The 144,179-nt window shown below is 38.0% G+C and overlaps 2 long non-coding RNA genes across 3 annotated transcripts; both read right to left on the bottom strand.

Annotated features, from left to right (window-relative positions):
- Positions 1 to 3,611: 3,611 nt before the first annotated feature.
- On the bottom strand, positions 3,612 to 20,058 carry LOC131087094 (uncharacterized). The gene is made up of 3 exons (XR_009114835.1): positions 19,946 to 20,058; positions 6,372 to 6,522; positions 3,612 to 3,702 (listed from the first exon to the last, which is right to left on the bottom strand). It is a non-coding gene; the product is annotated as an uncharacterized LOC131087094 (long non-coding RNA).
- A 35,768-nt stretch (positions 20,059 to 55,826) lies between these two features.
- Positions 55,827 to 141,240, bottom strand: LOC131087032 (uncharacterized). Of its 2 annotated transcripts, none has more exons than XR_009114829.1 (6): positions 140,483 to 141,240; positions 95,573 to 95,735; positions 95,361 to 95,461; positions 93,055 to 93,127; positions 56,647 to 56,876; positions 55,827 to 56,018 (listed from the first exon to the last, which is right to left on the bottom strand). It is a non-coding gene; the product is annotated as an uncharacterized LOC131087032 (long non-coding RNA). The 2 variants fall into 2 exon arrangements; XR_009114828.1 differs by lacking the exon at positions 140,483 to 141,240 and adding an exon at positions 101,269 to 101,352.
- Positions 141,241 to 144,179: the final 2,939 nt, after the last annotated feature.

The raw sequence follows: 144,179 nt of genomic DNA, 5'->3' as shown, positions 1-144,179 counted from the left end.
TAGTACTAACTTTAAAAAGTAGTCTTACTAGAGCTTTTCTGCTTTTTCCTTCTGCTTACAGCATTAATGTTTTTTTTCCAGAAGTAATTTTTAACTTTGCTTCAGAAAATATTTTCTCCCTGTCAATTGCATTTTCATCAAATGAAAGTGTTAAAAATCAAGTTTAGATTCAAGGCTGCTGACAACTGGGAAAAAATTCCATTATAGGACACCTGCCAATGTAGAAGAAGACAATAAAACTTGAATTGTCCATTCTTATTCTCTCCAAATTCTATAGGTTAGGCTGAGGCACAGAATGAATTAAAATAGAACAATTAAACCCTTCTATTTAAGTCCCCAAAAAAGAGACAGTAGACCCGTTAACATAACATTTGCAGATTAATAGTACAATAATTCCTACCAAAAACCTCCCATCTCTTGGTATCTCAGGGAATATCTCTTTGCCAGCTCACTAGACCCAGACCTTTAATGCCATTTCACTACTGGCTGATGTTCAGTCATTTAGCACAGGAAGATGAACAAACCTATTGCAAACCTGTCACGTGTGCTGTGTCTCTTCAGGTGTACAGTTTCAGCCATCAGCTCAAATTTAAAATCTGCAGACTGCTTTCAGTACAGTAATCAAGAAACTGAAGGAAAAATATAAAAAGCATCATCTCATGCCACTACTATTTCACAATATCCAGAAGGGCTAAAATTCTACTTAAAAGACATCTGTCAATTTTCAAAACACATTGTTTAGAGAAGGTGCAGGAGCAGCAGCAGAACTGGCAGTAGCACCACAAAGCAGAACTGCCAGCCCTGCTTAGCTGCACTTCAGAGCATCCTCAGAACCAAGACAAAGAGCTCTCCAGCTGATCTCAGGATCCCCTCCATACCTACCACATTAAAAAACACAGTAAGTTTTCTGTATCACTTAACCTTAGGATTCTACCAAGTTGGATAAACATTATGCAAACACTGTAGATTTACAGCATATGTTCATACAAGGTTAAGCCCTATTGAGAAGTACATATTTAGTTGTGTATACACAATTACAGAATAGGTACTCTAAGCACTAAATTACATTGCATACTAAGTAGGGAGACTAGTTCTTCCTGTAGAGTAAACAGTTTTTATTCTGTGCTAGAGAAAAACATAAAAGGAAAATAAATGTTTAACAGACAGTTCTACTGAAATCATTCAGTGACAAAAAAACAAAATACAAAAAAAATATGGCAATGCTTCAGGTATACTGAAATTAGTTCTAACAGGAGGCAATTCTCAGAAAAAAAAATCTCAGGATATTTTTGGAATCTTTGTTACCCTGTAACCAAAAACTGTAGCAATTGTATATGTTGGCTACACATATCCTGTCAGCCTTTCAAGCGTAGCCCAATCCTCACCAACACGTTTCCTAAAGCTCAGGCTGCCCTCTTGCTTTTCCCTGCTATATCAGAGGGGAGCAGGGCAGAGGTTTGAAAGATTCCCTGGGGGTTTTGAGCACAAGGATGTGCCCCTACCCTCTTGCAGCTGCAGGACTGAAGGCTTGAATTTCTGCTCACTTTTGCCCACTGCAGGAGAGAGAACAAATCTTATTGACCATTAGAAACCTTCATCTATCCCCCCTCCTGCAAATGAAAGGGGATGTTGTTATGGAAGACCTCCAAAACTGCACTAGTAAAGAAAGGAGATGTGAGACAGCAAGAAGGACACAGGCAGATGAAAATTTGGTGCTAGGAACCACAGTAATATTTATTTCTAACTGGCAATTTTTCTCTTCCAGCTAGTATGCACCGAGGTTTTAAAAAAAAAGGATTTTTGATATCTTGAATAGTAAATATCATCTACTGAAAGGACTGAAATACAATTTCTGCTACAAATTACTCACTAGGCTACTGATAGCTAGTGATTGCCCTCAGGCTGTGTACCTATGGAAAGATAGGCAGGCAGGTACTAATAACTCCTCCTTCTCCTTCACCCTCTTTACTTTTCCATATTTTTCACAGGTTTCTCCTTTTCTCTCTCATGTTCCTTTCACAGCCCCAAGTCGAAGGTAAACCAGATAATGTTTGAGTTAGATATTGGTCTCCATTTGGTTAAATTTACTTGGAAATCAAGCAAAGCAAGTATGACCCACTTAAGTCACTGCTGTTGAACTATGACTTAACAATGGACAAGCATAAGAGCAAAGAATATTTACTTAAAATGAAGCAATCCCTGTAGAGTTTTGTCCTTCTGGCAATAAGGAGGGTGTATACCTGGGTAGGACAATGAGCACTTAACAAAAAAACAAACACAAAAATGATCACTCTAAGAAATATTTAGCAAGCTCCCACTGAGAATACTTGTCCACCAAGAAATGCACACATCCTTTCTGATGCAAGGATCACATTCTTTTTGCTTTCATTCCAGCCACAAGTCACACATCCAGCTCCAGTTTAGCTCTCCCTGAGGAAAATGCACATATAATTGATGTGCTTTTCCCCTTGCTGCCCCTTCTCAGGTGCCCTTCACAGAGGTGTAAGCCCCTCTGCCAGTCTGGGACAGTCAGCAGGGTAAAATCAGGTGAGAATATAAGAATATTAGAGGACATGGCACATGGCATTTGTGGGAAGAATTCAGTTACTAACACTTTGAAGGATGCACAAAATATTAACAGTAAGCAAGCATGACAAGCATGACAGTGAGCAGAAGAGAAGCCAAGTGTGTAGCCTTGACTGAAAATTCCAACAGTGGCAGGGAGGGGATTTAGGGCTGCTCCTTCAGTTAACTGGGCCCTACTGATGCCAAATTCAGATCCCTGAGTGGGCACTGTGTATAGCACCAGAGTCAGGTTGTGTTCTCTGCCAGAGAAAAGATAATGAAACCATGGGCTAATAACCTGGGGCTCATTAATGTTTCTGTAGTAGCTGGAATATATCAGGACAGCTTGAAGCAGCACCCTCCCTGCTCTGCCTGCTCCCAGGGTGACAGCCCAGGATTATGCTCAGTTACTTTAGGTCTTTGTTATACAGCAAATGGAAAGGATGGAAACTAAAACTGCACTCCAATTGAATATAAAAGTAATTCCAATTTATTAAATTATTGCAGACCACACAGTTCTTGTGGAGCTACTTCTGAAGAGTATGTCTTACTAAATCTCTTAAAATATATTGACTTTGCCAGCTTTAGCCCACATGGCAGCTCCTCCATTCAGTAACCAAACTGTTTCATGTAGAGATTAACCCAGTGATCCCACACTTGAAAGAGATCGCTGCAGGACTTCATTCATATTCTAACACCACCATTCTGTTGGGAAAGGCTAATTAATCCGCAGTAATAGCACGGCGATGGAACCTGAAGGAACTGCTGAAAGGTGGCTCTGCTAAGGTGCTTCAGTCAAACCAGCAAATTTTATCTATGTGCTATAAATAAGTATCTTATAGGACCAACAAAATTATGGGAAATAGAGGACTAAATCATTAGTTGGATATTATATTCATAACTGGCTGCTAAATATGCCCTTTCTGACATGGTGTTTGTGTTATAACATTGATCTCTGTGTAAGAGGCAACAGTCTGCAAGAGCTAACTAGGATTTTTTTTATGGTAAAATAAATTGATGAAGAACATTTTCCTTACCTTATCCTTGGAATTCAAAAGATTCTTTAAATAACTTTCCAAATTTCAAGAGCTGTTTCAAGAGAATGCAGTCCTCATACGAGATTTTTAGTTTACAACTCTACAAAGAAGTATGCAAGTTCTGAGTGAACGCAGTTGTAAATTTGCTCTTTGAACCCAAGTAGCAGTGCATAATTGTTGGAACTATTTGTTATACACTTTTTGGGAAATACAATTTAAAATGCATGCACATATGCTTAAATTCCTAGCATCACACATCTGGGCCACAAACTCGGAGAGAATTACTAAGGTACCTAATTTTGTAAAAATGAGCAATCTCAGCAAATACAAATTTCCATCTGAAAGATAATTAGTCTTAATTAGTGGACCTAATGAAACACAAAACATTTACCTTAATAATCTTAATACTTTAAAATTGATTCTGACTGCTTTTATCTGCCATTTTTTTGTCCTTGATAGTAACCAGAATAGATTTCAGTTCATATTTTCCTTACACCACTCCCTTGCTAGCATAACACAGAGAATTAGATCCAAAAGTTCTGTTTAGACCATGTCTTCTAAACAACCAATTTCTGTACAGTTCAGACGACTGTCAGGGAGCTCAATGTCTCCAAGTATTACTGGAAAGAGAGATATTGTCAGGACACAGTTTACGTGCCCTGGGTGAAACAGAGAGAGTTACTCCCAGGTGGTAAGCACCCAAGCACCTTGGGCATTCACTAGTACAGAACTTATTAAACTTCATTTCTCACAGTCAGACTCCTCACTTCCCTTAGAAGTCAGACATGTTAGGGGGCTAAGAGTACACACTCAGGCACTGGAAGTGCACCTGAACATTCTCCCCTTTCTGGGCTTGTGAACAGCTAGGAAAATATCTTCAAATGTTTTCCTGAGTTTAAAAAGACCATTTACAATTTTATTCTGTGGTGACTAATCAAATATTTGCATATAGTTCATTAGAATTAAGCAATACCATGTCTCTCTAAAATTGCCCTCAAGAGAACCAGCACAAATATCTTTACACCCCGACTCCTTGACGAGAGCTGCTGCAAACACCTGCGTCAGAACCTGCGCCACCGCTTTCCACGAGTGAGAAGTGTTTGGCAGAGAAACAGGCTACCTAAAGGTCACTTCACCTCTCCTCACCTCTCTCACATCCACATCCCGGTCCAAGAGAGCTGCAGTTTAAGAGCTTCAAGCTCAGCTTGCAAATGAAATTCTGTGTAAAAGTCAGAAGATGAGGACGAATGGGAGGGAGGCTGCAGAGCCCGTTTGCCAAGGCAGTGACTTTCACAGAGCCCTGAGCAAGCACACACAGCTTTGCAGTGGCCCCACACTGCTGTCTCTACTTGAGCAGAAATCATTTGGCTGTCTGAAATAATGGCACAAACCAGAAGAAACGGTTTTCTGTGAATAATTTGAGTTCAACCATTCTTCCTTGCAGCAGATCAGACTCAGAGATGATACCAGCTCACTCTTGCATGTGAAAAGCTGTGGGGATGATCAGGTGCAGCAGTTATTCAACTGAAGAATGATGTGGGGCCCAAAAACACAAAGGGATTGTGAGGTGCAATAGGGAATAGGAAATGGTATTCCAAGAACCAAAGAAAACGGCAGTTGGGAATGACACCGTGCACCTGCTAAAAGCTGGAGAAGATTTGACTTTGCCCTGGAAAATAATTAAGATTATTGCATTCTAATAGGTGAATAAAGTGAGACCAGGAAGTGGAAACTGCTGATAAGGCTGTAGAAAAAAATCTCACCCAAATCTTGTCCCCCTGTAGAATGCCCCAGATCAGCCAAGCCAAGTCCATAAAATTAGGGAATAATAAATAAATGCCTCAATAAACAGATAATTGCATTGTTCCTGTTCTGAGACAATGCACTGAGCCACACTGTCTTGAAAACAACATTTAAATAATCCTTCTAGAAACCCCAAATATAAACAAATACTATTTATCTCTTCTCCAAAGCAGGAAATTGAAGTAATGAGATTAAAATATTTTTCCAAAGCTACAATTCAAGCCATTTGCAAATAGGATTAGATCTCAAGATCCTAGACCAGCCTTCTGCACACTAGAATATATGAACTCTTTATTAAGCTTTAGGGAACACTTTCTTAAAATAAGAAAAAAAAATCTCTTTGCCTAAATCTGTGTGTTAGACTGTAAATGTAGTAGTAAGAACAGTGCAGTTTACTGATTAGGAAAGGATTACACGTTGATAAAAAAAACCTGATCAGATGGCTGCATACACTGTAGAGCAAAGAAACACTTCACACAAATGAGAGTGCAGGGCAGGTGCACAGATTATTCTGCAGAGCACCAGATGCAGCAGTTGGTTACACCCATGCTTCACATCTGTGGGTAATCTTAAAACAGGACTGAGGGGATTTTTTACCTTTCAGTCTTTCTTGATTTTTAGTTCTGATTCATTGTAATCCAGACATTAATATAAGTTACGGGGAGAAAATGAGAAAAAAGAGATGCTTATCAGGGTGTTCTGAAGCTTAATTAATGTTTGCAAAGCTCTTTAACTTCTTTGATGAAAGAAGCCATAGAGGGCAAAGTGCTATCTTATTATTATTTTTTATTATTATTATTAATTAGTTTTCTATTGAATTCACTGTGTCAATATATGGATTGTTGAACCCACTTGCTTCACCAATTGTTGCACTGTGCTCTTTACAAGTGCTCTTTAGAAACTTCATTGTGGTGATTGAGAACATTGAAGAGGAAATAAAACAGAAAATAAATAAAGTCTACTTACAAGTTACAGACCCAAGTTTGAAACAAGCATTTTCTCCACTGATCTGGAAGAAGTTGCTGCTACAGCAATGATTGCATTTGATTACACTGATTATTTCCTTAGGTACTGGACTGTCCCTTTAAACACTGAGCTTCTGATGTTTGGGAATAATCTGCCAAAAAAAAAAGAAAAAAAAGAAAAAGAAAACCCAAACATGACTTAGGAAGTTTAGTTCTGTGTTGTAGTTATTAATTGCCCTGTGTCCTGCCCATGACACACTCCCTTGGGAGCAGGTGAGGTGCTGCCCATGGGGGGCTCCAGGGCACAATTGGAGCTGTGGTCACCGGAGGGCCCAGAGCAGCTCTGCAGGGGGACCAGCAGCCCTGCCCATCCCTCTGCCCAGCCCGGGGCAACTCCCTGGGGCCCATTCCCTGCCTGGATGGAAAGTGCTACCTGGCCTCCTCCACAAGGACCAGAGGCATATGAGCAATACAGGGTTTTTCCACTAATGACCATCTAAATCCCCAAACAACAGATTAATCATTGAAAAGAAAACCCATATCTAGAATTCATTTGTAAATCACTCATCTTTGACTTCATATTTAAAAGTTAAGGCTACTTGTTTCAGTGTCCACATACTCAATTTTTAACACTTCTATTCTGTAGAGACAGGAATGTTAATTAAAAATATTAATTTAAAATTTCCCCCAATTATTTCTCTTTTTCATTGAAAACAGTAACCAATCTCATCACAGCTAAGCTCATTTTGAAGTCTCTGGGAAATAAATACTTTTAGCTCAGTGCTATTTTATGTACTTGCATTAACTACAGATAGGAAATCTGAAATTAGTATGATTATTTATAATTGTATTTTTTTTAAATATCAATTACTGCTTTGTGTTGCTGCTGAAATTAAAGTACTGGTTGTCACCTTATGTAAATCTACATTGTTGCAGTGGAAGTTTATCTTCCAGCACCTGAGAATCAGGTTTCTGCATACCAAATTCCAAATCTTTTAGCTGTGTGTGACTCACTAGCAAGAAAAAGCTTCTCCCTCCTGCGCACAGGGGTATTCAAAGGCTGCATTTCCATTTAGAAAAACCATGGTTATACACTTTAGGAAGTGTGCATTGATTTATTTCCTCAGCCAAGGGTAGAGAGGAGCACAGACTATAGGAAAAAACTGCTTTTTCAAGGGTCCCCAGAGCGGCCTCTCTTGTGCCAATCACTCACTTTTATCAGTCACTATTCCCACAGCCATTTCTGTACACAGGACAGTTTTCCAGCTGGACACCAAGCTTGACTCCATTGCACAGATTTGTTTATAGCTCACACTTCTCCCCTTTCCCCTCCCCGTATTTATGCCAGGAACAAGTGGCATTATTTTTCTCTTTGTGAGGACATCATTTAGCTTTCACTCAGCCTTTAACAAGGTTATACACCCATTAAGAATTAAGCATGTTTTGCCACCAACAGATTTGACCACTGGAACATACTCATTTTTTAATTTAATGCTGTTTTAAAAAAGGAAGGCAAAGCTAAAATCATTATTATGAAAATGAGACTAGCATTTGGAAAGAAAAGACAAGCAATTTCACAGCAAACAAAGAGATCCGTAATAACACATCTCTATAGTCAGCCAAATGCTTTGATTATTTTTTTAAGCAGTCATTTTCTTTTATTTGTAAATTTGGGATTATAATGAAAGTTGGCAATTGAGTAGGTTACAATTTTAAAAAGATCTGCCAATAGGAATGGCAGGGAGAGAACTGAAAGCTACTATGCAAAATGAATAAACACTGAGAATATATAGTATGTTTTACTCTTTGGAAGTTTGCATAAAGCTTGGAAGCCATGGGAATAGCTGTCATTGCAGGCTGGAGAGCTGTGTGGGGATGTCCAAGCTGCTCTGGCCCCAGAGCTGGAGTGCAGAGCCCCGTACAGAGCCCCATCCTGCAGTGCCCTGCCTCCCTCAGCAGAACTGGCACGGGCAGCTCATCCCTCCATGGGCTGCTTCTCTCAGACGCTGGGATGTGCTCACACACAGCTCACACTTTGCACTGCTACCTCAGAAACGCCTGCACAGCATCTGCATTGCATTACAGACATGGCAAGGGGGTTAAGTGTGCTGTGCCTTGTTCACACTGATTTCCTAACTCTGACTTCCTTGATTTCCAAGGAAAGTCCATTAGGACCCATCTCATTTGTTTCTTCCCACTGACTACCAAAGGTGCTAAATCATTCTATAAAATGTTTCTCAGTTTATTACCTAGCTTGTTTTATGACTGCAATAATTGCTAGACTTAGTTCTTTAATCTTCAACACATCATCTCAATGAATTCACTTTATAAGATACATTGAGGGCTAAACTGCTTTTGTATTGGAAAACCCTGAAAGGTATCTGACTAGACTTGAAATATCAAATCTTATGACATAATTTCAGATAACATAATGATAGCCACACCATTCAAGAATATATCCCATCAGAATATTTTCATTCTCTAAATGAAGGATGAGAGCAAACACATCTTAATTAACTATTTGATTGTGTCTCTATAGGTCTCATTGCTTTGAGGCCTAAAGCTAGCATTTCTAGCAATTAAAAATGTGGGCAAACAAGATTCTTGAGGCTGCTGTTGCTTTTAATCCCTGAAAGCTGGATGGTGCAATCCTCAAAGATCCTTACCAAATGGAAATACTGTACTTACAACTTCAAAAATTTTTCACCACAGTGCAGATTTCTGGCTCCTGACCAAGAAACATTCCCTTCTCCTCAGCCTGCTTCTCAAACCCTGTAGCTGTTCTTAGCAACTGATGATATCATCTGACCTTTCCCTCTATTCTCACTCTCTGAGAGTATGTTCATATTTGGGATTAAATATACTATTAAACTGGAGCTGATATTTAATTCCGAAATATTAATCCTGAAAGAAGAGAATGTGTATTGACTGGCCCAAAATGGATGACATGTCACTAGGCTATCTTATACATAGAAAGCATCAAAATAAATACACAGGAGGTCAATTGCTCTGATTCAAATAATAAAATCCTCTACTTCATCTACTTGGGTTTTTTTCAAAGATGTTTAGTATTATATACAGGAATAATATTTAATGTCATGGAATTTCATACTGCTTAATTATTTTGCTGAAATTCTTGTAAAGTTAGAGCTTAGTGTTCCCAACAATGCAAGACACTGACACAGGAGTGACCCCTCAGGATTAAGGCAGTTGCCTGCATAGTCTGCCCTGTCTTGAAAGGTGCTCAGTTACTGTTGCCAGAGGAAATTTTACAACCAGAATAGAATTACAGGTTACCTTTCTAGACTGTCTCCCCAGTTTCAGACTTTGCTTTTCAGAGACTAGCTCAGGCAGAAGTGATGTGTGCACATTTAAGAGCTAGCTGACTTGCTGTGTATATTACAGCATATGCACTTTAGTCTTGCTGCTGTTTGCTACATTGCTATTGAAATTACTGTAAGGCTTTCTTTCTCACTAATATCAGATACTGCCACTTCTGCAATTACTAACAAAATACTGGATGGAATGAGTATAAACATGTTACTTTCCCCTCCAATTCCTGCATTTTAAAGGCTTTGAAAGAAATTTGAGCTTAGCAATAAAAGCTAGCACAAAAGAAAATGAAAGAACTTAATTGTGGAAACTTACTTGGAATTTTTTTTTTTCACTTTCAAAGATACATTTGTACTTCCTCCATATTTAGACACTCAGTAAACTCAAATTATTTCATTGCTCTGTGAACATTGTTGGTAATTTTGATTACACCAAATATTGGCTGCCTTGGCCAAATGAATTTTTTTCACTGTGTTTTTTTAATTCAAGTAATTAAAATGCTTATTTGGCTACCACCTATATATATAGGGGGGTCTCCTGCATGTATAGTGTATATACTTGTCTCTCTAATCTCTTTTTGTCTAACTGAATCAGCTTTCCTAACATTCTGTAGAAGAAAATAACTTCATGGAAATCCTATTCTCCAAAGTAGTTCTTATGTTGACAGATTTATTTCATTGGGTCTCTAAACACATTATTCTTTTACAGATGCTAAGTATATCATTTCATAGGCCATTTACCTTTAAAGTTATGGACATTTTTGGAGTATTGAAGTATTAAAATACTAGATCTTAAGCTATATGCACTGTAAGTTTAAAGATAAATAAACTGAATAAGTGTATATACATCTACCTCTCTGCACACTATACAACAAAGGCACGTATCAGCATGAGGTGCGTATAAAGAATTTATCAGCAGAAATTTGGAATAACCTCATTGATTCTGAGTGGTGCAGCCCCAAAATGAATTACAACTGTCAAACTATGAAGAGCTATACAATGCCAGTAGAGGGTATTACAGGAAAGTTTTGCAGAAACTGATAAACTTCATTAATACTGTTTTCTTGATAGCCCTTGGCTCTTGAGGTTGGCACTTTAGAATCAGAAAATAATAAATTTCATATATCCAGTTGAGATGGGCAGATATCTATCTACATCACAATGTCTGGCTTCTCTACTTTTTTAATAACAATTTTATGCATGAGTGAAATGCTAGTTTTCCAATGGTATTTTCATACAAAACCAGGTAAGCATATTTTACCTCTAGGTCAGCAAATTCTCTCAGGACTGCTGCAAAGTAGATGTATCTCACATAATTCTGCCTGCATCTCCTGCACTGAGGGAAAGCCAGAAGATGTGAGCACTGCAGTCATTTCTGTGTCTGGAACAGACTTAGCACAGCAGGTTTGTCAGAGCTGCTTGTTGAGGTGGCACTGGCAGCACAGCCGTGGCAGCACAGGCCAGGGCCCAGCAGAGGCTGGCTTTCATTGAGTGCTCTTGTGACAGCACAACGTGGCCCAGATCAGCAAGCTTAAAGCCAGCTTCATGTACAAAAGTGCAGGGGATCACTTCACACTTGTCACTCTTGGCTGTCCAGAGGGTAACAGGGAAACTATAACCACCCAAAACCAGAACCAATTCTCCAGCACATGATCTCTCACGTGGCAACTGCTCCATGGCAGTAATCTACATTTCTGTCTTCACCAAGACACTTTGTACAAGAAACTGCCTACACAGAATCTCCAGGGCATCCTGCCTGCTGCAAGCCTTTCTGCTACTGATCACAGCACACCTGTACTCCATTTTCCACATAGAGGAGTAAAAATAAAAAAATCAACTGTAAGTTTAGAGTAAGGTCAGTAATTTTAAAGCCTTCAAACTGGCATGGGTCAAACTATCTTGTGGTTTCTTTTGTCATCCATTACACTTTCTGGAAGTGGTTGTCATCTAAAGTACTACGGGGAACATTCCCCTGAGAGGCATTGTGTGGAGCAGAGGGCAGGCTGCTCTCCATCAAAGCCCACAGCTGTGAAATATACTATACTACTGCAGAGCACCACGGCCCAGAGTCTTCACTGAAGTCCCAGAGTAAAACTAATCTTTTTAAACAGACATTTATCCATTGAATCACCAGTATGATAGCCCAGTTTTCAAATAGAAACAACTTAAATTAATCCTATTTGAAGGAGCATTTTAAAAGTAACAAAAAAGAAAGAAGAGAATGGCATTTACTCTTTTATTTATGTCATTTTCAATATAGATAGAGCCCACAGAAATACTCATAGTTAATATAAGAAAGCACTTCTCAATGTAACTATCTTGCAGTTGCTCTCATTATGCTACACTTTAAATACTTGAGATTAAATTCTCCCTCTGAATGTCATTTAAAAATAGTTTTAGGAAAGTAATTCATCCATTTTTTTGAGACAGGGGCATTTTTCAAATGTGGAAAATAAATCAGTTATGAGAAAGCTTAACGGCTTCATGATTTGCAATGGGAGTTTGCAAAGTTTGGCAGCAACTTAATTTTTAGGATACTGCATTGGAGGTAGAATATGCTCTCTACCAATCAGTCCTAACTGAACTGTAAGGTTCAGAATTATTATCTGTGCACACTCTTAAAAGCTGACATCAAAATCCCCTAAAAATTTAATCTACACTGAGCAACCTCTTCCCTTTAATAAACATGCCTAACTTTAATTTCTTCATTTTTTTTCTTTAACATTAGAAAAAATTACGATCCTGGTAAGCAACTACTACATAATAATACAGGAGAAATATGGCCTTTCAATTTCTTACAGAGAGAGAACCTTATACAAATAAGAAATGTAGCTTATTTAGATTACATCTGTAGTCTATCTTGTTAAAACAGATCAGAGGTTTTCCCTGATTCAGAGCAAGTCAGGTCATGAAAAAAGAAACCATCACTTTTCACTTACCTAGCAATACAATTTACCTCTCCAAACCCTTCAAGCTACTCTCATTATTAACAAACTAGCTCAATGCTACTGCATATGTACAGATGCCATATGAGGTTTTTGTTCTTATTTCTTTTTATCTGTTGCTTCAGATAAAGACATACAGATATTAAACTGTTGCTTATTTAAAAGATAGTACCAAAACAGAGAAACTGAAGATTATTCTGAATTTTCTTTCTCTTCCCAGGTTTTCTCACTACTGGTTTGATTTAAGCCAGTTACCAGTTTGCTATTAAAGGAAAAAAATCCCATGTAAAGCCATAAAATTAAATACTTGTTAATCATATAATCTTTTCTGTTATGTTTTTACTGAAAAAAAACTTCATCCAGTGGCACAAAAATAGAGCTCTACTAGTCATGGCAGGATGGAGTGTAAGGGCACTTCTGAGAGTTATAAATATTTGTTTGCACTCCCAGTCTGGGTCATCTAGCCCAGAGAAGGATTTGTGTGGCAGACAAGGCCACCACTGAGTATATCCCCAGCCATCCTTTCCCTCAAAGGGGAAGAGAGGGAGCCCTGATCTATTGAAATTCTTGGATTGCTTGGGCACAGTGGGGCAGGAGTCTTCTCTCCATTAACGTTTTATTTACTGCCCTGGGAAAAAATGTTTCCCTGTTAGAAATTGATTTAAAAGTGTATCAGGAGATTTTAAAGAGAAAGAGCTGCAAAGAACTCACCGCTGTTACAAGCTTTATTAGGAGCTATATTGTAGTGCTACAATTCAATAATAGCTGGAGATAGTATGCTGGTTTGAGGCATAAATTTCCTGTAGTGGTCTCCTGTTCAGTACTTAGGTCAGGATCATGAAGTCAGACATTCTATAAACAGTTATTATAAAAGTATTAGCCTTCCTGGGTCTCAAAAAGAAGAGAAAAACAAGTCTAAACTATAAGTTATTTTCCTGGCTTACTAAATCACAGGCAGGGTTTTGGTCTTGGTGAGCTGCAGCTCAGCAAGGTATTCCACATTTAATCTACTCCAGTCCTGTCATTACTTGTCCTTATGTCACTTTTTCTGAAGTTGCAGCAGACACATTTGCCAGCACAGGTGTATGCAAAGCTCTGCCATTTATCTTTAAACACAACAGCACTGATTTGGCCCCTCAAGAGCAGGCAGGACAGGCTATGACAGAGGGAATTAAAGTCTCACTCTGGGCAAAGTTTGATGAGGTTTTCCCACTGTCACACACAAAACAGCACCAAGGGGAAAGAAATATCTGTATAGGCTATATCCATATGGGAAGCCCTCCTTTGGGGTGCAGGGGTGACTTGCTGGGTAGGGGTAGCTGGTGTCCCAGCTCCTGGTGGATGATCAGGTCCCTCTCTGCCCTGTGGGGCACAGGGAGCCTAAGCTGGCCCTGCTGATGTGCTCACAGTTCAGGCTGCAGCCCCTGGGCTGGTGCAGAGACTTCTCCTCACACCATTTCATAAAGGACAGACACATGGGCATGATGAAAGGTATGGGCCTTCCTGCACCATTCTGGAAGCCAGAACTTGAGTCAATCTACGAGCCATGTAAGCCTGTCATTGGGATTCTTCTCCCAAGCAATTTCCTACAGTCTAAACTTGAATAGCTGAGCAGCCCCAGGCAAAGTGTGACTGGCTGGGACTGTGTAGTAGGATGGGGCCAAGGAAGAATAAGTACATTTCTAGCTCACCTCAGCAGCTCTGTGACCTTTGCCAGAAGTTTTACTTCATTTAAGTCCATTTGATATCCTACATTTTTGTACATTTGAGCTCACTAGACAATTCTTTTAGAAGGGGTTGTTCTAAGCTGAATGGTTTTTAATATGTGGAATTGTGTATAAGGGGCTTTCTAGAGGTTTGCTAAACTAATTGATAGCCAAGCAATTAAAGGCATTATATCATGATCAGCAAAATATTTCAAGACACGCAATATTTACATTTTAGAACCCACTCTTATATTTTATAGTAGCTTCCAACTCTCCCACACAATAATGAGAAAATGTCCATAATTCTTGAATGGCATCTTTTACTATTTATGAACATGGAGAATGGTTTTTCTGTCCTTGAATACACTTAAAATCTACACAGAAGAGTAAATATTTAGTCCAGTACATGGGGATTTAGCTGTGTGATTTTGATTTGCATTAATAAATACAAATATTTACAGTACATTTCTCCCAGAATGTTTATGCTCAGATTTGGTGCAATAAGAGAATCATGAGGAATAAAGTATCAAAAAACTACTCTTCCATCAAGAATATTCTCCAATATCTAATGCAAGTAATATCCCACTGGAAACACCTTAGCTTAAGAGTGTCCTAGGGTGCTTTACAATAAAACCCTTTCTCCATATTAAACCAGTAATATCAGAGGTAACACAAAGAGGAAAGAAGAACATTTGCAGCTTTGGAACCAGCACTTCTGTACCATACAAGATCCCTTTTCTATTTACTTCCAGGCTAGACCAAAACTTTGCAGAAACTGCAAGACCACTGACACACCTGAGCCAGTTTTAAAGCAGCTAACTCAGGTGCCAATGGCCAGGTACCCACAATAACACAGAATTCAGACAAGAGAGATTTGTCCTGCACCAGCCCATATCATACTGGTAGTACTCAGCTTTCTCAGCAGTTCCTATAGTCATTTGCATTACTGCACAACTTAAACCTCCTTAGCAGGAGATCTTAGGCTTTCTAGGTATCTACATTTCAACAGTTGCCTTTATATTGGGAGAGACAAAAAAAGCATAAATAAAAAATATGTATTGCTGAACCAACTTAACTAACTCTTGGAGCTGAAAATGCTCAACTACATCAAAGACCAGCTCAAACACAGCCAATGGTGACAATGCTACCTGAATTCTGTATGTTGACTGGTAGCTCTGGCTCTTCCTCACTCGTTCACTTCAAAGTTCTCAACAGCAGCAACACTTCCTGCCCCACTGAGTTGTGGTGGTGGGTTTGGTGCCAACACATTTCTCTTTAGCACTGAGCCAAAGAGGACTCAAATTCATGCAGAGTTACAGAGCCCTGGTGAAGATGGACCCTCATGTCCAAGATGAGAACTACTCCTGGTCGTCCTACTCAAGTGACCCTGGTTAATCAGCACCACAGTATGAAGACTAACACCACAAGAAGCACAGATTTGCTTCTCCATGTCCTTTGAAAAGATTCCTGCCATAGTCTCCCATTAGCACTTGGCAAAGCCACCTTCAAAATCACTCAGATCTACTTTTTTCTTACATGCATTTTCCTTTTTTCCTTTTAAAAGCTTCCCATTACAAAGACCCTGAGGGAATACTTCTTCCTTTTTCCCAGTGGAATTCATCTATTCAGTGTGTCACTATAATTTTTAACAATTAGCTCCTTTTTTCATTACATTAAAAGGTAGTGGGATTATTTTCACTTGCAATCTGAACTAAAATGTAAAGTGAATAAAGAAGGTTTATGGCAGAATCTCAATTGAGAGATAGAAAAATTAACAGTAAATTAAGAAATCCGCAGATGAGCTCATCACATCCACCAGGCAGATACCCAGTGTCTGCTGTATGCTGCCATTGCTGTGTGTTGTGCTGCCATCAGATGCACCCAGTTGCCATCAGAACTGCATTTAAAATAAAATGCTCACTTTGCATGCTGTGAGCAACACTTGCTGTCCAGCAGCTCCCCTAATCCACCTTTCTCAACTCACAATTCCCCACTAGGATAAAGAATCATATAGCCAGCTGCACAGATAACACAGTCATAGCCAACATACATTCCCACAAGTCTTAAAGCTAAATTTCCATTTAACAGTTTAGCAGCAAAAATCTAGGATTACAGGGGTAGAGCTAATAAGCAGCTCCAAAGCACTGTCTGGAAAAAAAGCAATAAAAGATTAAAACCTAGTGCAGTGATTAAATAAAAATATATATAATAAAACAAACACAGTCAAGCTATTGACCCCACAGCATAGGCAGAGCAGCTCTTCTCTGCAAGGAAGAACAGAGCTTTTTCACTGGTCACCAATGTTCTGTTCCCCCTAAGGAGAAAACTAAGACCAAAAGCTACAACCTTAAACCAACAGATAATTCTCATCTAAATGGTGTTTTAAAATCAAACCCTTCAGGCGTCTGTTCTCTTGGGAAATGACACACATGAGCACAGACTGCAAATGGCTCAACAGTTTCTGTTTGCGCCACTGTGAGAATAAAAACAACTAAAGTATTGCTATGGGTGTCCTTGATTTTATTCCTTTGTCACTTTAGAGGAATTGAATTATTTTTACTTTTCCCCAAACTTATATGGAAATACCAGTTTTCATACCTACCAAGAGATACTTTGATGCTATACAAATTAATCACCAGTTTTCCTCTAAAAATCAGGCATCCTCCAGGTCATTCTGTGCCCTCACATTTCCGAGGATGTTTGAAATGCTAAGTTGGTCTTCTTTTAGGTTTTGGGTTTTTTGTCAATCCTCAGTCTGGATTTAAAACTGCAGTTTTCTAACATTTCTGCAGTTATTGTACAGATAGAACTTTTATTCAAAAACTCAGTAATAATTTTTTCAGAGTTCATTAGTTAACCCACATAGCCTGCTGTACAAAACAGATGTTATAAAGCCCATTTCTCAGACTGGAAGTCCTCTTACTGAGAATTGTTACTTGCATAGTACCAAACTGAAACAAAAGTAATGTCAGTATTTCCAGACTTATTCCTTTAAACTATATTGTCAAAAAAACCCCAAAAAACCATATAGACAGACCAAGTCCAATCAAGTTTGAAATTCTGGGTGTTTTTCAAACAAGAATGAATCATAGAGCCATACATAGAGAGACCACCTAAAAATTACTAAAGGAAAGAACTGGAACAAAAATATAAATACAGATTTTTGATTGTGTTCAAAAAACCCCAAAGCTTCTGTGGCATTTCCTTTTGTTAGCAGCAGTGTTGGTGCCAGGAGTGTGGTTATAGGTCAGCTTTGGAGCCAAACAGCTTGTGGGGTACAATGTCTCTTCTCTGTGTCCCTGAATTATTAAATGAAATCCTCCACCAAGGAATTTTTGTACATACTTGTGGCTCAAGTTGGGGAAGAAATATAAGGAAATGTGAAAACATGGGATTGAAAGCATCTAAATGAAACCTTATCCATTTTTTTCTAGACATTCCTTTGCTTACTTCCCTCCTTGCTGCAGCACACCCTCCAACAGAGGGTACAATCCCTTTTTACTGCAATAATAATAACAAAAAGCTTTTTCAACAGATGAACTTTGCAAGAGTAGAGATAGAAAACAGTATTTTTCTACTAGTGGAGTAAAACAGCCTCAGGGAGCATCAGTAATTTGCTCACAGTCACTGGGAAATTCTAAAATTATTTATGTCTTATCAAGGTCTTGCTTTCTACCAAGAGCAAAAGATTACCCTTCTCATTTTACACAAGGTTAGTTCCAAAGGAGAATCAAATGTCTCTGTCATCACAAGAATCATAATTTCATACAAGAAAAGAGAAATTCCTTCAAAAATAATGCAATGATCTCATTGGTACAATTTTTCTTCAATTAGAGCACAAAATGCACAACAATACTCACATTTGTTCAACATCTCCAATTTTTTTCTGTGTACCCAATTAAATGTGTTTGCAATAAACATAAATAGACCTTCTACAATACTGTAACCTTTTAGACAACAATCTCACAGTATATCAGGTTTCCTATCATCACAAAACACCTAGGAAAGTGTAATGTTTACAGCTGCTTCTGTATTTCAAACCTTGACTTTTTGCACCTCCCACGCATAACACACTTTTTGAGATTTTTCACAAGGTGAAGAACACTGATTGTTCAACACTTGGTGTTCAGCACTGGACATAACCCCTTAAGAGAGTGTGGCACTGACACAGGGATTAATTAACCGAAAGTGACAGTAACCAAGCCAATGAACTAAAGATTTTTGTTTTCTGATAGAATCCTTCAAGAGAATGGGGTTTTTTTCCAGATTGTCAAGGAGTCTTGGTCTCTGTTCTAAAACTTGCAAACTGCCTATCTTGAGCTTTAATACAAAAAATATTTGCCATCTGGACTGATTGTCTTCAATAGGGTTTACAGATCCAAGAATCCAAGATTCAGAATGCAATTTCTTGTTGACGTATACATTGTTAGCAATAATGTATATTGCTTCCTGTATTGGCAGGGATTGCCTACCCCAAGTGTTCAGCATGTTAAACAGAGAAAACGAGCAAACACAGGTGTACAGGGGAGGATAAAATCTGAAAGGGCAACAGATCATCCCACGTCTGATAGTGAAACTAGCAGTGTCACATAGGGATTCTCTATGAGCATTTTGGTTCCTTTCTAACTATGAATGAAAAAAAACCGTGTATAGAACTAGGCCATGCCCACTGATTGCAGAAGCAGGTACCTGAATTGTATTGCTGGTGCAAACGTTCAGAATTCAGCTTTAAGTGTTTGTAATTATTTTTTGTATGTGTTTTGCTGATAGCCCATTACTCTAACCAAAACCACATGGCTATGTGGTGACATTCCTGAAAATCAGCAAGCATTTTGTATTTGGAGTTAAGGCCAGGGAGTCAGACTGATGAATAGTGCAGAGCACTGTAATAAAAACATTTGATTCACATCAGGAAGAGTGCATTTGATGGGAAGTGTTGTGTTTATGACACACTAACAAGCATGCAGATTGAGTAGATAGTGTTAGCATTTTCATCATTCAATCTTAGCCACTCCAATAAATAATGCTGGTTTGTGGTTGACAGGACTCTTTTACTGCAGTATCTCAGATGAGTATATAAACATTTATACTTCTAGCCACAGTGCTTTCCTTTGTAAAGGAAATTAGGTTCAATCCCATTATTTATTTGCCATTAACTTGCCGAAGGTCACTAAAATCGCCTTTGGGAGAGCCTGGAAAAGAGCCCAGGTTTATTGCATGTAAATCACCAAAACATTCAGCCCTCAAAACCTGCTGAGTAGAGAAATATAAAATATAAATAACTTGAAATTATTTTCCCCATACAAGGGTCTAAATGATAGGCTGGCTTTGGCTTAGATTGGATCTTTTTCAATTTAAGCATTTAAATAGTTAAATATTTCTTTCTAATAAATAATAAATGAATTGAGTATTTCCTATGACTAGATAAAAGGTATGCCCAAAATAGGTTAGAATTATGAAAGATGACTACGGGATACAGGAACTTGATTTCTTTGGAAATGCAACAATATTTGGGTGCCTGACTGCATTAGGCTCTAATAAAAGGTCTCAGGCAACTACCAAAATCACTTTGCTCTTCAGGTATGTGCTTACCTGAAACCAGATGTAGTGGCTCTGTTGTGCTTCTCTGGAGTTCAAAATCAGGTTATATTTTCCAGATCTGAAGTACCCCTCAATTTGCATAATTTTCAGAATCTCTTTTCTCTTTAACCCTAATGCAAATAAAATTATGGATGTCTATAAATACTGGAAATTAATGTAAAAAGCAATTTGTATAAAAAGAGGTTAAGTACTGTTAAGGTACTTACATATAATTTTATAAAGTCTGGGGATGTTTTTTCCTGTCTGCCATTTGAAGGGCCATGTGTGGAAGTTGATGACACAAAGCATGTCTAAACTCAGAAAAAAATCATTAAAATAGGCTAAACTTGCAATAGTTAAAAAGCCCTACTTATTAATTAGGAATAATTTTTAAAAGTCAAAATGTAAGGTGGAGAGAGAAATGAGACAGAAGGGAGACTGGGAACCAGAAGAGATGTTGATAATGAAAGGGTTTGATCTATTGGGAAGGTGACACATCAGAAATTTGCCTGGCCAAAGCCAGGATTTCAGTCTCCCCTTGGACATTCAGAGAAGACAGTTCAATCGGGTGTCATGGTTTAGAAATGGTATTTTCCAATTTAGTCTCACAATAAAGCCAGGCAACTGCTTCCCCTCCCACCCCATTCCAAATGGAGGCGCAAAAGGCAAAGATCATGGGTTGAGGTAAGGGTGATTTACTGGAAAGAGCAATGAGATAAGAAAATGAACATTAACAGCACAATATTAATACAAAAGGTATAAGAAAGGAAAACAATTTACACATAAAGGCCCTGACAATAAACAAAGACCAGACTGCTCCAGCTGCCACTTCTTCTTGACTGGCAGGAGCCCCTTTTCCCTGGAAGGGAATTCCTTTCCTTCAGCCCCCAGCAATTCCATGAGGTGGTATAGAATAATCTCAGTGTCCCAGCCGTGCCCCCTCCTGGCTACTGAAAAAAATTAACCTTGTCCTGGCCAGAACCAGGACATCTGGACAGACTCCTGAGTCACACCCTTACAGAAAATGAATATTTTATCATTAATTTTTGATGAACAAGGAAACCATATATTAAGTTTTGCATCTAAAATGTTCTTATTGCACGAAGCTCCTTTAGGCACTCTTGGGCTTTAGCTGCTGTCTAGAGTAAGAGTTGTCAGAATTTGTAAACTGTACAGGTCACATTTGAATCATCTCATCTGCTGTCACTCATGAGGCTGCATTTGGCCACCAGGCTGGGGGCTTTGCTAATGGTTTATCTGCTCTAGAGCCTATGTGTTGGCAGACCTAAATGCAGCATATTCCACAGCTCATGCCTGATACTGCCCTATAAAATAAAACTATGGACATTCATAGCTTCAAGCAATGTGATGTGTGGCACTCAGCGTGCAAAGAGAACATCAACTGCTTCAAAAAAGCTGAAATTTACCTAAATGGCTTTTCCAGATGAGAAAATAGACATACAATTCCTACAGGGCAAGTTTCTGGCTTATGCTGAAAAAAAAGACATATAAAATCCACACAAACTATCAAATTATCTACAAGAGCAATAATTTCAAAACCAAATCAATTATATGTTTACTCTTTCAAATTGCAATTAATGATGGAAAATGATCATTTAAAAAATTATTTTAAGCATACATCCTTCAAAGGCACACTGGACAACAACCCAGAATAAACTATTCCAGATAGTTAACAGATAGCATCTCAGGAAATGAACTAAAAGCAAGACATGTGTAGCAATTCTGCATTTTCATCTCTTTACTGTTAAATTACACAGTGGTTTTTCCTCTATTGTGTTTTCATATTGCTGAAATAGAGCAAGAGTTTTTTCATTGATGTAAGTACGGCTTGCTTTTTTAAACTAAAGGTGTCTTTAATATAAATACTAACAAAACCAAAAAACAAAAAAAAAAGAATGATAATTTGTAGGAAAAATGAACAGTTCAATGCAGGAAAGGGCAGCAATATATAGAAAACCTGAGCCAATTTTTTTCACATACAAGATTACAGAGAACACATAACTCTCCTAAATATATAAAGGGTTAAACTTACTCTGTCTTAAGTAGTTTGTAGCAGTCTCAGAAAGCAGGAGATAAAACCTCAAAAGATGTACAAATAATTGTGAAAGAGTAACATATCAAACCAAACACATTGTAAAAATATTTCATTATAGGAAAAAGCAATATGACAATACTACAACTGTGTATGTGACAGCCTAACAGCCTAACAGAATATTGCCCATTTAGAAATGTTCTAGAGGACATACTGAGAGAATGAATGCCCTGTTAATAATGAGAGATTCCAAAGATCATTCCTGGCAAAAGCAAATTTAACATGGCCCAAAGCAGCAGAATTAACAAGAGCAATGGAAACAGCAGAGAAAAAGAGAAAAAAAAAAAAAAAAAGAAAATCCAGATCTGCTCACAGAATGCAAATAGTCAAAAAAAAAAAAAAAAAACCAAAAGGAGAATCTAGGTGCTAGGGTTCTAAACAGTCCATTTTATTTAACTTTATACAATCAAAATGATCCCATGTTTCAAATACATGATTCATAAAGCAAGCAAACAATTTTTAAAAATCCAAACAGCAAAATCCCAAAGATGAAAAGCTGTCACCAGCCTTGAACAAGCAGAGTCTCCAAAGGAATAAAGGAGCCTGTGCTTTTTTGGTTAGAGAATAACTACATTGCACCAGAAATGGAAGAAAATGGGACTTTCCCACAAGTCATTCAGCAACCAATTAAAAATATTGTCCATGAGCACAAATCCTCAGCTGAATGAAGCTGCAGCTAATATGAATTAGTTATGACCTTAGCTGTGGTTCTGTTAAGATCTAGCAGTTGGCAATCCTAGTGGAACACCCATCACTTTGCACTTATCCTTACTTACAGAAAACTTGGAGGCCTGAGAGAACATAACAAGCTCTCTTGTATTTATAACCAAAATTAGAAGCAGATGTCAAATTACATCCCTGAGCCCTTATGCCCGAGGATATAAGGCACAAGGAAAGGGGCCAGGTAAACATGGTTCCCTCTAGTCATTGATTTAGGAACACCACATTTTAGCACTGAGAATGTCGACAGGAATTGGAAGCCATAGTGAAGATCACCAAATTAGAAATTCACATGCCCCATGAATAGACAACATTAAGTAAACCTTAACATGACAGAAAGCCAGATATCTTACAATGCTAGAAAAAGGAGTAAAATAAAATTCCCAAAAAACTATAAAAAAATATATTGCTACCAACAGTCACAAGGGGTCTGTATATTAGGCTGCCATATAGAATATTGTCTGGAGTTGTCACTTACACTGAAAATTTGTTAAATATTACCCTGCATCTTGGAATCAGAATTGGTAATAGCTTTGCCATTTTGAATGACGTGTGATATTAAATATCTGTCAGTACAACGAATATGTTTCAAGTGCTGGAGGTACTAATAGTTTTTAAAGACAAAATAAATTTTTCTTATTGCTAATGGAAAACTCCAAAGCTGAGCTAAATGACAGCAAAGGAGGAGACAGTAAGAGAATTAATTGCCTCAATACAGTCAAGGGCCACAGAAGAACAGAAGTGCACATGACTAGGATGACTGACAACAGAAATCACGTACAACACAGGAAATCTTGATTTAGAAGCAAACATTTTCACAAAGAGGATGGCACATTCTGGGAACACATCTTTTAGGCAGAGCAGCTCCTATCTGGCAGAAGCCTGCCTGGACAAAGCTTGGACCTGCTCTGTGCAGGGTGGTGGACTAGAGATGTCTGAAGGTGCTTTGCAGCATTCGTGGTACAGTGATAAGGGACAGAGCTTTACAGGAGTGTGAAAAGCCACTTCAGTTTTCGGCACCTGTTTCTCCATTTTAAGATTCTCCCAGGTATTTCATGGTTCTAAAGGGAAAGGCAGGCACTAGGTGGGACAAGATGAGATGAAAGTGTAGTAACCACAACCAACTCAGTTTATTTGAGGGTCTCTGTTACCATAGACTGCAGAAAGTGGGGGGCTGGTTGTTCATCTGTACGGAACAGTATTTTGTGAACCACTGCTACTAGGAAGCCCAGGTTACAAAGGGATAACAGGCACATATTAAAATTATATTTGTATAACTTTAGTTTTGCAAATGAATGAAGGCTTACTGCAGTCCAACCACATCCAAGCACATATCAAACAGCTATTCAGCAGTACAGTTGGAGTTTGGTTCTGAAACAAAATCTCTAAATTCTTATAAACTATTCTGATAAATTTTTTTAAATTAGTTTTTATAACTTACTGATTCTTAAACTATATCATTTTCAGATAATGTAATCTCACTAATTTAAAGAGATGCTTTGAACTGCTCTCCTAACACTGTCTCAACAAAACAACCAAAATGAAAAGAATTGACTTGATAAATATGATGACCTTGCTCCAGGCACTCAGACGTGTACCTTACACCACATGCAGCAGCCAGCAGTTGCCTTCCATAAAGTCCCCACTATTGATTTGAAATCTGTGGAAAGTAAGCTCTTTATCAATTCTATCCCACAGTTCCTAATGCATTCCTGAAGAGATTGATGTTTCCTGAGTGTTCAGATCTGGACATATTGGAAAACAAAAAAATCAACATTTCAGAAACTAACATTGCTTGCTTGAATATTTTTCATTTATTTTTATTGTTTCTATCTATCATGCACAGCTATGTGTGATAAGCAATTACAAAAGATCCTTGATGAAATTGCATTATATTGTGTTATGCTTTGTGCTATATATGTGACACAAGACATTTATCTCCAAAAAGTCAAATCAATCAAAACATGAGATGTGTGGAGGATAATAAGGCCTAGTCATATACCTATTTGACTTGCAAACTGTTGGACCTGATTTTAAGGTAATATGAAATACAGTGGAATGCTTCTTTTATTTTTATTTTTCTAGTTCACAGCCTTATAAAATAATCAATCACAAAAAACATGGCAGTGATGTTAATTACATTCACCTAAAGCTTGTTTAGAACCAGCCAACTCACACAGCAGTTGTACAGCAATTTTCTCTGGTTTCCTTGAATTGGCACCCAATTAAATATATTGAATAGGTTTCTTCATTGTTATATCAACCATTGCTGCCTGCATGATGTACCATGCTGAATTTTGTAACTTGACAGCAAAAAGTCAAAGCAAAGAGAAAGGAGGTCAAAAATAATTTCCTTAAATAAATAATTCCATTCCTGGGATCAAAATGCCACCAAGAATGCCAGTATTTTCCTCAAAAATGTACATAACTTTCCACATTATCCCAGTCATTTGAAAACTATAAATTCTACATAGAGTCTATAGTTCTAGGATTCAAGATAAGCATCAAATAACTCTGAGGAATATTGGACTACTTTGGACATATTTTTACAATTCTGCTGGGACTGATGCATTTCTACGATGCCTTCCTGCCTTAGCAAGAGAGAAATCAGACACTGATCCATTTGCTCTTTTTTTTGTACATTACTCCCCCTCACGTTCCCTCCCTCAATGGCTGTTTTTCAGAAATATCACAGGCTTTTACACAAAAAAAAATACATAAAATACCTTTGCAATAACAAGAAACCCCTGAGAATATTTATTCACAAGTATTTAAAGTTTTTTTCATTTATTCCCATAAGGCTCTCAAATATTACTCATACCCTAAGCAAACCTTTTCCTCACTGTCATTCTGTTGAGAGCCCTATCCTGTGAATTATGTCTCAAGAGATTCAGCAGTCCTTTGCCTTCCAAAATCTTTTGTGCAATTCTCTTTTTCATTAAAAGCAAGATGTTCCTTCATCATCTCCTCATATGGGCAGAGTAACTTCAAAATTCAATAAACACCTATAGCGAGCTGCAACTGGGAAGCAATGAATACTGTGTTCTAGTTTTTAAAAATTGTGCAAATAATCCATACAATTATGGAATTAAGTGTGACATATACACGTCAATATTGACATATGAAAGAAAGTTTTACATGTGAGCCTAGTGAACAAGGCTGATTAAGAGAAACAAAGTAACTGGCATATCACAAACAAGAAAGGTACAACAAATAAAACTAACTTTATATTTCTCAGGGCATGAAACACAACATGAAACAGAACCATGTGAGCTTCTAGACTGAAGCTTCCAAGAAACCTGTGAGACTGGCTTAATGAGAAAGCCAGTTTTCATTAACCAAGAAAAAAAGAAATTTCCTTACAAAACTACCAAGAGCATCACAAGCATTGATTTAAACTTCCTGACAATAGTTTTTTACCCTGGACCCAAAGCAGCCAATGACAGCATGTCCATTTGGCACATCCTCCCTCCAGTGATGCTGAAGACCTGCTTTTCTCAAAGGGCCAATTGTTTATCACTTTGAAATGTCTGATTTCTTTTACTTCAAACTATCTTTCAGAAAGCTGTCAGCAGTTTACTGTGGAGATGGCTGAGGAAAGAGGAGTGAGTTCCTGGTGCTGGAGCATTGCTTGCTGGACATGCTGTAAGGGGAAGTGTTGGTGGGCAGTGTCAGCCACACTCCTGTACGGCAACATGAGGTGCAGGTCCCTAAAGGAGCTGTCAGCTCAGCCTGAGCTGGGACAGACAACCGGGGCATCCTGGGGGTGTGGAACTTGCAACACTGAGTCTCTGAAAGGAAACGTTCAGAGGATCAAAACAGCCTGAAAATCTGGGAGGAGCTGCACGGTAACTCGCTAGTCTGTCAGTGCTGCTGATGAAAGGGCTGGCTGGAAACTCTGCAATCTGGTCAGCTCTCCTGCCTGACCTGATGTCTACAAAGTGTTTTGACTTTATCTCTGTAATCTTGAGAGATATCATAGAGCCTTCATTTTCCAGGAAGAGACTACACAATGGAAATGGAAGTGAAAGCTGCAAGTCCAGAAATGCAAATTGGGAGAAAAATTTAAATCTATGTTACACGAATTACAATTCTCTTATCACAAAAGTACTACTAGAAAGGGATGGAATTATCATTGTGGTCAGCTCAGTGAGAGTTTCTCTCAACAGGTAAAAATCAAGGGTAGGACAGAATGTAATATGAAAACATGCATATCTTTTCATACATCACTGATTTTGTTTCTTCAAACACTGTTCCACTCATTTTATCTAAGAAAGGTTATTAAAAGACTGAAGAAGCTCCAAAAATAATCCAAGGTCTGGAAAGACATTCACATAGCAAGACATTAAGTATTTGAAATTATTTCCTACAAAAAGCAAAGGAAGCAGAGGGAGCAATAGTGCATGAGTTTCTTTAAGAAACTTGGATAACTCCTCTCTTCCAGGCCTCACCAAAACCACTCATTAAATTAAATTAGACAGTGTAAATTCCGATACAAAATCTGGTAAGTGGCAGATGACAGAAATGCAATCTAAGCAAATAGCACTAGAAGCTTGTTCTTATTATACCTCACCCTCTTCAGACTGAACGTTTTGGGGCTGCTAAGGAAGGAATCATTTGGATCTGGGCCTCAAATCTAAAATTAAATCTAATCTTAAATAAATAAATGAACCAGCAAGCAAAAATCACCAGCAGCAACCACCAGATTTGGGAGTTAAAACTGTTTTTCAAAATCTCTCATGCTGCTACTGATTTGAATTATGCCATCCTTTTGTCATTACATGAGCTGTAATTTCCTAAAGTCTAATTCAATGAACAATCCCTAAAAACTGGACAAGTAACAAAAATTGCATGGCTTCTTGAATGCAAGGTAAAATGGAAAATTCACATGTAATCTTAAACATACATCCAAATCCAATAAGTTATAAAAATGGAAAAGCTGATAAGAAACTCAACTATTATTGGCCAGCTGGAGGAAGCCAAGATTGAATACTGACAGTCACCACTGCTGAAAATGATAGTAATAGCAGTCTTTTCAAACTTGCAGTCTAGAAATTTCCTATTTCGCCATCTATAGATTATAGAGGTTGCTCCAAAGACCATTTAAACTGTATTTTCAGAAGAATTTAGCATGTGTGAAAACAGTGGAATAAGTAATAAAATATGTAAAATATCTCTGCTACCGGGGACATAGGATGTCTGGAAATCAGACCTTCCATTTATTTACTGGAATTATGGGACACTGCTTCTGAAAATTTCTTACAGTTTATTTCATTGAACACTTAAAACCACAAATTTGAGACATTTTGTCCTCAGTTTTTTACTTACATTGACATCAGTGCCAAATCTACTGCCATGACTACAGTCTGCACATGCAATGTTCTCTTTCATTAAAAATGTTAAAGTATACTATGACCTCTCTTCCAGTTATTGTGCTTACACACAATAAAAGCTGACAGTAGTTCAAAGGAGCAGAGAGACAGAACTGGGATCCCTGACAGGATAGATAGGGACAGTCTGCACCTGCTGTCATTCAGGAGGGGCTGTGGGCTGCTGCCCATGCCCTGTTCCCTGTATCCCAGCCTGTTGTTGAGACCTTTCCTCACAGATAAACCGGCTTCTGTGATAAAGAGACATTTGTCAGGGAGACATTTTTCCCTCATGGGTACGGGTACATCTGAGATGGAGAGGCTGAGCACCCAGGTATCAGGTGGAGCAGTACCCATTCCACACCTGACAGGATGTTCTTCACCTTACCAGCACTTCCCAGCATGTACGCTCACTGAAATGTCCTGTAGAGGACCAACTGTTGTCACCAAAGAGATTAAAGCCCTGTAACATCAGAAATACTGAGTTCTATCTAAAAGGCACTAATTCAGGGATGTGTGTGAGAGGGTGAAATTTACTTATGAACCTCGTAGTAAGTGTGATTCTTACTTTTCTTAGACAACAATCCTCCTCTGAGAAGCAGTAACTATGGAAAATACTCCTTAGTCAGTGACTCAATCTATAAGTGAAAATAGAGACAGCAATCCCAAATCATCCTAGAGAACAAAGCAGTGACATTTCTTAACATTTTTTCTTTCTTTTTTTCTGGTGGACGGTGTGGGGGACAGGGTTGCAAAGAGTAGGGAAAAAAACATAGCCAACACTGGAAATAAATCCCATTCATAAGATGATCACTGAAGAAAGCAGAATTTTCAAGCAATAAAGCATCTGGCAGTTCTATTTGTTACCCCTTATGCTTACACACAGATCTTGGTAAAGGAATTGAGAAAATGGAACATTGAATAGCAGCACTGGTATGACTGAGGCAGCCCCAATGTAAAGGATGGACTGCTGACCTTCTCCAGCTGCCACATGGCCACCCAATCTCTCTATCACTCCCCCTTCTTGGTAGGACAGGGAGAAAATGAGATGAAAAACCTTGTGGGTCAAGATAAAGACAGGGAGATATCTTGCCAATTACTGTCATGGGCAAAACAGACTTACTTGAGGAAAATGAAATTAGTTAAACAATTAAAATAGATTTGGCTGGTGAGAATCAAAGACCAGAATTAAAACAGTAGGACTGGCCTGTCTGCTAGAATGCCACAGACAGATCAAGAGTGGAATGCTGCCACAGGGTTAAGTGAAGCTCTTCACACATAAAAGCTCCTCACCTCATCCTCCCCCACACATTAAATCGTTTGCTCTTAAACTGCTTGGCAGCTCCTGCCTTTAAAATGAAGAATCTCTGATTTTGTTTCTAAGTAATGAAGTAGTGACTGCGGCCGTCATCCTGTCAGTCTCTTCCAGGGCCAGGAGTGCCCTGGCTGACACTGTTCAATTAACTCATCATCAGAGGGTGCCACCAGAGCCCCACGCAGGCACACATTTATAAATGGCTCTCATGGATGCTCACTGCACTCTGCAGAGGTAATAGGCAGCCCTCACGTCCTGAGGCTCACTAAGTTTTGTTCTTTTCTCTGTGCCTGTAACACTCCCTGTAATAGCATTCATTTTGTCCTCTCAGCTCTAGCAATCCCCCTTCAATCAAAACAAGGGACCATAAGAAAGCATATTAGAGCTTTACACAACAGGCAGCAGGCACACTCCTTGCTACTGCTTTGAGTAAAACCCTGAAAATGGTCTTGATAACATGAATACAAATTATCTGTGTCCCTCTCTTACCATAAAGAGAATGATTGCTAACCACTTTGTTCATATGCAGCTTACACATAGATTTCTGAACGGTAATGAAATTTGATTTACCCCACTGTGAGGATACAACTTAAGGTAATAAAACATTTGAATTTAGTAATGCATTCAGTATTTTTCTTACTTGCAACTGTGGAAAGGAAGAACTCTGTTTAGATTTGATTTTAGGACTTTCAACCCTACCAAAGTTATTATTAGCAGCAGTTATCAAAATTATCTACCAGCTAAAGATGGTTCAAAAACCATGGGGTTTTTGACTGAGCCAGACAGTCATGTCTGGCTCCATAGCTGTTTGTGGGTCTGTCTTCCTTGCTCCACAAAAGTGATATGAGACATGATACCACTCAGGCACAATGCCCTGTGGGCATTTGTAGCTAAAAAAATCATTCACTAAGAGTGCACTTTAAATCTAATTACAAAAAACATCTACATCCTGAATTTGGATAAACATGAATCTGCTTATGCTATTGAAAAGATAAGAGCTTTTCTTTCTTCCAAAGACAATACTGAGCCCTGTGGAAATATGCTAATATTTAGAAATAATATTTTATGGTACACACTCAAAAATACTTAAGCTCATCATCCATTCCCTTTAGAAATATTTAGGCTGAACAACAGAGAGGACCACAAAAACTGATCATGACTTCCAAGCGCACTAATCCCAAATCACAGTTTGATGATTTGATGATGCTTATGCTTGGCTCTGCAATTCTATATTTACTATTTTCCTCTAAAGATATTCTTTACATTTACTTAAATATCAGCACATTACAATGGCTTGTCCTTTATCAGAGCACTACAAATCTTAATTTAAGGAGTGAGAGCTTTCCTTACTGATCTTATATATGTAGGCTGTTCTTATTTGGATTTTACAGGAAGGGAAGTAAAGCAAAGAAGAGGAAGGAGTCTCATGCAGTAGGGCTGCACAGCTCATGGGAACCAGACCTAGCAACTAATCTCTCAGATGATGAAGCAAATTTGCACAATTGCTCTTGAAGGGGATACTCTGTGATTGGGGGTCCAAATCTTCCTGAAATGTTCACAGAAGGTTTAACAGTCACAGAAGAAAACTCTGAAGTCACTGTCTCCCCTTATGCTTGTCCTCTTTATTTCTCAAGGCAAGATACGAACAACGCTGAAACATTCCCAAAGGGCATCATCAGTTTGGCAAAAGCCTCCAGCCTGCTGAAACAATTTGGCCAGAAAACTCTCACAAGAATAATCCCTTAAAGTCTTTTCCCAAATGAATTATGCCCTACAAGAAAGTTAAAATCTACAGTCTCCTGTGCCTCAGAACTGAGACTCACTAACTCGTGCCAGTCTTGTGAGCCTGCAGGAGCCACAGCAAACAGGTGGGAATGTAGAGAAGGGTTTCAGTAACTCACCCCAGCAATGCATGAACAGGTATCCCTTTCTCACACTGAAGTGCAAAGTTCTCACAGACACAAAGTTACATTAGAACCCAGGCCCACCTCCCACCTTTTAGTAGCTTGGGAAATTAAACTGTTCTAGTGAAATAAAACAAGATCCCTCCCCCCCCCCCTCTATTTTCATCACTTAATCAGGTTGCCTTCTGATGCAATCACTTTCCATGCACACATGGCCCAAAAAAGTGGTACAATATTGATATATCTTTTCTCCCTAGATTAAAAAAAAAAAAGTTTCATTATTAAAATATCATTCAGTACACCCTGACTTTTTAATTTAAAAAGCTAGACTTTTAAAAATGTTAAAAATCCTTTATACTAAAAACTACGTCAGAGAATATTTCCATCTAAATACAATAATTATTCACAGAAGAATTATTCTGTTATTCTTTTCTATTATTTTACAGGGGAAAGAAAAAAACCAGCCAATTATGCCAAGACAAAATGCCTGTATTCTATGAAACAAAACCAGAAAGAATGCCCAAACTAATTCCAGACCTTTAATCTACTATTTGAGGATGACTGAAAACAGTCTTAGGTGACAGATTTCAGGTGAAACAAACTTTGCATTGGATCCACAACTTTTCGAATGGAATTAATACTAAAAAAAACGCACAAAATGTATAACAGCAATATAAAATTACACTTCAAATACAGAACAATGCAAATTTGTCATTTCTACCTCAAAATCCATGAAAAATCTACTTGTTTCTTGCAGGAAGTGACTAACATGAAGGAAAAAAAGGCAGAGAAATTAATGCAAATTAACATTGTCTAAAGTGGAGAAGGATTATCAAACCCAGATGACACCAGCAGAAGTTCACAAGTTCAGTGAAAGGGGTACAAGTCTCCAGGCACAACGGGAACCCACATGCATTGCTCAGTTTTTAGCATTGAGCATTCAAATTAGGAAGTGCTGTCTTTACCATAAATATATCTAAGCATTACACCAGAAACAATTTCCTCCTTTAAAATAAGCAGTTATTTTAGTTATTAACACTCATCCTTTAAATTTAACTGCCTTAATTTCAATTTCATTTCTATAATCCAAGAATTTTTTGTTTTGCATTCAAATTATCAAATACATAGGAAAAAAGATAGAGTTGATTAGAGATGAAGTTATAATTATATATCCAATTTCATGTTGCTCCTTGTAAAATCTTCCAACATCTTGCATTTGAGAGCTGCATTTGGATCTTCAGCTTCATATACTAAAATAATTTAAGAGCAGCACAGAATTTGTTTCTTTGTCTTTTCTATGGCCTAAATGAATGTAGATATATCAAAATACTAGCAAATCATTTTAAGAAGAGATCAATTTCTTTTTTACAGCTTCAATGTACAAATGCACTTATAGCCCATTATAACACAAAAGATTTTTAAAAAATCTATAGATACATAGCAACTAATATCACAAGTTCAAATTCAATCCATAAATCACATTTTTATCTTTGCATGGTACTTTATTTTCTATTCTTTAAGTATTTTCTCAGTGACTGCAGATCATTGAAAAAAATGAACACCAATTCACAGCCTCCGGGTGCCAAATGAAAGAACTTCTCCTGCTATTTCCCTAGATGGTTAAGAAATTGCCCTATAGGTCTGCCAAGGCATAGGAAAATACAATAATGTGTGCATTGTTACAAGTTCATAGCTGTGTAAAACTTACCCAGCACAACACAGATGTGGGATTAACCTGCTCTGAAATTTAGGATGGAGACTCTTCTATGAAAATTACTGAAGGATGATTGTCAGAAAGTTTTAAGCCACTAAACCTGAGACGTCAGAAAAGATTTATGATAAGACCTTAGTACTGCAAACAGCAACTTGTAGAAATACTGAGCTGACAGGAACTGCTAAACATTCTTTGAAGGATCAGCAGCAACAACGTGGCCAGAAAAACACTCCTGGAAAACCACAACCTTGGAGCTCCTCAGTGCTGCACTCCTAATGCCCAGCATCACCTGGGATTGTGACCCACTTCAGGGATAATCCCCTTCCCCACATACACACACCAGAATACCTGGCAAGGGTATCTAATCCTCCAGTGAATACAAATAAAAGCCTCCGAGATCACAATTGATTTTATTATTAGACCAACAATTTGATGAAAATATGGATGCATGTCATTCTCTGAAATCTGTTCCAAAGTAACAACCCTGCAAATTGAATACTGTGATACTCTAGGTGATATGAAGGTGAGCAGACATGAAAATGCCATTCCTTTGGTTTTTCTAGGCTCCAAAATTATAGATGTACAAAGGTAGGATTGTCCTATCTTAACTTTAGTATGGTACAATTTCTCTTTAAAACATTTCATCTTTCCAGGAAAGACTTCATTGAAGCATATTGTCTGATGCCATCTTCAGATCAATTCTAACATTTTAGGATTTGCATTACCCTCATAACTGTCCTTTGAAATGAGTTTGCCGCTATGGCAGATTTTATTTCATAACAACTAATTTTAAAAATGCCAAAAAATATTTAACAAAATGTGGTTTCAGATTGAGTTAAGACTGAATCCATATGGAAAGTGACAAGTTCTAGTGGGTGAAATATGTCTATACATTAAACAGCTTGCAGGAAAAATGTACTATATTTTCATTAAATATATACTTTTATTAAATATGTACTTCTATTATGTTAGAAAAACAGTCTAATAAAAAATCAAAAATTTGTTTAAAGGATGTATTCTATAAACTATTTAAGAAATACAGAATTTGTAATAGGGCAGACACTGTAATACATATGTAAATAAACAACCCAAACATAGTCATCATTTGAAATAAAGAATAAGATATGGCAGTGCTCCCTCTACTAATAACACTCAGCATCCAAGAAATTATTTCTCCTGCTTGTGGCTGGGAAACCAAGGACACCTGAGGCAGCAGGCTGTGCTCCACGCTCCATGGCCTGAGTGCCTGTGCACACATGCCACAACCTGCAGAAACGTGCTCCATTGCCCTGTTACCCCTGGCAGCTCCACCTCCTGCTGCACATCTGCACAGGGACTGGGAGCACCACGCAGGGATGTCCCTGTCCCGAGAACAGGGGGTCAGCCCTGCCACATCAAGGCACTTTAAAAAAGGGGACATGGAAGGGGACAGGGAAGCCCTGGCTGCTTTCAGGACCCCAAGGAATGTTTTGGCAACAGCATTTAAACTGAGGCTGATGCCTAGAAAGGCTGATCTGGAACAGAGCTAAATGGACAAAATAGGTATTTACTGAAAGGCCTTAAAGGGATACACCCTGGGCAGCACAAGACCCTGCCCAGGGCTACACCCGGCTTGAATCCAAGATGGATCCCAGTCACAAGATTTTACACTTTTGTAAGTTTTATTCATCTACATATTGCTTCCAATTGTCCAATTAAAGCTCCAGGTCATGAAATCTCAACCCCCTGGCTTGCCCCCTTCTCTTTTTATCGTTTATGCTTTTTGGGTAACAGTTGTCCTTGATTCTCTGCAGGGAAAGATATATGATTTTCACTGACAGCCCTTTAAGAGAACCTACTAATACCTAATATGAAGTTTCAGAGTTAAATGCCAGGCAGCAGAGAATCTGAAAAATATTAAAGCGAAAGCCCAAGGCATTGAGGTTCTGGGCACTTTGGTGCAGGGGCACAACAGACTTTGCAGCAGCAGCCTGGCAACTGCAACAGGCAATTTCCTGTGTACAACTTCACCATGGGGATTATTAGCCAGCTAATACAGCTCTGTAATTAAGAATACCTGTTTCCTGGGGAACTGGTATAATTATTTTTGGCCCTTTTCCCGAGTTTTGCTGCAGTTTATGGCTTAGTAGAAGGGAAGCGCTTTGTGTTTTTTCTTTTGTTGTTGCTGTCATTCTTTTTTTTTTTCTTTAACATTTTAAAAGTCATCTCTCTGAATACCATTTACAATCTGAGATTGTTTTTCAGTGCCACCTGCACATCTCTTGTATACAATATATTCAAGCAGTCACTACATTGAGCCACACTTGTTTTCAGGTCTCATTCTAATGCTCTGGTATATCAGTGGGACCTGCAAGAGCACGTGAGGATAGAAAACATTAGTGAGAGTATAATGACCATTATGTGCAACATTAAAATAACTCCACAGTCCAAATCTTGGCCTTTTGTGCTGCATAGCTTTATGAAATTACAAATTTACATGTTATTGAGTTTTCCTATGCCCTCTATATAAAAGGGCATATATTCCTTGTGATAAAGCACAACTTACTGCAATAGTGTTTGAGGCAAACAGGCCATGCCTTTCTCCCCATCCAACAGGACTGACACATGTTGCATTCAGGGAAGAGTAGTGGTCAGGGGATGCTTTACTGCAGCACAGCTAAATCACCTGTGTTAGGTGAGCTGAACTATGGGAGCAGATTAGAAACTCAGCAAGGCTGGAGACTGACAGGAGAATCAGGGAACCAAAACCAGCTCTGTAACCCTCCTCCTGTATCAAAGAGTAAAAATCTGTTATTAGGCCTGTCCCCGAAGAGAACTGGTAATCAAGTTACTAAGTTGCATATAAAGTTTTCAGCCCACAGCACAGTGATGCAGAGGAATCCAATGCAGGAGGAGAAGCATACAGTGATACAGTGTATTACTTTAAAATCTCTCTTACGATCCTGCTAATCATGCCAGACTACAGCTCATAATTTAAATTATTCATTGGGGAAGAATAAAAGTTTAATCAATAAAACCAGGGTCAAGTCACCCATACTAGAGGTTCAGGAAAAGAAGATGCCTTGAAACTCAGCTGTAAAATATTGTATGTTTTGAAGGAAACCTTAATATCTCCCCTTGCTCCTATATTCATTAATAATAATAACCCACCACCTCACCTGACCTTTGCCTTCACAGGTTTGAAAGACAGTTTATGAAAATCTTTAGCATCACTGCATTTCTTTACCACTACTTCAGTACTAACAGTACCTCCAAGAATCCTTAATGTTACAAAGACAGCTCTTGATCTTCTTCCAGAGCTATGTGTAAAACATCAGTTATAAGCAAAAAAAGCTTCTAAAGAGAAAGATATTCATAAAGGCGGTCACCACTGTTTACTTTTTGTCTTCTGTTTGATGCTGAAGTGCTACGGCACCAGATTGCAACGTGCATTGATGCTCCATCTTTTCATAATTGGCAGGGCCATAGGCAAGTGTTAAAATATTCTGTGTAGCTGTGATTGTAGTGCTGATCGATCACTCTCCCAGGCTGCAGGAAAAGCTGGCAGTTAAAGTCACTGCATAGAGCAATCACAGCAGCACTGACAGGCTGCTGTCAAGCAGGCAGGGGTATTCTGGAGACAGATAACAGAAATGCCAAATATGAGACAAATGCTCTTGGAATATGTAATAAATCATATTAGCTGTCTGACGCTTCTCCTTGGTGTATTGATCGTGATTAAAATAAACTAATTAGAATCATAATCATGATGCAGTGATACAGGAAACAAAGAGGTGAGCTATGCAACATAATCATGAAGTGTTTTGTAGCAGTCAAGCCAGACCACTTTCTACCTTCCTCACTTATCAGCCAATTACAGCAAGCAGCACATTTCACATCAGGCTATAGAAATGTCAAACAGAAGCCTGAATATATAGCCCTGCCCTCTTAACAACTGCACATAGGTGCTATATTAAGATCTCAATTTGGGCTGCACTTCCAAGGAAGCTACAGGAGCTATTTGAAGGTGAAGTGCAGAAAGTGGATTCCACCTGTAGCCTTCCTGCAGGGCTGCAGGGGGTACAAACAGTGTCAGCCTCCCTGCAAACCCCAGGCTAGCAGCTAGAGGTGAGGACAACCTATAGCCAGGCATAAGTACAGAGGAGGTACATGGGACTATTCTGCAGCAGGAGGGTCCTCAGGAAGGCAGTGCCTTGCAATGGGGGTTTAACTTCTGTGACTTGTCCAGGCATATATCTAGAGTCATTTTGAGATAGCCAGGATCAAACAGCACTGATGATGAAGTTGGATATGTAGAAGTTTGTGCTTTCTTGCATTAAAATTCTAATAATTCATGTCATACTATATTGATATGCATTTGCCAATTTTGTGACATTCTATATCCATGTAGCACAACCTGAAATATTTCATACTTTTCCACACCATGTCACGCAGAAGAAAATAGAGCAGTCATATTAAGTTACCAGGCATAGTTGACTGAAGAAATATCCTTATCCATACTAAGAACATCATGATAAGTTTAAACAATCTTTCAGAACTCCTGGGATAACTCCCAATACCGGCTCTTGTGAATTTATAGCACCCAAATATTTTCAGTTCCCTGACACAGATATTCAAGATACACAAAATATAAGGATGTCCCAATGGATGGTTTAAAAAGGATCAGAGGAGCAACTTGCATCTGGAAGCAGATGCCATGCATCAGTCACGAGAATTTTTACATTTGACAGGGTCTGTATCTTGTTCTGAACCAATGGCTCAATATTACATCTTCATCCTCTTTTCATGCCAATTTTACACTGACTTAACTCTATTAACATATCCCTTACCTTTAGATGGCTTATTTTAGATTCACATTAAAGTAGATGAGACAGAAGTCAGTGCTTCCTGGGGCTGGCTCCTAATACATTGTTGATGCTGTCATCAACAGCTTAGAATAAATATTTTCCTGCTTTATTTAACCTGACACTTCATTTTATCTACTAAAAGTACAATACAGAAGACATTCAGATTAAGATGCAGATTTGTAAAACCTACAATATCTACAGTAAATTTAATCTGTGCTAAATGTATGTGCAGGGCAAGGGTAGTATCAATGTTAAATCATTCATACAACTTCAGTTATGCAATTCTACCCAGATTTCATGTGTGCTAATTTCTCAGCAACTGTAATTGCCCGTTTTTAAAAGGTCACAGGATTTCATCTCCCATCTCACTTAACAGAGCAACCAATGAAGACAATGTAATGTTAGGATTTTATCTGCTTGGCAAAAAAATTCTAACTCATCTGCCTTCAGGAAGGAACATTCTATCTTCCATCTCTACTCAGCCATTCTGAAAAGGTGCTGATTAGTTAAGTGATTAATGTTAATAGTCACTTCTCTAGGTAGCTAAATTGGATCTAAGTGACTAAGTGAAGGCATTGCTATTTGAACTGATTGGGTCCAAATCTAACTACAAAGTAATTGACAACAGAGTGGAAGGTAGCTGGAACTAAAAAACAGGTCTGGAGCAAAATTAATATAGAGGTAGCAATTCAAGTAAATCTTCACAAGACATGCAGATAAAATTGAACCTTAAGGGGGTTCAGTTGTGGGTCCTGAGACCACATAACACTAAGCAGGAGTCTGAGTAATCCTACCTGATCTAAAGCACAGAAAGAGCCTGACAACCCTATAGGAAGGATGTCCTTCCTTTCTCTCCACTACTGATCACAGTCTCCCTGGAATAAAGCCAGTCAGGCTCACAGCTCCTCCTCATCCTCTTCTCTCTCCCCTAGCCCTTGCAGTGCAGCATGTTTAGCATTCCCCGGCTGCACGGCTGGATGTCTTTGTATGTAGGGAAACAAAGGGAAAACAAAGAAGCTTCCTATGTAACTATAATTTAGCCCCAAGAATAGTGGAACTTTTTCCATTCTTTGTGTTTGTGGTGGTTTTTGTATTCAGCTGACATAAGTAACTGTGTGACAAGGCTAATGAGATTGATTAACTCAGAGGAAAATGAGGCTATATAAGATACACATGGCTTTATCTATATTGCATTTTGTTCATTTAGATACAAAATCAAAAAAGGAGCTGTTTTCCACATCATAGGACGCAGCACCTAGAAATGATCTCCATGATTTTTATAATGGCAGAACTAGACTTATATCACAAAAATCAGATTAGTGTAGATAACCTATTAAGATCAGGAAATTAATTTAATTGAGGCAAAAAACCTAAACTTTGGCTTTCAGCAGTTGAGCCACAAAGAAAGAAAAGAAATTAGAAAATGAAATTAAACATATATCTGCATATTTAGACTTTAAAAGGCACAGTTTTTACTGGCATGCTTTCTGTAGCAATTCCAAATTTTAGATCTTGTAACAGCTTCATAGGTGTCAAAGCTGAGGTCAATGAAGCTCTACTGGTGTTTATCTACCAAACATGTCAGGATGACCACAAATGCAGAACCACACAAATTATTAAAATGGAAGTTAAACTTTGAACCTTCAAGGTCAGGGGTTTTGGTTTGTTTGCTGTGTCCTGCTCTCCCAAACCTAAAAAGGCCAGCATTCAGCTACTTGACTTCAATTAACTGATCAATTTTCCAAAATACAACAAGAAGCTCCCTCACAAGAGCAAAAATCTTCCAATCTGTTTTGGAACTAGACCAACCAAAATGCAAAAGCTATTTCCTTTTATATAATGAACATTAGTTTTGTTTTTCTTCAAGTCACATTATTATGTAGAAATGGAAAGCTGGAAAACTTGTTAATCTTCTTTCCTTCCTTCTCTTTGCTTCATATTGGCATAACCTTTTCTGGCAGTAGCGGGAATGCCAACGTTTTTTGTTTCTAATAAAAGAAAGAACCTTTTTCAGATTGTAGAAATGCTTAGCAGCTGGTGTACAAAGTTTCATTTGAGAATTAATGTGCTTTCTTAAACATTTTCTGCAGCTTTTTTTTTTTTTTTTTGCATGAGAGCTCTTTTAACACAACAAAACGACAGTTGCAAAGAGTCACTTGGAAGATCTCTACAAACTCTGCAAAGGCTTCTCCAATTTCCCATTGGGCTAGAACTCCTCTTGTGGTGAGGAGTAAAAACACTCCTGCCAGTGAAACTCAGCAATTTTGCATGCAGACTGAAACATTGGTAACTACAAGAAACAGAATTATTATACCAAAAAAACCCCAACCAAACTCTACCTCTCAAAATGTAACCCTATCGATGGCGTAAAGACACAAATCCCACAAAAGTTAACCAGCTTGAAAAACAGGTCTTGGCAGATGGCTGATTTGGGAATGCACAGGCAAACATCAGGTGTCAGAAGTCAGCTGGAAAGAGATACCTAGGTACAGTTAAAATATTGATTTAATTTATGTCTTCTTTATGGCCTTTATTTCCATTTGTGCAACTGTAAAGCCAGTGTTTCATTTTCTGTTTTCTCTTTTTGGAGAAAGAGAAGCACTGATATTATAAGCCAGTGAGCGATTAAATTTCCTTTCAACTCAATTATTTTATTTGTTCCTTTTTTTGCCCCTTTTAATCCTTCCCTCAGCCTTTCCTTCCTTAACATTTAATATTCTATTAATACAAAATTTCAAAGACAGTGATGTTTACCCTCATCAACTCTTTCTTCTGCTCTTATCATTTAGAAAATAGTGGTGTTAAAAATAAGTAGCACCCATCAGCACATGAGAAAACGACACCAGCTGGCAACAGCCAGTTCTCAAACAGCTCTGAAATGGCTGTTAAGAGTCTTCATTGCCAGCTACATATTCCAAATAAATGCAGATACTCCCAACCTCAAAATCACTATGAACTCTATCAGCTGGCTACCGAGACACAGCACTTCAAAGACTGGAATTGGAGGAGGAAGAGCAAGCACTAAAAAAAGTAATGATACAAACAGCAGAGAGGCACTACAAAAATTTCTCTTCAAGGATCCTAGTTGAGTGTGTTTCAAAATACTTAGACTGAAAGCCTGTGACATGTTCATGAGCTCTCAGATCACAGTTCCAATGGTATAAACAACATCCAAATCCAACTGGATTTATTTAATCAGCATTTTTGATTGAAAAAAAATATGTTGCCGTTGTGAGGAGACCATACTTACAACTTACAAGTATTTTACAACTGAATTATTACATAGTGACAATTTAACAAAATAATTGTGGATTACACATGAAGTAGTTTTCCCTTCTCTCACAGAAATTAACAGAATTTGTAGCAGAGAAACTGCATCAATAATTAGACAGTGAATGGACAAAAATACCTCCCTATCGCTGAGTGAACTTACTGTCTTCCTACAACAAATAACCACAGCAGGAAAATCTCAGATCTGTGCAACCAGAACCACCAGATTTGGACACTTTATACTAGAGTGATTATTGCTTTCTTTTCCAATGCAAACCAGGAATTATGAGAATATTTACCAACAGGATGTACCAGAATCCATGTAAATATTGGTGGTAAAAATAAATCTATATAGGGGGACACCCTTTTTTTGCTCATTAGTGGGATAATTGCACAGTCAGAGTAATAATGGAAAAGGACTGTTCTCAATAAAATATTAATATCTTTTCTGAAAAGTCCATTCACAGTTGAAATAAAATGCAGTGCAGAGAGGATCTGAAAAATACTCCTCACATAGAATACTTCTTTCATCCATGTCAATTGTTAACTAATTTTGATTTTTAAACATTTTAATAACTTTTCAAACAGAAAAAAAATATGGAACAGGACGTAATTTGCGTGTAGAGGATGAGTGAAGTATGTCATGTTCTTCAGCCAGTCCCCCACAAGGCTTCATAACAATGACAGTTTGCAAGTATAGACAATTACAGATGTAAATTTGTGCCAGCAATGATGCATATGCATGATTTGTGGCATTTGGGTGTCACATACTTCCTGTCTAAATGACATAAATTGTGTTCAAAATAGTTACAGGTGCCAAATGATGAAAATGACAAGCAGAAAAAGGAATAGCAACTGATAGCTGAGCTCCTGTCTGGGAAGGAGTGGCACTTGCTGGCAGGAATACCTAATTTCAAAAAATTTGTTCTGTATAACATGGAAATTAGATAACAAGTAAAAATACTTGGGTGTTAAGTAAACTTAATCAACTCAAGTGTCTAAATATTTATATCCAAATATTCAATTTGGTGCACACATGAGATCATCTTCAAAGACAAAGCATTTCAGAGTGACCTGGATGTGCAGATTCCCACACTGTTCCCTTGGAGTCAATGGCATTCTTTTGCAGACAGTCATAGCAATATCTAGATTGATTTTTTTAAAGACAGTATTTGTATAAAAAGGAAGAGAGCAGAGAGAGACAGAGCACCTACTCTGGCCCCTGGCTGGGAATGGCAAAGGCAGATGACCAAGTTTCATTACTATTCCTTAGTAGTAGAGTATCCAGCTGCTCTTTGTGCCTCAAAATGTAAGCAGAAGGAAGGGAGCATTACTTTTACCAAGACCATAGGTACTTATTTTAGTATATAAATATCTGAAAATAATCCTGGAAAAATAAAAATACTTTGAAATTTCATCAACACAAGCTTAACAAATTAGTCTACCTTTTACAGACTAATTTATGTGTTCACATCATAAGTAACTGTTGTCATCATATTGTAGTGCCTCCATACTGTTGTCTCCTTATCACAAAAGTTCCATACCTTCTTGGTGTTTTTCGTAGGCAGCTCCTCAGAGCACTGACTCTCTTCTTCACAAAGCAGCCAGCTGACTCCAGTTCCCCTCTCACCCAGCCACCCCACTCTTCTATAGCATCTTCTTCTCATTGGTTACAGCTGTGGCCTGTTAAAGTCCTGTTCCTAATCTTTGATAATTGGCCCAGCTGCAACTCCTTAGGGGTGAGAATACTTTCTACACTATGTTTATTTTCTTATATTCTCTGCTCCTACAAGTAACATTATTAAAAAGCATTTATGAAAAACTATGGTAGAACCAGTCATGTGATGCTTCTGTTTGCTTTCTTTTCAGCAGTTTCAATTGAGTTTCTAATGAAGTGTCATTCCCTTCCATCAGCAAATCAGGAATTTACTACTTGTTGTGTTTCCCCCCTGCCCCTCACCCCATAAAACATGGCAGTGATTAAAAAAGAAATTAGCACCACTGATCTATTACACACAAAGCACAGCTTTGCTCTATTACACTGATTATCTAAATATAATTTTAAAAACCTATGATTTTTTTTCTAGTGGCCTCAAAATACATAATTCTGCACTTTTTGATAGTATAGAGAAATGTTAGCTTGCTACAAGTGAAAAGATCTGGCATTTTCACTCAGCTATGCAAATGTTACCTGAACAACCAGAAGCATAAGGTCTGAAAAAAGTAACACATTATGAATACTATATTGCAATATGTCCATAAATAATATACCATAACATGAGTTACTATGGTAACTATTTGGATTTGAGATCATTGGGTTGGGACTTCTTTTCTACTATGTAAGAAAAAAATATTCACATATTCGTGGCATTATCAGGTAGGTTTGATTCCAAGCAGTTTACTATTTTAGGTATTATTCCTTTCTCAAAAATGACTGTAGGAGAAAGCATTTTTGACTCAGCAGCTTTTCTTAGGTCACTTACTCCACAGTGTTTAAGCAAACAAGTAACAATTAAAAAAAGGAAAGAAAAAAAAAGGCAGATCCTTTACCTGAAAAATGCTCAAGTTGGGCCAAGTTTTGTTGAATAAAACATTTCTTCAGGAACATGTCTTGTTTCCTTCCATGGTACATTCTTTCAAATTCTGTAAAATCATTACATGTGTGCAAGAATGAAATGCGAGGGGGTTCCTAATGTGATGGCTGAAGAGGTGGTGCACAAATGTTAAAACAGCAACCTGCAAGTGGGCAAAACACAAACAGCATCATGTCACCTATTGCTTCAGCTACAGAAAAAAGCAAAAAAAAAAGTCTATTTTGTTTTAGTTTAATAAAAGAAAATGCAGTAGTAAATGTTAAAAAATGAATAACCTAAATTTTCTCATTATGCAATTATGGCTTTGTAATGGGCCATATAATTGAAATTTATTTTTAAAGATCAGACATAGGAAGGAAGAGAATCCACAAAAAAGATTTTTAAGAATCATTACTATTCAAAAATTGCATTTTCAAGGTAATATTCAACTGTGTTTGAAAACCTCTCTTGGACAGAACAGTAATTCAGTGAGGTTTTGGTTACATAGTGCCACAAAAACATTTCTGAAACTACTTGCAGAGGGCAAAAATCACAGAATATTTTAAAGAAAGCAATGAAGAAATTGGTCAAAGTTAACAAACAGTACCTGCTCTTTACTTCAATGTATTTGCATATAACAGGTACACACATATATATGTATGTGTGTACACATAAAATAAAATGCTATTGAAGACAGACAAACAACCCATATCACTCAGCAAATATTTTCTGACATTACTCTTAGACAATTTTGTAAAAAACACTTTTCTTTTTTTTCATACATAAAATCCCCTAACATTAAAATTAACTCTTGTGAATACCTTTACCTTCACTTGCATGTTTTAAGTAACAAAAATATAAGTGACCGAACAAAAAATATTATTATTAAAGTAGTATGGTTGGTTCAGAGCTCCTGTGTGAATTTAGTCCTTGTGATTTACCTTTCTGTAAAATAAAGCAAATAGTTAAGCAGGGACTAGCTTTGCTTTGTGCAAGGTTCACTGGTGATTTTTGCAGGGATAAATTTTGGAAGGGTTTCTTTGGTTGGTTGATCGGTTTTGGTAGCACATTTTTTTACAGCTGTGTTTCTCACTCCTCCCTAACAGCCCAGGAATACACAGGCCCAAAAGCCACAATCATTTAGTGCACTACAGACATATTTTTCAAGGCACAATTGACCAGGGCTTTTGTATGTGAAAACAATAATTCACAACTCCACATTCTACAGCCTTGCTGGTTTAGGGGATGAGTAGGGTGTCCAACCACCCCTCAGCACAAGGCAGGAATTTGTACAAACAAGATTTAATATATTTCTGCACTGGATATTGATCAGTAAAACAGTCTGTATCCTGCCTTGTGCAGAATATACAACTCTTTTTTTCACATTTTAATTGATCATTGATATGCACAATGGAAGGCAACTATCCCCAAGATTTTTTTTTAGGAGAATTATCAGAGAGTGTGATGCCTCATTTGCTGGATAATAAATGTTCCATCATGGTAATAACTGCAGGGAAGGGTATGTTTCTGAAACAGCTTTTCTAGCTGGAGAAATGGATTAGAGAGATTACCATTTCATCAAAGTGGCAGAACAGTTGAGAGGAAATATGGAAGGAAATTTTTGTATAATTTCTGTAGAGTTGCTATTTGTCAAACCCCACAGGCATCAATCATGATATATGTTTTCTCCTGATGCAATCACATCAAAAAAAGTTTCTCTTTAATATGCATGTGTTGGAGTAAAAGAAGAGACAAATAACTCAAATTTCTTTGAATTGTACTATCTAGATAAGAAATGCACAGATGATACTATAATTTTGATTTCAGTTTATAAGTCTTTCACAGCATTAAAGAAATCTCTTTAATTTGATCATATTTGCTATAGCAGATTTTTAAACTAAGCATACCATGATTTCCAGCAAGGTACTCAGTCCTGTGTATAAATAAGGAGTGCATTGATTCTCAGACATGAAATTCACATATAGAAAACTTGAGAGGTCTGACATTCTTGAAGAATAATGGTGATTAACATGCCTGGACTGCATTCAATCAAGAACCATGTTAATGGATTTTGGAGAAGGCATTCATATCGACCCATGCAACCCTGTAGTGAAGTCATTAAAGAACAAGAAATAACCAATAAAAGGCTTTGCTGCAAGTAAAAAAAGTAGTTGCTGAATTAGAATAGGGGAGCTTAGAAGTCAGATCATACAGGTTTTTTTTCAGAAGTGTGTTTTTTATTATAATCTGTTTTCCTTATCTCCCCTCACCCCAAGTTTCAAACAGAACACATTTTCTTTAAAAAATCATATCCAAAAAATATAACTAGTTGTAGTATGATTTCCATATGTTGCTCGAGTGATATTTGAGAGGCATCCAGAAGCTTAAACTGGTGGAAATGCTGCCTAGTGCCAGAGAAGCTGTGTCTGCTAGAACATAAAATGTCTGTGGTTGGGATATAAGCGTAGTGAAGATTAGTGTTTCAGAGGAGAATACTGAAAAGAAAAAGGAAAATACAGAAAATCAAATAGCTTATCACTCAAAGTTTTGAAAGTCAGCATATGTATCAGCTTATCTGAATAATCACAGCTCTCATGCATTTTAGATTAGCCAAGCAGAAAGCTACATGCATGCTCCTGAAAAGTAGAGATCAGAGAACAAAAACTGCAGTTCCTTTGAAATTTTCCTAATAATACAAAAGATGTTAAAAATTATAGAACAGAGGCATAATCGCTTTTAAATGGTGTTTGTCAGAATTTTTATGAGGTGTCCTAGCCTTTAGCTCCTTGTTAAGAGGCTATAGCATGTTGGTATTTTGTTTAGCTATTTGCATAATGTAAAAATATTACCTAGCAATTAATGTATGTAGATTACATCCCAGTGACACCTCCTTGCAGTGAATTCTGTGTTTCCCTGCAGATGTGTTTGTTATTGTGTCCATAATTAAGCAGTTTTTCTTACACACACCCTGGTATCTAGATGTCTCTGCAGACAGTGTTCAGACCTCTGCTTACACAGCACGCTCCATACTGTGCAGCTGCAGTTTTCCAATTATCTCCATGACTTGAAACACAAACCTGGAAAAACAGAACCCAAAGTGACCAGGACAGCGTGTTACTCCCGGGTAACACTGTGGGACACTCACTTTGCCACATGCTCAGCAGGATTCCAGTGCAGGGGTCACAAGCCATGCAATATTACCATGCTGTACACATTTAAGGTTGAGGACTAAGCCTGATAGATGAACAGAACTCAATCCCATCTTCAATCCATGCATCACCTGCAATGCCAGCTCTGCAGCAGGTACAAAATAGGGCTAGCCTGGAATGTGATCTGGTTTTGCCTGCTGATAAAGTAAATCATAGGTTTAATCTGGTCAAATTAATATTTACACAAGCTTAGAGGGTTAACAACAAAATTTATACCACTATACCTGATCTCCCCTCAGCATTAGCTGAGGATGACAGAGATCAAATCCCACAGACTTTTAGGTCTCCTCTGTTCCATATGTACATGCCTTCTCACAAAGCACTCAGAGTAAGCTCATCAAAGGACATTAATTGTTCCTTCCCCAAAAATGGGAAGTTTCATTGGGGTACCTTTTTTGATAGTTTCACAATACTGCAACTCCACAACTCAAAAAAATTGCACAGATTTGCGCTCAATTAGTCCCTTTGATCTATGAGAGAAGTAAAAAAACTGGAGCTTTTACACATTTTTGGAAAATTCAGCCTCAATTCCTTGGTTCAATGGGATTTTTTTGTGCCTAGGGATCTCAGTCTGCATAAGGGAAGAAATTCCTGCTTTTGGACAGTCAGGGAAGACTTGTGTGAAATCTTTTGTAATATATCAGTGTTTTAGACTATTCTATGCCAGGAGTAATGCACCTAGATCATTCAAGATTTTGGGGGGCCTTTTTGGTCAAATTGCCTGAAGTTTTTAAACTAAAAAAATCTCAGAAGGCAATATATTAAATAAATTTTAAAAAATTATTAGCTGACCATAATGTATCATTCAAGATTTTCATGTTCTGAGGAGGAATACTTTTACATACCTATGGCAACATTCACTAGGTTTTGAGATCTTTTTAAAAGGGAGACCACCCTAAAAAAAAAAATTGAAATATATTAGAAAAAAGCATGTTAAAAATCAAGCACTTTAAATAGTTTGAAATTATAATCCTTCATAGCTTTTGGAAAGTATGTTTCATTATTTAATTTTCATAATTTGCCAGCTTTACACATTTACTATCGTTCATTGATTCTTCTGATGCCATAGACAGACAAAAAATTGTCTAGAAAAAGTAACAGTTTTAATAAACAAGTGCTGGTTTTAACTGGCATTAAAGTTCAGTTGGAGAAACACGTCTCCATCAACTAGCTGCTTGCTCTAGCAAGAGAAGTTTCACATGCAGGAAATGCACCGTGCCAGATGTGTACAAAGAGTTTCTCCATGTGTATAGCTTTTGGCAAGACAGATTTTCCTGGCTTCTCTGGGGATTTTCCTCCTCTATTGCCATCCAGAAAACTCAAACTGAATACAGGCCATATTGAAGGACCTCATGTTTCTGTGCTGATTGAGCATCTGCAGACCATCAGTAGTTCAAAAGTCTGCAACTTGTGCAGCACTATTGCAACACCATTTTATCACATCATCTGAAGATGAACTGTCCATAATCTGGGGCGCACACCAGCACTCAAAGCCCATGCAACCCACAATCACAGTTATGGCCCAAGATGTTTCTCCAGGCAAAAGAAAAACTCCATTGGGAAAGAGGTGATGCTAAAACTGCCAGGCTGTCCCTGGGCTCTGTTCACTGTACTCAAGAGCTGCGTCCCTGGAGAGCAGCATACCCACAACTGAACCACCAGGGTGGATTCAAACATCTCATTTTCCATTTTGGATCTCATTTTCCAGCATGGCACCTATGAAACATGATTGCAGCGCAGGAAAAAAAAAAAACATTTACTGCTGCTACATATCATTACTCTATCACTGGTCCACTGAGGCATGCAAACATTTTTGAATTCTTTTCCAAGACAACAAAATTGCAATAAATATAACACTGCCAACAGCCTGCATGCTAGAAACAGGAAAAAGAGCAAAGTTTGAAATTCACAATGCATCCCCTGGAAAAGAAATACTGCATTTAGAGAGACCAACAGCCCATGTCCTGGTGGTCAGCAGCTTTCTGTCAGGAGAGCTGCTGTCAGCTCCACTTCCTCCCTCTTGGCAGAAAATGACATTGCTCAGGGCCTCCTGCTTGTCATGCAGGGAGGCAAAGCTTCAGATTCTTAATTCAGCCACTCTTAGAGAAAATATTATATTTTCTAACAAGCTGGGAAATTTTACTTAATTTGCATCTACTGGCAGAAACATAGCAATGTCATATGTAAACATGGAGTCTTCTAAAATCCTCTAATACTTTGCTTTCTGTCTGCAAAGAGATTGCCAAGCCCTCATGAGAAGGTTTATGCCACCCTCCTTTAACTGGAGATGTAAGTGTGTGGTTATGGGACCAGGAACAACAAAGCCATGCAGCATGACTTGTTGAGCTCATACCTGCTACCAGAAAAGTAAAATTCAAAGTCAAAAGTTCTCCAATTATTGCCTCTGTACTTACCTTAAAAATTGCCTTATATTTACGGCAAAATATAGTAACCATTCCTGAGTGAACACCAGCCAAGACAATAAAAGGAAAACAAGTTTGCCCAAAAGGATTATGAGAACCTCACCCTCTAACAGAAGCTATGAATAGGATTAAAGGATTAGTTAAGCAAACAAACAGCGGTAGCAAAAAATGGTTGAACCAGCTTTTAAACAGCACCACAAGAAAAGGGGAGATAAACTAGCCAGAAATATCACAGGTCTAAGCCAAGGGCCAAAACCCACGCTGCTTCTTTCTCCCAGAAGAAAGAGACCTGAAGAGGATGTCTAGGAAAGGATAACTACAAATGTTCCAGTCTTACTTTAATGCACAAATAAAAGGCTTGAATGATCAGCTGAGACTGCTTCAATAATGTGGTGACTGCTTGTAATCTCTTGCTGCATACATAGAGAGAGCTAATAAATAGTTAACTACCTCTTCCTCGCTTCTAGGGCACATCAGGTCACGGGCATCACACTGTAAAAGCATCGTGAGGAACACCTCAACCTCATTACACAATCAAATGCATGGACTTTCCAAAAGAAATCATAGTGCATGCTTCTTCCCACAGTACAGCCAGGGATGCACAGGCTTGCTGTGAAACAGAGAAATCCCTAGAGCACCTATGAAATGAGGAAAATGCAAAGGAGCTTAGTATTAGAGCAGCTGGAAAAGACCACAAAATAATTACCAGAATCTCTGAAATACCATTAAAAACCAAATCATCTTCTTCATAAAAAATGTATAAGTACAAAGACTACAATAATTTTAACATATGATTTCCTTCTTTACTTCAATATTTAATTGTTGAGAAACACACCATAAATTCTGTAAGTTTTCTGGTAGTCTTTTTTTTATGCATTAAAAGCCAAATAACTCTGCCTGTAGTTCCACCCATCTGAATAGTTACACAGCAGAATGTGACTCTAAAATACAGAAATGAAAAGAGCAAACCCAATATACAATACTAAAACCAGCATTCTAGAAATGCCAGATATAAAAAAAAAAATAATTAAAAATATAATAATTAATTCCAATGTAATTCTTCACAAATTAATGCACTACACTAGTAGCATGACTAGTTATCTAAGGTGCCCTTGTTCTGCCAGCTAACCATACTGTGACCACAGTGTCCTTTGATCCTGTCACTGGCCACTCAAAGCTTGTAAGCATGTTTTCCATCTGGCTGATGATGATGGAATGAAATCATGCCCAACATGTTAAAACAGTCATTTGTTTGATTTCAGCTTCTGGCAGACCAAATAGTACCTTGCTCATCTTCTCCATTAAATTACAGTCATCATTTTAGGTTTCTTTCCTGACCCTCTCTTTCTGCCCCAGTTTAAGGACAAGGACCTTTACAGACCAAAATGTCACAGGGCTTTTGCAGAAGTAAAATGTAGGCTCTTGAAAGTTAACAATGCATTCAGTCAGATTTCCTGGCTTTCATTTCACAACAAAGTTGGACAGCCACAAATGTTATGGAAATATCATCCAACAATGCAACCACAAAGCTCCTGTTCAGTTTTGGAGTTACCAAAGCTGAGAAGATTTCAGTAAGATATGATATATCCTTTGTTCCCACACGTACTAGCCACATCTTGCATAGTATCTCTAGCTGTTAAAATAGTGATGAAAGATCCTTGAAGGAAGTAATTTTACTCTTTTTTTAAACAGATCTCATGCTGATTTAAATTTTATTTCACCAGATATTAATAAAGGAGTTATTACAATGCAAATGTGTATATACATAGTATATATAGAATACACTAGAGCAGGTCACTGCCAGAAGATTTACATTACTGCCCATCTCTGTAATAACTTAAACCTTGCTGTCTAAACATGGCAAGCATGTGATATCTAAACTAGGCTGCATGGAGCAGCCTCCTGCAACAAAAATCTACGAAAGCCAATTGCAAAATAAAGTGTCATAGGAAAACTTTTTTCTAGGTTGTGGTATGGATTTTCCTTAGTCAGTTGAATATCTGCATAAGTCAAACAAAGCACACATAAAAAACATGGTTCCAAAACCTATAGGCAAACAGGCAGCAAAAATGAAGCATTCTTGTTTCGTACTGATGGCTGATGGTTCAATTTTCCTTCACAATTATTTAAAGTTTTTAAAAGCTGTCAAGGACATTTGACAGACTGAAGCCAAGTATGAGGAACTGTAACCAGATCTGACTTATATGGGACTTACTGTCCTGATGTCTGCATACAAGCATTTTCTGAAAGGAAGAACAATAGAAACAAATGAACATCAAGCAAGTGGCTCAAATTTCACCTCTTCCCTCTGCCTAAAAGATCCCTTAATCCTTGTATTTATTATTTCTTCCTCACCACATTTCATCCAAAAAATCTAGAAGTGGTTATACAGTAGTTCCAACATATTAAATAGATAATCCAAAAGTTTTAAGAAATAAAACAAAATACAAGTATATTTAATATATGTTCAACTCCAGAAACTAACTTAATTCTTCCCATTTCTCAATGCTCTTTTTCAGTCTCTCTCCCTGTATATCCTCAAAGGACAATTAACACCCTTGCAGTTATTTTCAGCTATCCTTGTTTAACCTTAGGGATGGAAGGAGTTTGGTTCTTTCATCAGAATCAGAAACACAGACACTCTTCCAAGGAAATTTCAGGTGTTCAAGATTTTCTCCATGAGTCAAAAATTAATGTATACAGAAAGCTGTCTATTGAACTTTGCAATAAAAGGTTTAAAGGACAAGTTGGACAATGGATGCAGTTTGTTCTTTATCTGTGATGATGTAAATCTAGAAAAACCCCAAATTAAACTAACTCTCAGGTTTCATTCATGTATAACTAATAACAGTGTTCAATCAGCAAAATTTCTAGAAAAAAGGAGCCATGTTCTACTTGAAGAATCCTCTCTTCTACTTGAAGAAGCTTTTCTTCAGCCTGCACTATTCCATAATAAAGTTCAGGGAAGCCTCTGTATCCATCAGTTTCCTATATATGTGCTTACAGTTAAAGACTAAAACTAGAGAAAAGGTGCTTCAGCCACAGGCTACTGATGCTTTAAGGTTTTATTTTCCCCTTTCTTTGGGATTCAGACTGCTGATGGTTACAGTGCATTTGACCTGAACCAACTTGCTCTAAGCCCATTTAGCTGACACTACAGTTCCTTTATCAGTGAAATCTGAACTTCTGCTACTGACATATAGCAAGCATCACCTCAGCTCCATCTCTCCTCCACCAATACCTGATGCACAGCATAAAAGTCATAATATGCTTCCTACTGAAAATATCATGAAAAAACAGACATATTTTCTCTTTCTGAAGGACCATATTAAGGAACAAGAATGAATATATTTTGCCTAGCTAAATGACTTCTAATAAGAATAATAGAAAAAGAATAAATTGCTTCCTAGTGCAAACCAGGAATTAGTAGCCACCTCAAGGATAAAGAAACCTCTAACCAGCATCTGTATGTGATAGCTCTGCTTCTCCAAGGCTTTGATATTAAATTTAAAATTTTTAATATATTTTAATAGCCATTTGAGTTGAGGTGGGATTTTGGAAGTTCCACAGCTAGTTGATTGTAGGACATGACAGTAGCCCCATCACAACATGCCACGTAAAAATATTTCAAGAAATGGTGATTAGCCTTGCTTGTGGTTTTGGATGCCTCAGACTGGAAGATAGAAATATGAAGGGGAGGGGAGAATATTCTCAATAATTTTCAAATTTTTTGGCTTTGATGAGGCTATATTTTTACACTTTAAGGGAAAGATTCTTGAATAATTGGCACATAAAATCCTGGCCAGATTTTTCTTAGAGCTCAGCATTCAATTGTTCCTATTTACAGAACTTACAAACACATTTTCAGGTTTTGAAATAGCTCACATATTTGTTCATCAGTGAAAGCTCTCCAAATTTCTGATCCTAAAAATTACCAAAATTCTGAATGAAAAATTTATTTGTGCCATTTGAAAAACAATGGGGGAGGAAAGTTGCAAGCTAGACTCATTTTCTGTTCCACGGTTATTTACTGAAATTTAATTTGAGCCAGAAATTTCAAAGCAGATCTCATTATTTTTAGTGAGGGAAAATGTAACACTGTTCTTCTGAGTTTCAAGCATATTCATTGGCAGTACATCCTACTATGACTGCTGACTCTAAATTATCTTCCCATCTATTTTACTTTACACTTAGTACATCTAACTTGAAGAATGCAATCTGTTGCCTCGGTGTATTTGAATCAGTGGACATTTCACATTTCTCCCTGGGGAGGACAACCTGGGGCTAAGATGCTGAGCATGACCCAGCAATGTGAGCTTGAAGCCCAGAGAGGCAACTGCACCCTGGGCTGCACCCAAAGCAGGGCAGGGAGGGGACTCTGCCCCTCTGCTCTGGTGAGACCCAGCCTGCAGTGCTGTGTGCAGCTCTGGTGTCCCCAGGGTAGAGAAGAACATGGACCTGTTGAGGCAAGCGCAGAGGAGAACACAGGGATGATCTGAGGGCTGGAGCACCTCTCCTACAAAAACAGTCTAAGGAAGAGAAGGGACCTTAGATCACCTTCCAGTACCTGGAGGGCGCCGAATACAGGGACTTTTTGCAAGGATGTGTATTAATAGAACCAGGGGAAATGGCTTTAAACTGAAAGAGGGTGGATTTATAGTAGATATTAGGAAGAAATTCTTTATTGTGAGGGTGTTGAGGCAGGAACAAGTTGCCCAGAGAAGCTGTGGCTTTCCCAACCCTGGCAGTGTTCAAGGCCAGGTTGGATGTAGGTCTGAACAACCTGGTCTAGTGGAAGATGTCCCTGCCCATGGCAGGGAGACTGAAACCAGATGATCTTTATGGTCCCTTCCAACCTAAACCATTTTATGAGATCATAAACATGTGATAAATGAATGGCATCATAGACAATTAAGTAATATTACAAGGTAGAGGAACACTGAATATATTCAGCTTCTAGGAGCATGGAAAAAATAAGCAACATTGGCTGGAATAATGAAGAGGTGAGAAAAAGAACCCTTTACGGTCACTGATATTTACAGGGAATGTTCTCAAATACACAGCATACAGTCCTAAATCCAAAATGTTAATTTCACTTCATTACAGTATAAATGAACCTAGCCTCTCTCATTTTGGATCAGCTTAATATCTGAGTCTAATCAGTCAAAAAAACCCTCAATTATCCATGGTTACTTCATTAATAATATGAAAATCCTTCTATGACATATGGTGGGAGTTTATGTATTCCATTACCTGTAAAGCAAGGCCTCAGGTCCTGGAAATAGCTATATCAACCATGAGACTTGCAAGTAAGTGATCCAACTGAAGTTGAAAAGAGCTCATTCCTTCCTCTGCTAAAGCCAATGCCAGATTTTCAAATATCCTGTGATGAAAGTGAGACCTGAATGCGAATAAGAAAAAGGCTTTTGTTTGTTTGTTTTCAAATCAAAGATAATAAACATTTCTATGTACCAAGAAAAGTGAAGTGCCTCTCACAGAAAATTTTGAAGCAGTAGAGAAAAGTATTTTATCTGGCAAATGGGCTGGCTGTAAACATTATTGAATTCTTTTGCAGTGCATGCCTTTTTCAATGTTCATCTATGCCTACTAAACTTTAATTGTATGGTATTTTCCTCTGAAAAAAAATCATCACTAAGGAATAGAAAAAGCATTTGTTAGAAAAGAGGAAAAAGTGCTAGACAATTCATATTGTTTTGGTTTGCTCTTTAATCATTGCATTTGTTATGATATTTTACTTCTACAGCACAAGCTTTCAGGTGTGAAAAAATCTTTTAAGCCTGTCATTGAATCTAGACAATGTTGCCTCTATCTTCCCCTTCTCTTGGGTACCCTGCCATAACCTCTGACTCCACGCAGTAAAGTTCATCTTTACTACAAATTCCCTCATCTGGTGCGAGGTCTCAACTGAACCCCAACCCTAATAACCTCTCCTATGTTTCAGATGCTCACAAAACCCCCTCAGGTACTGTGCCTGTAAATGGATACCATAAAATATAGCCTGCCTGCCTGAGGGAAATTTCTGTTTGCCAACCAAACCCTTGGTATTCCAATAAAATTTACAAACCAGGTATCAGTGAAAGTCATGCATGCTTCTGCAAGACTTTTTTTGCACACAGGTGAATTTTATCTGTATTTTGTGGTTTTTCCTTACCTCATCCTTGATCTTAGCTATAGCCTGTGTAGCCTACTTACATCTCAGCTTGTACCCAACCACCCCATTCAAAAGCTGCAGCTAAAATTATCCTTTTCATGCTGCTAAGACCCTGACAGACATTCATATTCAAATCAAACCCTTCATCCTCTGTTTCCAGTTCACAGTTCTTCTCTCAAATATAAGGCCCAGAAAAACACAACACATACTTACCACTTGGCTTTCAATTTGCTCTGATTATTTTAAAACTTTCCTTCTCCCCATTATGCTCTTCAGGCTTTCATGTCTATTGTATTTTCTGTAGTGTTCTCAAGTTTAGTGGTCCATCTTGCTGACTGGATATAAACTCATGAGTTCACAAATTTATATTCTTCCATAAAAAAACATGCTTGAAGTGGGGAGGTCGTGCCAGGAGAAGAGGAGTTTAACCACTACCTCTGTGAGTCACAACGAAATCTAGAAAATGAATCACAATTATTTTGTCACAGTTCATCACACTTCTAAACATTTTAACTCAAAAAGAGACACTTTTAACTCAAATTTTAGGTCATCTTACCTAAAAACATGGAGAAAATCCAAGTAACTTCAATCTAAGATGGTGTCAAAGTATAATCTTTTTGAAACAATGCAAATATTCTGCAAAACTGTTTTGTTGTAAGAAAAAAACTAAAACCTGTAAAACAGGTAAACAGTTCATTTTCTTTCAGTGTATTGTTGTTTTGTTTTCACTTCTGACTCAAAAAGCTACTGACTCTGGAAAGCCAAAAAGAGAGCTGACAAAAAGTAAAATAATAATGCCCATCTTAGGCCTAATTTTATACTCCTCTGATTTCTTCTCCTATATCACTGAATTCAATTAGCTTACATTTATTTTCATTTAATCTATTTAATCTCTCAGTACTCATCTGTGACTGACACAAGGCCCTGTTGCCATTACCCTGCAACCGCCGCCTGCTCGCCCACGCTTTTTATCACCAAAGGAGCTCATCCTTTCCATTTCCTACCCATCAACAGCCCAGACACCAAGGCAGAGATGGAAAAAAAAAAGATCAATTAAAAAAATCAGTTTTATGAAACTCTCCACCTGATAATGTGTGCTCTCAGACGCAGACTTGTGTGTCACTGAGGCTCTCCCTGCTGCAGCTTCCCAGGGTTATCTAAACAGTGCTGAGCGTCCAGAGATGCTGCCCATCATCATTTTCATGCTGAAAGCTGGGAGGATATCTGTTCCTTGACTATGCTTCACTTTAATTATCAGGTTGCAATTAACACCCTGCCACTCTTTTCTGTTTGCTTTGCTCCATTTCCTGCAAACTGATTAAAAGAGAGAGAGAGAATAAGGCTTCCAGAACCTTAGTTTATCCAATAACATGATTTTATATCTGAAAGAACATTTTCATCTTTTAATTCTTTTTCTAATTACTTTGTGCCCTGCATTCAGCATTTCCCAAAAGTTGCCTATCAATGACATAAAAAGATTATCTTTTTCATGTTGCTAGCAGAGAGTCAGAGAGTTAAATCAATCTGAAATTATTATAAACCTTCAACTCATTTACCCCAGCCTTATTTCATCCTCTTACTTCCTGATTCAGGATTCCTGTGTTACACTGTTGTTATTGAATGCCTAGGGTGAATAGTTCCAGATATTGAAAGAAGTTTAACACTTAAGTAAAATTATGACTTATTATTAGGTTTTTACTGTAGAAAAAGAGAAAATCTTTAAAGATGTTATGCTGAAATCTTGAAAGTATTAAAAAATGTTTTATCTAAGGATCAAACACCTTTTGAAGAATGATAGGTAAAGCACAGCAGCTCTGCTGGATTCAGCTTGCACAATTCTCCTTACTTAATGTCTTCTTTTTTTTTCCTCTATGTAGAAGGCTTGCAAAATTCTCAAAACCACAGGCATTGGGGCAATTTAATTCACTGAGTTTCTACAGTAGGATTCAGTTTTCAGAAGTCTACAAATCCCTGGGAATTTTTTCATAATTCTTAGCTTTATACATCATAGGCAAGATGCAACAGAATTGGAAGAAAAGTGTTACACAGCAAAAAAGGCCATATAAAAATCATAAAAGAAACCCAAAGATGTAATTCTGGGTGTGTGTGTTCAGTAAATTCAATAAACAAATAATCTTTACATATGAAAAAACACGTTTTCCTAATATTCTGCCTGTACAGAAAAACAGAGTAGACCCCATAAACCAGCACGATGCACCTGCTGACTCCCAGTGCAGCAAGTCCTATTTGCCAACAAGGAAATGTTTCAGCAGATGAAAAAGCCTGTGTGGTTCTGAACCCCCAGAGACTTGCTGCATGGGTGAGATGTGCTGTCAGGGCACCAGTGACAGGGACCAGGCTGCAGCAGTCCTGCAAACAGGTGCCTTTCCAGCTCGAGTCCTCAAGCACAAAGAAGCCAGAGTGGCCCCAGTCTCCACAAGTCACTGTACTGTAAATTGGAAAACACCTTCTTCACTTGACCATTGAACTCTCCCTTCTTCAGAACAACCCTCTAAAGGAGATCATCTCTTATGGTGCAATATTCAAGGTACACATTAAACAGGGAAAAAAGCAAGAGTTATTGTGCAGTGGTTGATCTGTACAGTCAATTCTCTCACATTACATGTACTGTACTAATGTGTAATTTAATTTTTGTAGAAGCCCTTCTCCAGTAGTTTATGACCTTTCCATGGCGCATAGTTAAGGTAAAATTCATTTACTACAGTTCATTATCAGTAAGAATACAACACTCAAGAACAAAACACTTGTTTTGGTTATCCTCAATTGAACTTTGAGTAGCACCAGCTTCCTCCTGTTTGAAATAAAAATGTTACACTGGGTGGGGAGGTAATAGGCCCTCCCTTCTGCCTTGAATCCCTTCTTGCCATCTATGTAAATGTACATCCAACTGCAGTCACACTGCAAGCTTCCAAAAGCAATTCCATTTGCAGAGCACTCCAGCCAAAGCAAGGTTCCTCCTATCCTTTTTCCTCTCCATGCAGGAATGGCCACCTGTGGCAGCATCCTGTGCTCCTCCAGCCATGTTACCATTTCACAGCAAGCTAATAGGAGCAAGAGGAGGCTAACTGCCTGGAATAAGAGGATAAAGGTAATGGAGCAGAGACAGAATAGGAAATATGAGACATTTTAATGCTGTTGTAACTGCCTGCTTCTAGCAATTTTTGGCCCTGTGATTGTCTTATCTAAGATTCAGACTTTTCTGAGTTAACCAAGCTGTATAGCCCTGCACAAGGTGTTCATGTTCCTGTCCCTCTGGGGAGCACTGTTCTCTTTCTGAGAAAGACAAAGATAACCTTATGTCAGTGTGACAGAAACCTGGGGACTCAGCTGCATTTTAGCCAAAACCCCAGGTGAGATTAGGCTGAGTTTGAACCTCAAAGCAAGGGTAAATCTGAATTTGTATCCTCAGCTTATAGTGAAGCTCAATGCAGGCATCCAAAAATCAATGCACTAAAGCTAAAAGCTTAGTATGGAGTCCCCCAACCTGATTGCTCCTGATTTTTTTCACTTCTTTTCTTTGACTCTGAGCAGTACTTTTCAATCAGTAACACACTGGTGTCACAGAAGGCTGTACATTCTCACAAACAACCCTGAGGACACTCATTAACCTGAGGAATTCATTTTAGATCTTGTCCATTATGCAAATGAGAGGTACAATTTGTTCTCTTTTCTGTGTAGCATTATTGATTTACGTAACTCCAGGTTAGTCTTGACAACATACTTTTTAATCAGGAGAAGAAAACAAAATCAGACTTCTGAGTTCAAATAAAAAGGAAAACTGAACCATAGCTTTTAATAAATTAAAAAAAAAAGTAGGCGAAACTGCAACTAAAGGTGAGGTATGAAAATTATATTGACCATACAATGTCTATTTGATGCCAATCAATGAAGTAAATTGCCTGGAATGGATGACAAAGTATTTATCATCCTCGGATTGATTACATAAGCAAAATATACTTATTTTGATATACCAAAAATGGATTGTTCCCTGGGGGTTTGATTCAATGACAGACTTCTAAATACTCCAAACTCTATGCTTTCTAAAACCTATGGCAACTGATCCTTCCCAACAGAATAGTTCTCAGCAGCCTGCTCACAGATCTCAGAACCAGGTGTGGCTTTGGTGCCACAGGGCAGAGGGAGTGAGGTCTTCAGCCACACCCACCACACAATCCTTTCGGACAGCTCCAGGCCCTGCACATACCCTGGTACCCACCACGCTACTTCCCAGTTCTTAACCCATTTCCTTCAGATAACATGAGTAACAAGCTGAGTAACTTGCTAAAAAACACATATAAAATCAGTTTTCCTTGCAGCTCATGGAAAAGCTCACAGCAAGCCAAGAGCAAAGATAAATCATTTAAATGGAGACACCAATCGATGCAGTGATTGTAAACCTGCGGCACAAATGCCGGCTTCTGAGCACGGTGCTTCATCAGGGGAACGCAGGCACAGCCTGGGACTGCTCCTTGCTGCTGCCCAAAGCAGGCAGGCAGGGACAGGAGGCAGACCAGACAATGTGGACAGGGCAAGAAGGAAGAACCCTTGAACATGAAAGTGCTGAGGAGCAGCTCAGTGAGAGGACAGGATTCGATACTTGCAAGAAGCGCGGTTTTCCTCCTCTGAACACAAAAAGCACGTTCAAACTCCCCTTTGAATTTTGTGTCCTCACAGAAATGCAGTTCACAAAGGTGTCCTTTGTATGAGTGATTACAGAGGTGTTACTCTACATTCTCATCAGGATTTTTTACACTACCTATTAAGCACAGAATGTCCAGGATCACAGTGACCGTGAGCTTTCCTTACGGACTAAATAGAGAAATAGGAAAATAAGTTAAGACCACCTGCCAAAACAGACAAAAAGTCACCCACAAGCAACAGCCTCAAAGGATTTTGTATATTTTCTTGTACAAGATATGACCTCCCCAAAAATATTCTTGCTTTTTTCCCTTCCAATAAAGAGTGGATTTTGATTTTTTTTTCATAGAGTATTTAGGAATCTTGCTGCAGATATTAGAGATTCAATTTCAGAGATTTAAACAGGAAAATACAAAAGCCTATTGGGGAGCTATATGAAATAAGAAATAATCTGTACTGATATAAGCTCTAATATCCTCCTGAGTCCAGGTTACAGTTGCATTTCAAGGCTCCTTTTTACTCCCTATTAGCTTTCCTGCTCTGCCTGACAAAGAAGGGCGCTAGAATGGGTAAATACAGCAATGTTGCACTTTTGTGGTTATGCAGCTGTGGTTTAAATAAAATTTCACGATAAGATAAGCAATGGAAAAGACCTGAGGCACTGTGAAATATCCATCTTTGGCGGTATTCCGAATTTGACTGGAAAATGAATCAGGTGACCTCCAGAGACCCTTCCATCATAAATTATTCTGTGGTTCTATGAACTTTGGGTTTTTGCAATCCAATAAAACAGTTGATTGAAGGGTTTCTATTTGACTGTAGCTTTGAACAACTATGTTTTAAACCAAGCAAATCTGACTGTGACCAACCACAGTGAACCAGGAGCACCTCTGGGGCAGCTCAAGGCAGCAGCCCCTTCATCTGCCAGCAAAAGAGCTCCCACCACCAAGAGGAGCTGTGCCCAGACACCCAAAGCTGCCACCTGCTCTCCTCCTGCCTGTTTCAGATTGAAACATTTCTTTAAGCATACGTTTTCACAATATAAAACAATATAAAAATATTATATTCCCCTTCAGTGCAAGTTTTGAAATGCATAAATTGCTTTTTAACTCATTGGGGCTCTGAAATGTTTTTAAAAGCATTTTCTGTATAGTGTCAGAGGGAGCTCACTGAAGCTATCAGTCTAACAGTTCCTTTTGAGGGTTCATATGTGAAGTGGTTGCTGGATCAGTTGGGTAATGAGCGTGGCAGCCCAGAAGGAAGACAGACAAAAGCTGCTACACACCCATCTGCCCTCAATGTGTGCCTCCATCCTGGCTGGCACCAAGCCCTGTGTGTCTCTGGGGCTGATCTCCAGCAACAATCCCAGACAACACCATGCAGAGGGGGGAAAGGGCCAAGCTCACAGAGCCTTGTGTGTCACTGGGGCTGATCTCCAGCAGCCATCCCACACAGCACCATCCAGACAGGGGGAAAAGGGCCAAGCACACAGAGCCCTTCCCTTTGGCAGCATCCCCAGAAATGTTTTCCTGACGTTTCATGCACTGAGATGCTGGCAGGTTTGCAAGTGACAGATAGTGAAGGACTGACCACTGTGACACAGTGCAATGGCAAAGAGCTGGACTAATAGGCTCCTAAACACCATCTGATTGCTTTGGCTACCAGAGTTAGCTCCATGGACCACAAGTTCTAAGAATGCAAATTTCAGCTACTCAAAATGTGTGTGACACACTACTTTAAATAAATTAATTAAAAAACAAACTCCCTGAAACCAAGGCTTTCCTAGAATGATGAAAGGGATGAAGACAGCCTTTGCTGAAGAAGAGTACCTAGCTCTTGAGCATTTTACTTGTCAATGATGTCAAAAATATTGCTTACCTATGTTGAAGGTACACTGTTCTCTAACATGTAAATCTCCTATCACAAGATTCTTACTGGAGAAAGCTATTCAATCACAGCAACAATCTGCTTATGTTTTAAAATGGGAGCTGAAAGTTCAAAAATAGTTATAAGGTACGTCAAACACAGCCAATGCATTAACCAGCCACTTGCCTTACTCTCCTGAGGGCTGTGAAATATTCAGTTTTACTGCAGGAAAAAAGGAGACTAGCAATACAATTTTTTTCATCTGCCTGTGCTTTCTGCCTGGGATTTAATCCTGCATATAGATACACAATATTATTCCCACCCAAGCTATCTGTTTTGCATCACAAAATGAACCATTCCCCATTTGAAAGGGCTGTCAGTTATCCGTGTTTTGTTAAGCATAAAGCAATACTTGCTATTCCAAATCCCACACTGACAGTCACTTCTTAGGAATCTGAATAAAGTCACTTGAATTATTTAGAATAGTGAATAGAATGCATTATTCCATTGTTCTAGTTCTACAATTAAATCAAGATAACAATATACTTTCAGTTAAGTACATGCCAATGTTTGACCCTGATTGAGACTGAGGTAGATTCAAGTCGTGCTTCTGTGAGGAATAAATCATGATACTCCAAAAAAATAGAGGTGAAAAACAGGGCATTCTGATAATCATTTTAGGAGCAAGGGCTGAGACACTCCAAGCAGATAGGACACGTATAAGCAAAATGTAAAACCTAGTTAAGGCAGAGTTTTATTGGTATAGACCTGCTGGAGGACACATCTCTTGGATAAAACTGACTACGAACACTAATAACTGCTGCTTACATAGCCTAGAACTAATGTGTTTCCAGAAAGCAATTCAGTTGGCTGATAGATATACTGGATTTTTTAATAAGGTGTTTACCTTTTTCATTCAGAATTTAGGAGGCACAAGATATTCCTGTATTGTTCTTCAGCATATTTTCGTGTTAAATTTTTCATTTCCCCAAAAGCATGGCCAACTCACAGCACTGTGCCTGCTCTACGTGTGCTTCTAGTAATCATTTATGAGGTGTGTTTTTCCTCAGGCCTTTGAATCTTATTCTTTAGAAACACAATATATTGTGTTTTTTCAGAGAAAAAAATTTCCTAGAGACGTCTTCCCCATCATAAACATTAGATAGAATTAGTAGTCCAATATAAAGAGATTAAACAAGCTGGAATAATGTCTATTCCAGCCCAGAGATGCAGAGTAACAAGGGCTAAAGAGAAAGCATGATATTAGAAAACAAAGCTTTAAAGCTTCTTCATCATAAATCGAGTTTATGTTTAAAAGTAATAATACTGTGAACAAGAAGGCTGCCTACAACCTGTGGTTTATGAAACTGTCAATACTTGAGTCACATTTATCTCTAAAGCACTTTTTTTTCTTTTGTTTTATATGTTATCATCAATGAGGAAAATCTGTAACATAACTGTCTCAAAAGGAAGAATCCAGATTTCAAAACCAAACATGGCACCTGAAGTCAAATTTCATAAGAAACTTCTCACTAATGGCTTTGACATATTCAGAGGATTACACTGATCTACCTCAAGTTTGCTGAAGCCACTTCTATGAAGTAACTAAACTTACAATTGTCCCAAAGTTATTGTGGATGTGGTTACAGCAAAGATCTACAGAAATATCAAACTATCCAAAAGTTGTCCAATTGTCATATTTTATGATAAATATACCCATTAGACCATCATCTTTAAACACATTTTGAAAGTACTCCTAAAAGAAAAAACTGTATTTGGTCATGTCAGTAACTATGCTCAGTAATAAAAATTACTGGGGTAGCAATGAGGTTACTCAGGGGATAATAGCAGCCCTGGAATGAAATGAAATTCCAGAAAAACAAAGGAAGCAAGCCAGCTCTCTTCTCCAAGACACCTTTCCTAACACACCCGTAAATAACAAACCTTCACAAACATAAGCAACATCTTGTCACAGAAAAGCACTACAATGTTTATACAATTTTTCCATAGAGAAAACATGACAGAACAAACTATATGTAACAGACTAGTCACATTACTAAATGTTCTCAGGGAGAACACTCTAAGCCACTGGTAGAACTAGAAGGAACAGTCCAGGTTCAACACTTATCTAACAAAATAGAGTCTTGTGATTTTTACAACATAATTTTCCTGAATGAAAAAGAAAAAAATTGGTTTTAGAAAAAAATAATGAATAAAGAGGATCTATAGAGAACGTAAGTAAATATAGCACAATGACAACCAAAAGAAGTAGATCTTTACCACCAGGGAGTTGAGGAGGAAGCTGAGTGGCAATGAATTCCAAATTTCCATACCTTACCTCAGTTACAGAGTTAAAAATAAACTCTACCAGTCCAGAAGACTGCAGTGTGTCCTGTTTTATTAATTTTTGTACACAAGTGTGACAGTTTGGAGACTATGCCAATGTCAACTCCTCAATTCCACAATTTCATTTGACTTGGAAAATAATCTTTACTATGGACTGAAGAATTCATTCTCCAATTGTAGCTTGACACTTAGAGAAAGACCACATCTGGAAAACCCTGACAGAGATCAGTGCCCACAGTTACTGAATGGCTTAACCTCAGGAAAATAATGAATTTACTACCAGGAAAGGATTAGTTTTTCAGTGAGTTTCTTCTTGTTGAAGTAAGAGTCTAGGACTCCTGCTGCATATGCAGTAATATAAAAATTGCAGTTTCTCTCCCTGCCATTCCAACCCAAATGTCAAGACTCAATTTTAAAGATAATTCCTTTTGAGCTAAGGAGTTTGTTTTGCCTCTAAAAGCAAAAGCCCAGCAAAAAGAAATGTGGAGAGATCAGACCCAAAGAGAGAGCTTTTGGGCAACCTGCAGCTCTCTTGAGAGGGCAGAGAGCCAAGCCAGTGCTCAGCAGGAGTCAGGACATCACAACCAAGCAGGCAGGTGTGGCCACTAAGGGATCTATCCCTGATGCAAGGAAACCCAGAGTGCCAAAGCCAAGAAAGGGAGAGCACACAGGAAAAGCTGGTCTGACCAGGCACAGCACTTCCCAGACTGGCAGCACCTGCTCCAGTTGTTGTCCAGACAGCAGCATGGATGCTCTTGTAAAAGACATTCTTACAGTTGTTTAGATTTTGGAAGAACTACCTCATGAGGCACTTGCAGAAGGAAGAAGTTGTCTGAAACTCATTTTGACTTGAGCTTTCAACATGTCTCTACGAGTATCTGGTTTCAAGTAAAATGAACATTTATCTTAATTTTCTTCATTCTCCCCAATGCAAACTGTGTCCCTCTTGGTGTCTCCCAAGGAGATGGAGGTTGCAAAAACAATTTGGTTTTGTTGAATTGGTTCACCAAAGCAGGAGGTGCTGTTTAGCATTTTAGCATGATCTTAGTTTCTTCTTCTTTTCAGATGAGGTTAAAAAATTATGCGCTCTTATGCTCTTGGAGTATTTCATACTCCCATTTGAAAATATATGCAAATCAAGCTTCAGAGTCTGGAGTGGCCAGTCCAAGTGTTCTATTTTATCCATTTCAAAGGTTGATGCTCTGTGCTTTCTCACATATTAAGTAAATCTTTCTATATACCCCTTATAAAAATTTAAGCTCATGCTCTTGAAACGTACAAGTGCTAAGAAAAGAGGGGACATCTACAGGATAAAAAAATTATTAGAGCCATAAGAGTTCAAGAAATCCTTGTTCTCTCTGGGCTTTTTCAATTATGCCAGGTTTGGGAGGAAGGGATTCATCCATTCCTCCAGCAGTCTATTCTGCATTGAAGGCAGGCACAGCAAGTCATCAATAACGAGAGGAAGAGATTTTATATCTACAAAACATATGCTGATAGACTTGGAAAAGAACTATTTTTGCTTAATATTTAGCCTCCTCTGTAACCATGCACTGCTTACAAAAAAATGTCCCAACCTTATTATCAGTGCTGTACAAACATTAAAAGGCTGATCAATTCCATCGCACAGCCCGGCTTGGATGTTTATTGTAAAAAACACAGCAATAATTATAAAAAATACATATCTAATAACCACCTTTTCCCTTTACCCTAATTTATGATGTGCAGTTTCCCAGGCAACAGACTAGTCCAGGGAGTCTGTAGACCTCTGAAATTTTTTCATTCAAAATATGAACCATTGTTAACTGAATCTATGTCAGCTTACACAGGTTTGCTTTTCTTAGTCACCTGGTGTGCCCTGCTCACAAGTAATCCCTCTATATGCTGCAACAGACACATTATGTGTTCAAACCCAGTATAATAATTTGATTTTCCAAGGCAGTAGAAGACTTTTTCTTGTTTTAAAAAGGTATAAAAATGGGTGCACACAGGTTTGTGATCCCCCCATCATGCCCTCTTTCCCCACTGCTTTCCTAAGCATGCACAGAAAAGAACTTTCACAAACCTCAGATTTGGCATCAGTTTTTGGACCAAATTGTGTAATATCTTCTGTCCCATAATGTCAAAACCAACCCATTACACTAGTAAAAGAAAAACAGTCAACAAAATGGGTATTTCTGCCTTCAGAACCTCTATAAGCCTATCCCTAAACATCACAAATATGCTGAAGAAGCACATTTAATTAAGAACACAAAATGTCCAAAAGGAAAACATACCAATTCTGTTAATTGTGCCGTCATTCCTGTAAAACATACCTGAGCAGAAAGCAGTCTGCGACCTGTAAACAAATGCACAAATGTTTCTCTACTTCCAAGCTGTCCTTTGTGAAGAGTCTGAGATGATAAACTAGGTCTACAGTGACAAGTTTCACTGCTATATGCCTGCTCCTCAGCTGAGCTAAATGTACATCATAAAGCATAAGAAGCTATGTAAGAGCCAGTTATGTCTTCCTATTTTGGGATTTTTTTTTTAAACTCACTCAGAACTTACGCAAAGTATGTCACTTCAAGCCTAATGCATGTCATAATCTGTTTTTTCTTGCATTGGTCATGTATCTGCTTCACAGTCTTGCCAACAAGGCAGCACAAGAACCAGCATGTCAGGGACTCCTCACAGCAGTGAAATTCCCATTTGGCTCCGTAGGCTGCTGTCTGTCTCCATGCACTACACAGATGGAAGACAAGTTCACAAATTGAAGACAACTTACCAAGATCTAAGAGTTCAACCAAACACTAAACATGGATTTCTCTTACAGATCAGTCACACATGCAGCCACTGACATCTCCATGGAAAACTGTCAGATATATTGCCTATTTAAAAAAAGCTTCTTACAATAAAACAGAAATCCAGGAAAAGGCAATATTAAACAGGTGGGGGGTTTGCTGATTTTTCTGTTTGCTATCATAAAAATAAGGGGATTTATTTTTACTGTTACTTTTTTTCTCCAGGTTATTATAAATATAGGATAAAGTCTGATACCTGGGGCCATATTTTCATACACCATCACCATCCCAGTGCAAAACCTTTAAATCTGGCCTGAAAATATATTAAGATTCCTGGACCTAAAATAATCTGTGGAAATACTTTGTGCATCTCAAGACAAGACTGTATGATTTCACTGGGTGTAAGTTAGAGCACTACTGATTTATTTTTTACATAACATCTCTGACCAACATCTAGTTTTTGTTCTGTTTGTTTCTTAGCTATACAAGAACAAGAGAATGAAAATTTTCCCATCTTACCAGCTTCCTCTCAAAGTCAATAACTTGATGTCTATACTGCAGGAGTCTTGTTTAGAAAGCAGATATTATAGGGACATCGTCACTTTTTAGAAGTTGCTGCTCAAGCTAACTGAAAAACCCCTGTGAGAGAGGTTTTTAAGCAAGGAAACGGGTATAACTTTTTTATGTATAGAACTAGTTGATGTATAGAGACCAGTAATAAAAGGCCATAAAGTACTTCCCTCACTCCTTTTATACTAAACAATGGATTTTCCCCATTGTAGTAGACACCTAAAAGCAACGGTTGAAAAAGAGTTAAAGGTACAAGAGCAATTAACTGTTCAAATCAGAAGTGTTGGCACACCAAAATGGAACGAGTTCAAACTTCTGCTGTGCATCCTTTGTTTCTACTGCTATAGAGTTCCAGCTTTCCCACTTCTTCTCTTTTCTCACTTTCAGATTTTCACTGCTGAGAATTATAGGAAGAGAATATGTTTTCCAACAGCCATTTTAATTTTAGGAACATCTACTTGGTTGCTGAATTTTAAACACAAATTACGATATGAATTCAACTTTATTGTCAAGAGGCATTTCACAAAAGAGAAAACACAAAAGGATTTGTGGATGAGCTCTTAATTCTGATAATGACTTCTTTTGGACTGCCAGGTAGCCCAGGAGTATAAAGCAATGTTGAAGTGAAAGGGGAGGTAAATTCTACCTTCAAGAGTGTAAATGCATATAATATATAATAATTCTCTACAAAACTAGGAAATGCTGACAAACTCTAACCTTGGAGAAAAGGGCATAAAAGATGTGCACAAGCAAAGCTTTTGGGAACTAATACAGGAATGGCAAGAGGTAATCTTGGAAGGCCGCTGGGGTTAAAGAGCTAATTACAAAGAATGTCAATCAAAAACAGTTTATGCAGCAGAAGATCTCAGTGGCCATAGTCTACTGATCTGGGAATTGGAGGAAATTAATCAATGGGAAGCATGAAGCAAAACCATGATATGAGCTGCTTAACTGCCAAGTCTACAAAAACTCTTAATAGCCATAAAATTCAAATTTTAGCAATTATTTCTCTTTCCTTCCTATTAGCTGGGGTCATGAGGAGGAGTCTGAGGCCCTCAGCCATCCTCCAAGGAGGAGGTTAACAGCCTCATTAATTATGAGGGGCACTCTTTTAAGTGCTATTGAGATCAGTGTAAGTTTCTGCAGGGTGTGAGATCATGCTAACAGCGGCCACCTCACTGTGACCCTGAGCTGTTAATGCACGACTCCTGTTTCAGCGTGTTCACGCCCCATGAACAAATGCTAACATGGCAAATGCCATCATGATTGCTCAGTGCACTCAGAGCAACTTCTCAGGCACCCATGTCCTGGGAATTTGGCAGGCAGGGAGGCAATCTGGTGTTTATACTACATGGCACATGTATGAAACACTTCTCCACTGGTGATGAAGCTAGCAAAGAAGGTCCCAGCTGTTAAGCAAACAAGTATCAGCTGTCATATTCATCACCCCCTGAATGTGTCTGCACCTCCTTGGATGAATGTCCTCATGCACCTTCCCCAGATGCCCCAAACCCCAGTGGCCTCTCTGAGACGTGACTTCATGACTGCACACTTTGTCCCCTCATTCTATTCAGCAGCTGACCACTCTTCTTTGGGGAAATAATGCTGATGGAACAAGGTAGAGGAACCACAGAAAATGGTTTCATGATTTCAAGATGAGTACAGATAGAAGAGCGAGTGCAGCAGGGATGATCCTGACCTCACCACATCATCTCTGCAATCTGTTAGCCCAAAACTGCTTCTGCTTCCCCTCCACTCAGCACAGACCGTGTGGTGTCTGCTGTCACTGCTCACTCATCTCAGCAGTATAATGATGCAAATTGTAGGTCATATCTGACTGTGAGAAATAAAGGTTCTATCCATAAATAATGAAGACCTTTTTCCTTACTAATTCATATTTCTGTTTAATTCTTCAGATTTAAGAAAGAAAACAAAATTTACAAATTCCTTTGAAAATTCTCTAAATTGTATGTTTATAGTTGTAATTTCAATTTAGGGTCCTAAAAAAATACTGATTGACCTATTGTAAATGTATCTCTGAAAACTATAAAAATGGCAATATATATTGGGCAAGTATACAGAATATTTCTGATTAAAACCAGAATACTAGAACACTAGGAATTACTTGCCATGTTGGTCAGTAGCTGTGGGGCCCTCTGCAGTTTTACAAGACATGAACAATTTAGTCGCTGTCTCCAACTCTCATCCAAATTTCTGTTTTATTGACCAGCATTAAGCAAAAATATTACAACAGGACTTCTGAGACCAAGTCAAAAGTTAAGGCAAGGTGTATACGGCCACAGAAGAGACAAAAGAATAATAGAGCAGAGAACGGAACTTGGCTCTTCCATGTCCTAAGAATTAGGTGTAGTCACTCAGCAGAGGTCTGTGAAGAAAGCACTGTAGCTCCAAGCCAGTAAATGAGACATGTCCACTATGGTAATGTGAATCAAACTCCCACATCTTTCCAAATAAGTGCACTGCTAGGCCATAATACAGGTTTATTTCCTCCATTTTTTATGGAAGCAGATAGGAAAGGTTAAAATTCAATTTCACAGCAAGGCAGAGAGAAAGAATTTTTTTATCTTGAAGATTTTTAATACGAAAACTGTTTCATCCATTTTCAATAATCAGCATTGCTGAAGCTAATTCACAATAAGGAACTCTAAGTTGCTACCTTTCCCAAGGCCACTTGGCTTTCTTCACACAAATAAGCATCCTAAAATACAGGGTAATCTGAATTTTGAATTTGCAGTTCACTTACTCTCAGTTGGTTATGCTGTTCATACAACCACTTCTATACATTTCACTGATGATGCATTGTGCTTCTCTAACCTGGCATATTATCAGGTAAGCTGAAGGGCACCTTCACCCTTCTTCACAGATTCCTTTTGCCCCTCCAAACATTATCTCTGCTCCCCTGGCTCCCTAGTCTTTGTCTTACCCTTCCAAAACATTCATTTTTGGGGAGTTTGCAAGGCAAAAATAATGAGCTACATCCTGCTAAGGAGTCTTGGTGTCCCAGCCCTGCCAGCCGCTCCTGGCTCTGCTCTCCCTGCTGCTCCTGAGATCCACTGAGTCACTGCTGGGAAACACAGCCTCTTCCTCCAGCACCAGCTGCTCTCAAACCCAACAACAAACTGGAAATAATATTAGCTCTCTTTCACAGGGTAGAACAGTATCTTACGGCCAGCCCCACTGGCTTGTTTGGGGTTTTTTTCTCACATTTTTCTTAATGTTTCAACTGTGTCATTCCCTCTCCCTCACCCTTGAAAACTGAAAAACATAGTTAACCATCATAGTCAACTACCAGCAAGGAAAGGATCACTTTTAAAGTTTCAACATGCAAATTTTATAGTTGGGGTAAACTAAAACAAAGAATCCCAACAACCTCATCACTTTCTCCTAAATCCATATATTTTCATGGATTTCATATTTTCTACATACCTTCAAAATTTATATTATATTCTCTATGTTATGGTAGAAATAATTGCCTCTCCACTGACAACTTGTCAGGTTTCAGGATGATGCAATATGAGAAGACAGAGATATTATCTTCCAGATTTATAACAGAAATACTCCTCACAGACCCTTAACTAATGCAGTGGAATCGAGTGCCACTGCAATATACAATTATAGTAAAAGTTATGCTATCTGAGGTAAAAGACTCTCTGCACACACCTGAGTACTCTCCTAATAATTTTTAAAGGTATGAATAGCATAAAAAATTATAAAAACCAGCTTATTTTCACAGTGGTCTTTTCTGGTTTACATATGAGTCTTCAGCTTCTTTGATCAGTTTTTTTAAATGTTTTGGGTTGTTTTTCTTCTTTTCTTCTTTTTTCCCACTGTCTGTCCCCACCCTTGCTCTTTATCAAGATTTCTCTATGAACCTTTCACCATGATGATATCAAGTACATAAGCAGGCTGCTGAAAAGGGAAGGATTAAAAATATAAATGTGTGTGTGTGTATACATATATACACATGTACCTACGTATGTGATAGCACCTAAGGCAGGCTTCTAATTGTGAATGTGTAAGCAGAGTATTCACCAGGTTCCCAGATGCCTTTTGTAAAGAACTGATTAAGTTCTGAATATTTAGAATTAGAACTAAATATACACAACTGATGTTTTCTACATGAAATATTCTGTTCATCTCAGAGGGACCTAGTTTGTTATCAAGGGAAAAAGATCCAGTAAGAAAATGCACAGATAAAAGCAAATGAAAAGACACTTTCAGCTCATAATTAGAGGCATGATGTATTCTTTTTAGATTTGATACACACAGAGAAACCCTTGAGATACTTTTCCCATACAGCTTCATAAGAGGAAGAGCCAGAGGTCTGAGGATGAGCAGCCAGCAAGTAAAGCAAAGCATGAGCAGGGCCCTGTGCCCCAGTGTCACAGTGCTGCTCTGGGGCAGGATGCTTCAGGGGCTGGCCTGGCAGCAGCCCCCACGTGAAATGAGCTGCTGGCAGAGCCCAGCAGAGGGGCTGCTGTGCCCTGCCCGGCCCCAGCTCTGTGCTGAGGGGTGTGCAGCTGCCCAGGCACTGACCTAGCAAGGTGCCACCAGCCAAGTGCACCCAAGGCACTGCAGTGCTTGTCACAGAGCCTCTGCTGCTGCACGGGACACGGCGTTTGTCCCAAGGAAATCCCTGCTGGAGACAGTGACACCAAGTTGGCCGTGGCACAGACTGGGGGCTGCCCCAGGAAGGCAAACTTCAAAGCCTGTTACCAGCAGCAGAAACCATTCTGATTCCATGGCTAGCTAGATCAAAAATGCCACAGAAGGTTAATCCCTGCTTCCAGAAGATCAAGAAATGAGTGCAAAGTGATTAGGCAATAATCACAGAACATTTCTAAAATTATGTAATGAAACAGACATGCTGGAGACAAACCTAGAACCAGTGCCCAGTTTAAAAAGCACACAGTAAAGCAGAGGGGACATGAACAATACAGGGCTGGCAACACTGCTCAGGGCACGTGCTACAAACCTTAAAACCCCAGCTAAGCCTCAGAAAAAGATGAATCAGAGCTGTTCATTTCTAATGCTAGAAATTATATAAAACCAACCTGGCTTTATTTCAGTTACTGAGGCAAAGACCATGTAGCTGATCAAGTGAAGATTGTTTTTCCTGAGCCAGACAATTTAAGGGATTGAGCACACAGGTCCAAGACACTGTAGAAGAATTCAAGCGACTGACTAACAAACAGGAATTTGAACACCTTTTCCTGTCTACCCACAAAGTAGCAGGAAGGCAGAGCTGATAGAGTACACCAGAAAAATGTAATTAAATTCATCAGATTTTTCTCCCAAAAATACCCTATCATTAAATACCAAAACCCTTCCTAAAACAAGATCAATTCTCTTATATCTCAGAATTCAAAAAATTACTAGGTTAAAATGAAAACCTTAAAGAATATCAACCAAACTTTTTCACACTTATTAAATAAATACAAAGACAACACCTTCTGTTTGGGAAATGCCCATCCCATTGTTGCCAGATTATAGTAGAATACTGAGAACAAATATGTATGTCTCATCTTTTGCTTTTTCCTAAGTGCCTGGTCCTGATCTCTGCTAGAGAGAGATTCGTTCTGAAAAAGCATTGTCTCAAGAAAGACAGTTGGAACATATTTCTAGAAGTTTCCAGCCCCAGTGTTGACTAAAAAAATTCTAAGGGTGAAGAAATACACCACAATGTCTCTTTGTGCTGTACATCCTCCTTACAAAGAAGCCTTTCTCTAATGAAAAGATTTGCACTTGCACTGATCACCTCCCTAATGTTCTGCATGCTTAGCCCAAGCCAGGCTCCTGTTGCTAGATCAGCATAAGCAACAAGTGGAGCCTGCCTGCGGCCTGTACTAAAGGCACAGAACACTCATGTTGTGCAGCCTCTCAGCCTGCAGGAAATCTGTCACTTGGGTCAGTGCTTACAGAACCCTGCCCTTCAGCCTCTCTGCCAGGAGGAGCTGATGCAGCCCAGCCTGAGCTTTGGGGGCAGCATGGTTACAGCTCTGAGCTGCAGCCCAGCACACACAGAGCATGGTGTTGACAAAGAGGGAAACAGCCTTACCTTTCCAACCCAGCTGCACCTGCTAGGGCTTATCCTCAGCAGTAAAATGAATCTCCCATAACTCTATAGCTGTAGCAGGATGTAAAAATGGTTTCTGTCACATAACACACTTAGTGTTGGGTTTATGTGCAAGTAAGCCAAGAAAGGAGTTACTCACAGGCTTATGGTTGAACACTGTATGAATGCAAGCACTTGCTGGACCAGCTCCCAAGTGCCTCCTTCACTATCTCCATATCTCAAAATTATGACTTCCAGTTCAGACTGCTCCGTTTCTCCATACTATTGTACTTCCTGCTATACCAAATAGAACATTTTCATATTAATTTTAGCAGATGCTTTAATTTATCCTTTATACTATATTTTATTAATGCCTATTCCACTGGCATCTAGGCAGATGGCCAACTTCAAAACCAAAGTTTTATGGGGGAATTACAAGAATAGTCAGGCAAATGGGTTCTTCACAGCTGGGAAGCTGTTACAGTATGGTATATTTATAGTATATAAAAGATACTTGTGAACAGAACAGATGGTAACTTAAGAAATTACCTGAATTTGGATTTTGTCCTGAATTTCAGTAGGTCCTTGTGAGGTTGACATTCAGCAGTTTTATTCTTTCAATCTCTTCACTTTCTTTTCTAACACCACACACTCAGGTTTGCTGAAAAAATATACTTTATAAGCTTAAAAAAAAAATCTTTCAGAAAGGTTAAGCAATAACTTGAAACTGTTAAGGAATCCAGCAGGTCAGCAGATTTTTACAGTCAAAGTTATGAACAGCTGCAGTGTCTCCCACAGATGTGACACAACCCTTTATAAACACATGGCTACCTAAGTACACAAGTGTGACAAACATATCAGCTCATCACCTCCATGTTTGTTTCATAAGCTATTTGGAAGTAAATTCTTAATTTACAACCACTTAAGTTTTGAAGTTCAAGTCTAGCTGGGAAACTTTGGAGAATGAGAGAAGCTTTTAGAGCAGTTTCCTTGCCAACTGTACCTTCCTTTCTGAGGTGATTAAGAGATTTCTACAGGAACCAAAAGCCTTTGGGATGCACATCATGATTTACAAGTTTCTTATACCAAATTATTTACAAGTTTCTTATACCAAATTATGTACTTTACACTTGCAACATCTAAGTTTATCAGCTGAATTCAAAGGACAGATTTCCAATATCCAAATGACCCATAAGACCCTCACTTCCAGTTGATTTACAAGCAAAAGAATGTTGGTATTTAAACCTGAAAGTCTCCTTCACAACAATTAATCTATAGCCTGGTAACCATTAACTGGAGTGTTCTGTGCTGCAAGGTCTCTTTTCTTGGCACAGGCACCATTGCAGATTGATAGGTTACCTGTAGCAGCATTTTCTGTATTACAGAATGCAACATATACAGCTAAGTTCAAAATTAACTTTAAACAAGAAAAGGTTAAACGATTTAAAAATTTTTTTGGTTACACAGAAAATTTCAAGTCTATCATCTTTGGTGAATTCAGTAGTTAAACATTACTGCTCAATATCCTAAGTGAGCCTTGGGTTCTCACACAAACATAAATAGAGATCAGCGTTTCAGATATCACATAACATTTGTTTGTTCTGTTATGTGTATAGTCACAATCCTTTGTATTAATAAACTAAAATAGTCATTATAGATTCTCTCCAGAGGGTCCTGTGAGCATTTTCTGAGGAGCTACAGAATCTGATCAAATGTAAGAAAACAGACTGTAGTTATCCCTTGATTCTCAGATGGCTGCATATCAAGCATGCTTCTCTAACAGGACAGCTCTGAACTCCTCTAATTCAGCTCTTGCTTGTTTGAATCAACAATAGATATGTTCAGCTTGTTGCATACCTCACTCAACTAACCTGCACAAGGAAGCTACCATAAAATAATTGATACAAAATTAGCTTTCATTAGCCTGTTTTGGGGGTTTTTTGGTCATAAAATCCAATCATGTATTAGGATTTAAGGAAAAAACTATTAGTTATTTCGTCATATAATGACTTGAATGTACTTTTCCACAATGACAAATCATGTTTTTCTTGTTCTGGGGAGCCAGGCCTGGGTTGTATGTTACAAACAGCAAGTTCTCCTTAAGACATCTACCTCCTCCCAAAAGCTTTACAAGGAGCCTATGGAGCCTTGTCTTCATAGTCTCTCAAAGTAATACATTTGCCTTCCAGTTAAATATGCATTCCACAAGACTTGACAATACTGCACTGAACTGAATAATAAATATAACTGAATAAATAACTCAATATTAAAGCAGCTGCATGCTTTTTCATTCCCAGAAAGTTTTCTTGACATTTACATATGTTAGACTTATGGATCATTCTGGAAACATCTTGTTTGCTGCTAAGGTAGCTAGTAAGTGTAAGCAGTTAAATTTGGTTTAAATATACAGCAGTTGAAATATAGGCTTTAATTATGAAACATCTCATATATATTAACATAAGTAAGAATGCAAAGCAAACAAAGACATTATGTATGTTTAAGTTTAGCATTGTTTAAACTCTAAATTAATTTCAGATTACTCATTTATATCAAAGATTAGCCTTCTAAATTCTGATGTTTTTAGAATTAACCTATTCTACTTTATAGAACAGGAAGTTGCTATCTGGAAAAAACTGTGAAACCATCTCAATCCTTCTGCTTCCCTGGCTCGCTTATTGAGGCAGGCTTTGGTTCTCTTAGGGGTTTTTTAGCATCCATGGAAAAAAAATTCTACTTAGCACTAATGAAAATTTTGAAAAAAGAAAAAAATCCACTAAACTAACAAATAAACTAACTCAAGAAGGAAAAAAAAAAAAAAACCAATAAAAAAACCAGAACCCAAAACAAAATAAACCAAAAACAAACTCTACTTCTCTTATTTCCACTGAAATCACTTAGGTCCAAATTCAACAAAGGACTGAAGGACTTGAAAGGCAATTGCTTCAGGGCTTGTCTTTTCAATGCCTGGAGATGATGTCAAGACAGCAAGTCCCAGGATGGGCTGTGCAATGCTGTGCAGAGCAGGAGTTTGCAGCACACAGGTTTTGCAGCAGCCAGGCTGTGGGAGGGAGCTGTCCAAAACCAACCAACTCATCGCTGGGAAACAACAGGGTGAGCTCTTTCAACCCTTCAGCTGATCTACCCAGCACCAGAACAACAGAACAAGGAGCTGCTGGAGCCTACACTCAAAGTGAGAACCATGAGAACCCCTCTGCAGCTACTTCCTTATCTCCAAGTTCAGTGCAAGGATTGGTGGCTCAACTTTTTCCTAACACAGGTCTCAAAGTCCAGTCTGACTGCCTTTACTCACCTTGGCAATATATTTTACAAGGGGAGTACACTAGTATTTAGGCTCTCTGCAATAGAATGTATTGCTCAAAGTGAGCAATAGTGGCAGAATCTATTCCAGGGGAAGAGGAAAAAAAAAAAAAAGAGCAATTGCAAACACTGTGGAAAACTTAACATGGACATTTTTTAGCATCAGAAAATTCTGGAGGCTTCCAAATAAACTCATAATTCAGAAGCATTTGAGAGACAGCAGTGCATCAATAATAGATTTTTAGTAGGTTATATCCTTGAAAGAAGGTAAATGGTAGAGCAGACAAAACAAAGTTGTTGGTGGCCTAATACATTGCAAGTGGTTTGTCACCTACAAGACTGCATTCTTTAAAGATATCTAACACACATACAAAAAAAAAAATCTCAAGTGAATTTATTGACCAAAACCAGTTCCACAGAACCAATTAGTATCTTACACAGGCTGCCCTGCAAGGCTTATGAGGCCATCCATCACTTGTCCATTTAACTATTTAGCATTTGTTCCAGCAATTTGTCACACTGTCAGAATGGTAGCATTTCAGAATAGGAGTTTTGGTTGAAAGAAATCTAACTCAGATAGTGCAGATATTTCTTTTCTTATAAGACTTACACAAGATTTATGTTTCTATTATTTTAACCTTAAGCATCTTGTCTGGAAGGTGAGGTTAATTCTTTGTATTTCAAAGTTTCTACATTTAAATCAATTGTGTTAGATGAGAATTTAAAAATATTATGCAAAATGGAATTACTTCAAACTTCATCAACAATCCACATTTCTGACATCAGGGAGTGCATTATCTTACAGCTGCAGTGCTTACATTTTTATCACTTTTGCCATCTAGTCATTTGCTTTAATGTTTATTTTTGGTGACTTTCTTAATTTTCCTGCACCAAAAGAATCACAAAAAAATTACCCTTCCCTTGAATGAGAGGCAAGGTTTCAACATAACATTAGCGTGTCTACTCACAAGGTGGTTTAGATTTTTCAAGCTCTGTGTATCTAAAGGGAAAGAAAAAGGATTGCTGATGAGTTTCAATTACTCACCTCCAGATATTTATAATTTTAAACGAATGCATAAAAACTAAAATGCAAAAGAAATATTTCAAGCTCTGCTATCTCTAAAAGAATATTTGATGTCTATAACGCAGGTACTGGGAACTGTTTCAAAAGACTGGCACTTGCTTTTAAACACATCCAGAACATTTTACCTGAACAACAAGTAGGAATTGGACTAATGCAATTACCACATTAAATGGAAGCAGCTACAATGAGTATGTCAGGCAACCTGATAACACCTTGTCAGAGAACTCTCATGGCTCTACCACGCATGGTGGTGTGTCCACATACCTGCAATTCTGCCACTTCACAGACTCCACCAAAATAAACAGAAGCTATTCCAAAACAACCTTTAGATTTGTTTATTGTTTCAGAAGCAGGACTCTGCTTTTTAATGGTGCGAGCTCACAGATCAGAGGTCTGCTTTCCTGATACCCTGTAGAGTTTCCTGATTTAGATTTCTTATAAAGAGGCTGCAGCAAAGAAGGCTGGGAATCAAATGCCATCTCTGCATCTGAATGCTGTTAAGTAGCTCCCATGGCATTTCTCCCTGACTCTCAGTGTGTGTCTGTCACTAAGCTCACTCCCAGAGATAAAACAGCAAATGTGAACTCCTGTGGGAAAGCACGTCAAGTAAAAACCTTTCTTGAAGCCTTGAGAATGCTCCAGCTCAGTCAATCTTCAGGCCTTCAATCAGCACAGCCATCTCACCTTGTATACAGAAGATTTTACAGTGTTCCAGCATTAGGTAGGGATAACCAAATGTTTAATAAATTAGAAGTGAGTATCTCTGGGTAAAAGACTTAGCAAATAGATAAAACAGCAACTAGATAATACAGATTAGCCCTGCTCAAACACCCCAAAACATTCCCCACTCTGCTTTGCTGAGTAATCTTGGTGTTAAGCATGCTTGACAGATTTGAAGTATCTATTTTATTTGTCTCTACCCATTTCTGTCTATAATTAATTGCATCAGTCAATTATCTTGGTATCTTTTAAATTTCACTGTAGTATTAGTCTGCCTGTAGAGGATGCATCTACCTTAGATGTAGGTTACTCTGCCCTCAAAATAAATAGTATTTCCACCTACACTCAGAATAGCACAGCAATTCTTGCAATACTGGAGAGGCAAAGTGGGAGAAGGAGAGAACCTGCAGGACAGACCATCAGTTCACAAGAGCCAAGGAGTTGGTTCCAGTCAGACACAGCCAGAACTCCCAGTTGGAAGAGAAGGTGCTCACGCCCATAGCAATGCTGAGCCCAGCAAGCAAGAATGTCCAGCTGCAGGTCTTGGGGCTGTGGAACCCCTGTTCACTTCTCTTTGGAGGAGGGTTTGCTTGTTTGCTCTCTTAAATATCTGTCCAACATTAGACAAACAAAATATACATGGAAAATTATTCCAGTTGCAGAGAGTGACATGGAAAAAAAAAACAAAAACAACCAAACAAAAAAAAATCCCTGAAAACAAGTCTGCTGTGTTAAACACAAGCCTGAGGGGAAAACTGCCCACAACCAGCAAACTGTCAGTTCATCTAACCTGTCTTTAGGGAGAATATGAAAACCTACCAGTAATAGGACAGACAAAGAAAGCCAACAGTAAATACCATGGACTGAGAGACAGTAGCCAGTCCTTCTGCCAGAAACCTGAGGAAATAAAAAATAAACCAGAAGAAAGGATATTCTGATATTTACATATTGCATTCCCCTCTACTCACACTCCTCCTGCTAAAAAAAATAATTTAACAAGCCAAAAAAAAATCCTCAGCAGCTTCTCATTTTCTTTTCATTCCCTTTTGTAAAGGAAGTTCCAGGTCAGCTCCCAGAAGCTGCAGGAAAGCTTTTGGGGGTTTAATAATCCAGAGTTAATAGCCATTCATTTGGCAGGTTTGGTACAGAAGGCGGGTCAGAATTAATTTCTTGCTTAACCAAGGTTGAAATTCACATTTAAAGTGTAAGAAGATATAGCTGTTACTCAAGTCTCATTCAGCAAGAGACATTCAGAGTGAGATGATGGCAGCAAGAACTTGTACTGAATATAAAAATTGTCTGGGAACAAGTACAGTCTCAAACAAAAAGATGAAAGTTGAAGGAAAAACATAAGAAGTAACCCAAATTCATCATGAAGGGCCAAACCAGCCTCTGTCTGCCTGTGTGTAGCTGCTGTCAATGACATGAGAATTGACCTCTAAACCATGGCTACTCCATCAGCTGGCACTCTGGACAGTTCAGTGCAGAACTGATTGGAATCACATAATCAGTTCAAAAAGGTTTCACAATGGCCCTAAATGTGGTGACTATCAGAAAGGGGGCTCAGAGGTATAAAGATGAATTACTATTTAAGTGACATTCAGTGAGATACATTTCTACTTCCATCAAGATGGGAAGAGGAAAGTAAGTCTGAAGAAGCAGGATTTCAAAAGGAGTACAGCAGCACTTTCCCTTATAAACTTTTCCAGAGAAAGAAAATGCGTGAAATGAAATAAAAGATCATCTGTAAATAATCACATTAAGCATTGAAATTTCCTGAAAACAGAATCTGGAACTAGAAAAGCTTATATAAACAAAGCAAAACAAAACTATTGGACACAATATGCCTTGTTCTAGGATGCCCTTCCACATTTTCTTCTTACTGTTCCATCTACCTCTTTCCATCTGGTTTTCTTGTCCCACTGGTAAATCTTTAAGGCTGCTAGGAAGAAGAAGACTGTTTTTTCACTGTGTGTATCATGCCAAGTGTAAAAAAAAGACAAATGTCCAAAGCTGACATGTTGATTAGACCGCCATTTAGAAAATGCAATATTTAAAAGCATCAGGTACATGATATAGACATGCTGCTTTGAGTTTCAAATACTCTAAGCATTTTCTTTATGTAATCCTTGTTGGGATTAAATATTTTACCCCACTTCATATTCTTGGAGTGCACTTGGCACAAAGTTAGCCATGTATAAATAGCCCTTTTGTGGATTCAGGCAATTATTTGCATCTTCACCCCTTTCAGGTATGGAAAAGTAAGGAGAAAATCTGATTCTGAAGCCAACAGCAATGTATTTACATCCATCTTTTACATAAACAGGTCCAAAAGCTTGGGTTCCGAGAAATGTCTAGAAAGGAGCAAATGCAAGAGCAATGCTCCTTGTTGCAACTCCTTCAGAATGTTCTGCTACACCATGGAGGTGTGTAGAGAAGCTCTGAGGAAGGAAATGCCAGGGGCCATATCAACAGACCTCTTTTTTTTTTTTGCCCTGTTCTTCCTGGCACAGTTGCTCTCTACTCCCCAAATACCTATAGGTGATTGCCTTTCTGAGGTAAGATGGAATGCAAAATTCCAGGTGCAACTCTAAAAGCCCCAAAACTGATGTTTGAGGCAGCAATAGAAGCTGATAACTGGAGCTAACATTGTTTCCAAGGCTTGCTGAAGAACTCTGCATAGTTTGAAGTAGATAGACCATATGATAATGTGGCTATAAGTCACGTTCATTTAGAAAGCAGAACATACTGCTAAAGGCATTCTTAGACTTAGACTGGCTTAATTGCATCCCTACTCAGAACTGTATTGATTAAAGAAAAACCAAAACAACAAAACAAAGACCCTGTGCTGGCATCACTTCAGAACAAATCCACCCTCTGTAAATGTATAGCCTATCTGGCAGCTCACTGATGGGAAAAGATTGTCCTATACTGAAAGTTCACTGGATGCCAGCAGCGATCTCAAAGCTGCCAAGCCCCACGCTACCATTTCTCTCCACACTGCTGTTCTACTCTCAGGGCACCAGGTGCATTGTTAGCATCAGTTTGATCTTTCTGACTCCACCTACTACTGAATTTTCTGACCTTTAATGTTTGCCTTTACAACAGAGGAGTGGGCTGATTTAAAGTAATGCTAGAATTCATAATATATTCTACCATTAATAAAAATGCCACACGCATGTATCCAGTAAACACAAAAAGAGATCATCAAATGAGTCCCTAACATACTTGTAAAAAATCAAGTGCTATACATACAAAAATTAAGATTGCCTTATGATTTGAAATAAAATTCCAATGAATTAAGTGGCATTATTCCAAACTCATTATAGCTTACCAGATAAGCAGATGGTTGCCCAGCACAACATGATGAGGAATTTACTGAAGATTGTTCTCAAAGAAAACTTGAAGAAAGTACAAAATATTATAAAATGCTTTTTCTTCTAAAGTAGTTTTTGCTTTTACAGATAATCTGGCAGACGAGAGGATGAAGCCCCATGATAGGGCAGTTATATCTTTTACCATATCAGAAAAATTATTCTTGTCTCTTATGCTCTTCCTAGAAAACTCAAGAGAGGCAATCCAATTATAACAGCCAGCATAACATGAGATTAGTTAAAATTTCAAAATAGTGTTGAAATTGTTGCAAGTGCTTAGATTTTTATTCGACAGTTCTTTAACTGAAAATCAAACATGTTATTCAAAGAACGAGTCTTTTTTTTTTTTTTTAAAGAGATTAATCATCCTTGTTTCTCATTTAAAGTCTGGGGCCATAGCCAATCTTTTCTCTGTGTTCTCAGAGAGAGATATTTCATTTTGAAAAGAAAAAACAAAATTGTTCTCATCTCCTTTATACATTGTCATGGTAGACAAGCCATCACAAGAAAAAAAATTCTGTTTCACATTTCTTTGGGTCACTTTTCAGCAATAACATCAATGCTAAAATTTTTAATTTTAATAATTTAATTAATTAATTAATACAGAATCTGATCTTTTGATGCTGTACCTGTGGAAAATGTTACCTGAAAAAAGGTTTTCTTATGCTATTTAGGGAGGGAGAAGAAATGGAAAAGAAATTGTAACCATACGAGAAAAAATTAAAACCATTTTATTGCTCCTGCATTTTAGGATTTCCTTTGCAATGTAACATCTCTATTTAAACTCGCTGAAAATTTGGAAGCCTAGTAAACACAGGAATTTGCTAGTAAAGTGTCCATCAAAGCTCCAATGTTCCATGACTGCAAATTTAATAATTTCCTTCAATAGCCTATGTAGTTAGAAGTATTTTTGCTAATCTGACTGATTTAGTACTAGCCTGAGAACCTCCCTTCAGGCCTCACTTTGAGCTCATGATTAGTTGATGCTGGTAGCAATAACAGCTCTCCATGGATTCATTACATAAAACATTTTACACATTTCAGCTTTACATTCGATTGGTATTGTATCTTATCTTACATAAACCAATTGAATTTATAAGACTATTTTCCAAACTAAGGGATTTGAGAGGGGGAAAAAAATGAAGAAAAAATTCTCATTAGACACAAAGAATTCTGTGAATTTGGCATGGATTTACTGCTTATTACAAGGGCTGCCTAACACATTTCATTTGTCCGTAGACACATGACAAATGTAGGAATATAGGTTCAGAAAACAGATATATTTTCTATATATTATTGTTATGTATTTGTAAAAGCCTTGGAGAGATTATTCTTGCTGGACATTTGTACCGTGCCCTGTGCAAAGTAGTGCTGATCAATGACCAATGGCCCCACTCCACAGGTATTTATATTGGTTGTTTCCTTCTCTGCTGAAGAAACTCTGATCAAGAAGATGGTAGGAGGATTTGCTTGGTAGCCGAGATCTTTTTTCTAACCTTAAGAACACTTAGATGGCTAGGATGAAGAGAAGTCAAAATCTTCCTCAGGAAACCTAACTAAATCAAATGTTGCCTACAACCTAAGATATTCTTCTACCATGGCAAGAACTTCTGTCTTAAATGTAGTTTTCAACAATTACATTCACATGTACTGTGCACATACACTGTAAAGTGCACCACCAAAACATGCTATTTAACAGAGGCTCTAGAAAGAATTTTGTAGGCTCCTTGATGGGAAAGAGATAATAATCCAATAGCTCCATCTCTTTGAACTATGTAACTATGGATTTGGGGAAAGTACTTAATAGAGCTGAAAAATAACGGACTGAGACTGCAAGTTAAAAATACATTTACCAACAGCACTTCTCTCCAGCTAGTGTCTTTTCCCAAAATATTATAAATTAACAGTACCTTTGTGCAAGTACTGCTCAGAAAAGATTCTCAAAATAATGAGTCTTTGGTCTTATACCACAAATCTGCTTATTCTTTTTTTGTCTTGCAGCTGTGCCTTGAAACCAGAGCTTGCAATAAGGAATAGATTGCTGTGAGGAGGAAGAGGAAACTAAGCACCAGCTCCATGTGCACTTACAGCTCATTCAGAGGAGCGAAGACCTGGCCAAAACAGCTCCATTTGTCACCACATTGTACTGCTTGTGCCAGCTCCCTATGACATGTCAGGCCACTTCCTCAGCCTGCTTTGCATACTGGGACTGGGCAGAGCTGTCTGTCACAGGACAATTGCACCAGCCATCCTATCAAATAACTCCTGTCACTTCAAGCACTGAGCTGGCCTGGCTCTCCTGTCTCTGTCTTGGACAATCACTGAGCACTCACACATTGTGCTGAGCACACTGCCCTCCTCCAACCTCTGGCAGATGAGAGTGGAGCAGCAGAATGGGATTTCCTTTCAATGTATTCCTGTGGAATTTCCACTTTCCTAAAAGAAAAGATCTCTGTAGCCGGTCCACAATTTGATATAAGGTCCATAAAAAAAGGGCCCAGCAAGAATTTTTTTTTTCTAGACTTTTTCTCCTTGTTTTAAAAATGTCATACACATTAAACAAGCAACATAGCAAAACCCAGGAAGCCACATGTGTACACCAGTACATTTTCTAATGTAACACATGTAGACTGTCTCCCGCAGCTTTAATAATTTTAGCAAGTATTAAATTAAACTTTAACTAGCAATGTTGAAGCTCAGCAACAGTTATTGAATTGCCAGTTCACTTCAGCATCCAGGGGCATGGATAGGAAATTATTCAGGAACAATATCACCCTCAACTGACCAAGACACCATAATCTCTCTTACTCCCATAAAAAATGCCTGGCTTTGCCAAGCTTGTCCTCTACCTATAAAACATCAGAGAAATCCCTAAGGAAAAGAGAGCTACCAGCATCCTGTGGAAACTTGCACTTAGTTTTCTCCCACTCCTGATAAGCACAAAATCAACTAATTAACTTCTGAGGTCTATTCCCACTAGTTCAGGAAGATGCTGTGCAAGTGAATCAGCAGCTATTTCATTTCTGCAGAAAACAGACGAAGGTCCACATCAATATTATTTTATTTCCAAAAGCTGCTTCTTAAATGCTGAAACACCTTTCATCATGCAATATTTAAAATATCATCTAGTCCTTATGAAATGCCACTAATGCTGCTGGGAGACAAACTCTCTCATCAGGTAGTTCTCTGTTTATCCGCTTCTGCTTCCTCTTCACTCTTTTCTTTTATCTTCATTTCTATTTCCTCCCTCACATCATCATTTGTTAAAATCTCTCTTTCCTTACCAAGCCCACAGCTGAAATTCAAGGACAGTTGGTTGCAGTCCTTTCTATTAACAGAGTTTGAAAGGAGTGCAAAACATTGTTCCTGCAAATATTCACTTTCTGTGTGTATTTACATGAGCACATAAAGACCACTACAAAATGCAGTTAGTAATTTGCCAGAATATTTTTTGTTTTCTGCACTCTTGTAAGTACATTTCAAGAACTAAAATAAACCTGAGCAGAATTTATGGGATCATAAAACAGAAAAAAGCCATTATAAACTTAGGTATCAATGTACAAAAATTCCCTTTAAGAAGTACAAATATTGATGCTAATATTGTTAGCAATAGTTCCTCTGAGGCAAAAGGAACTTCAATATGATGTTACTAAAAAGAAGGTTTTACATTACACAGACCTCCAAAAGCTGTTGTCTGATAGCAAATGTAGACACTTCAATACTTTCTCTTTCAGGTTCCCCAGGCATGGAATCCATGTATGTCAGTGTGATTCCTCTCCCCACATCTTGGCAGGTTCCACATAATGTTTTTCCAAGAAGCTTGTGTCAGCTATCATATCTTCCCCTTCTCCTAAAAGCAGTGCTCCAGTCAAAGAAAGACAACCAAACAAATTGTCCCCTTAAACAGAATCTCTCTTCCCCCTTTGGCCATATAAAGGATGCAATCCATCTTTGTCTGCCAGAAAACTAAAAAGCAAATCTGCTTTTCTATGTAGACCCCAGAGTTTTGGAACAAGCTGGCTGATAAAATGCACATGGTTCAATGCCAGCTTCTTCTTTAAGATCACAAAAGTTTAAAAGTGCTTGACTCTACTCTGTTTTCCAGGATTTGCTTAAGTACAGACAGGAAAATAATATTCCTTAAAATCAAACAAACAAAAAATACTACTGGTTTCCTATGCTGCTTAAAAAGACTTTACCTAGCATAATCTAATCCAAACTTCTTTGATTCACCTCCTCCTTGCCAGCATCCTTTTCTTTCCATTCATTTGCTCTGACTGCATTTGAGAATCTATGCCAAGCACACATACCAATTCATGCGTGAAAATTTTAAAACAGCTTTCCATTGATTTTTAGCCATTCCTCCTTATTACAGAAGTCATCACACACAGCCAGGAGTCAAAGAAATAGTAAATTCATATTGAGAACTACACAAGTAAGACATCAAGTTTTCTATTAAGCAGCAGTTTAGCATCTTGGAGCAAGCAGGTGTTCTGCACCATATAATTCTAACTTGTCCCTACCTAGACACTCAAAGAAAGGCTCACAGCCAGCAGGGAGATCCAGACATAAGCACAAACAAAAAATTATTTTTTGGCTGTGGGCAAAATGAAATAGTTGCTGTCTTTGTTGATAAGTTCTCCTAGGAAGCATGTCTCCAAAGAAAATTAAACCGTGAAAATAAAAGCCTGATATTCTCCTAGCAGGCTGACTCCTGTGCTGGCTTTATTTGCTCCTTATTTTTCACAGAATTCTACAGTAATTTTAAAAGTCAGTTCATTGAATAATTTGAATTACTTGCTCAGTGCCATCCCATCAGACTTCATTTCCTTTTCACCATGTTGCTTCTCTAGCCAGCTTTCTACCAGTAAAGTTCAGGCTCAATGCTAAAATACCTGGGACATCTGAGCTTGCAGCTCAGCTTGTGTGACACTGACTAACAAAGTGCATGTTCAATCAGGAAACACTGATTCCTGAAATGCATTTCTTTCAACAAACTTCTATCTCCTCATGGAAAATCTGCTTAGTTTTTCAATAGACCATAGAGCAAAACCTGAACTTCTGGTCTTGCAGGGTCTATGACATGCTCATACTTTGTTGAGGGAATCATCACTCCCATCCCACTCTCAGCTACCTCTATCCTTGTTTCCATCCTCACTGCTGGGCAGTGGGCACTGGGCACTCAAACATCAGAGTCCAAGACTCAGCTTGCTTAAAATTTGCAAAGGAAAAAAAATCAAAATTATTATAAATATTTTCAAAGATAATAGTATGAGCTCTCCATATCAAAATCACCATTTTTACCTAACAGAATAGATATTTTTTCATAGCCAGAATCTTCAACTTTTTAGTAGCTTTAGGCTCAGTTCAGTGTGACTGGTACCTCAGGGCAATGGCTTTCACAATGTAGTCCACCAAGCACTCAAGTCTGGGGATATCTGTAAGGATAACTTGAAAAGAAAACATTAAAAATTCAAGCTGATTGTCAGTGGGGCTTTAACTCACTATACAGAGATCTGTATCTTCTGTGGAAAAGGTTGAGAGGTTCACAGATCAAAAAAGGTTGAAAACGACAAGCCTATAGAGTAAAATACAAGGAGGTTGAAGTGACTTGATAATTTTAGAGCAAGGTCTAAATATATCACTCTGCAAATGCAATGAACTTCTCTGTCTTTTTCCCTCAGCAAGCTACACAAACATCTGCCCTACAGCAAAGGGATGCCTGCGGTCCATATTCCACTAACAGTGCCCATAAGGACTTGGGCTGGGGAGCAGTGCCACGGAAACACCTTGATCTGCTGGGGTTACCACATCCCTCAGCATACCTTTGGGTTTGCACTCTTGCTGCTTTTGTCTAGAAAGACAAATAACATGAGAGAAGCTGAAAGCACTGTTTTCTCTCTTTCAGGACTGTTGATGCCCCCAGCAAGGGCTCGGCAGGCCATTCTCTCTAATTGTAATTGTTATACTAATTAATGCATCAAGAGGGGAAGCTTACCCCACCATTTCATGCCCCCTGAGCCTCACACCCTCGATAAATCTCTGCCTCTGTCTGTTGCTGGAAACAAAGTACTTACAGCCCAGGTGTGCACTACTACTCTCCAGGTAACTGAACCCCAAGTGTGTATTTCTGTGTAATAAACTATACACAGAGGTAAAAGAAGAAAGTGAATTGGGGGGGGAAATTCTATTGCACCATTAAAATGAAAAATGCCTTCCCCTCGTTAACAACTCTCATTAAGGCACCCTCTGCCCTCTTCACTGCTGTGTTTATCTCCTTCCCTTGATGGCAGGAATGCTGAATCATGACAAGCCATGAGGGCTCAAGCCCAGCGCCAGGCTGTCATCCTGATTTAAGTGACAGGACTGTAGTATCTGGCCCCACAACTCACACAAAAATGGCACTGACAGTAAAGCAGCATTTGGGGACCAGTGTATAGGGACAGCAGCCTTCAGGATTTTAATAAATCCATTAGAGACAGGGAAAGATACTTTGCCGACAATTAAAAATGGAATATTTTGGAATAATTTAAATGAAAATCAAGAAGACTATAAAGAATCAGAATCTACAAATTACATATATAGTTGAAATAAATATCAAAGAAGTTGATAGAATGCAATTCACAAGTATCCCCCTGATAACATTATTGTTCTCTATAATCCCAATAGGGCTCTTTTTTTGATATTTCAGGACTGGTAGCACAGAGTCTGTGGAGCAAACATTCTGCTGGAATGCTGTTTTGCGCCATTATACTCAATAATAGAACCTTAAATTGCAATAAATATTGAAGTGAATTTTGAGCATATAGGGGAGTCAGCCTGCAGCAAGAACTGTAAGGCATTTCACTAACATGCAGATATAACAGAGATTTAACATGTTTCTCTTTCCCCCTGCACATACTAACCTGGAAATAGTGAGATAGTGAAGTATTTTGTGGTTTATTACTTTTTAAAGGCTTTTTTTATTACTAATTTTATATATATATATAAAAGTCTGATTTCTAAAGCAATTTGCAACCACTCCCCCCAAGTCTCCTTTTTAATACACCAAGAAACAGTAACAACAGCCACTAGAGAACTGGGCTATCTGGCACTAAGCCACACAGGGATTTGGCACTGTCACCTCCTTGGGCCATCACCTTTCTTCTAGTGCCTGGCATACGTGCTCCAACACATCTCTGCTCCTCTCCTTGGTGGCCCTTGCCCCGCTCAGCCCTCCCAAAGGCACAGCCCAGGACTCTGTGCTTTATCCGACACCCCGCTCCTCGGCAGTGCAAGGCATTTTCATGAGGAGAGGACAAAGAGGTGAGAGAGCACGTCAGTCATCACCAGAAATAATGCATTCCCAGCTGCACTGATGATGGAGGAAGAATTTTATTTATGTGACTTCTGCATAAGTACTTTCATTTGAAGCTTGCTATTTTGGGGGGAAATAAAAGAAATGCAGAAGATTTTGGACATCTCTGGCCATTATACGCACAAAGTTTACTCACTGCTCCAGTGATCCAATTTTCCAGTATTGAACAGATTGAAAAAAACCCTAATGCAATTTCTCAAAAACAATATAGCACACAGAAAACAAATCTATGTAATGTACTATCAACTTGGAAATATACTTCACACTCGTCATATTAGCATCTCATCTTTATATTTTTAAGCATTCAAGAAAAGCTGCAGGAAATTCTTTTGACATAAAAATCTTTTTTCTTCTGAACCCAAGGTATATATTATGCACTGTATTCCCTACTAGTCAAATCAGACAAAGAAGCATTCCCAAGACCACAGGAAGCAACAGCAGAGCTTTTCTGAGGGGAATATTTCAGTCAAAAAGAGAGAAAAGGAGAGATGTAGAGAAGAGATCCCTTCCCACATCCTTTACTTTTGCATATGAGTAGACACAAGAGACAAAAAATGCTCTGAGCAACTGGATACTGCCAAGAAAATGACATCTACCAAATTTCTCTCCCTCTTCTGTGACTACGCAGTTGTTCTGCCAAAAGGACATTCTGTAATGGACAGGAAAGAGCTTTCCACTTAAGACCCCTGTAAGGCCCTTCCAATTTTAGTGGTATCAAAGAGAAATGACTGAAAACATCTCTCTGCATACACAAGAATATTTAATTCTTATGTGGCAGAGCAATCAGCTCTATGAGCACCAACATGCAAGGACAATGCCACTTGTTCTGCCTCACCATTGTGTTCATTGCCTACTAGAAGCTTGCTGTGCATTGTGAAATGGCTTCATCCTAGGCTAACTCACTGCACCATGAATTACCTTCATTTTTTAATCAATGCTATCAAATTAGGAAGCAACTCAGGCAAGAGAAGGAAACACATTTTATATTTACTGCATGCTTCCACATGTTGTTGCTTGTCTGTGTTATTTTCAGCATTACCTATTTAAAGAAGTTGTATGATATATAGAAGACAGCAGGTAGAGTGATTGACTGAGAGTCAGATGTTAAATTGCCACAGAGCTGTGGAAAGGATAAAAATACTTCTCTACCTCAATTCATTCCATAGAAAAAATCCTCTCAGATCTTGCATCCTTATCATTTTTACACTAAAAGGTTTCAAAGTGAATAGAAGGAATAAAGGGTAATTTTTAAAAATGAAAAAAAAAAAAACATGTTCACAGTTTCGTTTTTCTTATTTTTCTAAAGAGTATAATATTGAAGGTGAAAAAGCCTGCTTGCTCTCAGTTAGGTTTACTAAATCAGTCATGAAGGCAGCTGATCTAAAATGCATCTGCTGTCACCTGCTCAGTCTCAGTTTGACAGTTCAATACCTCCTCATCTTCTGAGAATGGCAATGCTGAGACCTGAGTAAACCATGTCTGTATGCAAACTGTCACTGATTTTGTGGCATATCATCAGGCCTGATCTCCACGGCTGCAGTGACAACAGGGAACACTACAGCCAATCATCATCAGAGTTAAAATTAATGTGCAGGTCCCCACATTCAGCAGTAGGTGAGGCAAGCCCCATGAGCAGTGGCCAGTTGATGAACTATGTAATTACAGCAAGATAATCTTACCCCTGCAGAGAATGCAAATGTATATCATAAATTCAAGGTATATTTCTATACACCTATATTTTTCCCCTCAGCATTTCTTCAGAACAAATAATACATATAAATGCCAGTATAGCCTAGTTAAATTCAGATAGTAAAATATTATTCAGGGCCATGAAAGGACAATCTAAGGTACATCCTCAAGCAGTGACAGTCAGGGTCACATCAGTCACAGGGGTTAAGAAAGTTGCAGGTGATCATTGCTGCAGTAACCTAGGCCCAGCCCAGTCCAGCAGATTATGGAATTTTGCCAGCCAGCCCAACAATAGCACAGAGCTCCCAGCTCTGCCCAGGGCGGCCAGCAACACAGCCCTAGGGCCCCCAGACCTAAACTCTTATGCACCTTCAGAGCCATTTAACACCTTAAAAAATGCTCTAAATAAACATAAAAGGGGTTAAACTGATGATTCTTCAGACTACTCATTTTTTGTGGTACTACTTACAACATGAACTATGTTTGGGCAGTCCAGTATGGTTTGTCTGGTTTGCAGTTCCCGATAAGTCTCACATACCTTCTGCACGACTTTATTCAAGTTGAAACCTCTTAGCCTATTTTAAGTTGTCAAATCTAAAAGAGCTAAAAACCCAATTCTCTACTACTATCCAAGTACAACCTTTCACTAACCTATCAAGGGGCATACTTGGTGCTCCCAGAGGTGTTTGCCAACCAAACTAGGTGTGAGATACAAACAAATTCTCTGAACAGACTAATTTTAGAGAGTTTTAAGTTAAAGTAATCATGGAAAGCAACACAACATCAAGACCTTATCAAGCAGAAAAGTTACTAGACATATTTCTGTTCCAGAAAAACCTGGACTGAGGACCTGTATCTCTATTGGCATATCTCAAATACTCAAGAGCCACCAATGAAGTATGAGGTATTCAACAGGACCATTACACTTAGCTTTAGGACGCAGCATTAATCATTTTTATTTACCTTTTCACCATGATCAAAAACCCCCTTAGACAGGGTCAAAAGTTTTACAGCCTTTGTCATTTTTTTCCAGCTATCAATGGTATTGGGAATGCCTGAAAGCAGTTTGATCTCTCATCTATATAAACAATGTCTGTGCTCCTCTAGCTCTCTATATTGAGGAGTTTGTGAAGAAAAATGAGGATCCCATGAATTTATCCTAGGCAGCAAATAATTTCAAATAAAACATTGCATATTTCTAGACTAAATTTCAAAAAAGCTTTCATTGTCTTTATCGTGAGGGAAAGGCACACTTGCAAATCAGTTTTGTTTTACACTGCATCTCTTGGTACATGTCTGGTAAAAGTAAAATTTTGCTGGGAAATTACAGCAGTTCTTCCAGTCTACATGGAGTGACTTGAAATAGTCATGTCAAGCTTCAAATTAAGCAAGTTTTGCTTACTTGATGTTTCCTTTACATGGTGGAAGTATTTTGCTAGAAAGTGACATTTAAAATTAGATTTAACCTTTTCATTCCTCCAACCCTTTGAAGGAGAAAATTTTGAGCATCATTTAAACTGAATAGCTGTGTGAGTTAATAAAAGTGACAGGTAACATAGCCTCCTTATGTCACCATGATGAAGAGAACTGTAATAAAGGTCAGATATTATGAAAGTACTTCTTTTACATAAGCAGTTTCAAGGTACTTACATCCATCTCAATGTAAGAATCATGTTGCAGAGACCTGACAGAACAGTAAGTGTTGTATTCTTCACAGACCTCTCTGTAGAATAAAAAAAAAAAGCATTATTTGAGTAAGTTCTCACTAATATTTTTTTATATCTTATGTCCACTAGTCTTGTGACTTGTATATAAACAGCACTTAAGGTCTCTTGCAGAAGCTAAACAGCAGCTAAGCAATCTTTTAGCTAAAAACCTTACTCATTTCTTGACAATTATTTGTGCATGTCTCTTATTGGCTGAATCAGTCTATGAAAATGTAATTAAAAAAAAAAAAACAGGAGTAAACATGGATTTACATAAAACCCCAAGCCTTAGCTGCAAGAAATGAACATATGTTTTAGAGCCTGTTATGATCTAAAGTTACAGCAAGGACAAAATGTGCATGGTCTTGAACATTGTCTAAACATTTGAATGCCATGGTTGCAATCAACCCCATTTGCTAAACATCATTATCACCTGATAGACAAATAAATTAAACTCCAAAGCTTTCTCAATTTTGTCTTTGTATGGTGAATTGCAATAGGAAAGACATTGTTCATAGGGCTAGAAATTCTGCAGTGGCTAGAACTTGATCCAAAACAACTCCTACTCATTAAGATGGCCCCACATAATTCATTTGGAGTACCACTTCACACCGCCATTTGGGAATTACGAGGTCACTTCTAACTGAAAAAATACTTCATCTCTTGTCATCTCACAGCCATATTTCTCTACAGTAGCCTTCTCCACTGGCCAATCAATAATAAAAGCAGACACAGAGTCCAGCACTTGAGCAGATACTGAGATTTGCTAAATCTCCATTCTCTTATGGGTTGGGTCAGTTTCCATTGAAGGCAGCACAAGGAACTGGAGCACACCAACACCACACTCCCAGCAGGGACCACTCTGAGCCTCACAGAGGCTGCTGCTCCTCTGGCTTCCCCATCCCTCCCACCCCACATCTCATTTTTACTGGATTTCCAGCCCATTGCCCCAGACATGATACATTCTTCACCACATAGGGCTGCACATGTTGGGCAGCAAACAAAGAAATGGACTCGGGGCAGTGGGAAATACTTCTACGGAGAGGAAAAGAACCCTAGATGTGCATGTCTCTAAAGAGGTGGGTTAAGGTAAAGCAGGTTAATCTTTTAACTTGGGTTTTATTCACAATTAAGTAGGCTGGGAGAACACAAACTGGTTAGAAGCACATATAGGCAAGTGTCTGTATTTTGGAAGTGTTTTTATCCCATTCCTAGGGGAAATAACTGCCAAGGCAATTGCTGTCTGAGAACTACAATATCCATTTCTGGTTGAGTAACTGCCCTTTGGCTGTTAACTGTTCTTGACTTACCTACCCATGCACTGATACACCTTCTCTCTTTCCTTGTTTTTTTCCTCAAACGAGAAACATGATTTTTTTCATAACACTGTAAGACAAATGATGGAGCCTACAAAGGTACTAAACCTACCCATAATAATTACTACAAAAAGAGCCAAGTATGCAAGCTTAAAATCTCTTCTCTCTATTAAAATATCCTTCTCAACATTTGGGAGTGGAAAGAAAGAAAATGTCTGACAAACTAAAATAAATCTTATTTTACACCAGCATGATGAGACTCAGATGTATTTTACATTAATTTCATACCAGTTATTAAAAGATTAATAATTTCCTAATAGTTGACTTACTATAAAGCAAATCAGTGGTCTGTGTAACACACTGCTTTCAGACTCAGTAGTCCTAAATTATTTTAATACTTTTTACTGGCCTTGATGAGCACTATTTACCACACAATACTTCTGCATGGTTGTAACATATGTATAGTTGTTTATAATTCTTTTATCAAACAGTATATTTAGTAATGCACCATTTTTACAGAATTCAAACACCTCTCAGACACTACAAAAATTGCCTTTTTTTCCCACATTTATCTGCTCTTCTGGTTCCTTCTACTATGCTAGATCCTTTTTTGTTTGTTCAGATCGCCTTCAAATGAACAAATGCTCTTCTGACACCAAAATGCTAGTTTCCCTATCTCCTTCTTAAAGATTACTGAAAACAACAAGCCTAGAATACAACTTCACCTTTTGCTCTCTACAACAGCTACAAGAATCACAAATGCAACTACAGTATAGAGAGAAAAAAAGACATCATCACAACTAGAAAAAAGAGAAAAGATTCACAGCCACTGGCTCTTATCAAGCCTAAAGTACAGTGCGTCTGTCACAGCTGTTTTGGATATCTTGTGTGACTGGGCATTGCACAGGCAGCTTTTATTGTTGTGAATATTTACCAGAGGTAAGTAGTTTAGGTCACTGAAGTAAGACTGTTCCAGGTATGTCACAACTTCACTTAATTTTCAGTCACAAACAGCTTTGGAAATTATCACACCATCTATAGAATGAAAAGATAATTACATGGTAATGAAAAGAAGTTAAATGCAGTAGCTTAAAGGTACGTAACAAGGAATTAGTTTTCTTATGCTTCATCTGATTAGAAAATTACCACTTGCAGCAGCTGTACAATTGTGACAGACATCATCTCCATGGTGTTCAGACAGAGAAATCCAAGAAGCATTCAGCTGAATTTCTGGCATATGGCAGTTTCTACTGCAAAGCCTCTGTAATATTTCCAGAGTTGCAAGATCTTCAGTAGAAGGAATCCCATACTATAAAAAAATAGGTGCGCATACAGAGTTATCAACACTTGGCATTCACAGTGCAATGTTCTTTGCTATGAAGGGACATCCCATCTCTCAGCTCTTCACACCAGCTCTTTTTGGAGGCTGGGAGGTGGACCTGCTATGGGAAAACTCATGTACCACCCCAGACCCACAGAGTCCACCTACAGTTCTGCTTCTCAGGAGCAGGAATACTGTCTTCCCTTTTTTTTTTTTAATTTCAAACCAGATTTATCAAGCTACTGCGTTGTACTGATGCTTCTTACACCTCTTTTTTATACCAATACCTTATTTCATTTCTGGTTTTTTTGCCTTGGATTTATTAGTAGCCAGCCACTTACTAAACACTTCTCATTTTGCAGATGCTTTAGTGAATTTATTCTACTTCCATTCAAAGAGCCTACTCAAAGTTTTAGGGATAATCAGTAAATAAATTGTAGCATGTACCTTTATATACTTGAAAAGGCAGCTTAAAAATACAGATTAGAAAATATGTTTGGAAGATAGCTTCCAGTTCCATAGGAGAATTTAATACTGGAAAATATTTTAGAGAGGAATAGGCCTTAAGAAAAAAAAAAGGGGGGGAATGAAGTACATAATAGCAGCATAACATTCCTCAATAGCCTGATGGGTTTTATTCAAAGCAATGCTCCTCTCATTGAGAACTCTACAGGGACATTTTTGACCGCATTGTGAATATCACTGCCTGCTTTCAGCTGAATGCAAATGTTTATGTTGTTATTAGTGCCAATAACAAAATTTCACCATAGAACTGTTAACAAATGGATCTATTTCTTTATAATTATGTGCTGTCATTTTCTGGTTTGTCTTTAATTTTTATAAAAGAAGCAGCAGGGAGTCTAGCTGCTGCTTTTTCTCTACAGATTTCTCAGTGGATCTAGATTACAGCCTTCACAAAACAATTGTTTGGAATATCAATTGCCTCGCTCTTCAAATAATTTTTGAACAATTGCAGGTGCTATTTACAGACATGGAGCCAATTCTAAAATTTAGATTTTGATTAGACTTTGAAACCAGCTTATGAAATAATTAATATATACTAACAAATCAAAAGATGCTCAAGAACTTTGTGATGGAAAACATAACCATTATTATCATTGGAGCCACAGTTCAGGTCACTGGGAGTGGACACAATTCCATGTGAGACACTACCAGCAAGGAGAGCGAAGCAACAGCTTGCATGATTCTCATCAGCCATCATTCTATTTATACAGAGCAGGAGGACACAGGGGTCTGTTGCACAAAAAGCCCAGGAAAATCAGAGACCCACTGCCAAACCCCGTGCTCCAAGCCCACAAGGAACAGCACAGCACTTTGTTTTAACAAACTACTACAATGTCAGAAGTCTTTAAAGCTACAATTAATCGAAACCAATTGCAACACTAGGATCAGTTGCATCTTGGTCCAGATCCATCTTTTCCCAAACTTGATGTAATAAATGAAGACTATGCCTCCAGTGTTTTTGTTCATCTATCACCATGTCAATGATTATTACAGCGTTACAAAACAAAGCAACAGAAAAGCTTAATTTCAAGGAAAATTTATGGTGAGTGAAACACATTTAAACTTGACTAAATGAGAGTAACCAAATAAATCTGATGTTTGCTCAAACAAAAATTTTTGCAGCAAAAATAGATTTAAAATGTCACTGCTGAAGTATTGAAGTATAATTACCAGTGTAGGAAAAATTAAACACTGGTTAGTAAGACCAGAATCAGATACATGAGCTAGATAAAAAGACTACCATGCAGACTATCCAGCTGTCATTATAATTTAGTTCTCTATAGTGTGACCTTCAATACTGTCCAAGCTTAATTCTATATGCCTACAATGTCTTAAATGCTCTGCAATTTAAAAGCAATAAGCTTAAAATAACCTGCAGTTTAAGAATAGTAGGCTGGGGGGGAAAGAAAAGCATCACAAACAATCTAAAAGCTAATAGTGAATCAAGCAAGGTCACTGTCACTTAAAGACAGGAAATCTGCAACAATAAATTTCTTCTTTAGTTGATATTTCTGATTGATCTTTTCCTGCTTTAATACTAAGCTAAAATGACCTATCAGCACGATGAGGAGCTGGTGCCAAACACAAAGAGCTGAAATGGCATCTGTGCCCACCTCACTGCCACAGTTCAGCACCTCCACCTGTCTGAGCCCACTGCCATGTGGAACTTGGTCATTCACACACCCTGCCTGCACCCTCCCTTTGCTCCAGCAGGAACACAGGCAAAGCTAGGGTGCGAGGGTGAATATTTTCTGTAATTTCATCTAAGAGAAACAGACTCTTCCAAAAGAAAGTGGCACGACAGGATCAGGAAGGGCACCATCACACAGGACAACCACAGCACCACAGACCTTTGCCATGGAGGATGAGCACCTGGCATGGACCATCTGTGCCAATAAACACAGTTCTCAGTCATTGCATAAGCTACCAAACAAATATGTGCCGTTATAGCGGGTAGCATAATGCAGTGACAACAAAGACCAATTTGCAACAGAATTATTAATATATGTTATCAGCTATTAACCTAACTGAGAGGCATTTATCCTTATTTAAATTATGACAAATACACAAATCATAAGGTGGACGAGGAAGGTTTAGGAAACAATGTGGGGAAAAAAGAAAGAATGCAACTGCTGTGCAGGATGTCCAAGCGCAGCAACACATTCACTGCTGTCAGCTGTGTAAGATTTAATCTGCAACTTCACTTTAAGTTTAATAATTTGTCAACTATTTGCCAGAATTGACTGTCTCAGGATCTTGAATCTCTAAAAAACTAAGCAATTACAAAAATATCTTTGTGCAAGGACCAAGTAAATATTACATCATCTTTGCAATCAATGAACCTACATTTCTTAATATTTTGTTTTAGGGAGTCTTAAATCTAACTGCAAATGCTCTTGAGCAGGAGATCTCTGAGGGCTGAGGAACAAAGAACAAGACTTCAGCCCACCAGAGTTTTCTTTGTAAGCTCTCTATGCTGAACATTTTGTAAGTTCTCTACAGCTTAAAATGAAAGGCAGAAAAGTTGAGTGGGAGAAGTCTGTTAGAGAGCTCGAGAACCACATTATTTATTTTTCTTCTGTACTGTCCAGACACTGACCTGCCTCAGGCACACAGTGCAATGGAAAACAGAGAAAAGCTGTGGGTTGTAGGAGGTCCTGTATGGCTTCAGCAAGAGTGATACTTACAGGGCTCTAAAAAGAACAGAGTAATTTTAGACACATACAAACTATAGAAAATGTTCTTCTCTATTTTCCTTCTTTGTGTGGACATGAAAAAGTCAGCCTAAACTTTGCTCCATTTTGAAAATTCGTTACTGTTCTTGAGATCTTAAAAGACTTGCTTTAATTGCACATCAGTCTTTGCTGAGTGAAGTGAGGTTAAAGAGGCAGGTGTAAGGGATGTCCCAATCTAGAAAAATGTCATTTTGAAAAGAAAAACTCTTATTTTAAAGCCTGAGTTATTTGCAACTACTTATTAGACTGTCACTGAGCTTTGAAGGGTGATGATCCATATATTAAAACTTTAAGGTCTTAATATATTAAATGATAATGGATCCAAGGGGACAATAATGTACTATTGAACAGATAACTACACATTTATAATGGGCAGTAATGGGGATTATGGTCTATGATATGGATGATTAGACCTATTCTGAAATTTATAGAATAGATTTTGACAAAGAACACAAGGAGTTCATGCTACATTCAGCTTCCACAAGGGAGTAAGAAAACACAGTGGACTTAAGTGACACCATCCTCATTGTCACAGCTGTCCTCCTTTTTGCAGCAGCCACAACATCCCTTTCAGAGGTGTATCAGCTGATGAGAACAAAATGCAGCAGTGCTCAAGATCATTGCTTCCAAACCTTCCCACAAGTAATTAAATGATGATGCACCATGTAACACACTTCACTCAAACATAACCCCACCTAGAGAAATATGCTATGAATCACAAGATTCACTATTTTCCACAAAAGACATATTCCTCAAAACTTCTGTACTTGGAAATGCCATAGTTAAATTTGCCAAATCTCCATTTCAGGAGGTCACAATGTTTAATAAAGCTTGCCTTACTTTCCCTTCTGTAATGTAGTAATATAGCAAAGGAATGTTTCAAACATGAAATAATATTCAACTCTCATCGCAGATGAGAGTAAGATGCATTTCAGCTCCACTTTATTGCATCTCTAAAAGGGGAAAACAGACAAACATAAGAAAATCTAGACACTCCATAGTAATGTCATCTGTCATTCATAGAAATTGCCTTCCTATGTTTATCTGGTTTGCTCTCTGTGAACTCAAGAAAATAGGAAATTCATAGAAAAGATCAAACAGAGCAACACAGACTCTTTCATTCAACTATAGAAGAACAGCCACATAGTGAAGGACAAAAAAAGCCATCTTATTTATGAAAAATGCCCATACTAAACAAGGTTAGCTGATAGGACAAACTTAAACAAGTATATGGTATAAGACAGTTGCTGCATGTGTTTCATGCACATAATATATTCACTAATGAGAAGATAAAGACAGCCTGATTTTAAATCTGAATTATTTTTGCATCTCTGTTTGTAAAGAAAGAATCAACAGCAGTTTTCTACCATCTTAGAATTAATCACATAGCTATATAAATCCTCTATATTTTAGGAACACCAAAAGTGTCATTTCAGAAAAGCTAAATAATGTATGAAATTCAAAAATGTCATTCTTTTAATATCTCTCCTTGTGAAAAAAAAATGCAATTACAACTATGATAACTGATTGTAGCCTTCTTTTAAAGCATTACAGAAGTTGTCATTGTTTAGTTAAGCAATTCAGATTCAGAAAACGTGACCTCCCATATCCTGAGGGAGAGACCTATTGTAGCAGCAAGCAATACATCTCTGCACACTTGTAATTCAGAGGCACTGAGGCAAAAACTGTCAAAACATTACTAAAGTCGACAAGGATGTATGGTTCATTAGTCTAGGAACTGATGTGTTGTGGACCTCTTTGTGATCAGCCTGATAATTTAAATCAAGTTACAAGTTTATGTAAACCTACTAGTACTCTATTATTAAATTTCAAATCATGCCTTCAACAAAGGCAGTCATAATTGCAGAGATTTATCACAAGGCCATAACTAGCCCCCTATCATGCCAACTAAATCAATAATCAATTTATAAAGTATCATTACTTTAACAGAAAATCTGTAGCTCTTTTTCTTGCATTGGCTTTGAGGACCAAACTGCAACATAACAGCAGTAAGCCAGTCTTGTTCATTACCACGGAATTAGACTGCAAATATTCAATATTTCCAAGCAGTTCCGTGGACAGAGCAGAGTGAGCTGCAGCAGCAGAGTTCTCTGCCCCCTTCCCTGTAGCTGCCCTAAGCCGGTCCAAGATGTCTGATGCTCACACTACTGAAGCACACTACCTGAAAATGAAGCTTCATTTTCCCCAGCTTTACATCCATGAGAAAGAGATTTAAAATATGCAGCCACTCCCATACTTACAGTCAACAGCCCATCTTGTTGTTCAAACAGGACAAAGACTGGTACAATTAGAGTGAAAAGAAGAGATCGCAGAGTTGGACTTGCAATCAATGTCTCCATATTTCATTCACTGTAACAAAATAGATCAAGTTCAACTGTAATAGCATTGCTTGTGTATGGTGTGATTCCTAGGGCCCGTAGCTGGACTTTGATGATCCTTGTGGATTCCTTCCACTCAGGATATCCTACAGTTCTGGGATTTCAAATGTTAAGATTTCACTTAAGAGACAATCTTCTTTTATCAATGATAATACATGCTAATACCTGTTTTTACAACATGAGCTTTCTATCTAGAGAAAAGAAAAATAACCTGGAGATGATAACAGTGCTCAAGGACTGCAAATGATCGGTGCTACCAAATAAACAAATAGTTCATGTGACAACCTTGATCCAGGATAAAGCTGCAGTAGTCCTATAGTTAACTGCTTGATTATAATTTGATATTTTTTTCTGAATATCAAGAATTAGTCTAATAATATTGCATCCCATATTTTGAGCACAGAGAACCATAATTTAAAAGTCTGGTTAATGAAATTTGAACACACTAGTGAAAGTTGCAATTCCTTCCACTCTGCAGTCCTGAGATACAAAAAGGAGGGGACAAGTATTGAACCTGTAAAACTTTGCCTGGTTCATGTCCTTCTCATGATACACCAGAGTCCATTTCATTAATCACAAGTTACTGGTTTTATGCACCTTTTTATTCACTTGTGAAAATTACTGCATGAAATATAAAGATTTGAAGAAAGGGTAACTCAAAAATACATTTACCTTTCAAAGGATTTTTTTCCAAGCAATTAATACTGAAGTACTGCATAAAGCCACAGTAAATCCAGAGTTTTACATTTGTGTGATTTCTCCAAGTCCTCATTAATTTAAGCATTTATTTCCAGAAGCGCCAGAACAGACATTTCACAAGCACTACCATTCTGTAGTACTCTGTAACTTGGCGCTCTTTATCATAAGACCAATTTCTGCAGATCAGAGTGTGCTTAACGAAAGCATCCATGGCAGGTATGTGTTACTTCTGCTGCAGAACTGCAGTTTTCTTCCAACACACAGAGCTTCTGGAAGCCTTTTATCAACTAATTCAGAATGTGATAACAATTTAAACCCACAGATTTAAATACCTCAGCTAGATTTCCCCACTGCTGAACTCCACCCCTGCAGTGAGGGGAGCAGCCCGAGCTCCCTTTGCGGGCTGGTGGCAGCTGAGCTCTGTGGGCAGGGCCGTGGGGACAGAGCAGGGCCACCCTGCAGACAAGCAATTAAGAACTGGCAGCACGTTCCAACCTTTCAGAACAAAAAACTTGCTTCAGGACACACACTTGTCAGAGTACAACTCCAAAGGGCTATCAGTGCATAAACACAACATGTCCCAAATTCCAAAAGGCTTTTTTCTATGCCATGTAATGTCAAAGTATCAATAAATAAATAAAAACAAAAACTCCCATTACAAGACAAGAAAAGCAAAAATGATGTTTCTACTCAATAAAAAATTGTGCAATTCGAAAATACTGGACTTAGGACAGGCATAATGTGAAAAGCTCAGGGGACAATGTTGCTTTTCCAGGTGCAAGGTCCATTAGCTGCAGCTCAGACACTGCTGATATCTGAGAGCTTGTCAGATTGTCCCAAAAATGCCCTGGGAACAAATTGGATATTGTCTGGAATGTCTCATTTTGCTGAGGGATGAAACTGTCTCCCTCTAACAGCACCACTTCACAGTATTACTGCACAAATTGCAAGAAGGGTGTTTCCCTGCAGGCCATGATCAGAAATCACTGATGCAGAAGGACTTCCAGAAGACTCTGGAGAGAGCAAGAATGTAAAAGGCCTGCTTTCTCTGAAGAGTTTCCCTCTATTAACACCACTTGCATTTCTGTCTGTTTGTAGCAAATTACTTACTATTCCTGATCAGCATTAATGCCAGCACTTGTCTCCTTCCAGAGATGCTATTTGGAACGTCAGTTACTGTGGAAAACAGACACATGCACACACAGAACATGAGGCTACTTGGGATTTGTTTTGAGAGGTATCATAATTTCAGAAGACAACCAAAAATAGCTTGACTTCTTTAAAGTTGTGTTTAAAGTCCGTGTACTCATATTGCTCTTTGATGTCAATCCCTAGAAGCAGTGCACAAGGAAATGCTAAGTACAATAATAAAGAGTTCATGCCATGCCTAAATCTTTTCCATGACATAGTAACAAGGCTACAATGACACAGACTCAAGCAAAATGCATCCCTGCACTGAATCACAGCAGTACAAGGAAGGTATTATTTCGTGACTCTGCTTGAAAAAAACCCAAAATACGTTTCTTTATGAGGATGTCCAATATCCTTCAATGGATTAAAGTTTTTAACTTGGAAATTCTTGAGAAAATCTCTTGGAACATGCAGATACAAGCTTTTATATCAGATTTCTTTTTGAGCTCAGGCTTAAAATGAAATAAGCTATCAAAACAGAATAGCTTAAGTTTCTTCTCTCTTGCAAAATCAGATGACACAATGCATGGGGAAAGAAAGCTTGTCTTGCTTTCCCCAGATGATGTGACTTCTTGCATGAGCTCCTGTTTCTCAGAAAGAGTCAAGATCAAGTGCACAATGCTGTGCACTTACAGAATTATAGCTGCTTACTGATTTTGAAGCAAAATTTTTATATGGATCAAACTTTAACTTTTCACATGAATACTGGTAGATAAACACTAAAGGAGCCTATATTATATTATTAAACAGGTCACATTGCACGCTATCTTAATAATTAAACATCACTTTCTTGATGGAGAGAATTCCTGGCTGAAATTTAAATGTAGGTACTCCAAACAGAAATATGCATGAGTAAACATTTGCTGTAATTAATTGAAGACCACAAAATCACCACTAAAGATTTTCTTTTAATATATTTATTTCTGCCGCTTAGATAAAATCCACAATTTTTTCTAACTGATCAAAGCAGAATACCAGAGAAATGAAATCTTAGCAAGGAGCAATGTGTAACTTGGGGTTTAAAATGTAGGTTTACACTTTTTTAACCCAGGTCTATTCTTCTCTGCCTTCCCCCTCACAGAACAATGCTTCTAAAAAAGATGGAGATTATAGATTTTACAAGACTCCAATTGAAAATATATGGGATTTTTGGCTCAAAATCCTTTTCAGAGCTTTTGTGATTTCCTGATAATTTGATTATTTGCCTTATCTTTCACACAAACCTCAATTTAGTGACTATATATACACCAATTAAAATTATCAACCTGTCTGCTATATATAATCACAAAAAAGTTCACAGGAGTCTTATTTTTCTCACCAGCGAGCAGAGTCATGCTTGAAATAAATAACACATCCAAATTAGTATAACTTACTGTCTCTATGAAGTCATTATAATTTTCATTTAAAATCAAAGAAAAAACCTCCTTAGTAATACCATGAAAACAAATGGATTTCCAATTCTAATCTTCTCTGGGACTTGGTTTTGGTGGCTTTGATTCCTAGAGATACCTCAAAGATTAAATAGTTTGAGCCCCAATACAGCAGTTAGAATACGAGCATTGAGAGAGACCTTACTAATGCCTCTCCTATGTCTAACTTCTCTCAGCTGGCACTTTCATTTCTAACCATTATGCTGCCTTTTTTGTCTGATAGCTCAAATAATCACCGAGCAAAGGTGTTTGTGGGAAGCTGAGTGATGGCGCGTAAGGCACGGGTGACCGCTGCAATCGCTCACACATTTATAGGAAGGGGCTCTCAGACAAGCCTCACTTACTCTTTCCGTGCTTATGTAGGAACCAGTCCCATGGCAGGCAGTAGGAACCAGTCCCATGGCAGGCAGCAGGAGAAGGATCACTCTTAGTCAGTCAGCTCTCCAGTGCCCTGGTTTTGCCATCACAGAAACCACTCAGAGCTTAGGAAAGCACAAACTCAAACTTTAAATGAACATTCATTTTGAAAAGTGAGAAATATCCTAGTCTGGGTGTAAGCCAAGCTGAGGCAAAAGGCTAAGCTTAAAGTGCCTGGCAGGTGCCTGAATCCTGTCGGAAGGGAAGGTTTGTGTCACTGCTACAGGATTAATATAAGCTATTTCCACTTGATGGATACAGCTTAGTTCCAATGATCATTCACACAGTGAAACAGAACATAAACTGGACAAAAGGAGCTGTGAATTTTAAGAATATAAATATGCTCTTTTCAAGAACATATTTAGCATCAGAGATTTTATTTGCAACAATAGGACATACAACAAAGAGATGCTTTTTCCAGGCTGAACACCAACATAACTGAGGCTCCCCAGAGCCCTGACATGGGGCCAGCCAGGAGGGAGACTGCAAAATGAAAATGTGATGGAAGAGTTGCAAGAGTTCACACTAAGTTGCCGTGAGGTTTTAAATCAAACATGTTTTGATGGGGAAAAGGTCAGGACTCCACTTCTCACCTGCCTCTCACCAACACTCCCAGTACCAACAGAGAACTAGTTCACAGTCCTGGAAAGAGTGACCAGGAGCTCTTGTCCTGCTACTGAGCCATAGAGATAATGACCTTTGCCCTGAATGCAGTAATGCCCACTGCCACATCAGGGCAGAGTCTGCCTGCAGACCCCAGCAGCTTCCCTTCCACGTGAACCCAGCCTGCCTTGTTACACATAAGGAGGAAAGCATACACTGGATGTAAGGCCAAGAAACTTTGATTACAATAGCTGGAATCTTCAAGGCATAGTCAAAGGGTTCAGTCCAGTTTAGCAGTTACAGAAAAGGAACTTGCAATAATAAAAAAATCCATCATTAAATAGCACAGTATATTACATTTAAAGCAGGTATATATAGGCACACATCCTAGTGTAGATTCCTCTCTCTGACAGAAAAAGGAGTGGACTGCTGCTTGGGCTCCCAAGACCAATAGCTCTCACATGGCGGGGGAAACGAGTCAATGCCACCCACACAGCAATTCCTTCACTGCAAGCAGCATGATATTGACAGTGATTTTTCCAGGATGTCTTAAAAGAGTATTAGAAGACGCATAAAAATGGCCTTAAACTTTGCTCTCCCTTTAGTGATTCAAACTTACTGTCACTAAGCAAGCTACTTGTTCTTTACTCTTTCCTGTCCCTATATAATTTTTACCCAACTCCTAAGTCTGCATTTCTCTAACTAATCACTTGTGAGTCACTTAAAACTGGGAGGTCTCTAGTGCCCACTTGTGTGCAACCTCTCATCATCCCATGCCTGTACTTCTCCATGGGGCATCCTGTGTCCTTACCTTCAAGGCCTGGCTGTTCCACCAGGCTGTCTCCCCACACTACACCTCTTTGTTAACTACTAATACTTTGTTCTATGCAAAATTACTATTTGTCACTGCTATCTCTCTGAAAACGCTGCTGTTGTATGATATAGATATTACAAATATTTAGGCTTCTAGCAGAGTTGCTCTGACAGCAAAATCAAGCATAAAAAAAGCTCAAGACATTGTCACAACAAGCTGATTCAAAGCACTGTTCAAAGACAATAAGGTACTTCTGGTGAACCCCTTCAGAGACACTTACTTTGTCATTTACAAAATTTAAAAAACCCCAACAAAGCCCCCTCAAAAACAAAAAAAACTCCAAACAAACAAAAACCACCACCATACCATATAATAAATTACTTAGTACCTATAATTAATAATTAAATAGTAATACTTATTTCTGAAGGTCTTGGAATATAATGTCTATTATATGGGAAAAAGGCAGGAAATGTGTGTTCCCTTGTAAAAGACTTCTTGTGCAATAAGAACTGCAAATCATAGTGTGTAAGGGAAACACCTACACTGAAAACTATAACTTTTAATATATTATTTTCCTGAAATGATTGAGATTTCAGAACTTTTGTCTTGATAGCAATATTTCTAAAAAAAATTACAATGAAATGTATAAATATATACAGTGCAGCTAGATACACTTCATCCAGTTTCAGATGCATTCATTCATTTCACCTGCTTCATCAGAGAAAAAGAACAGAGCAAAAATAAAGGAATGTATCTGTAACTAACCTAAGGCAGCTTGAGAGCTGTTAGAGTTGTGTGTGTGAATTTTAAATTGCTTGTTATTTTTTTACTAACATGTACTTTCTAGTTAGGGCTGTAGTGCAGTACATGACAGGGTAATGAGCTTTCAAATGTCTATTCTGACTGAGCTATTTGTGTCTAGTTAATGCATTTCAAATGTAATTGACAAATTAATATCTCAAACTTTCCCCATTAACAGCATTAAATAAGGAAATTGGTGTTCCAGAATTGTAATCTTATTATTTATTATACCAAACTCCTCTTGTAACATATTAGTTGGTCTAAGTTCTCTTCCAATAAATCAAAGTGAAAGAAAACAAACTTCTATTTATGATCTTCCATTTCTTCCTATTTCTTAAGGTAGACAATGAAAATTAATAAAATTAATTCCACTGTTTATATTCAGGTTCTCAATACAGCAGTGTTCAGTTTATCAATTGTAAAAGTTAAGTATGTAGTTAAAAAAGAGTCTGAAGCAAAAAATAAAATTACAGTGCGGAGCACTGCTGCTTGCCTTGTTGATTTCAACAATGTCTTTCAGTATTAAGGGACCATATTTTAAACAATCTTTTTTAACTACACCTTTTCCAGAAAACAAGAAAAAAAATATCCTCTAGGCTACTAAATATCACTATGGGACCCTGACTACCAAGATTACCACAGAGGTAACCAAGAATAGGTTTTGCTCCATTTCTAATACTTGAGTATCTCAAACAACAAGACAAGATCAAGTCCCTTCTCTCACTCAAATACCTGCTCCTACCAAGGGTCACAGATGAGATTTTTGGCTTTTTCTGTTGGACACACATTTGCACATGGTTGTTTCTGCTGGTCAGCTGCTCAACTCAAAGGGTAGGGCAGATGAGGGTTTTGACATCCCTTTACATACTGGGTATTTCTAACTCCATACAGTTCCAGGCTGCTGACTCTCAGGACATAGCAGAATTAGAAAATTGGCACCTTAGCAGTGCACATCAACAATCCTACTGGTATTTGTATACTGCAAAGCTTGGATTGTTAGGAATACTTTTAAGACTCATTCATATTTTACAGCGCTGATATGATGCAAATCCCACCCTGTGCTTCTGGTGGAGAAATTAACTTTAGGTTTCTCCTAAGCTGACAACAAAGTACATCTCACAACACTTATGGTCCTGACTACTACTTCAGAGTCATGAACTTCCACATTTGAGGATACCATTTACACCTTCAGCTGTTTACTGACAATAACTAACTAAACAGCCTAGATAATCCATAGGTCAGTTAGATAACTATTCCTCTGACAAACATAAGCATGCCACAATCATTTTGGAGACAAGCATAATTAAACAAACCCAAACCCAAGTTAAGATAATTTAAATAAAGTATGCATAATGTGATTAATTTCACAGAGAAGAAGAAACAACCTACAGCTCACCAAAGTACAACTGTGAATTGATTTTAAATTAAAGATGTGAATTACACAGTATGCAGCTAAATTAAAAAGGCTGATTTCAGAGGAATTGATATCCTCTATAGAAATATGTCACATATACAAAAAATTTGTTATATGAAAAGTAAAAGATGTTATGGGACATGTACTTTTGCTCATGCTCTTCAGGTGAAAGAAGAAGAGGTTGGAATTTAAGAATCTAGGAGCACATTTCTTTTACGTACAATCAAATATATTCACAGAACATCAAAAGTCCTAATTGCACTTCTGACTGTTGATAAAAAAGTTTTAGCTTGCCCTGCAACAGTGCACAGCAACGGGAAGAATCCTGTGCCTTTGATAAGTGAACCTTCTTATTAATAAAATATAATTCCTTAACCTGGAAATACTCATCTTCCAATCCTACAGATCAGCAAATGCAATATGACAGAGCTACTGAAGTACCTTCTATGAATTCCAAGTCAAGCATACAGAGATAGGAATGCAAACACACCATCACCTCCATAGCTAAAACACACAGAAAAGGCTTTGCCACTGTGATCCCTCTACTCTTTGTCCTAAGAAGGAGCTCTGTGTTCTGTTAGGTGTGTCAGCTGAAGAAGCAAAACTGTTGTTTATACCTCATTTCCCAAAGTCACTGAAACATCTTTTTGTAGCACCAGGCAGACAAATTGGAATAGCAGACACAAACGTGTTTAAGCAAACCCAATAAGCAGCATAATTTCAAACTTCCCTTGTGCCACAGATGTTGCTTTGTTAAGTGATAGTTGAGTATGCCTGCTTTAAAATGCTTGAACCAGCACAAGTGCCACTTCATTCCTATGTGATGTTTTCATTTGGCTGGACAGGTGCTCTTGCAGCAGAATATCCAAAATAGAACATCTAAAATATGTATTCACCAACATCTGTCTTGCTTTGACTTAAAGAACCTACTCAAGTATGCATTTAAGTCTGAGCAAAAAATTTTCCATTCACTTTGACCTTCTAAAGAAGCTTCATGAGGCTATATGCCAAAACCCACTTTTATACAAAAGTAATCTTCACTACCCACAATGTGGGCACTGGCACTTGGGTGACAGTCGGGGCATGGAAAAACAAAACTCACAACAAAAAGAAACCTCTCAAGCACCTCTAAAAATATAGAGCTTAAAGCAATATATTTTCCAGCTGGCAGATTTTGCAAGCTTTCTAAAAAGGAATTATAGCCAATATGCTGAATATATAATTTTTCAATTATAGATATAGAGACAAAGATAGTATTCTATTTCTAGTCTATGATAGAAATGTCAATTGCTTCATTTGAGAAAATTAATTTGAATTTGGATTATGGACATTTTTGTGCTTGTTTTTCTTTCCCATCTAGCTATAGCTTAACCTGTGTAGCAGTGTTTCACATTAGCCATAAAAGGCATTATTGGTGTAGTAGTAGCAACCTGCTACTTATCTGTCAAATTTTTCTGTCATGTGTAACAATATTCAACCTAAAATGGTTTACAAATAACACACATAAATATTCCATCACCAGTAAGATGAACAAAAAAGAACTGCATGGGGAAACCGAAAACTACACTCAAACATGGAAGAAAAATGAGAAAAGGCTGTTTGAAACTGAAGAGGATGTTATTACCATAGATATTATACTAGTATAGTCCATATACTAAAACTACACACTGTTTTTGTAATTGGAAACTTGGGATTAAAAAACTTGAGTGTGCTTTTCACCTTAGAAAATACATTATTATTGCAAGGAATCTTATGTAGAGTATGCATTTATACATTCTCCTGTGTATGTTCCTGGAAGACTTTACCTGTGTATCCCTCAGTGTGACAGACCCACAGACTTACAGGGAAAACCACAGCCCAGCCCTGTTTTGTATCTTCAGCCTGGCAGCAAAAAACCAGTTGATGGTATTGCAACACCTTCATGCGGCTGGAAGTGCCAAGTCAATAACCAAAAATCTAGAATCCCAAGTCACAAGCATTTTTTTCTCCAGATTAAATGTATCTCTCTATGTCAATTGAAACTAAAGAGTATTTATCAAAATCCATGGTTTCTTTGGAGTTTTTTTTCAGTTGCCTTATTAAGGCAAGCACAGGAAAATAGTACTGCAGAGCCATTCTTTGCTAACACAGGATTAATTTTTATATTGCCATTTATTCTTAAACCTCAATATTGACATGAGAGAGAGGCATTGTATCTGAGTATCAGTGTGAGGCAACTCTTCATTAAATTGTTAAAACAAAAAAGGCATTTTGCGATGTAATTCCCAGTGGAAATACAATTAGTCTCACAATTTACTTAAAGTTCTGCAAAAATGCATCATCATCATACCACAAACACAATGGAAGGAGCATCATAAAGCAGAAAAAGAATTCAAGTCATGCCAAATTGCTAATACTTAATTTAAGTTGAAAAAAATTAATCAGCTATAATAGTCTTCCTCAATCCATTAAAATGATGTTCAGGAAGTTTTTAGTGGTAGGCTGTTGTAATGCAGAATGGAAAAGCTAAACTGCTGATGCTACCTACCATTGGATAAAGAAATGGAAATGCAAGGAGCCTGGACTCACAGGATGCTTGCTGGAAGATACAGCTGTTTTTGTACTATTTGATTCTTCATCTTACTTTACAGTGGAAAATGAGGGTTAATATATCTGTGAAGTTGCTACATTTTTAGCAGCAAAAGTTAAGACTTTTCTTAAGAGTGCAACATCAAAAATCAGCCTGAGAATTAGGAAAGATAGCCAGAGTTCAAACACTTTGGTTCAAATACTAGGAGATACCAACATTCCATTAGTCTAGCCTAGATGCAGCTCAGAATTACATTAAATAGAGATTACATAATCTATTTAATGAACATAAAAGTTACTGGTCTTGTTCAATATTCTTAACTATTTTGGAGAAACTGAAACAAATACATTGGAAATTTGAAAATCATTTTCTATGAAAAAGACATTACAGAAATTTTGATGTGTAGTGATAACTGACTTTTGTCCATAATGACTGAAATAAGGGGTAAAACACAAATTCAGAAATTTGAGATGTGAATAGAAAATTACAAGCGGTATTCAATGAGGAAAAACATGAGGTAGAACTTCTAACGGAAAACCAGGCATATTACATGAAAAAATATTTAGGTGATTTTACTGGGAGATATTAAGAAGAAAACATGAATAGAAAACAGACATGTTCAGAATAAACCAGGACACTAACAAAGACCTACATAAAATTGTGTGGAATTTTTTTTACGTCACAGAATTATGCATATCTGAAAGCAGACTGTTAAAGTCTACATATCTGAAAAAAACTCCAAAAAGCCAGGAAATATTTAGATTATTGCACTGGTAACTTGGATATATTAAAATTAGTTTAGGCAGAGCACTAAAATCTGCACATTATTGTAAAACCCCATTTTGGAAGGAGAATCAGAAAATCTAAGCTGTCTTTATCCCTAATTAAATTTTGAATAAATTATTCAAACTATACTATCAATGCTACAAGAAAAAATCTACCTAAACAAGTACTTCACACAATCAGTTCTTTTAAATTTACCTTCTACAAAAAAAATTAGTAAGCATTCGTACATAGTATATAGATTAATTTTTAAAACTGCTGTAGATGTTTGAATATTTAAGGAGAACACTTTCATTAATGACTACAACAATGAAACAATTTCTTTCAGACCAATCCTTCAACATCTCATGCTGTTACTTGATCCCTCAATCTCCAATTTGAATAAAAATAGATATTACATAAAGGGCTTTCTCATTAAAATGCTTTTCTGACATGCTCATATGCATTATCATCAACTCCCTGAGCCAGTGTGTTATCATGGGGAAGAAAGGCAATGGCTTTTGTAATATAAACAAGGCAATACTGGCTGTTGGTTTCACTTGGCTCATTTTTGTCATTTTGGGATCACTGTATTTTGGTGAGCCTTGTTCACATCCACAATTAGGTTTGTTATGATAGGGCAGGCACTTCTTCAGGCTAGACTTTTTCAATTCCCTTTGTGACTTATGTGGCCCAGGCTCTCAAAGGACACAGAATTTGCAGGTATTTATGCAGATACACATCTTGGTGTAAAATGTCCGTAGCTGAATGAGCATTTATCATTGGGTTTTCCCCAAGACCCTAAAATTTTCAAAAGAACAGCCTCAGAACACTGCAAACAAAATATAATCCCATAAAATCATAGGATCCATCATGGTTAGAAAAGACCTCTTGAGATCAAGTCCAGGCACCAACCTAACACTACCAGGTCCACCACTAAATTGTGTCTTTGAATGCAAATAACTTCATTTATCACACTGTTTCCTACAAAAGAAATTTTTTAAAAAAATATTAATGAAAGCCACCCAGAGTCTCCCAGTGACCCCAATGCCCATGTGAGACACTTGATATTTTCACACGCAATGCACAATTCCTTTCTCTCTTCCTTTTAATAGTCATTTATGAGCAAAAACAAACAATTCCTATAGCAATCCTAACCAGGCAAACATTTTAAATTGAAAAGTAATACTACTAGGATTATAATGTGATAGGCCATTTATCTGAACAACAAATATAAATTCTTCTCTGAAGCAAACCAGCCTTGTACTATAAACTTAAAGGCCCCATCCTAGATTTGTTATTAAGTCTTGATAGCAATGGGATTAGTGGATGCTATTAAAAATAGGAGGTCCTTTCTTGTGCTTTTTCCACTCCAGGACAGATGCTTTTTGGAAATGCTTGGATTGCAGAATTTGAACCCACTTATCCCTCTCCTGAAAGCTGTTGTGCAAGGCAGGGGCAAGTCTTCATGTTGCTCCACTGACATTCCACCTCTCTAGAAGTCTTCTGGCTGCATCAATATTTCAATCAGCACCTGGGCACGAGCCATTTGATAATTTGGTGGTGAGCAGCTTCCCACCCCCTTGTTCTCCTAATGGCAATTGAACTCATATTAGGAATGCATTTGCTACCAGGAAATGGAAAAGGTCCTGGGGAATATAGACTTTACAAGAGAAAGGACTTCTAAAGGTCTCTTATAAAGGCATAATAAATGAGACCTGTTAGATATTATCTATAATGCACCACCATATATAGTGTGCCAATACCCTCTAGTGGATACACTTGCCTGTGTTTATGCCATCTTTCTCTAGCTAGCATACCAGTCCCAGAGAGTCCCATATGCCTTCTTATAAAAGATTCTCCTGGCCCACGTGGCAAATTAGGGCAGTTTTAGAGCAAAAGTCTCCTTAATTGGTGTTCTGCACTCTATTAAGCGTGAAGGTTTAACATGGTCCCTACAACAGCTTCTCCCTCTCCCAAAAGACATAACTTGATTAAAATACTGATGGAGTTTTATGAAGCACCGTGTGCATTCATGTGGGGTAATAAATAGATATAACTGAAGGCAGCTTGACACTTGTGTATTTATTCTTTTCTGTTTACCAGCTTAACAGTATCTTCTGTTACCATAAAATGATTTATACAACTTTGTCAAGCTCAGAACGTGTTGAAGAGGAGTTCGCGTGAGCCAGACAGGGGGTGAGACAGAAGCTTCCATTATCAGCAGAAAGGCAGAGTTAAAATTGATTGCCATACATAGAGAGCTTTCTGAGTTGGTAATGTTTTTTTTCATCTGCAAGACAAAGTCCTTGTGAATAAATGGATATCCCTATAGCTTATCTGTAATCATTTGCTATCAAACCGCAGCAAGGAAAACAACCCCATCTTACTGGCTTGCAAGTGGGTTCTTACTTGTCAGCTAATGATGTAAAGATTCTAGGTAGAATTTCCTGGAACTGTTGTCTATATTTCTAAATTTAGCAACTGTTTCTGCATAAAGACAAGAGTCTGTGCTCAGCTTAAGGAATTTATGGTTTTCAGACTGAAATTCAAGTTCAAGGTTTTAGAAGGGCAACTAGACAGTATGCATGTGTGTTAAGGACCAAAATGGAAGATCTTTGTATGCAGAGTATTCCAGCAAACTTAAAAATTAATTCTACACTTAAAACAGTCACTTGCAACTTATTTATTTGTATGAAAACATTACTGGAGTAAAGGGTGGTGTTGTACTTGAAAATGTTACTAGAATGAATGGTGTCGTTGTATTTGATGCTTTGCAAAAGCACAATTAAAAAAGCAGCCATGTTCACAAATAACACACATCTAAGTGATGTCCAAACCTCCACTAGCATCTTCTAGCAAAATGCACAGATGAAAAATATTCTCTATTACACTTCATGAAACACCTCGATTTCTTAAGAAAATAGAACTTTTGCTTACATCTTGTAAAATCATTGTTGCACGCAGTGTTGCAAACCATTATTCATATTGCATCAGCTTTTCTGCAGCAACTAAAACCCAGAAGCCCTTTCCTGATTACTCTATAGCCTAACTGGGCTGAATTCAGGTAAAGATTCAGTTATCATGGTGTGGGGAAGGAATCAAAGCATTGAACAGTAAAATTAAATACAATACTGTATACTCTGGATCTTGACAGACTTAACCAAATAAGCTGCAATTTGGAATTGTGCAATGTTGTTCTTCTATAAGGAGCTAACGCCCTCCACAAACAAACAGAGACAATCCTTGCTGATTCAACCCAAAATCAGATAATTTTCTATCTCAGGGTTTAAGTCAAGCCAAAGAGAATCTGAGTAAGTCCTGGAGGGAGAGCTACGGAAAAAGAATAAGCTAAGGACTTGACTTCTGCTTTGCTTCAGAACAGACATGCTTTAGTACTTTTGACAAAATTAGTAAATAAATGGCTTTTTTTACTCTTCAATCACTATCACACAGAAATAGATGGAGAGTCTGAAAACAGTTCCAATTAATCACTACGAATAACATTGAAAACATTTACAATTTTAGAAGTTATAGTATCCTGGATTGGGGTTCTGTTTTCTTGATTATAATTGCTTCCCAATCAGATATGTGGTCAGAAGTGAGGTAGGAGAGAATGAAAATAAAGCAGCAGCAAACAGAATTTCAGGACAAACAGCTGTCTGTTCCACAAGACAACACAAAAATTGAAGACTTAACAGAACTGACCTCAATCAATGCAGAGATTTAATCTGGTGTTTCAATAATCACAGCTAATTGGCTTAAAAATTGCCCATAATTAAAGGACCAAATTCCCAAAAGAATATTTCCATTCTATCTCCTTGGAAATAAGCAGTATTCAAACCAGCCCTCCATAGGAATAATCTGTCAAACACGTAATAGAATGAATTTAAGTAGGCTTCACAACATGAGAGAAAAGTATTGACATAGATAAACAGGGATGAAATAGCATGGGAGATTTAATTCATCTATTACACTTGAACAGCTCTGTTCTGTTTCAGTGCTTGTTTCTCTAACAATTCCACAGCCTCAATTTTCAGTGTGCTGGTATATAAATTTTAAAGAAAAGACATCCTGAGCTAAGTGTCTATCATACATGAAATAGAATGACAAAAAGCATTTTTCTATGACATTAATTTTCTTTGGTAAAGAAGTATATTAATAACAATATATTAGGATCTAATCTAAAGTAAGTCATGAGGAAGGATCTGATGTGAGTTAAACCAGGTCAGTCTCTGTCCATCTATTACAAGCAGACTGCAGCCCACTATTTGTCACACAAGTTCTTCTCTTGCCAGAAATTTCTCTTTACCAACCTTTCTCTTAGGAAGTAGGGAAATAAACTCACTGCACACATATTTAACTGGGCACTCATAAATGCAAAAGAGAAACTGGCACCCTTTCATTGCAGGAGGAAAAAGAAGAGAAGCATCACAAAGTACTAACTTCCTCTTCCATGTTGCCACTTCAAGTGAGACCCAAGAACAGAAGCTGCTACCTTGGCCTGATAGCTGCCTCATGGCCCATTTTTAGCCCTGACTCTATTTTTACCATAACAGATAGCACAGAAACACTAATAACAGCTGTATTTGGCAGTATCTGGATCGGACTTTGGCCAGAAATTAAAGGCAGCTTGACTCCTTAGAGTTTCTTCCTGCACTGCTGTGATATTGGATATTTGCCCCTGGAACTTTGCAGGAGCCCCACAGCACTCTGAGCACCCCCAGGGGAGAGCTGAGCCCTCACAGCTCTGGCTGCTGCTGCCCAGGGAGCAAACACAGCGCACTCCATTTGAGCAACCAGAAATACTAAAAACTCACTCAAAATTCATTCAGAGATGACCAAAAAAAAAAAAAAATTACATGTTTGCCACAACCATGTGTTTAATTCTTAATTTTGCCTTTTAACATGGCTTTACAGGAGACACGAGAGGGAAAGATGAGCAAAGGCAAGACCAGAAGTCTGAAGGTCAATTCAAAAGATTTTACCCCCAGTCAAGTCAGTCATGACAGCACAGTCATGACAGCATACATCCCAGGTCCAGACACACTGCTTTGCATCCATGAATATGGACACAGGAGAAAAAAGAAAAAGAATGAAAAAAGAAAAAATCCTTTCCTTCCTACATCCTGGCGGCAGACCAGAAATCAATACCGGTTGCCTAAGTAAAATCTCACCCTGACAGGGCCTCCCTGCTGGCTACGCAGCAATACTAATGGTCTTGTAGTGGTCTTTAGACAACACAGGGATGTCAATATAATTTTGTTCTACTTTTCTTGCTTGCCATCTCCCATCTGCAACCAATTCATAACTTCAGTTACTCATACCTTTGCACAAATGGACTGACTCCCCACCTACACATTTAGCTGTCCCTTTCCTCACTCCAGTGCCTCTCTGATCACTGTGACAGCCTTTGCAGTGTGTCCCTCCAAATATGCTTTGCCTTTAATATTTCACTAAAATGCCAATGAAAACTGCCTTTTCCTCCTGGGAGCACAAAAATCTTCTTTTCTTCTTCAAGCACAGTAGACAAAGCCTATTCCCATCAGCCTAAATAAATAAGCAACGGAATCAGAAAATCAGGGACATATATTGAAGGCTTTTCAAATCTTAACCTTAGAAGGCTTCAGAGATATTAGTTAACTCCTTAGGGAAAATACTGTATTTCATAGAAAAATAAAAGTTACATATGCATTTAGCAGAAGTGTTGAAAACATACAGTGTGTACTTTTTAGTGAGCAACAACATGAAAAGTTCTAAAGCCTTATAGCTAAAACATTTACATTTTCTAAACAGGCAACTGTCTATAGAGAAACACAGGCACAGCCAGGTATAAAACAGAGGATGTACAGCTGGATCGTAAACACACCTGAGAGTACGATGAACACCTTTCATCAGCACAGCAGCCCCGTCCTTCAGGAGTATGGAGCTCTGAGAGCTGTGGATATTAAGAGAGGAAGGATGAACACCTTTCCATCAGCACAGCAGCCCTGTCCCTTCAGAAGCCCAGGCTCTGGGAGCCATGGAGGCCAGGCCAGGGCCTGCAGCCCCAGGCAGGGCAGGGCCGGCTCTGCCAGCGCCTGTGGGCACGGCTACCAGGAGGCACCGGCTCCTCCAGAACCACCTCAGCTAATGCAGAAAAGCCTGTGAGAGAAACCAGTCTGTAACACAATTCACCAGCCTCACAAGGCCACTGTGAGAGTTAAACAGAGGGGAAAATATAATAATTCTCAGTGCCCCCTGATGGGTGCCACCGGATGCCTAAGGCCAGGGCAGGGCTGCAGCTGGGGCTCCCCCAGGCCCCACAGGTCATTTGCCATGGCTGCCTCTTGCAGGCTGAGCACAAGTGGTACCAATACTTGAGGTAACTCCAGTGTCACACTGTGATCTTGTATAAACTTGTCTTTAAACACAGGAGCGCCCTCACCTCAGAGCACAGCTCTTCCCCCCTTAGCCTGGGGGGCAGACTGTGCCACAGAGCGTTTGGTACAGCACAAACCCACACCACAGCACCACAGCTCTGGTTCTTAAAAGCACAGCACAGAATGCAAAACAAAGAACATGTTAACAGATGAGAGTTTATGCTAAGAGATGAGATTTGAAGGTACACAACCACAAGGATATGGAAGATTCACAGTGTTCCATGGCAGAGCAGCTTGAGAGCAGCCACATTGATGATTTAGAATAACAGGCTCAGTTCCTCATCCCCACTCCTCAGTCTTCTCCTCCCTCCCTACCTCTGGCAGCCCCCTGATCTCCAGCTATTCCAGCTGCTCACAAGAACAGTGAACCAACAAACCAACACCTTGTATTCCAAAAATCAGTCACAAGAACCGTAACTCCATTGGATGGAAAGCTGACATGGGCCCAGCTGCACTCAGTGGACATAGGAGTTGTTTCCTGTAGTCTGCAACCATTGTTAACTATTGTTTGGGTCCAGATGAAGTACACCAGAATAAAAAATAAAAAAAATCAACCAAACCTCCAGATTACAGGTATTGATATCAAAGACATCCCCCTGAATTCACAATGCAGCAAGAATCAGTCTAGTAGAAACCAAGCAGATTGATATGGAAGGCTCTTCCTCCACATACTCCCTGCAAGTAATTTTTTTCTGTACTACTTAAATTTGAATAAAATATTTCTTACAAGAATTTATATATTGTTTGTTGAAGGGTGAGGATTTGGCCATTGTACCAAGAAATCTTCAGCAGTTGCTCTTGTACATTCAGGCACAATACAGAAGAGTGGTTCACATTATTTCCATAACCAAGGCCACTTAAAGAATTTTATTGCTTTCCTTGCTTCCTACAAGGCATTTTACCAAAAAATGTATTGACAGTTTCAGAATGCCATTGCTACATAAAGATATGGATTTTTTAAAAAGCATTTTAAGAAATCAAGGAAAATGAAAATTAGCATGTAAACACCTTACGTGAAATAGAGGCACTGGGGAAGATTAACACCTTGCAGGGAAGAACTAGGAGGCAAGTGTACCAGAAGAGATGAAAAAACTTTCAAGATGAAAAAAGAGCTAAAAATACTGGGAATCATGTGCAGGAGCTAGGGAAAAAATATGGAGCAGATGAGAGCCTTTGGGACTTCTTATTGCATGGATGGAAATGACAGATACACATCACTCCCAAATGAAATTAATTACTAAATACATGTTTGTTTTGTCAGGATGTCCCATCTTATTTTGCTATAATTCACAGGGTATATTCAAATTCCATGCTAATATATTATAAATATATGTGCTATAGGCCCCTTAGTAAAACTGATGATAAAGATATCTGTGTACAGAACTGCTTTTAGCATATCAGCATAAAATTAAACAACTTGAAACTTTATTTCCAGTACAAAGGCTATTTATCTTTAAATAAAATGCTCCTCAGCAATTAGTAAACATTCCACTATATTACTGCAGGATGATAAGATTAAATGAAATTTAATACTTTTAAGCTTGCTATAAAATATACTGAACTGTGAAATAACACAAAGATAAATGCAAAATATCTCACATTTGGCTAATTAAGAACCAACATTAGTTTTCCTTATCTTAACCAAAATATTTGGGCCAAATCCCTGGTGAGTAAAAGTTAGTCAAGTCTGTTTACTCCAGCTTACACTGCTTGCAGCACAGATCTAGGCTTATGCCCTGGCCTGGGACTTGCACTAACAGTGTGAGCCCTATCAACAACTGATAGGATGAGCTTCCTACTAAAATCTCTTGTGTCAGCATTTAGGATTAATTTAACTTGGAAAAAAAAAATTAGAGAAAAGGCACAAGGAAGCAACATCATCAATAAATCAGAGCTAAGGGGTGGAAAGGGAAAAACAAAAGAGAAATCACATTCCTTCATAAAAATCAGAAACTTCCATAGAAAACCAAAACTTTTTACAGTGAATTTTTATTAGTGTGCTTACAAATGAAAATTATTTGTGAAATTTGAAACTGTTATTTCACATGTTAATAATCCAGGTATGATTCACACCAAAAAGAGAGACATTTATTTGTGGAAATAGTATTAAATTCTCACTGGGATAAATTTGCTAAGAATTTGTTATTTTACCTAGGGGAAAGACATCACATTGAATTCACATGGTAAGTGTTAGAATTGCAACCTCTGTCAGATTTGGACAAACTCTCCTCAAAAATCCATTTCCAAAAATATTTGGAAGCCAGCTTTCACAGAACTAAGGATAACCAAAACATAAAGTCTTCAAAAATGTCATAATTAGCATGGCCACTAGCTTCATTAGTGGAAAAGCCAACTTTTCCAGAATGCTTATGATGGAAGTGAAAGGCATTAGGAGCTCCTCCTTGTACTCAGCCTAATACCGACGTGAGAATCACATTCTTCAGTTAAACCATGATGACATTTCTCTCTTCCCCCCACCCTCCTCCCTACCACACACACAAGATTCAAAATCAGAGAGCTGGAAAAGTATTTATATTGTCCATTTGCACTAGAGGCAATTCTTCAGGAAAACAGTGCTTTGTTAGTTCAGCTCCTGAATTTAAAAATAATCATGATGCTCAGGTAAAGGAAGTAATACACAGCACTGTACTCAGCTCAGAACAATCCAAAGCATGGGATTGCCAGCACATGAGAGATTTTGCTCATCAGACCAGAACACAGCAGCAGATACAAGGTCGGATTCACTCCACTAGCAGCTGGCCTGTCTCAGAGGCAGCAAGGTACCACATCCTCCCAAATCAAAGCCTGGAAGTTAACAGTAATAAGTAGATAAAGGAGTCGCACATGAAGATACAAGCCCTGCATTCCTTAAGTGTGCTACTAAGGCATCTCTGCTTCATATCTCAAAATGTATTATATGGTTTTGAACAGCTGTTGGTAGGAACAGATGGAATTTTCCCATTCTAATATTTAGTCATATTTTCATTTATTTATATTGCAACTGCTACATTGAAGCAAGTGAGACTGGCAGGTGCAATGACACACTATCCCACTATCGTCACAATGAAATTGGTAATCAAAACTTATTAGTCCTGATGGAAAGCAGTAGTCATTGCTATTAGGATACTTCTTAGTGTACTGTAGCCTTAAATTGTTTTTATTTTAGGACACTGAAAGTTTGAAAATTTCCCGTCACTTCCACTGTTTATATTATGCCCTTGTAATTCTTCACAAAAAAAAATCTTCACAGAAAAGACTAAAAAAAACCTAAAAAAAACCTAAAAAAAACCCCTAAAAAATAAAACCTAGAAAAACTAAAAAAAAAAAAAACCTGAAAAAAACTAAAAAAAACCCTAAAAAATCTAAAAAAAAAACCTTCACAGAACAATCACAATCACATAGAATTAGAAATAGAAAGCTGAACTTTATTGTCTATTATATTAATTTAGTTTTCAGTTAGTGCAGTCCCAGATCCAACGTCCTAGTCTATGAGGCTCCCAGCCTTCTGCTCCAATTCAGTGATTTCCATCAAAACAGAAAGAACATGAAATTTTTATTACAACTTGATCCCTGACAATTTTTATTTCAAAATTATTCCATTGAAAAGACAGACTAAAATGGTTTTTAAGCCTTAAAAACAGTCCAAAGTGAAAAGCAACTATGGGAATTTCTCGTTCAGCTTTGCTCTATATATAAACACACCAAGAGATTTATACAATAAAACAGGCTAAGATGCACAGAAGAAGAAAGAAAAGCAGAAAACCAACCAAAATTAAGTACAGTCTTAACTTCAAAAGCTTCAAGGAAATGTTTTCTATTCAACTGAATTTTAATGGCACAAATGTGGGGGGCAATGTACGTGTGCAGTGAAACAACAGCTGTGTGGGCAACAACCAAGGTGATGCTCTCAGCAGGGTCAGATGTTACATTTACCCAGCAGCAGTTAGGATCTGGTGGGATTTGGGATCATACTTAAAGCTCACTCACAAGTCTTTTCTCCTCTCCACAAGAGGAGAAAAGCAGCCTGTATGCCTTGCATAAGGTCCCAGCACAGCTCTTGTCTCGACAGCTGACAGAGCAGAGTGGTTGCATAAGTGTAAAAAAAAGAGGCATGAGAACATGGACTTGCCTACACAAACCAAACAGGATATCAAGTCACCATAACCCTGGGTGAGGGATCACAGAGAGATCATGAGCAGTACCACAGTGCAGAATGGTTTTTTCTGCCTCTGAAGGAAATTATCCAATACTCCTTATTTTAACATTGCAAGGAAGATTCACACATTCTATTAGAAAGCACTGTCTTGCTCTTTTCCTGGCTGGTGGCCACCACTGAGACTCAAATCAGTTATTGCAGAGGTAAAAATAACATCTTGCAAAGAATCATTAGAGGCCATTTCCTCAGTTCTCCTATTAAAAGATAATTTACTATATCAGGAGTGACTATGTGGTGCCTAACTACCACAAAAGCATTACATATGACAGAGAATCTGGAGCTAAATTTTTTTTAAAAAATCAACAAAACAAAAGGTAGTTTTTCTATCTCCTCCTTCCTCTGTACCTAATCTTTAGCAATCTAAAGCTAGGAGAAGAATGGGTTAAAACTAAATGGAGCTGCTTCTTCAGAGGTGCAGGGCAATGAGGAAGTTTGCAGTAAAATCACCAAGGCAGGACCAGCTGCCTCCCTGCAGGAGGACAGCTGGTGTGCTGGGGCAGCTGTGAGCACTAGGCAACACTGCACTGATTAACCTGTCTTGTTACAGTTAAGACAAAAATTAAACAAATCAGTCACATTTGTTTTTCTAACTGTGGTACAGCAATAACAACCAAAGGCAATCACCTGCCTATCCTGGCTCCTTTTCTCCTACCGTAAAAGAACAAAGAGAATTGGGAATTAGCTCAAACCCTGTAATGCTTTGAACTGTCATGACTTGTGGTCCAGCCTTATTCTTTTTGCTCAGCAGTAGCTGTGCCCCACATCAGAGCAGAAGGCATCCTACCCTATGCCTTGCTCCCACACCAGTGCCAGGCATTGTCTCACAGCTGGGCGGTGGCAAAAATCTTTGATAGACAATAAATTTCCCTGGATTTGCCTCACAAACTCTTTCACATCAAAGAAGCTGCTGGTGTGTGAATCTCTAAGGTTCAGAGTTCGCTCAATTTGGATGAGCCCTGAAGCATTCACAGTTTTATTCAAGTCACCCTGCCCAGGATCTCATAGCAGGAACAGACTTCCTTAGGGATTTCTGGCATTGCAACTTTCTGTTCAAGAGTGTTGGGATATGCTCCTATTCTTAAAACTGAAAACATTTCATTAAACATTTCAGGGCATTTAAAATAATACTAAGAATTCTGCGTGGCCAATTGTCAAAAATTTGTGCTAGGTAAGGGGAGTCCTAGTTCCAGATTACTCTACCACTATTAGTTATTGAAGTTTCAAGCATATATTTTTTCTGTACTTTGTTAAAAGCTGGTTTCCCAATTTCTGGCTAATATTCCAGAATTAGAATTCCCTGAATTCATCTGCTTCTGTCAAAAAGAAGGCTTAGAGATTTTAGCTGTTTTCTGGAGAAACACATAAAAAAGAAAAAGCTCACTGGCTCAAGAAAAGACTAATCAGTCTTCTAACTCAGGCTCCACTGTATATTCCACTGTGAGATGCCCCAAAACCAAAAAAGCTATTTTAGGAATCTTGAGTCTCCCTCTTCCACTCTCTCTCCATCTTTATTCTTAAAGATGCCTTCTTCCTGTCCTTTAGAGGCCATGGTACTCTCATTTCTCTGAGAGAATGAGCTTTCATTATACCCAAATATAAAACCACAAAGTGTTTGCATGAGCTCAGGCAGCACTACAGAAACTACACTTTATTTTACTAGGTCTCCCAGATTGTTTGCAAGAAGTTCAGACTAATGTTAATTTTCACAGCTGCATAATCATTTGCATTTCCTCAGGCACAGATTCTCTTTATTATATGTGTGTTACTTCTTCAAGCCTGTAAGTGTGACCAGGAATAGCTGTGTTCTTACAACATCACACCGTCCATGGTTACAGCACTAAACACACTAAATAGCACCTGTCAGTAAAACCTCCCAAAACAAAAACTCAGGACCTAAATTTGAACTTTTGTCCCCCTTGAAATCTCTCTATCACCCCTTGTTTAAATTCAACATATCAATTCAATAACTATTTGCCTGTTTCACAGACAATAAAGTTCCTGTACATTCATAATAAACAAAACATATTCAAATTAAACCCTTCAAGAAGCTAGGATTAGAAACATTAATTCCTGGTCAGAAAACAATTAAGGTACAGTCACTAGAATTGTTGTTCTTCCTTTTGATCCCTTTATTTACAGAACCATAAAATATGCTGACTTGGAAGGGATTCACCAGGATCATCGAGTCCAACCTCCGGCCCTGCACAGGACACCCCAACAATCACACCCTGTGCCCAAGAACATTGTCCAAACACACTTGTTGAACTCCGGCAGCCTTGGTGCTGTGACCATTTCCCTGGGGAGCCTGTTCCATGCCCAGCCATCCTCTGGGTAAAGAATATTTTCCTGATATCTGACCTAAACCTGCCCCAGCTCAGCTCCACACCATTTCCTTGAGTCTTGTATCTGGTCACAAGAGCAACAAGATGAGAATTTGCTCCTCCACTTCCCTGCATGAGAATGTTGAAGACAAGCTCCTGTGGATTCCCAGTTTGTCTCACTCTCATGGTAGAACACAATTCCATGATGCAGTACAGCAATTCATGCTGAGAGGAAAACCACAGACTATTTCAGGAAATGCTGGCTGTGCCTTCTTTGTGGGCTACAACAAAAACCTCACAACCCAAACCCAAAAAACCACAAACCAACCAAAAAAAACCACTCCAAAACAACAACAACAGAAGCATGGGAGCATTATTTTCCTAAAAATACATTTTTTTGTTTTTAAAAATATTTTGACAGACAATTCTCACAAATATTTATAGCACAGCTTGAAGGAAACAATATAGATATCATCTCATAGCACACACACTGTAAAAAACAGTATTTTACTAGTAAGAGTTCACAAACCAAAACAATGGGATGGATCAGAGGAGAGAAGAAGGGCTATTATCCCTACAGGTACAAGTAGTTACGAGATTCCTACAGATTCACACAGAGACATAGTGACATGCTATAAGGCATGAAAAGTATGCGACAGAGATAGAAGAACCAAGCCTTGATTTCCTCGCTCTGCTCTCCCCCCACCAGTCTTAGCCACAAGAACATCCATCTTTTCACAAGGCTGGGCACCATTTTATGGCTTTACAACTACAGAAATGCACAGACAGATTTAGAGAACTTGGACAATTACTTTTAGTTCCCTTGTTATATCAGCAAGTGATTGACAACCACTGCAAAATCTGAAAACACTGAGGTGTTTGCAAGATGAGACCCACTCAGTATTTTCAGACAGAACCATACCATACCACTGTATTACCACGAGAAGCCTTGTGATAGTTTAGATAGGAAAAGAAGCCTGAAATCCACAAGCAGGTAGGGGAAAGAAGAAACTAGTTTAAAGTCAGAACCTCAGAGGAGATAGATGGGAGAAATAGGAGGTTTTGTTGCCACTTTGCTCATGAAAAACAAGGAAAGAGGAGGGTTGTTTCCCCTTCCCCCAAATCAGCTGTGCAAGACCAGTTACCCATAGACAACTTAGGCTGATTAAGAAATCTCAGATTGTTTGCCTGATATTCCAAATAACTCTGCTGTTCACAGATAAAGGTCTAACTCAAGCCAAAGCCAATTTCAAGTTTCGTTGTAGCTTAACTCTACCAAGCAGCACAGCTGTAGCAATGGCCTCATTATGTATATTACCTACTGATTTCACACTTGAATCCATTTTAAAGTCCTCCATGAGCCTTCCTATTAGCTTAATAATGAAAAGTGTATCAAAGACCATCTTGCTAAGTTGAGTGAAAAATTCAAAGCAGTCCCAGTGAGACGGAGCTGCTGAAACCATGAAATAACAGTGGTCACTGAATTCTGGTCTCATTGTGATACTGCTAATTATTGTATTTGGGACCAAAACCTGAACATCTGAGACAGGCAGAAGGGGACAAGTTTTTGTGTCTTGACAGATTTGTCACTGAATGTAAGAATCAAAAAATTAAATTTAGGCAATTAGATGGCTGAACATCATCCCTCTCAGCTGTTTTGTACTTCACCCCAAAATCTCATCAGGGCTTATAGTACATTAATTTAAACAACTCACCTATGAATAAGGGAGAGGAGTGTCTATACATTACAGCACATAACTGCTGTAGCTACAAAGCAAAATTTCATTATAGCATCCTTTTCTAGACATGGAAAAGAATCCCAATTTCATTATCATCTGCAACGATAGCTGTATTTTTTTTTTTTTTATTCTATTTAATAAGAAAGCAGTAGTCCAAATTTCTGTCAAAATGAAAGAAAAATAAAACAAGCCAGTGTCTAGGGAAAAGTTAAAATTTCTACACCAAAGTACAAAAATGGGTGGATAGAGCAGTTTTCACTAAAGTTCTGGTGGGTAGAGTACCTAATTTGAAAGAACTTATACCATCAGTTAAGCAAGATTTTTTAAGGAAAAGGAAATATTTAGTTGTCAGCATCCTAACAGTTCAAACTGAAGTGTAATCCTTGGGACCACCCATGTGTTACTTGTCATTAATAAATGACAACAAATGACAATAAATTATGACATCCACATAACCTGTACACTCCTTTACAATGTGACAACACAGAAAGAGTTTTGGTTTAGTTTCATTATTTGGATTTATATTATTTAAATTAAAACAAACAAACAAAAACATCTGCAACAACTCACCAGAACCACTAAGCTGCATTCAGATTAAATTGTCTGTATAGCATATGGAGATGGCTGGCACCTGTTTGTGGTGAAAACTCAGACTCCCCAGATTTAAGTGGAGAACAGAAAATTAGTAGAAGAAAGGTACACATATAGAGATAAGCAAGGCACTGACATGGAACATTGAAGAAAGACATATTTTAATACAGTTTTAGGGAGTACATCCCTGGCTGAGGAAAATATCACATCTCATAATTTGCCAGAGAATTCTCATCACTTCACAAATAGTCAGAATTGGTGAGAGAAACAAAACAAAAACACTGAGAACACAATCTATTATCATATCAAATGGGACATCTCCCAGCTGAAACAATATCATTCCACTTTCCTTACTGAGGCAGATATGAGGCAGAAATGCCTCAGAGCTTCTTTCAGGAAAAAGTAAAATGGACTGAAATATTTCAATGCATTATGTACAGAAGCAGAAAAAGATTTTGAGACCAAAAACTTACATTTTTATTAAAACAGATGACGTTTCCCCACTACTTGTTGCTTACAGAACTCTGTTATCATCACATCTCCCCACTTCCCAGGAACAGCAGGTTCAAGAAGGAACTGGAGAGATTACTGTGCAAACAATAAGAAATTATTTCAAGAAGTAACAGCTCAGAGAGAAACAGCCATTCCTGTACTACCAATAACAGTTTATTTTATTTCTTAAGTACTTGAGTTCCTTTTGTGTATGGCTGTGAAGGGAAGCTTCACTTCAGTGCACTCCAAAGATCCAAACCCCAGAAGATGATAGAATAATTTAAATTAAAAAATATTTAAGGCCTTATTCCCTCCAGCCTCTTGATCTTCATATTTCAGTTCTGATGTTTCTCATTTCAGCTTCCCTAAAATGATGAATACCTCTGGGATCCACACAGAACCCAAACCATCAGAACAAGAAGGGATGACAGAGATGTCCCATATTTGGCCATGTAAAAACCAAAAGGAAAATATTAAGGTGCCACAAAATATTGTGCCAAAAACTGAATTGAAGTAAAAATTAGTGTTTCCTAAGTGAAGGCAATGGGACAGGAGAAAATCTTATCATAGTCTAGGTAGAGGAACATGAATTTTAGATCTGTTAAGAAAAGAAGGATCGAATTTCCACACTGCTTAAGTATTGGTTAGAAGGATACAGATGAGAATGCTTTTATGAATAAGATCAACAGGCATAGTTTCAGATTTTAAAGGATTTGAGAATAGCTTTAAATACATGCACACTCATAGGAACCTGGTAACATTGCCCAATAAGTAACTAATAGATTTGTGGAGAATTTTTTCTTGTATAGCAACAGGAAAGACATAAAATTGCATCTCCTTAAGAAGAAAAACATTTAAGTCCCAATTCCCATAGTCATGAGGAGGCTTGTAAATATTTTTACATACTTTAATAGCATCCAATTATAATTTTGTGCTAATTGCTTTAATCAGCCCAACCTGAAGTGTTATAGTATTTTTCCATAATTAAGGAGTACCACATGACAACCAGCGCTTTTCAGAGCTATTACAGTACTTTCTAATGCTATAATAAACAAAGATCATGCATCTTAATTATAAACAATAAAAATTCCATACACATTTAATTATATGCTACAGTGAAATTCCCATAACTTTAAAAAAAGCTCTGCCATGATTATTAAGATGTTGCTAATATGAGCTCACACTAATGGGCTGTGCCCACTATTAATGTCAATGCAAACAGTTTACATCAGGAATCTGTATCTCCAATTTAAATGTTAATGGACTGACTCTTTTTCATTTATAGTGCAAGAAAAGGATAAAGCTGCTGAAGCCAATGAGATTATGTGAAACTGCTAACTAGCTTATTACTAGCTCTGTCTCCAAATGCATAGAATGGAATATAACCAATTCTCTCATACCTATATCCTTATGTCCTGCCAAAACAAAGAAAAGCATATCCCTAATACCAGTACATACTGCATTTGAATCAGAGCAAAATTATAGGTCTTTCATGTGAATGAGGCTAATAAATAAATATCTTAACTTGTATAAACCATGGATTACCTTTAGGCCAAAGGTTAACAGGGCATGTTCCAGTCCAGCACATGAAACGTGAGCAGACACCAAGGCAGCAGTGCCATGCTACTCATCCCTTCTGCAGTTCCCAAAGCAGCAGCTCCTTCTCCAAGGGGTCTGTGGGGAGGAACTGCAGTGATGGACAAGTGCTGAAGCATCGCTGTTCACTCTGGATGCCACTAGTGGATGCCTCCCCAGCACACAATTATAGGTTTGAACAGGGATCACTCATGATTTTAAGAGATGAGTTTAGATATTATTTCCAAAAAAAAGCTAATTTCTGAAATTTGCTCTCTGTGAGTGTATGACATGACACTCACTAGATAAATGCCTTTGACATACACAGTTTACATATCAGCTCCGTTTTTCAGACAGATCAGACTATTCTCTCACACCAGATAATGTGATACAAGATAGTATCACAGTGACAATTCAGATGGCAAATAAAGAACCATGTATAAATAAATCTGTCTATAAAACAATGCCCAGAAAAGCAATTTGTATTGTTATAAATATTGCTAAGATCTTCATAATAATTTAGAAAAAAAATTTAAAAGGGATAGTTTTGCATTAAAACACCATTTAGCTGAACAGCTGCCCTATTTCAGGTACTTCCTGTTCTATTTTGATTCTGTACTTTCACAAGCCAGAGAAACCAGGTTCCATTCTATTTTCCTTCTTGGCCTCAGCAACACACACATTGACATGTCCTCTTGAAGCCTGTTACCAGTTCCCACAACTTATATCACCTCATAATAAACCCATGATAAGACTACCAGGGGACAAATCTCACGAGAAAAGGTAAAGGTATTCTCCCCTTCCCTATCTCAATATTATTGTGCCCCCAGTTTACAGCCACTGTCATCATGAGCTGTAGGAACCTCTACTTCCAAGAAGTTCCTATAGTCTAAAGCAGGAATGTCAAGGGAGGTATTTGTGCTGTGTTTTCTGCATTTCCCTTCCAGAATTTCTTTCTTCCTCTCATTTTCTCTTTGCTTCTTGCCAGCAGTTTCAGAACAAGCCTTAAGTGCAAAGTAACAGGCATTAATTAGGCCCACTGGTGTGCTGTTCTGCACAAGGAATCCTTCCTTGCCACAAAGAGCTTATAGACCATTATCTCCTTCTTTTATCCTCCATTGTGCTTTTTTTCTTACTGCCTCCTGCCCACCTTTTCTTCCCTGCTATTTAAATTTTAACATAGAGGTTTTGCAATACTCTCTTATTAGAGCTGCAAGAGCTTAGAAAAAAAAAATTTGTATTAAATTAATTATTTTTTATTTAAGACCTCTCAAGACCAAAGAAAGCATCATTAGAAGTGATGGGAGAAATATCTGAGTCCCAATCAGCAAAGACGAAAGTTCTGGAATCAAATGTCAATACTGAGTAAGGAGAATCAGGTTACATGCTTAAACAACACAACTGGAAACTGTAATAATTTAGTGACTTCTTTGCTAGTCAGTGATAACACCCTAGGGATATTATGGTATTTAAAAGATGATCTTAGACTACATATTCAGGCCACTTCTTAGAGCACATCTCCTTTCCTGGCCAGCAGCACTCTCAAACTCTCACCCACAAGACATGTTCCCTTGTGTGACCATCCTTCTGCAGCATCAAAGTAGGACAGTTCTAAGGAGAAAAGATAAAATGAATTCCACTGTGCTTGGTTATGTCTATGAAATTGTAATATTTGCTTTTTCCTGACTGCTGAGGTTTGCGTGCCCCATATCTTCCTCTCTTAGAAACAACTTCAAACTTCCCTGGTCATTTTGAGATTCAAGGTTGGCCTTTGCAGCCTCACTTCCCTTCTTTCCATTTCAGAAGAGTAAAATGCCAAATTTCCTGCAAAAACTAGGAGAAAAGAAAGACATTGCAGCACAGGACAGGCAAAGTGCTTGATATCTTTATTTCCATCAGCAAGAGGAAAAATAATTATTTCTGAAGGTTCTGTAAGTCCTTAAAACAACTAGAAAAGCATAGTTGCCTGAAGATAAATGTATTCTTCCCTAATCCCTTTGTAACACATGGACTACCATGTACTATTGGTGATCCATGAACCACAGCTGGCCAGTCTCATTTCAGACCCCCAGAGATTAAACCTATCAGATTGTCAGCCTCCTGACAGACTGGGACTTGCTGAAAAGAATGAATTTTCCACGGTATTATTTAAGTGTCACTAACCTCATCTAAGGTCTTCTGGAAAAAGAGCTTTTCCCACTTGACTACACTTGGTCCTTGTTGTGTCACCGTTTCAACTGTGAATGCTAAATTTTGCCCCTACAAGCTTACATACAGTTTTGATTGCCTTCAGTGTGCATTTACTCCAAGTACACATGTACCAAAGTGGAGTGACAGTGCTACTACTCTGAGAAAAACAGATTAATATCAGGCACTGAGTGCACTAATTGAACACTGCACTGGTCCCAGCACCAAGTGATTAAAAATCCAAGGCACCTTCAGAGAGAACAGAAAGTAGATAATTTTCTTCCTCAGAAACTAAATTGCAACTAATGTTTCTGCTCGCACTAAAACAGCTGAATACATCACTCTTCTTTAAAGGATTTGAACTCAGAAATCTTCTTAACTATGTGGAGATCACTTCAAACACTTTTAGGCTGGTTTTTGGAGATCATCATAAGCATGTTGGCAGCTTTTGTTCTCATCCAGGGATTTTCCAGAGAGCAAAACACACCATTTTTTCACTGGTTCCTTAATACTGACATTGCCTGCAATGTGGGCAATCATCTTACTTGCTCTAACATAATTTCTCTTCTACAGTTCCAGTACCAGCCCCAGATGCTCCATACATCCAAAATCTGCCCACAGTAAATTGAGATTCAAGGAATAATCTGCAGGTGTTAAGAGCAGTTAAGGAAAAAACAAGAGTGTGTCATATAGAAGGAATATATGCCATTCCTGGAATATATTAATGACCCAGGAACAGGTGAGAATTTTGAGAGGCCAAGAAAGACATTGCTTTCCTTCCTCCCTTATTTCAATACCTTATTTTGAATTGCAATTCGACTACTTATTCATTAAAGTATTTTCTAGGATCAGTAAGATTGGTAGAATTTGTACCTGACCAGGATTGGTACGATGAGGGCCATTATGAACATTCTAATGCTGGTCTCCAATACTCCTTATTTGAGTATCTGTCAGAATACTTGTTATAAACTTTTTACAGAATTTGTAGCTGTCATTTCAATTGCTTTGGGATGAAATGTGACCTGTTTCCATCCAAGCGGAAGCCTTTCAGGCTGTCTGTGTGAAACAGACCAGAAATAGAAGTGTTTTCTTCATTGTAGATGCAGCTTCTCACACCAATCCCAATTTAAACCAGAAATATCACAAACAAATCTAAAAGGTGCAGACTTCAAATCAAGATTAGGAGTTTTACATTTGTCAATCAGCTGCTGAGCTAATGTTCTCTGGTACAGAAGAGAGTGGGAACACATCAACCATTTTGGGAAACCATGTTCAGACACTACAGTGCAACAGTTCCAGCCCTGGCATTGGAAGCAAGCTCATTATGGCAGGGCCTGCCTGGCTTTCACAGCAGCGTTTGACTCACAAGGACCATCCCAATCACAGGTCCTTGGCAAGGCTTGTCCCAGTCCTACCTCACAGCCTCTTGGGCACAGCTTGCCCCAGCTACTGTTGTTTGCTCTTGAAGTAAGTTTCAAGAGTCACAGCTCCATTCTTGCATCCTTCCACAGTGCCTAAAAATTTGAAATAGCACCTTCTGCCACAGGCAGTATTTTTTCTACTGCAGGAAAAAAAAATGTAAGCATACTTCTTAAAACCCTAGGTTTTATGTTCCAGTTAGGCAAATAATTACAGGTTTTATTACACAACAACTAAAAAAAAAAAAAATTAATTTTCATAGGTTCTCCAGAACATATTTTAATTTTCACCATGTTCTCCAGAATTTGCCTCATCTTTATATAGTATCATAAATATAGCAATAATCAAAATTGGCAGCAATAAATAATTAATCTTATATTGGGATTTTATTAGACTAGAAGACGGCTCAAGCTGCTGAGCTGCATCTTCACAGGACTGTTACATGACAATTTGCTGGAAATTTTTGATTCTTTATAAGCCTGCAGGCAATACTCAAATTTCAATTCTTTCTAAAAGTTCTAGTTTAGTTATAGACATCAACTTAGGAACTAATCAGAAATGTGTACAAGAAGTAGAGTTACAACAGCATTCTAATCAAATAACCTAATTCATTCCTATTTAGGCCAAGAGATGCATCATGGTCCCTGCTGACACAAGGAACGTGGAAGTGTTAAAAACCACAATCTTCTATTTCAGCAAACAAAACATTTAGATCATTAGGCAGTCAACAAAGAAGATTTCTTTGGAACCATCTCCTTTTCCTCCCTCTCAACACTTCAGCCTTTGGTGATGAAGAGAGCGTATTGGACCAACCTTACCCTATGTCCCCTTTTCATCATCCAGCAAATTACAGCTTACAGGCTTCTGCAAAGTCTGTTTGTGCCACTTACTCATACAAGCAGTAACACTTTTCAGTGTGAATGCCATGCCAGGAGCCCATAAATGAGACATTTAAACAGGCAAAGATGAATAAAAGCTACTTCCATAGTATTTTAATGTGACCTAGAAACTGGGAATTGAAACAGCGCTGACAGTGGGAACTCAAGATTTTGCAATCAGAGGGTTTGTAATAGGCTCTGAACACCAGGGAAAGAGAAACTGGCTATTTTGTATTAGAGAAGTAGTTACAAGAAATTTTTGCAGAGAAAAAACGTGGGAAATACAATGAAGGAACAATTTTTGTAAGCTTCAGCCCAAACTTTTTTTGGATGGGTGTCATAATCAGAATAGATTTCAACAAATCTATTAGGGTCTGGAAATGAGCGCTAATTCTTGCTGAGGAAGTAGCACAGGTTATATGAACAAACTGGAACATTCTAACACTGGTGTTACTTCATTGAATATAAAATATAGATGGGCTTGATCATTTAATATTTTCAGTAGGTATTCCCTACCTCTGATTTTCAAAAAGAGACTTACCAGAGTAAGAATAGTCTCTCTCAGTCTCAGATATTTTCCCCCACTGTCTTGAACACACAGTAATTTTAAAGCATTTTAAATACACACAAAAGTGTTTTAAAGGTTGTGTATTTAATTTAACTTGAAGGACCAAGATTTCCTTCCTAGTAATCAGGAAAAAAAATTACAAATGCAGAATCTGAAATGTTCCAAGTTTACCAAACACAGTGAAAAGGAAACAGTTCTGTTCCTTTGCCATGCCTGAAAACAATGATATCCCAAATTCTGCCAGAGGAAAAACAAATGACCAAAGAACCACAACACTACTGTCCCAGCAATTCACCCTACACAGCTCCTCCAGCCCCACAGCACAGCTCAGCACTGATAACCCCCACTGATGCCTCTTCGTGGCTCAACCCTTATCAGCAGACAGGCCAGAAACACATCACATGAAACAGTTTGAGGACTGAGCCACACAACGCTCTGGAAATGCTTTCCACACTCTGAGCTCAGTTTCAGTAGCCAGCAGAGTACTAGCACTAGCCAGTGCTGCTTCAGGATGGCTGGAGAGAAAAGTGTTCGAACAGGTCACAGGTCAGGGAAATATCAGTACTTAAACTTACCACTGATAGCTTAGAGTGGTCTGGCTGAGCAGGCTGTGATTTTTTTTTTTACAGGTGTACAGAATTATTCAGAAATTAATTCTATCAAGTGCAGCTTCAATATTTCCCATGGAGAGCAAATAAAAGCAATGTTTAGCTACCTGCACTAAATTCTTGATGAATCCATAGTGACAGAGTATTTTAGAACTGAACAATGAATATATTGATGAAGTTGAGATCAGCTCTTGGACAATGCAATAATTTGCAAAGAAGAATAAATTTTTGATCTAAAGAGTTCACTAAGTTACTTACCACTTAATCAAAAAGCACAGTCTTTTCTAACTGCCCTCAAAAGCACTTCATAGTAGCAATGAACAGATTTACAATCCATCTTTGATTTAGGCAGAAGTTCATTGCAACCATCTGAGACATCTGCCTCTTAAAACATATTCTGGGTGTCTGTCATATATTGCCCCTCTGATAACTGCTATTGAGAATTTGCACAATTCTGGTGACAACTGAGGGGATTGCTTTTTTCGTCATTAAGAGACTTCTCATTCCAGAAACTCAAAAGTTGGACATTTGCTGGATAAGTATAAGTCATCTTTTCTGTTCAAGAGACTATTTTTTTTTCCAGTTTAACAGCATCCTGCACTGTAACACTTGACCTTGGAAATATTAAGAAAAAATAATCCAACCAAAACAAAATAAGAAAAGCAAAAAAACACATACACATCCAAAAAACCACCAGCAGCACAAGAAGGAGCACAAGAAACTTCTCACTTGGTTTCATCTCCTAATCCATCATCAACTAGTTGAAGAACTAGGGTGAGTTGTTCTCTATCACCATGAAAGAGTTCAATTTCACAGTACTAAAACTCACCACTTCACAGCAATAGCTTTGATGACACACCAGGGTAAAGCCTTTATAATATAAAGCATGGATACCAGGAATAAATACTCTTCTGAGGTCAAGGGAATTGGATTGCATAGAAAAATAAGACCTCAAAAGCAGTATAATAGAGGTATTCAGGGTGATGGAAGTGCTCAATAAAATAGAGCTTTAGATATTTTTACACTGATGAAATAAAAAATTTAAAGGATCACTCACTACTTAAGAAAAGAGGAATAGCAAAACATAAGCAGATTAAGCCAGGTAGTTAAAATGTAATATAGCACTTGTTTTTTTCACAAGAAATATAAGCTGATACACTACAACTGTGTAAAGAGAGATAGTTCCTGAATGCCTCAGCTAGCCAGTGTTACAGTTTCTCATGGTAGAATTTTATGTGTTTAAAGAAAGATGGCAAAGCTGAAGTTACTGCAGTTAGAGATCCATCAGGGAGGATGTGACCCTCCTTTAACAACACAGTTATCACACCTCCATCAGGCAGCACATTGATTTGGCATGCTTAAATCTATCATTATCTTTTCTGATTAATATCAAAATTGCTGCCTGCTGATCACTTAAGTAAAGGGGCTTTTGTGTGGGGGAAAGGGCTGACAAAGATCTGATGTTAAGGCACAAAGAAATAGAGAGACAAACAGGGAGTTCCATTTTCAAGAGAATACCCTTTCAAGACATTATCCCCCAGGGCCACTGTAACAGAATGCTGTATTTAAATCAGCAGGTCGTGCACTAGAAGATGGTTTAACTGCTAATTAACACTAGATGATATGCTGAAAATTACATGCTAATTAATTCTCTGTAGATCTAAGTGCCCTTCCTTCTACATCATTTTCAGTGAACATATTAACATGGGGAATAGAATGGCATTAATTACAGATTCACATGACAAACATGTGAAGCTATATTAAATAGTTGATGGAGGTTAACTAAAAAGAAAGATGTGGGTCAAAGTTGTAGACCACAGGCCACAGTAGCATAAAGATACCCCACATTAAAAAGAAGAGGGCATATATTACCCATTCAATCTTCCTGTCAGTTTGATGTTGCTCTCTTGTATTAGATTTTCTTGCAGGAAGATCACTATTCTGAAAATTGGATTCATCTGGGCAGAATAGTCTCACAAAATGAAGGCAAGAAATGGAAAGTAAATAATCTCGTTCTTTTAGAAAGTGACAGTGATTACAGGTTTGGGTGGTTTCTTTTTTATAATGTAACTATTAACCATCCCCACATCACAAGAATTTGAAAATAGCAGAGAAATCAGTTATGTAGGTTATAGAAATAGCTAAAGAATCAATATGCTAAATATTGGTGCAATAGTCCCACTATAGAATAAAAGAAGCCTTTTAAGTCAAATATGTATGATAAACATATACAGAGTTACTGATTTTTTAGCTTGTAATTTAAGGTCTGGAGCTTCCCCAAATAAAGTAAAATCCAATCACTACAAACAAATCAAACATTCAAATGTAAGATATTGCCCATACTTCAAGGGTCTCAAACTCCAAATACAAGCTATAGGTTAATCCAACTCAGAGGTTGAAAAATTATACAGAAAAAGCAGTTATAATGCTAAAATTACATTTTTTGTTTGTCAGATAATGAAACACCTACATGCATGGCTATTTCTGTAGTTCAAAATCTTGAGACTTTTTCCTTCCAACAAAAGCACTGGTAATTTGTCATTAGAGAAACATTAGTTACCAAGGCCTTTCCTTAAATTCTTTCCTTGATACTGATAGAAATAGATAGATGGATGTCAATGTCCTTTATTTTCCCCATAGAAAGCCACCTCTTCAGTCAACATATATCTTTGAATTAAAAAATAAGCAACAAAAACAAAAGCCACACACAAAAACAAAAGTGCAAGGCTTCCTAAAAATTAAAATTTTACCTCCATAATGTACATTTGTCTATTGGAATTGAAAATTTCTGCTGTCTTTATACACCTGAATAAGATCATTTGGGGAACTTTATTAAAAGTAATGCTCATCTCTAAATAACAGATAGAAAAAGGAGAATATTACAGCAGTTTTGTTTTATTTGATTTTAATAGCACAATAGCTAACACCAAATTAGGAATCAGGGAATTTGGTGCATGGACACTAATAACCAAAACTTGTGCCCCAGAGGACTAAACTTTTATTTGTTCATGGTCTCCAGGGAAAATAGCTGACATTTAGTCATCTTAGAGTTTCCAGATTAAGAACCAGAACATGTCCACATGTATAGATAGTTCACTATCCAAAATGACCAGAATCATCTTTCATAGGAGATGCAGATGCACAACTTCAAATAAAGCTTTTCTCCCTAGCGCAGAGTAGTAACAAAACTTTACTGTATGTTTAACATTTTTCTTGTTGTAGGATGTTGTTAATAAGTATTTAACTCTGCTATATAATGTAAAATACAAAAATCCAGAAAAAGAATACAGCCAGAATTTTTTACTTTGCTAGAGAAAGCCACAGAACACATGCAAAACAGTTCCAGGTGGATCAATAGAAAGCAAAAATAAAGCCTTACCACAGCTTGTTGAAGCTTTGTAGTTCTCTGACCAAAGGAAACATCCACTATTAAAAATCTTTTTACAAAGACTTTGGCACGTGCCTGCCTAAATCAGCTTTTAAAGCTGGCAAGAAAACACCAAAGAGCTTAGTAAGATACTGAATGGATGGAGTATAAAAGAGAAAATTGGTGGTGGGATGGGATATAAAGCAGATGAGAAATCAGATTTAGGTGAATCTAGTTTAGGCTGATCATCAGTCTCTGATTCAGCTCTAACCACTGCACCTGGTCTCATTTGAGAAGTCCTTACTGCACTAATTTCATTTCACATTTTCCATCCAAGATATTCAGAATTATAAGGAAAACATACTGTAGGCAGTATGTAACTGTCCATAAGCCCCTTTGGTCATGACAATAACCTTTGTGGAGATTCCTTATCTTGGAAGGGTGATCCTCTAAAGCACTGATGAACTTTGAATACAGCTTTAAAGTTTTTAATGACAGTTCCTGCACAGCTGGGTGAGCTGAGAGGTGTGTTAAGTAAATTAAAAAGTTGTGTAAAGTAGTTATGCAACTGCAGCCAGGTGTAACATGTCATTAGCAGAGCAAAGTTACCAACAGCTACACATCTCACCTCTTTGTTCCAAACAGTGTCGCTTTTGCAGATGGATTACATTTACTAAATATTTGAAACCATTCTTAGAATAAATGAGTGAAAACAATTGTTCCCAGATGGGTGTTTTTTATATGCCTCCCCTTTTCCATCACATCTCTTCCTTCAAGGGTCCTCATGCATTAGGCCCCAGCTGTATTCACAGACTTTCACAGCAGCTCTGTATTTATAGACACAAAAAGAATTTGAACTCTGCTTCCTTGCACACTGAGGTTTGCATCACATCTGCTACTGTCAGACAGTCAGGTATTGTCTAACCACCCACCCTGTGCAAGACAGGCAGAGAACACTTAGCAGAAACTGATGAGGTTCTCCTTGACCCCACCACTAACCAGAGGGTTTTGAACCCTGCAAAACTTACCTTCCAATGAGGAGACAACGCAAAAAATCCTTCATTCCCTCCCCACAGCCGTTTTTACCTTTAGGGCTTTCTAACAACTAGGCTGCAATATTTTTCAAGCATGAGTAACTCTAGTAGTATCTATTGTTTCTTGAAGACATTTTCTTCACTAAGAAGCACCTACTGAGATACTTAAGTGGGATTTCTATGGCTTTTTTGCCAACATTTAAGTTAGGAACCATTAACACAAATGTAAAACATCATAACTAAGCCCACAGGGAGCCTTCTGAGCCCTCTTGGCCACAACTGCTCTGAGAGAAGCCCTGCAGACCCATTATATATGGTATTTTCTAGATATATGATATCTGACTTAAAAAATGTAAGACTTTTCCACATTGTTTACAATTTTAAGCTTGAATTCCTTACAGGAACAGAGATCACCAAAAAACCCAACTACAAACATCTTCTGTACCAGTTGAGGAGGGGTGGGTTAGCCTTGAAAAGGCAACATCATTCCACTGTGGGGGTATGCAGTTTCTTCTATTTGAAATCTAATCTGAAATCTCTTCACCTTAACTTCTTCCTTCCTTGCAGTCTGTGAGAATACATCTTTACGAAACAAGTTCCAAAGATTGTTGTAACAAATATCTGCTGAGTACATCATAGTGGTAGAATTTCTATTTCTTAAATATTAAAAAGAGGATTAAGATAGGGAAAACTAAAAACTACTCCACATCTTGCACTTGTACACTAGTAAGCAGAAGACCAGAATGTTTTCTTTATATGATGAAAATTATCTAAACATAAATAAGCAGGATGGTTTAACCACAGCACATTAAGTGATTAACACATACACTACCTTTTTAACTGGGAGTAACTACTGCTCACCACAAAGCAAGTACCCAGGGAAGCTAGGACCCCATGAGATACTGACACATGTATTTTTATTTAAAGATGTGTATTTACATTGATTTTCAAATACTTACTGTTAGCTTCTTCTATAAATTAGAGAAGTACTCGAGTTTCTGTTAGTGCCTTAACCCTTCACTGCTACAACAAGCTGCAGCAGTTGCTCAGATCATGAAATTTTCTCAAGTTCTGTAAATAACATGGTTAAAAGAATGTGTTAGTTTCTTAACTTGAAGATTAAAAAAAAAGGACTGTATATTTATATACATGTGAATGAGTATTAACTAAAACATACAAGTATATATTGACTACTTAGCTAAATACTAAAAATTCAAGTTGCTCAGTCTCCCTGAATAGGATAATAATGGTATATAAAATTAGTTGAGTCATCACAGTTATAGTCATATCCAGTGGATTTATTTTGCCAAATTTAGAGCCAACATCTAGGAAATACAACATGTTCCAATGAAGAAAAATTCACATTAAGTTTAAGCTTAATCACAGATTAAGTTCACATTTCTTTCTGAAGTTTAAGATGTAGGAAAAACTTGGAAGCACTCACAGAATCAGCGCACCCTTAGCTGTGGGGACAGGTAGAAGTTCTTCAGGGGGAGCCCTGTGGCCAGGGCTGATGCATCCTCCCCTCCACCACAGTTCCTGGGCAGTGCCTGCACTGGCTCCCCTCCCCACCAATTCAGGGGTGCCCAGAGCTCTTCGCAGGCACTGCATGCATCCCTGCTGCTTCCCGGACCAAAGTGGGCTGGAGAGGAACTAAACATTCCAGTGTTCTTTTACAAAACAGGCTTTTACAAAAACCATTGCTCCTCTGAACTACATCCTGCAATTGTTGGTAGCAACACAACATTTTTTTCTCTCCCATCACTTTCCTGCTCTCACTCCAGTCCCCACCAGGGCATTGCTAGGAGCTGATCCCAGTTCACAGGTGGGTGCAGCTGGGGCCTGTGCCCCTTGCAGGCCCTCCTGTGGGGCAGGGCTCACTCTGCTGCCTTTACAGTGCCAGTGCCAGGAGCTGGGTGACACACACAGGGGGATGTGACTCCTCAGTTCACAAAAAATATTCTGAAAACTTGCAGAAATATCAAAGCTATCAGTGTAACACAGGGTGAAGCTTTTGTGCTTCTTAACTCAGCACACCTCTCAGCATGGACAGCAGGAGTTCTGCTCACCTAAGGGCTAAAGAATTTGGCATAGAATATATAAAATTTAAAGTGCCTTTAAAAAAAGACACCCAAGAATTTATGCTGCAGTGCTGAATTAGACAGTACTTATATACCAGCAATTATTTCAGGGTATTTTTCCATTTTTGTCCTGGAGCATGCAGACATATTTTCCAGTGCAGGATAACACAGAAATAAGTACCATAATCTCACTGGTGTCTACTCTTAACATAAAACCAGGAGCATGGCTGTGCCTAAGCTGTTTATTCAGGCCAAGTGCCCAGGGGGTTTTTCTGGGCACCATCACACCCCAGCAGAATCTGTCTGCCCTGGGCAGAGTTTGATCTCCACTATTGAGTTTCTCTCCATCTCTACTACAACTTCTAAAACTTTGATTCCTGCAGGAATCAAATTTAATCTGTTTCAGTATATTTTATGCTCCTCTGATTTATTCAAAGCTGAATAAAAGCATTGCAATACTTAGGTTTCCTATTTTACTTTGGGAACTACATTATTAGTAGCCCCATTCAGGAACTAGATTAACTTGAGCCAAGCAGATTAAAAACCCAAGCTACACCTGTGGTATTCAGCTTGCTCTTTAATCTTATCCACTAAATTAAAAAAGCTCTGGATAAAAATGAGACAGGTTAACCTATCACTTGTCTCATAGAAGGGTCTTTAGGGTAAAAGAAGACTCAGTTCTCCTGCAAGCCTGGTAAATTTTCCCCTTCTTTGCTGAAAAATACCACCTCTGTACCAAACTATTTTACTTCATTGTACAAAACAAACCATCCTTCTGGGCTGTACATGTGAGAAAACTGTTTCACTGTATTGCCAAATACAAAGAAAAACTCTACATTTCTTACATTCGATTGGTACTACATGAAAAATTAAAGTGATTTATTTTTTAAAAATTGTTAATTGATAACCAATAGATTTATTATCTGATATGCCATCATTTAAGATTATTCTTTTTTTATTATAGTCTAGTCACATTCTGATGTTATGTGAGATTTCTTGTTTTTATATTAACTAAAATTGAGTGAAGGGTGAAAATAGTAACTGTATGAAGATATATAGATATAGATTAATGGTTTTAATATAACATGCATATTTGTATATTAGCATATATGAGAGGACCAGCTATTAAATACTTCATTTTACTCTGTATATGGTAGAATATACCTAGATGAGCTCAGACAGATTGAACAATAAAACTAACATGACAAAATGGGTTTTAAGTCAGGAAACAGAACAGTAGAACAATTTCCTGAGTTATTTAAATGCTTTCATTTAAGAAATGTCATTACATACTTGAATTACACTGGAATATAATTATATAAACACCACAAATAACAATGTTTTACCTAGAAAACAGAAGTTAAGGGAGGAGAACTATTTCCTGAAATATTTCTTTATTTTAAGATCAGGTTCTGGTTATTATAAGAAATAAATCAAAAGAAATGTTTTAAATTTCTTTTAGGAGTCTGTGTCCTTTATATTTATACACATACTTATCTTAAAATATCTGATAGGTGAATATTTAGTTCCCTGCAGGTTTAAGATGCAGCCATTACACAAAATCCCTCCTTCTGAATTATTTTGATAACCTTAATCAGAACTTTAGATTCACAATTTAGCATCACTGAGGATACTTATGAAAAGACTGCTTGTGAGCAATTAATTCTAATATTTTCATAGGCTTAGTCAGAGGAGTGCATTTTGCTGCTCACGTGTTCTTGGTTTTGGTATTATATGAGCTAGAAATTTATCACAAAGATCTGCCTGGTGTGTCTAGCTGAAAAGAAGGATAATAGAACAGTATTATCAAAAAATAAAGACTAGATGAACAATCTGAAAATTGTGTTTACTCGAGAATTTCAAATTTAATAGCCTGAGAGGGGCAGATGAAAAAATAATTGTAAAACATGTATTGTAGAATGCTTGCTATCTTCTAGAAATTTTAATATTGAAGTATTTGTAATTGAGCACAAGCTTACTAGCACCACTGATTTCAGGGATTACTGTAAAAATAACTATGAATAGAATTTGAGCCTTATCCAGGCCCAAATCTGAAAGACAACTGTGGCTGTTCTTTCTTCCTTGCTCATGAACCCAAACAACCCTGATTCAAACCAGGCGTGCGTGTTATGAGTAAAGGTCACTGTCCTGCCCATAGTAACAGTATACTGCTAAAAGGACTTTAAGTGGCATTCTGTCACATTGTGACACAAATTATTTCAGTCTCATATATGTATTTCTTCACCAATTATCCCATAAAACTGTACATTATTACCATGAAGTTCACCTCTTCAAAATAATTTTTGTCTTCTATTTAGCATTTGAGAAAAATGCTTGCAAGTAATCTTCTCCCTAGATGAACAGGGCACATGGACAGAGATCCACTCCTCATCTCCCTCCTCTCATAGTCCTTGCTGGTAACACTTGGGTTTGAAATACTACTTAAGTATTTTAAATGCTGTTAATCTAGCAAAAGTTTTTGAGAGCTTTATTTCTCTTTACGCAGACATGAAACAGGGACATTAAAAGAAATGAAAAGAAAGGCAAGTTAGGCTATTCAAATCCCTCAGGATAG

The sequence above is a fragment of the Melospiza georgiana genome, chromosome 9 (genome assembly GCF_028018845.1).
Source record: "Melospiza georgiana isolate bMelGeo1 chromosome 9, bMelGeo1.pri, whole genome shotgun sequence".
Lineage (NCBI taxonomy): Eukaryota > Metazoa > Chordata > Aves > Passeriformes > Passerellidae > Melospiza > Melospiza georgiana.
This window is presented reverse-complemented; position numbering and strand designations above follow the sequence as displayed.